The following is a 118,624-nucleotide window of genomic DNA, read 5'->3' as shown; positions in this document are numbered from 1 at the left end:
CTGCCATTATGCATTATGCCATGTCTGGATGTTGGCAATACACGCACAATATGTGACCTTTCTTTTCTGGTTCAAACAGGTGTTTATAAAGGCATGAATTTCACTATGGTCTTATCATCTATTGATTTGTTATTTTCATTGGCATGTTTTAATTCCGAGCGTGCTCAATCTGAGGGAGTGAGTTTTGACCTAGGTTTCCAATAATCTCTCTTGTGAGTTGTGATATATGCATGTAAATGACTTAGGTACGTGTGATTTATGGTGTATTTAGTAGATCTTATATGGTGTCCCGTATATTGTGTTAGACTGTGTCACCATATGTTTGGCAGCGCATCTGATGGTTTAGTGGTGTGTTATGGGCGCCTCTTTTTTTGTTCTCATGTGCCTATGTAAGCTTATGAGTGTAGTATTGGTTAGGTTAGGTTCTTGATTAATGAAACATTTTGGATTTTTACTGAAAGGTAATCAACCTCGGGAATTTTTATGACATCTTTATATCTCTGTTTTCATCCGATTCATGTACAAGCTCGTTTATAGTCTACTACACCTCTGTCATTCTTGTGCTAGTTGCATCCCATGCAACAATTTCCTTAGCCTGCTTAATAGTAGCTTATTTGATTCAATCCAGCATTTGTTCTTTCTTGGATTACAGTCAAGACCCATGATGAACTGAACTTGGTTTCTTTAGATAATATCATTACTGTGAAGCCACAAGCCCAAAGGGTTGCTGTAAACTCCATAACCCTCCCCATGCCGTTTTTCTTTCTTTAACAAGTAGCTTAGCAAAACACAGTACTAATTGCTCCCATCCCTAACCATCTCACTTTCCAGCTTTTTTTTTGGTCATCTGGCTGTCTCTAAACAAGTGTTAGAAAGATTCTTGGTCTCGGCCCAAATCACATATCCTCCTTCCATGACATCTATGTTTTTTCCCGAAGAGTCTTCTTTGTAGGCGTAGCTCTGTTTTGGAGGTTTCCAGTCTTCCGAAACCGTATTCCTGCTAATTGCAATGTCTTTCCTGCTAATTGCAATGTCTTTCCTGCTTGCAAGAGCCAATAACCTAATTTAACTGTAAAATCTCCATTCTTTGTGAGTCCCCGTTTTAAGCTGCTGTGTATCCTCACTGCTGTGTAAAATCATATTTGTGTTCCATGTATTTGATGCCGAAATTAATCTGCTACCAAATAGGTCTCTTCTGAAATGAAGGTTGATTATTCTCTTTGAAAGAAATTCTTCTATATTTTTTGTGTATTGTTGTGTTCCCTTCTGTTGCACTTTTGACTACACTTCTAGCTTCCCACCTGATACAAAGTCACATTTGTATTTGTTATGGAGTACCTCTGAAGAATCTACATGCCAGTAACTTAGGGTTAGATAAGTGCATTATTTAAGCTCGTAGATTTCTCTCTAACTCTCTCTCGGACTTGTGTCTTCCTAGTACTTCCTTTCTTTTTCAATATGTAAGAGTGTAACGTCGAGGATATTTTGTTCAGACTTCAGAGCGGAGACTGGTAAGAAATATATTGGAAAGGATGTGCAATACCATTGCTACCTTTATGCTGTTGATTAACAGGAGCTATCCTGAATATAATAAGTGGTTAACTCCAGATTTGATTCTTTTCGTAAGAAATATATTGGAAAGGATGTGCAATGCCATTGCTACCTTTATGCTGTTGATTAACAGGAGCTATCCTGAATATCATAAAGTTCTTATCCAAACTGTTATACTTCGTAGTTGTACTAGTTATCACCAGTATAAAGCAGCTACTTACAACTTGCAGGCAGGCATAATAACTGTCAACCGTGTAATACTAGTCTCAGAAGGAAAATTTATGCGATTCCAGAGAAGCTTTCTTTAAATGAATTTGGATACCTTACCAGTGTACACTATGTAGAGAAAACACTATGTAGAATTCCAAGATCGGCTTCAAAACTTAAAATGGTAAGTTGTCAGCGAGAAGAGCTGGTATTCTTATTTCATTTTAGTCTATAGCATATTATTGGTAGTAGCAACAATGTTTGTCTATACGTTGGACTTTGGAGGCCATTCGAGAACGCGGTATGCGGTAAATTTTGTGTATAATATAAATTGCAGGTGACATGGGACCTTTGACTTGCATCTAGCAAGGTTAAAGCCAGTGTCTTGAATTTCTACATTACTACTCTTGGACAATATTTATTTTTGGTATGAATAAGCAGCGAAGGGAAATACAAATTACACGGGCCCTACGGGTTAACCTTCAGGCCAAGAAATCATTAGTATTTTGTTTACAACATTGAGTTAGTTACAGTACCCAATTTCAAATAGAAGTTTGAAAGAAGATAAAAATGAAGAATGACAAACAGTAGAAGTGGAGTTGGATCAAAACATAGAGCATGAGAAAACTGAAACCAAATGAATATGAATAAGTATTTGATATGCAATTAAATAAACAAACAAAAAAGGTATATAGATTATGGAGTTAAAGTCTGTCGCTAAACGGTTCTAATTCGTCTCTAAATTTGTAAATACGTCGCTAATTAGGTCACTAAATCTGTTGCTACTTATTCCAATAATCCGTAGACAAATTAATCGCTAAATCCGTCGCTAAACTTTCCAAATCGTTGTTAAAAATTACCGTCCCAAAACTCTGCCAAAAATGCGTTCCAACTTCCGTTGCTGATTGGGTCTCACAAACCTGATTTTCGTAGGAAATATTAACTATAAGTCGCTTTTTAGAGACAGTTTAGACAGTAAATTTAGGTTTTTTACATCTTGGCGTTTTTTCTGTGATTTTTGTGAATTCCGATAGATAAAGGCGACAATAACACTTCTTCCATCGGGCAAAAGCGCCGATAAATTTAATATGCCTGGGCCCTTCAATAATATCAGGATTTTATTTGTCTAGGCGCTTTTTGTCCATAAATCAGGTTTTTATATGCCTGGACGTTTTTTCCGTGTTTTTTGTTAAAAGTTTTCACAGAACAAGGCGTCGATAAATTTTCTATGTAAGGCACTTATATTAGACATGTCCCGGCAGCAAAAGCGTCAATACTCTTTCGCTTTCCTGGCGCTTTTTAAAAGTTCTTTCGTCGCTTAACTGCACAAAAATCAGGTTACCATGTACTTGGGCGCTTTTTCCTTGTTTTTGTTAAAAAAATTTCGGTAGGAAAAATGCGACAATAAATTTCTTTTTCGTCATATTTTTTGCACATTTGGCATTACCAGCGTCGATAAATTTTCTTTTTAGACACTCCATGGAAACTCTCTGGCATATAATCTTTGACGTTTTCTGGGACTGTTTCGACGCTGACCCCATATGTTCATGATTTTCTTATATTGGGCGTTTTGTTTCGACAGTTATCATTAAATTTTGAAATTTCCGTAGATAAGTTTGAAGAAAAATATTTCCGTCGCTAAATTTAGTGATAGATTAAAATATTTCAGCGCTAAAATTGAGAAGGATGTACATTTTTTTTCTTCTAAAGGTAATAATTTAATTAAACAAAAAAGCATAAAATAGAACATGTCTACAAGGCCCAAATAGACACGAACTTCATAACTTTTTACAACCAAAACAAAGCAGCAGAACAACTTTGGCATCAGAATTACAAAGCGTAAAGTTGTAAAGAATTACAAAGCGTAGAACCAGTTTACATCAGAAGGTTTCATACACTTTGGCAAAACAGCCCGAATTCTTCCTTTTACAACAGCTTGAATCCGCAACCAAGAACTGCTAACAGTGGGCAGTCTCTTCTCCCAAAATGCTTCATTTTTAGCCTTCTTGAATCTAGAGGACCTGCTACGAGAAATCCACCAGTATAGATGAAGAAATTGCAAACTAAAGCATTGAATATTAAGCCAAGCATTAAGTAAACCAAATAATGCATTTATTATCAAAAAATTAAGTGACTGTGGGTCTCAGGAAGTTCAGCACAGATGGTGCATTTATTATCATCACTGACCCCAATGGTGAACAAGTTGGCTGCAGTACGCAGTATACCTTGGACACCTAACCAACATATGAAGCTTTTATTATTAAGCCTATCCCGAACCCATCTATGCCTATTTACCTTCTGATAGGGAAAGGTAACCATTTATACCCAGATAGAGCCCACTTGGGTGTTGAGCCCAAGTGTTACCTCGATATCCTGCAGCCACAATAACTGCACTATTATGATCCATAGAGCACTCCCTAATATGCAACTTGTAAGTTAGACATATGATCGAGACAAATCGATAGTAATTTGCAACAGAAAACCCTAAAAGGGTTGGACTACCTAATATGTCATTTAAGTAAAAACACCAATGACCAACAAAAGATCCATCCATAAATTTGCTTTTCTAAAACCACATGTATGTTTTGGCCAAGTTACATCCACTAACCTTAAAAGTTTTTCAAAGGCATATCTAATCTAATTAGCAATTCTACAACACCATATTTGCATCACGAAACTACAATCGAAACATTACAATAAGCACAAATATTTAACACTTCTCCTCCCGTGAATTCATCCCATAAAAATATTACTCTTGTAACATCTTCCATTTTTTACACACATTACTCAAACTCCATAGTCCATACAAAATGGAGATGTTAACTTCTTTATGGGGCGGAGAAATATTGTACTACAGACAATATAATACTTATAATTGTCACTTAAGTGATAACCATAAACTCCTATAGAAGGTATAAAGATGTAAAGTCCTCCTTCATCCAATATTTGTTACTTTTGAAAGACTACCATGCATACATATACAATATATTCAGCAATCAACAAAATCCGATACCTTCCATTTTCTCAAATCTCAACTCATCCCATACTATCCAACAGTTAGTTAATTATCCTATTATTCTAACTTCCAAAACAAAACAAGCAACTACTAATGATCCACAATAAGAAGAGCATAATATGGAGTAGTTGTAATTAACTAAGCTTTAAAATCATGAAAAGGTCTAGCATAGGTTACTAGTACAAATTACATACAACTATACAAGTAGTACAGATTAGTACACAGTACACAACATAAGCACAAGTTAATTACTTGTGCCTGTTATTCGTTCACCATTTTATCTATCCTAATGGTAACTACATAAGGTAAATCAGAATATTTAGGATTTATCCTAGGATTATTTACTTTAAATAATCCAACCTTTGAGCCATTTTCCAAAATTAATCCAACCTTTTGATTATTATCTATTAATCTAACCTTTATACCCCTTGTTCCTGTAGTGCTCCCTACCTGTTACGAAGCAAAATTAGCCGGTCACTTTGCTGACGTGGCATAGAGCCGTCTCCTTCTTCCCCAACGCATCACCATTGAAGGTAGCTTAATTGATGATAAAATGATGACAGTTTTGAAGATTCGTCCATAAAGTAATCTCCATTCCAAGGCTGTACGAAATGTATATACGGATTAACAACCGTCCTGTTTGGGTTCTCATGAGTATACTGCAATAAAATCTCCTGCCTAGCCTGTTCCCCCACTAACTCCACATCAAAATGCTTCCCTAAATCCCCATCAATCACATCCCCTCTATTATCATCATCAAAAATCTTAGTAGCACCATGGATAGCAAATAAAACCCAACACTCTTCCTAACATAAGAATCATAAGGCAGGTAATCCAAAACTCGAAAACCCAACCTTGATTGCATATCTAATGACTTTATACAGATTTTCAGATACCCATGTTGAAAAATCAAGAGATTTAGACTCAAAAAATCTACTGGGATGTAAACTTGAGAGATTTCTCACCTGGAATTTTGCCAAATTTGGGGGATTTTGAGCTGAACCCTTTGGGGGTATTCGAACTTGGACTAACATTTGAACAAATCAAACTCCCTTTTTCACTCAAAATCAACTTCTGCACAGACTTTAATAAAATTTCTACAAGTTATACACTCCAATTTTGACTGTATATGACTATATTGACCCTTTTTTCTCACTTTTTGTTGCGTTTCATACAAAAAAATAGGATGAATTTTACTTGCCGACAGTTGGAGTGTGTGGTTGTTTGATTCAACTTAAAATGAAAGATTTCTCAAATGGTGTTAAAGGAGAGAGAGAGATGTGAATATTTGGCTGGTGGGTTAGAGAAGCCGCCGTGATCCGCGGTGGTTTTTCTCTTGCTTTCTCTTTCTCTGATCTGCAAAAACGTTTTCTTTTAATTGTTCTAATCTAATCATTTCGGGATTTTACATTTTTCTATCCCGATTTCTTACGTTGTAAATGAGGATTAAGTATGTCAAAGGTTGATTGCAGTAATGACGTAGAGAGAGAATGAGAGTGGTGAAGAAGCAGAAGGTTGAAGAAGGTGGTTGGAAAGACATTAATGTTTTTGGGTTATGGAGGGAAATCAGAGAAAAACCAAAGGTCAACAAAAGAAACACTGTTTCTTGACTTGGTTAGCCGGTTCCCCGTTTTTGGAAGCACTACAGGAACAAGGGGTATAAAGGTTAGATTAATAGATAATAATCAAAAGGTTGGATTAATTTTGGAAAATGGCTCAAAGGTTGAATTATTTAAAGTAAATAATCCTTTATCCTATTCTTCTGACTTCCAAACAAAACAAGCAACTACTAATGATCCACGATAAGAAGAGCATAATACGGAATAGTTGTAACTATCTATGTAAGCTTTACATCATCAAAAGATCTAGCATGGGTAACTAGTACATATTACATACAAGTGGTACAGATAAGTACACAACATAAGCACAAGTTAATTACTTGTTCCTATTATCCGTACATCATTTTATCTATATATCCTAATGGTAAGTTGGTAACTACATAATTTTAGTTATCTCTCGTGGCTTTTAGGGTTTCCCTAGGGTTTTCGTGGAGCTCTATTCACCCTATAAAGTGTGATTACTAAACTTTGCTAGAAGCAAGAATTAAATCACGGGTTGTTACCCTGTGATTCGTACGAGTGTCATTATTAAGGTAGCAAGCAGACTGTGAGGGAGTATAAAGGTATCCTCAATGGCTCAAACGCTGGAGGACAGATTGTCGGGGATGACATTAACTGAGGAGGAAGAGGAGATTGTGGTGTGTGACGATGAGGAGGACGAGGTGGTCGCGGAACAAATTCAACACTGCTTGGTAGGGAAATTGTTTACTTCGAAACCTTTTAGTGTGGAGGCTCTAAAGAATACAATGAGGTCTGCGTGGAGACCCATGAAGGGGTTGGTTGTCAGAGAGATTGAGAGTAACTTGTTTATATTCCAGTTTTTCGCTCTAGCACACAAGCTAAGTGTACTTGAAGACGGCTCGTGGCAGTTCGATGGTAGCCCTCTCCTAGTCAAAAGTATAAAGAGGGGCGAACAACCGTCGAAACTGTTTTTCGTTACGATTAGGTTTCGGGTGAAAATAAAAGATGTACCTTTTGAAAGGAGGAAGAAATCTATGGTTGTAGCTATGGCTCAGAAAATGGGATCTCAATATGATGAGTCTGATCCGGTAGGGTGGGGAAAGTACATGAGGGTGAGGGTTGATGTAATGAACCCATCTAATGAGGCCCAAGAAGAGCACCCCAACAACAATAGCAACACAACAGCAAACAACAAGGACATCAGAGTAGTCAGCAGAGAATGTTAGTATAAACAGAATTAGAGGAAGAGAGAAGTTTAGGAAATGAGTAGTGAATTGTGAGACTTGTGACCTAAAGTCACTATTTTGGAGACTTGTAGCCTCCAGCTACTGCTATATGTATCCGTACTGTTTGGTGCTAATCAAAAGCTTCTTCTTTTCTATATTTTTGTGAGTGTGTGACAGATTGAAGAAAGAACTTCGTAGTTCTTTACACTTGGTATCAGAGCAGCCACGCTTCTGTGAGGAAGTGAGGAAAGACAGCCATAGTGCTTCCAGATTCAAAACATTTTGAAGCTCTAGAAAGTGGACTTGGATGAAGGGCTTGGAGGGGATGGTGCAGCAGCTTCTAGCAAAAGGGATGGCTGCCTTCCAGAAGATCCTTGCTGAAAAATTTGGGGCCAAGAGTGTCGCCTGGACTCGTGGTCATGGCAGAGAGGTTGATGATGGAGGCGACACCACCAGAAGGTCCGGCAACCAGAAAGAGGAAACATACCTGGTGCTAGAAGAAAGAAGGGAGGTGAAAGCAAAAGAGGTTCAAGCAATCATCACTGACTTTCAACCTTCATGTGACTTGAAGGGGAAACCGAGCCGGAGGAGCTTGAAGGGGAACACAATAAAGCGGTGGTCGAAGCGGAGGAATCACATCTGAATAAAAGGACATCTGAATAAAAGGACATCTGAAAATACTTCTGAAGTATATCACCCTGGTAGGAAATACGGTGGAAGGCCAGGGGATTTCGCAGATGGATTTACCGCTGGAGGTTCAGGCTTGTTTGGAGATGGTAAATCAAGTGGTGGTTCTGGAAATTTCGAAAGAGAAGAAGCCATTGGAGAATTAATTGAGGCAGGTGGAGCAGGAGGTTATGGTTCCGGTCGAGGCCATGGATTCTTAGCCGAGGAAGGTAATTTTGATGATGGAGCAGCCCTTCCGGTGGCTTGGACAAGGAAAGGGGCAAATTTGTGAAGAGTGGAAAAGATGCTAGTGGTTCCGGTGGTGGGCCAGGCAGATTTTCCGGTGGGAATTGCGGTGGTGGAGCACATAACTTGCACGAGATGTTAAAAAAAGAATTGTATGGAAGAAGCTTCAATGAGTCACATGTTGAATTGAACGAGGAGGAATATTCTAGTAAGGGCAATAGGGTAAATGGTGAAATGGCGGAAGTTAGGTTGGAAACATGTGACCTTTCAAGTCTGAATATAACTATTGAAAGAGAAGGAGTCAATTTGGACTATTCTTTAGTCACTGAGGTCTGATTTTGGGCCTACAAACTCAAAGCCCAATGCTGAAATTACTAGTTGTCATCCCATTTCTCAAGCCCAATCTTATAAAGCCAGTAGCTCCACCAACCTTTTAGAACCTCGTTTGTCTACCTTTGATCCCACTTATACCTCCTGTTTATTTTCGTACAATACCAATCCAAAACAACATTTGCTTCAACCTGTATGTAATGAATCAATATAAGGGAAGGACATAATAGTTAGTGAGTGATATTAGGTAAAAGACAAATTAGGTAAGTGTAGTAGAATGGTTATAAATAGTGGCACATTAGGTTATGAGAGATATGTTGAGAATTTGGTAAAGCTTAGGCTTTGGAGAGTTGTGACCTCAAGTCACTAAACCTAGAGATTGGTGGCCTAAAGTCACTACTTTTATCCCCTTTTGTGTTCTTCATCCATCAAGCAAATTAATATAATTTATGCCATTAATTTTCTGCAAAAAAATAGTCAGTTCATCTCACTTGGTATCAGAGCGGTGCAGTTCTGGGAGGTGGAACTGATCTGATTTTCTTTTTTAAAAAATAAAAAAAGTTAAAGATGGTGTTTGCAGGATCTGATCAGAAATCCAAGGAGAAGTGGGATGAGATTTTCCAAAAATGTAACGAAGATCTCGTCAAAAACATCATGGAGGGTCTTTCTCCGATCTTTTCTTCGTTCCAGCAAGAATTGAAGGAATTAGGAGAGAAGGTTACTGAACTTAGAGAAGAGATACTCAAAGAGAAAGAGAAAGAGGCAGCGGTGGAAGATCCGGGGAGGGTAGAAGCTAAAGGGATCGGGCTCTAAAAATAATCCTGGATTTCTCGAGGTTTATCACGTCAGAAAATCTGATGTCCGGTTTAACAGGGGTCAAGGAGACTATGCTTGTTTTGCAGGGGTCAATTATGATGGTATATTTGATGTTTTCAGAGGGGAAGGGATCGAGCTTGGGGATTTGAGGAAAAATAGATCTAAAAATAATCCTGGATTTCTCGAGGTTTATCACGTCAGAAAATCTGATGGCCGGTTTAATAGGGGTCAAGGAGACTATGCTTGTTGTTTTGTTGGGGTCAAATCTGATGGTATATTTGATGTTTTCAGAGGGGAAGGGAAGAGAAGAATATTCGAGCGTGGAGGTGTCGGAGGTTGCGGATCTGGTGGTGGTCCTGGTTGCTTCACCGGAAGACGCTCTAATGGTGGATCTGGTGGTCTCTTACCAGACACGGTTAGTGGTGGCAGCTTGAGAAGATATTTGAGTGGATTTGTAGGTGGTGGTGGTGCGGGAAAAATCACAGAAGAGAGCAAAACTGGGTACTATATGAGAGGGGAGGTGCTGGGTGCAGTGGCTCAGGTGGAGGATCTTGGATTCCTAACCGGAAATTGTAACTTTGGTGTTCGAACCACCACTTGTGGTGGCCTGAAAAAGGGACTGGAGGGATCCGTGAAGGGCGGTTCAGAAGCAAGCGGATCTAGTGGTGGTGAACCTGGGGAATTGTCCAAAAAAAATACCGGTGATGGTTTACTCTTCTTTTCCGATGAGAATCATGGTGGTGGCGCACAAAGTCAGTCATGGTGGTACTTGCAAATTCCAGAGAAATTGTGTGGAAGAAGTTGGCTTGGAGGGGAAGCCAATTGTAGAAGAGGGGATTAAGTAAGGGCAATTTTGTAAGGGAACAAGGTTGTGAGGATTACAGCAATGAAGTGATGGTGATGGGGCCGACCCATTTAAAAGACTGGACTTGTTTTGCAAAAGAAGACCAAACAAATGACTTTAGGCCCAATTTGTTTTCGCCATCTCTGAACCCCTTGCTTTCCCCACCTCTGAACCCCAATTACTCCAACCCTCCATTCACAACCCAAAGCAACTTAACCAACATCAATCTTGCCCAATTTTGGAGACCCGGATTACCCACCTCACAACTCAATCATCCACCAAACTCAATTTACAACAAACCCACCCAACCTTTTATTTTTAAACCAAATTTCTTTTTAGATTTGCCCAACTCAAAAGCTTACAATCAAATATCAGAATCATCTCCCCACATGACCATTCCCACTCTCACCTTAATTTCAAAACATGACAGCTTTCTACTTCCCCATGACAACCTGATCAGTTTGCTTGCAACACCCAGCAAAGAAGAGCTTGAACATTTATGGCAGCACTGCTATGAAGATAACATTGACCAGCGTTATCGAGGTCGAGAATCGAGTGCAGACTACCATCCACCTTGAGGACAAGGTGGAAGTTTAGGGGGTCGGTATTGTAATGAATCAATGTAAGGGAAGGACATAATAGTTAGTGAGTGATATTAGGTAAAAGACAAATTAGGTAAGTGTAGTAGAATGGTTATAAATATTGGCACATTAGGTTATGAGAGATATGTTGAGAATTTGGTAAAGCTTAGGCTTTGGAGAGTTGTGACCTCAAGTCACTAAACCTAGAGATTGGTGGCCTCAAGTCACTACTTTTATCCCCTTTTGTGTTCTTCATCCATCAAGCAAATTAATATAATTTATGCCATTAATTTTCTGCAAAAAAACAGTCAGTTCATCTCAGAACACTATGGTACACTAAAGTTGAAAGATCTTAGTAAAGATGGTTGTGGGCCGGCCAGGCCCGAAGCCTGACATAGGCACGAAAAAAGCACGGCCCGGCACGAGCACAAAGTCGTAGGCCGCATTTTATTAGAAGAAGCACAACAAAACAAGGTACTACAAAGCACGCTACTTTTAGCAAAATTAGGCTTAGACATGACGGCCTGACCTGGCGGCCAGTGGGTCCTGTTTTGGAATTTTACCCGGCCCGATACAGAATGGGCTCGCCATGGGCTCATTTGGAACCCCGGCCAGACCCAGCCCACAGCCATCTTCAGATTTTAGCCTAGGTTACACGGAGTAGCTGATTAAGAGTAGCTGGGCCTGAAAATACAGGGATTTGGGCGACAACCTGAATTCTTGAAGCTCTTTTAGGTTTAGGGCAGCCAAAAACTGAATTCTGGTTCAAAACTGGACCCAGCCAGAAAAGCCAACTGTATTTGGCCCAAAATACAGCGGGCTTGGGCTTACGATATCCAACCCAAAAGAACAGCCTGACCCACATCACATTCACCTCTAGGCCTTAATCTAGAAGAAGCATTCCATGATAGTATGATACGTGAAGCCTCGCCGAGAAGGCCAGTGGTCATGAACTCATGACCCAGAATTATAAAACTCCCTACTTCACAACAAATATGGAGTATGTATAGAAGAAAACTAAGGAATGTACTAAACTGCATACTAGATGATCCATTCGAAAAAATTGGTAAATAGGCAGGCAACTTTAACACAAAGTAGTATAATACCCTAGATTAACAAACAAGCAGGAAAAGTTCGTAACAGATAGAAAGCAATAAAGAAATTAAAGTCACAATGACAGTTATTATAGCAAGCAGAAGGTAAAATTACCTCTTCTGCTTATGCGGTGGTCAGTTGAGATAATCTTCTCTGTGAATGCGCCATCCTCCGATCGATCCTTGAGGATGTGCCTTGAAGCTAGTATCTAGCACACAGCAACCACACTCATCTCCTTATTCTCAGTCGCTACGCGTTTCTAAGTGAATCAGTTTTATGCAGCTTAGCAGTGGAAGTCAAATACCCGCAATACAACTGTTCTGGTACGCCAATTGGAGGTCCCTCCTACATATCTGAAGACTCGGGAAGCTAATCTGAACACCTTTAACATTTTGATCCCCTGCCTCGCTGCATAGAACAAACTGAATGCTGACAGTGCCCCTTTCGCACGACCCGTGAGGATTATGTTCATTCCACTCCAAATAACCCAGATAATTCTCCTAAAGAACATAGAAAATCGGGAATTTCAGCACATTTACACACTTCAATTCCAAGTCTCCTTCCCTTCCAAAAGCATTGGATAATTCACAATCTCTGAAGTAGAGTTCTACTGAAAAAGAGGTAGCTAAGCTGTGAGCAGTAGGTGCAAGCTTATAAATCCAGGCCGTAATCCTTCCAGTGTGCAAGGTAGGATCTCGAAGTGCATCTCCATCTTCAATGTCACTTACTCAGCTGTCAAATTACATTTGTTACTGGAAATTCTTGATGTATTTACCATTTTTGTGGCTTCCTTAATAGGGGGTGGAGTCCAATGCCATAACATAAGTAATGGAATGCCATAGCTATCCCGTTTTCCAGCATTCTGCTTATGCAGTGGTCACCTTGAGATAATCTTCTTGATGAGAGCGCTGTCTTCCCATCGATCTTTGAGGATAATGCCTTGGTGCTTGATGTTTAGCATCTAGCACACACCAAGGACCGTCTCCTTATTCTTAGTTGCCTCGTGTTTCCAAGTAAACTTAATCCAGCCCTGGCGTGGTTATCAAGTACCTGAATAACCGGCGTTCTTGGTAACACAATTGGAGGTCCATCCTATTATAAAAGTTGGAAGACTCAGAAAGCATCTTCTTAATTTGTAGTAACCCCTGTGAGATGTCTCCAGTAAAAGTTCAAACATTGGGTATTGCTTCCTGAAAACACTAAACATTTTGTACTGCTTCGCTGCATAGAACATGCTGTCTCAGTGTCCCTTTCTGCACGATCCATGAGGATTTTGTTCCTTCCATTCTAAATAACTCAGACAATGCTGAATGCTCCAAAACAACAGAATTGGTGATTTAAGAACATTTACCCACTTCCATCTCTTTCCCTTCCAAAAGCATTCGATCCTCATGATCTCTGAAGAGGAGTTCCACTGTTTGTTTCTGATCAAGCTCACAGTCTTTTTTGTAGAAGGGGCAAACAATTGATACATCCCAGAGGCCAGAGGGAAAAGTTAATATATGTACTGAGCATGGAAGACCAAAATCACCGGATGATCTGTCATCCTCAGACTAGTTTCTCCCCTTGGTGAGGCACCATTAGGCACATTGCAAACTCCGGTGAAGAAGAACATGTATAGTTATATTCATAAATCATAAACTCCGGTGAAGAAGAACATGTACAGTTGCAGCATCAGCAGCTCTAAAGTTACGGAATTACAAGTTTACAACTCCAAAAGCATATAGTTCAATAAGCTCAGAGTTTGGGTTGAGAAGAACCTGGTCCAAAAACTTATAAGCATAAGGCATTTCTCTATGATAAAGAGTTTAAAGACCACTTGTTTTTGGAGCCTAATCAGAAGCTACTGTAAGGTCAGTAACCAGTAATGCTATGAAGTTCATATACTGTCACAAAACACATAAACTAACGTCCAAAAGACAAAACAAACTGAAAGGCAATAGCAACAAAGAAAATCTTGTAACTTAACTGAATAATCAATGAAACTCCTCCGCACACAAATAATCAAAGCTTAGAAAGCAAATTCTGTTGAGAAGGATATTTAACCCAACACGAAGCCACAATATTGAAGCAGAGCAAAGTCACACCGGGACCTTTTTCCTCAGTCACAAGTCTTACATAGACTTAACGTTGGGAACAGATAATACCAATTCATATGTTTACTTTTTGTTTTTACCTAAAACATTTTCCCCCCTTGTCAATGACATGTAGATAGAAGAAGCCTATAAGAAAGGAGGTACGGGGAAAACAAGAGTAAAGACGCAATTATCATTATAACGTGACAGCTTAGTCTGATGAGGTGGCTTGGCATTTCACAAGCAAGGTTTTAATTACTATTATCATATCACCAGCAACCAGCAAGAAAAGCATATTAAGCAGGGATCAGTGGATCACCTAATATGATAGGAAAATTGATATTTTAGTCAACTGCACTGAAGTATTTTTCTAACATATCAAAATACACTCATAGGTCTGTATTACAAAATTGACCTTAGGAAATAGCAAAAGCTCATTCTCAGACATAAGCCACGTCAAAGGTATCAAACATGTTTAATTAGAATCAAGATAGCAACTCGTCGATTAGTTTCCGTAAAATGAGCAATCAACAACGATACAACAATAAATAGTGCCTCGGCAAACTACCTTGTTACACTAAATCTTGCTCATATCTAGGGTTGTCTATGTATGATAGGAAAATTGATATTTTAGTCAACTGCACTGAAGTATTTTTCTAACATATCAAAATACACTCATAGGTCTGTATTACAAAATTGACCTTAGGAAATAGCAAAAGCTCATTCTCAGACATAAGCCACGTCAAAGGTATCAAACATGTTTAATTAGAATCAAGATAGCAACTCGTCGATTAGTTTCCGTAAAATGAGCAATCAACAACGATACAACAATAAATAGTGCCTCGGCAAACTACCTTGTTACACTAAATCTTGCTCATATCTAGGGTTGTCTATGTAAACTACCTTGTTATGCAATAATAAATGAGTGCCAAAACCAATTGTCTAATTTTTTTGTTAACCACCTTTTTCCCAGCATCAAATTATTGGGAATGATTGGGGAAGAGGGCTGGTGCAAAATGTGATTTCAACAATTGAAAATGAAAGATAACAATTGCTAATCATGACCTTATTTTGGGGGAGTCGACTAAGAGGTTGTCCTAGGGGAACTTAGATCCTCCCCAGTATCCCAACTAAACTGAAAGAACGTTTAGAAAAGAATCCTGCAAATTATTAGAGGAGGAGTCCAAAAAAGTTTAACTTCAACAATGAGAATCTGCGCGCAAGATTCTGTGAGAGAAATTCAATAAAGCTTCAACTTGTGCAGCAATGGCGAGAAGGGAGCAAAATTGTAGAAGATAACCCAAAATCCCAATTTAGTACCATTTCTAAAATAACAAAACAAAACCCAAATCTCCCTGTTTAATCCGGTGATACATTTCGTATATCGTCATTGTGGAACCATGGTCATTGCCAAATGAAAGCAAGTGTCTTGTGGTGGTGTCTATTTATGGCTGCCAGAGGTTTTTTATTATTATTTTCAGAAGTAATTTTGGAAAGTGGGAGAAATATTGGACATTCATTGAAAATAAAAGAAACATGTCACAACCTAAATGCACTAACAGGACATCCAATTTGAAACTGGAGAGGTATGGTCTCGTCCTTGTAATTGAATACATCATGAAATATGTCTTTAATTAAATGTTTTAGCTTGTTTCTGTCTGTTCCTATATTCAAATGAGTATTTGAATATCAGTTGATTGATACCCCGTTTGACAGTTTCTAGAGTCCTTAAGGGGTATTTGAGGGTGAGTAACATTTTAGAGTTCTCAATGATTCTTGAAGGTTAGGAATAGCTAAAATATCCAGTTAGCCACAAGGTGATACAAATAATAGTAATATTCATAAACATAAACTCCAGTTAAAAAACACATAACGCTACAACATGAGCGATTCTAAATCTGTTGAATTACAACAACTTTAAAAGCATGCGTACTCACTAAGATCAGTGTTCAGAATGAGAAGAACCTGGTCCAAAAACTCATACGCCTAAGGGATTTCTATAGATAAAGACCACATATTTTTGGAGCCTACATGGAAACGACTGTATGGTCTGCGACCAGGACTGCTATGAAGTTCATCTACTGCCACAAAGCACACCACCTGAACTCAAAAGTCAAAATGAACAGAAGGCAATAGCAACAAAAAGAATCAAGTAAATTACCAGAATAATCGATTTCATGATCTACGAAAACTCTTCAACATACAACTATACAAATAATCAAGCTAATAAAACATTCTTTTGACAAATATAATAAACCCAACATAAATCCACAAAATTGAAGCAAAGCAAAGTCATTAACCTACACCCTTTTCCTCAGTCACAAGTTCTCAGATAGATTTACAATTGGAAACAGATAATACCAATTCCTTTGAAGTTTTTTGTTTTTAGCAAAATAATTTTTCCCCTTGTCAGGGGCATGCACGTAGCATTTGGTTATTAGTTAAATTCATACCTTGTAAATTCCAGCCAAGAAGAACACGTACTGCAACAACATCAGCAGCTTTGAAGTTGTGGAATTACAACTATAAAAGTATACAGCTCACTAAGCTCAGAATTTGGATTGAAAAGAACCTGATCCGGAAACTTATAAGCCCAAGGAATTTGTCTATGAAAGACAACATGATCTGGAGCCTAATAAGAAACTACTGTGGCGGTCACTGGCCACTTGGCCAGTACTACCATGAAGTTCATACGCTACCACAAAGCACACATCTATATTTAAATATCCAAACAAACTGAATGACAACAGCAAAATACATCTTGTAAATTATCAGAACAATCAATGAAAAGCTCCTCCACAAACAATCATCCTTAAATATAAAATTTTGTTGACAAAGATATGAAAACTAACATAAAGCTGGAACATTGAACCTAAGAAAAGTCACTAACCTAGACCTTTCTCCTCCGTCACAAGTTCTTACACAGACTTATCATCATAACACTACCAAGAAGCAAGGAGTAGTGATCACCTAGTATAATACGCAATTTGATATTTCAAAATTAATAACATATCAAAGTCCAATAACAACACTACTCAAAGTCCGTATAACCAATATGACCTTAGCAATAGCTCTCTCCTCAGACATAATCCAGTTCAACAATATCAAATATGTGAACTTGGAACAAAGACAGCAGTAAGTCAATAAGCTTTCGTAAAATGAGCAATCAAAAATGATTTAACAATAAATGGAGCCTCGGCAGACTACCTTGTTACACTAAATCTTGCTCATATCTAGGGCTTTATGGGGGTAAACTACCTTGTTATACAACAATAAATGGAGTTTTAATTTAGCCAAAAGCAATGGTCTAATTGTAATCTTTGTTAAGCACCGTTGAATTTATTGTGAATGATTGGGGAAGAGGGTATGATTGATTTCAATCAGCCCTTGCATGAGTTTGCTAATGTGATTTCAAAATTGAAAATGAATCATAAGAAGTACTAATCATCACCTTAGTTTGGAGCAATCAATTACTAATTGGATTATGAATTTGAATCACACATCATATAAATTCAGTAATTTGGTATAATTTCTAATAAAATCTGATTAAACCTAATTTATCAATGCAAAGTAAATTTACCTCCTATATGTTCCGTCTTGCTGCAGCCTCCGAAATCCTCGCCCTCGCCATTTTCTTGCAGTTGCTCTGAAGAAAGCTGTGAAAATTTCGCCGCCGTGTCGCCGTCGTTGGACGAGGAGGCGATTGCAATTCATTATTTGGGCGGAACTACCATTCCGACGAGGCAAGAACTTATTAATTGGGACCTACGAAAAAGTTCGTATTTCTTTTAACTTTTTTATGCAATGAAAAGACATTTACACCCCTAAAGATATTCCTATATATTAAGAGAGACATCGAGAATGACACGTGTCAATTCCTGCTGCGATTTTTTTTCGCCAAAAACCCTTTCCTAAAAAATATATTTAATTTATTCTATTTTTATTTTCTCTCCTTTTGTATAAATGTTTATAAATAGAAAAAATTATAGGATTATTAAATATAACATTATTAGACAATTTTGGTAATATTTAGTCAGATAGTCATATCAATAATAAAAAAACATTCTTACTCAATATTTTGTTCATATTAAGCATATCAAATATTTAATTTGATCAAATCATCATATTAAACATATAAAATATATAATACGTAATAGAGCGAAATTATATGATAAAATGAGTATGTTCGAGATTTATTATTACGCAATAAATTTAAGGGATAAATATTTCAGTTAAAAAAATGGTCAATTAATAATTTTCAATATAACAGTGCGTGCACAGGACCTAATCTAGTTGGGTATAATAACACAGTCAGCCCTCCCGGAGAGGAGAGTTTATATAATGAGTCAAAACCCTTGAATCGAACCTTTATCCTTCTCTGCGAAAAGAAAAGAAAAAATTGGGTTGTTCATAAAATATCCTTTTATTAATCTCATTGCTCATACTTATAAATAAGTTCAGCACGATTGAAGTCCAACACGTTGGTTAACGGAACTAAAAGTAACACTAGCACGCAAATTATTTGTTGTATACCCCATCCAAAACGAACATTTACTATTTCGAAAATGAACATTTATTTATTTATTTAGAAATGAACATTTATCTACTTATTCAAATATGAACATTTATCTAATTATTTGGCAATCCTCATTTATTCAATCAATTTAGAAATGAACATTTATCTACTGATTGTGAAATGAGTAGTTACTAATTTTAAAATGAACTTAGTTATTGCATTACTACTACCTCCGTATTTATATAATGGATACACTTACCTTCTCCGACCGTATTTATTTGAAAAATACACTTGTCATTTACACTAGCATAGAAAATAAAGTAATACGTATTACCAGACTATATAAGGAACATCTATCATGAAATTGAAGAAAATGCAATAAAAACAAGAAAAATAACTACGAATACAATGATAAGTAACACCATCATAAAAAGTCAAGTAACACCAGTCTATACAAGGAACCTCTAACATGAAATTGCAATAAAGCAGGAAAAATAACAACTAATACAATGTATAAGTAACACCATCATAGACAGTCAAGTAACACCAACCTATACAAGGAACCTCTAACATGAAATTCAGGAAACTGCAGTAAACCAAGAAAAGTAATAACCAAAGCATCAGTGTACTCTGAGACTCCCAAAGCATCAGCAAATACAATGCTAAGTAACACCAACATATGTAGAAAGTCAAGTAACACCAATCAATAACCTTCTCCATAGTAGCTGCACGCGAGGGATTTATGCACCCGTTACACCATCACGTTAATGGCGTGGCTGGTCACACAGGAGACATGCTGATTAATATGAGCGATGAGATTGGAGAAGATGAAAGTAGTCAATCGACAGAAAGAAGCGCAATTAAAAGAGCGATTAATTAGGGTTTTGAATGAATTTGATATATTAACTATTGTATTTTTCATAGAGATAAAAATACATAATCCAACATATATCCTGTCAGTCGGTAGGGGATCCATGCAACCGGCGTATTGGCCTATCGATACGTCATTGTCACTTGATAGCTCTAAACTCTAAAGTCAACGGGTGACTATCCTGTTAATCTTAGCCCATTTCTCCCGACCTTATTTGTTGCCATATTTGCCAAAGGTAAGCATTTCAAATTATTTCAACTAATTTTACGTGATAGCTCATATACATTTGTTGGCCTAGCAATTGGAGAAGAGTCTCGAATCACCCTTATAGTTTTTTTTTTTTTTTGACGGGGAAGAACAATTTCATTAATAATCAGTCATACGATATTTACAATGATAAATTAGATCTATATACCACAGATTTAAAGAAAATACATAACTGTTACAATCAAAATAATTACTTTTCTGCATCCTAAAACACATCTCGTACTCTACCGCTTCTAGCTTAACGCGAGCAGTGATTTTCGATGTTTTCACATCTTTCCAAGTAGAGTCCTTCGCAATCAGCGCACGAATTTTCTGATCGAAGAGTTGATATAAACCCTAAACCTATATGAATCCAAATCTCCTTCCCAATTATTGAAACCCTAAAAAAATTCTCATCCATGGATGAGAATCAAGAACCTAGAAAACTCTAGGAAAAACCCAAATAAATTGGGAACAATCCAAGAATAAATTGGGAACAAATCAACGGAAAACAAAACCAAAACAAGACAAAACATAAAGAAAAAACAATGAAAAAGGGCAAATAATCAACCATGATTTTTTTTTTTTTTTTTGACATGCATGTGAACACAAGGGCAATACAAATTACAAATATATATCTTACAAGTAGGCAATCCGTGGACTATGGACCGGGGTGCACATAGAGCATGGTGCACCAAAAGAACATATGTGCATAAATAAAAGAACATGACACTACGGCAAAAGAACATGCGATATAATATTTCACTTTTTTGTTATAAAAATAATATATTGTTTTACTATTTATTAAAAATCTAAATTAAAAAAAGTACTCAAGTTCTTTTTTCGTAACCAGATGTACTTTCAATTATATACTAGTGTTCTTAAGGTGCATCATGCTCTATGTGCACCATTGTCCACCTTCTAAATTGCGACAAATAGGCCCTCGAAGTTAACCACTAGGCTAAGAATTAAGAAATCATTCGTACTCTACCGTGAATTGTGGGTAAACCATAGACATATGTAAATCTAACATTATTTTTATTTTAGTAGTTATCTACTACTCGGTAGTCTACTACTCCATATGTAGATGCTAACTAACCCAATGGAAAAACATTTAAAGTGGTGATACAATGATAACTATAATTATGATAGAAATTACAAGTAAAACTTGCAATAAATAGATAGTTACAGTACCAGATTTCAAATAGAAATTTGAAAGAAGACAAAAATGAAAAATGACAAACAGTAGAAGTGGAGTTGGATCAAAACATAGAGCATGAGAAAATTGAAAGCAGATGAATAAGTATTTGATATCAAATTAAATAAAGTAAAATAAAATAAAATAGGCATATAGATTATGGAGCCATGTAAAATAAATAGGCATTAGAATTTATATGAATGAAGCACATGATCAACTCCTAGCTTGCTGCTGGCCTTACCATATTCAACTTGAACCTTTTCACTTTTTAACTTTGATGCATTCATCCCTATTTTTTCCACAAAGCTCCTTTTAATATTTGTCACCTTTTCTATTACAAAGTATGGAGTTTTATTTTGTTTTCGTATAGCAATCTTATCTTTCTTTTTATTTTTATTTTTAAGGTAGGATAATTAGTCTAACTCGTAGGTTGATTATTCTTGTTAACAAAAATGTCAACCAAATACGAGTACTCCGTAATAAACAAATTTATCATTTTGGGGGGCGATTTGAATTGAGGATGAAGTAGACAGTGCTGATCTCTGTTGGTTCTGCAAGTTGGTGTAGCCCATAATTCAAGATGATATTACTTGTATTTTTAACTCAAAATCCACCCCATCGAATAATTGAAATAAGAAAATTAAGAGTCTCTGTTATGATTATGGAGTATATTAAAATTTTAATTTTTAATTTTTAATTTTTAATTTTTAATTTTTAATTTTTAATAATAATAAAAAGTATCCAGCCACAAGAATTGAGACAAGGCTCCAACATTAGAGATAAGGCGGAGTTGGATTTCCGTATTAGCTGAGAATATCATAATTGGGAGTAGTCAATAATGTAAGCTATACAACAATTCAATACTTAATACTTATCCATTTATCTATCACAGAAATATTCAGCTCTCTTTAATCTACATTTTCAGATTTATATACATGTTACAGACTACAGACTACAGACTACAGACTACAGACTAGAGATTACAGACTACAAACTACAGACTGTGTCATCACAAATTAAACACCCCTCAAACCTATGATCTATCTCTCTACCTCCGGCTAGCTTGTGCTGACCAGGGTCATCCAAACTTGTCGAGAAAATTTTGGCAAAAAATGTACATTTTCTATGGGCAAACCCAATTTTAGCCTGCCTATCTTACTAGTTACGGAATACGGAGTAGTACTACACATATGTATCATAAGATTTTCCATCCATCCTATTCTGAACTGCTTTGACAGCAGCTACTCTTGCAGCAGTTGCTGCTCGATTAGCAGCCATCACTGCCTTGTTCACTTGTTCATCCACCCGCCTTATGTTAATTGCATTCTCAGACGCTTTTCTAGCTGCCTGTAACACAGATAATAACACCCCCAAGTGTTAAGTGTTAACTACTACTGTTGAGGATCAAAATACCTTGCTTGCTTACTGAAATGAAATCAAGATTTAAGAGTTACCTGAACCGCTCGTAGGACAGAATCTGTTAGTGATGGTAAGGGTGTTTTGAGGGAACCACTGTCCCATTCACCACATTTGGCTTCCCCATTTCGGAAGGTGTACATCCCAAACCCTTGCTTACGCCCTTCATGCCAGGACCCCTCATAACAATGTCCATTTGCGAAGTGGTACACACCAAACCCGTGAATTTTGTCACCAAAATATTCCCCAGCGTACCTATCACCATTTCTGAACACCATGAAACAACATTAGTTAAATTTTCTACAGTATTAACTTTCAAGACAGATGACAATCGACAATCACGATTAGGATAGCAATCATAAATAAGCTAGATATCTAGATACCTCCTATCACCATTTCTGAACACCATGAAACAACATTAGTTAAATTTTATACAGTATTAACTATTAAGACAGATGACAATCGACAATCACGATTCGGATAGCAATTATAAATAAGCTAAGATATCTAGATACCTATCACCATTTCTGAACAGCATGAAACAACATTAGTGATATTTTCTTGTTGAAAAGTCTCAGCTGATAACTTCAACGAGTACACAGTATATTCGGATACAAGGATAGCAATCATAAATAAGCTAGATATCTAATCTAATCACAACATGGGTAATGATCTAAGCAGAGTGGTAATCTATCTGAACCAGAAATAATATACTTGTATGATTAAAACATTCAGTAAACAACACTCCAACTAGATGAGTGATGGTCGATGGAACATAGCTTTGATCATGACACATCCATAGATGGTCCACAGACAAATAAAGTAAACCAAATCACTCCGTATAAAATAAAATTATCCTTCTAGAAAAATCAATAACCTCAAAATCACATTGAAATTTAATTGAAATAAAAGGTGCTTGTAGAATTTTGGCATTCACACCCTGAATTCCAAAACGTATGTAGATGGGGTGTTTTAACAACCAAACAGCCAAACCTAGTATGAACTCCAAAATTCTTCTCAAATTAACACTCCAAGTACGATTGGAATGGAATTATTAACATCAATTAAAATTGTGAATCTACTGAGAATAAGAAAGAAATCCATGTAAAAAAGGAAAGATTTTTGATTACTACTCAGCCCACAGTCTACAATAAAAAGAAAAGAGAAATAGTACCTGAAATGGTAACAACCAAGAGCATGTTTAACCCCAAATTTGAAATGGCCAACATAGCAACTAGCATCCGAGCAAGTCTGAACCCCAACACCATGATATTGACCATGAAACCATTCACCAGCAAAAGTATCACCAGTATAAAACCTATAAACACCAAAACCATGTCTTAAACCAGCTCTATATTGACCTCTATATCTACTTCCTCTCGCCCAGCTTTCTATTCCATACCCATCATACTTACCATCTACCCAATCACCTTCATACCTTCCATTTACAAAGTAATTGTAAACTCCACTTCCATTACTTTTACCCTTGTGAAATTCTCCTTCGTAGAAATCACCATTGCTATACAGCTCTACTCCTTCCTTTATACCTGAAATCATCATCATTTTCCTCTCTTCTTCTTCTTTCCTCCTGTGTTCACTGTCTCTTTCCCCAGATTCATCCCCGATGTACCACTGGACCGATTTGGAGCCTTTCCTGTGTGTGTGTTTGTGTCTGTACAAGTTCCTTAGCAAGGATTTAGAGCGGTCTAACAAATCCCGGTTCTTACCCAGGTAGAAAAGGACGACTGCGATGAAAATGAGGGCTAACAACAGATTCTCTGAGGTAGAAATTTCATCAGTTTTGAAGTAAATGAAGATGAGTATGAGGGTTATAAAGATGAGCAGAGAAATGAAGCGAGTATTATTGTAAGTATTACTACTAGTTTTAGTAGGGTTAAAATATGATGAGTTGCGGTGTACTTTCCGTTCAAGGTCGTCGGAATCCGACATATCTGCAATCGATGATAAGCTTTGGATCGACGATCGGATGGTAGGAGACGAGCGAAGAAGGGATGAGTGACTCCGAGTCAGCTTCCCTTGACCCTCCATTTGTTTCCTCTTTGTTTAACCAACAATTAAACCTAAATCACTCCAGACAGACAGACAGACAGACAGACAGACAGAAATAGAGAGAGAGAGAGAGGGGGAAGACTATTTCCGGTATCTGGAGATTCGCTTGACGTATGCCTCGGCGGTTACGGGTGCCGGCGACATATCACAGAAGAAGAGAGTGTGAAGGTGAGAGAAAAAGAGGGCTCGACAAGAAGAGGGAGAAATTAAAGGAAAGTGCAGAGATGTTTTGAGAAGAAAGAGAGAGAGATGTGTTTTGAAATCTTTGAAAACTGAAATATTGGAACGGACTACGGGACTACGGACCCCCCTCTTTTTTTTTCTATTTATATTTATCAATGTTTTCTACTGCTGAAAATGGAGAGACTAAGACTCTAATGTCCACCGTTGGATCTACATCCGACGCTCTTATTTACTCTTTCTTTACAGCCGTAGGATGAACTCTTATAGAGAGCCTTCTCCGTTGTTGACGGGAAGATATGGTCGTTGGATCTCACAGATTTCTGACCTCAACTCCTTTATGCCTTTACTGTACCACTCCGGCACGTGCCTTCTCTCTCTCTCTTTTTTTTCTTATAAAAATGGTCTATGGCCTATGGCCTATGGGGAAGCAACTTTTCAGTTTTTAGATCAATATTTAGCTAATCTTTCAATTTGAACTTTCAACTTTGAACTTTCAACTTTGAACTATCAAATTCAAATTATTATTTTTGTACCCTAAAATAAAGAAGAAGATTGTAAATTCAACTTACCTTTTTTTAACTTCTCATAATGCTTAAAATAATCATAGTTACACACAACTTTCTAAACTAGTATGCTGATTTTTTGGGAGGAGTTGGTGAACCTATATTGTGCCCCCCTAAGTATACATACAACTATGACCATCTCATTTCTTTCTACTTTGTATTTAGATTTGGATAAAAGTTGTCTCAAATTCAACCTTAAATGATAAATAACTTAATTCAAATTTCAAAATATAATAATTAATTTTTTACGGGTAGTAAAGAAAAACTAATTACCCTCATCAAAAAAATAAAAAATCTTGATATTCACATTGGTTTTGCATAGCAATTTGCCAATTTCTAGCAAGTCGCCAATTTAGAGCCCAAACAATGTTAACGAAAACATCTATCATGTTAGTCAAAAGTATGAATGTTTGAACTTTACAAATTTTGTTCGAGTCTAATCTAAAATTTTCTAGTATGATATGATCTATTAATTTGACTAAACCTTCAATGATATATGTGCCGATCTTGTTAAATTTGTGTATGTTTTTCAAATAGTGCTCATACAATTTGTAATTTGTAGTGGTCATGTAGGATCAAATAATATGCATTAATGAAAAAGTATAATGAGAAAACAAAATACTCGGTACTCCACATTATGCGTTGATTTGAATGTAATACGGAATACTCCGTAGTAAAATTTGGATGACTGCGGAAAATATTTGGTTGCATCGATGTCTAGGTCCTGTAAAGGAAAAGGTCAGAAAGTACAAGTTGGGTGATGAAAATGAAAATGAAAATGAAAATGAAAATAGAAAAATGTTGGTTGTAGTCGGTTTTGACTTGGAAGAAGAAGAAGAAAGAGATGGGTAGAGTATTGGAGTAAATTAAATGAGAGTATTAGTTGGCCAACTCTTTTGCAAAATTCGCATTGGTTGACTTGACAAGGTACTGCTTCTCCTCAATTAATCTCTCAAACTATTTATGGAGTATTAGTTTGTCAACCCAACCACCAAAATATAGGGAATTATCAACTGCTTCTGTCCTCCCACCCATAAATATAAAGCTCAATAAGTTTTTTTTTAAAAAATTTGTACGTCATTGCTAAACATTACAGAACAGAATTTACAATTATACTTGAAAACTATCAAATTAATATTAGACCAGCTCATAATCGTAATATTTACTACGAGTATGAATCAACTTTAGTCGAGTATCGGAAGATAACTAAGTAATGCATTGCCTCAAACAGTCAAACTCCATGCTTACCGTATGTATCGAGTCAAACTTGATGTTTCTGCTACTTGTAAGTTGTACACTTGTACCCCGAATCTTTCACACATTCAGCATGCCTTCCCTGCCAAATCCCATGGAGTAAATAGTAATGTACTAATGTACCCCCATGTTGTAATCAAACTGCTTTCTTACGGAGTATTAACTTATTTATTACCACTAAGACGTACGTACTAGTACATTTTAACCAAACCCAGGAGTACTTACTCTAGTAGAGTGATCAAGTAGTGCAAGTACAAATCGGGCACATTCCCCTTGCTAAAATCAAAGCATCTTTTCCAGCAATTGGCAACAACATCAATAATTCAACAAATTATAAAATTCTTTCTAGCTTTTCCTTCATTCGCTCTACAGCGGCTCTTAAGGTGTCTTCATCTTTGCAAAATGTAAATCTCACAAGCTTCTTCCCCTCTTCAGGGTTCAGATAGAAAACACTTGTTGGTATTGCCACTACCCCGACTTCCTTGATTAGATACTCACAGAACGCCACATCATCCTTCTGCCCGAAAGGGGTGTGATCTACTATCACAAAATAGGTCCCGCTTGATGGGAATATTTTAAAACCAGCTTCCTTCAGTCCTTCCACCAAAATCCCCTTTTTAACCTTGTAATCCTTCTTCAACTCCTCATAATACGAGTCCGGTGTTCTCAGAGCAGTTGCTGCAGCATGCTGCATTGGGGTCGAAGTAGCAAACGTCAGGTATGCGTGTGCTTGCCTTACTCCCCACGTCAAATGTGGGGGTGCTATGGCCCACCCTATTTTCCACCCTGTTAGAGAGAATGTCTTCCCAAGGGAATTCATCGTTACAGTACGCTCATACATCCCAGGAAGAGATGCTATGGAGATGTGATCCATTTCAAACGCTAACTTGTCGTACACCTCATCTGAGAAAACCAAAACATCATTTTCAATGCACAAAGATGCAATCACATCAAGTTCCTCTCTAGTGAACATCTTTCCGGTTGGGTTATGAGGAGTGTTTATAAGGATTGCTCGGGTGTTCTTTGAAATTGTGGACTTGAGCTCATCAAGAGGTACTGCAAACTCTGGGGGGCGCAAGGTGATGCCTTTAACTTTGGCCCCAGCCATTGAAAGAGTAGCTTCATATGAATCATAGAATGGGGCAAATAGAATGACCTCATCGCCAGGATTTATCAATCCCAACATGGTAGCAGCAATGGCCTCTGTGCAACCTGAGGTGACAGTGACTTCCTTTTCAGGATCAACTGCCAGTCCTGTGTCTTTCTTAAACCTCTCGGCTACAGCACAGTTGAGGTCAGAAACTCCATAACCACGAGCATACTGGTTTTTACCATCATTAATGGCTTGAATAGCAGCTGCTTTCACAAACTCAGGTCCATCAAAGTTCGGAAATCCCTGGCCAAGGTTAATTGCTCCATGTTTGATAGCTAACTGGCTCATCTGTGTGAAAATTGTGGTTTTGAACTTCTCCAAGCGCTTTGCAACCTGTTAATTTACCAAAAACTATTAAGAGAACAACTTGGATACATGAATTTAAACCACACTCAGTCATTTAAGAATCGAAATTAGATTAATACTTCTTTATAATATACTTCATGTTGCAGCTAAGACAAAGTATCATCACATAGTAACAAATTCACATACAAATAAAAATACCGAAGAACCAAAGGTCCAAAGCAGCAAAATAGCTTATGAAGTAAAAGTTCGACCAATATGTATTCTAGAGTCACACAGGACAGACTGTACGACACACTTGCAAAGTACTCCGTATTGAATTACTTATACAATGACGCATGAGCATACGATACAGGTCCTTCAATGCTGTCTTACTCCCATGTTCTAATAGGAAGAATTCAAGATTCCCTTTCATAATTTCACTGCAGCAGTAACAAAACCTCACAACACTACTGGCCTAAAAGGGAACTGCTTCGCCTTCGCCAAACAGGATCACGGAACCAAACGGAGAGAAGGGAAACTTGTTTAGAAACTGACCAAGGAAAGAAGAATAAGTCTTCTATATATTGGATTGATCCCTTTTACACCAACTAAGGGCAGAACACGGACCGTACATGAAAAAATTACAGCATCTTAAGCCATACAAGATTAGCTTAGTTGTGACCTCTTTACTCTTGAGGGAAGCGGAACACACATGGTAACAACTAATTTGCAACAACAATGAACTACACTAAGCAATTAAATCAAACATGAAGGAGACAAGAAGATTTTACCGGGGGAACTAGAGTGCCGGGAGAAAACCCACCAATTTACTATGAAGAACATGATGATGATGAACAACAAAGATTTAGAATCTTTCAACAAGCCATGCAAGCTTTCCCCCCAAACTCCCTCTCCCTCACCTAAACTCTAAGTGTTTGAGATTCTCAAGAGCAAGGCTTACATGAGTATATCATCCAACAGTGAAGAAACATCCACGTTGAAAGCAGCTGTGGAAATCCGACGGACTGCCAGGACAAAAACAATGCAGGAATGTTGGGTTCTATGGTCCGGTCGAACCATTTCCATGCTCCAAACTCTTCTCCATTCCTCAAGACACAAAAAGACCAATCCACCTTATGCCTCCGCCTTGGTTTTAACCATTGAACCCATCTCCACACTCATCAAACCCAACATTTACAAGAACAGTTTTGAGGTAAGAGTTGTATCCAAGTATTCAGGCTTTTACAGAGACTCCCTACAATAAGGATGAGTACCTAATTTTGTAAAAATGCTTCATCTCCGCAACCACTTATGGCAACAATCCAACAACTATGTAAGTTGAAGTTGATGAATTTGGCACGAAGACAGCACAAAGCCTACCAAGTTAATAAAGGTCAATTACTCGGCATAAGCCAGTTCAGTTGTAAGCAGACTACAGTGATGGGAGAGCAACAAAAGATGCAACATAGTCCATCAATTGGATTCAAAATGAAATGTAATTGACACACAAAGCCAAAGCCAAAGCCAAATCCAAATAATCTAAAATATATGACATGCTCAAAAATTGAATCGCCTCAACAAATGAATCGAGTAGATCTTTCGGTTTAGCAGAAAAATAATTTGAAATGAAAGAAGTATTAGCAAGTATGTAGCTATGGATAATCGATAAATTAGCGCATAAAAGCTGAGGAAATGATACAAATAAAACCTAAATCATAAATTGAAATTAAGAATCATACGAGTAGTATTAAAATAAAGCCAGGGATAGGAAGGAAGAAGAACCTGAAGTGGATGATCCTTAGCAGGGGGAAGAGCAGACATTGTTGAATGAGGAAGAGCTCGAGCAAGCCTGTGAATGTGTCTGGGAATCCTAAACAGCGAAATCAAATTAGGTATTGAATGAGAGCATGTCCAGGTACATTGGACGCTACCGGATATGCTTTGCATTTCACGATTTTATTCGTCACCTTTTTACTACTCCTCCTATTTGGGGATTACTCAGATCAGCTCTCAACTCTCAAGTAATTGTTCCAAACTTCACTCAACTAACTTTAAGCACTCCATCGTCTTTTGTCATTTATTATATGGAGTACATAACATTATCACGATCTTACTATCTTTGTTCCGGTATATAATAGGAGAATCTACTCGTATTTTTTTATAAAACGTAAATATTTTATTTTAAATAAAAAACTTGTAAGATCATAGTGAAATAATGGATTACTAATTTAATCTTTGTTCTTTTAAACTTCAATTCACGTCTATTCACTCCACCCAAATAAAGTTCAAAAGAAGAAAACCTTACACGCAAGCCATCAAGGCTTTGAATTAACAACGTTCTTATCAAAAATATTGTAATAGAGCTAAAATCTAGTGAAAGTTATTGCGCAACAAAAATTAGAATTTCCTAAGGCAAACATACTCTTATGAATTGTAAGAACGTTTTTTTAACAAACAGAAATAAACACATTCTGATTTTTCTCTAAAAAAAACGAGTACAGACTACAGAGTATATAGATTCAGATTCCACCCATAATGCCCTCCTTTTGAAGAAAATAAGGTCTACATGGTAAAATCCATTAAAGGCATAAATAAAGGTAATTGGAATTGCATAACCCTCTTCAACCTGTATGTAAAAGCATAAAACTCATGTGCTAAAGAAACATATTATAGAAAAATATGGAGATTAAAGATTAATGCATAATATAAGGATTAAGGAAACGGTAAGTACGGTATAGAAACATATTATTATCACTTCAAGTGATGAGCACATGCTGCTTCCAGAGTAGCAGGTGGTGGTTGATCACTAGATCCTTTATAAAAATAGCAAATCAAACTCAGAAGATTGAAGTGATTCTGACTCCTGAGACCAAATGAATATTTCGCAATCTAAAATACAACACCAGTTATTACAATACAAGCCAACATTGGAAAAAGCATTTGTTGCACAACACTAATTATAGAATACAAGCCAACATTAGCAAACACATTTCCTGCACATTGAGTTTGATAATCCATTATGGTGAGATTAGGGCAGAGATACTGTGACGGCCCCTTCTATAAACCAAATTAGAAGCATCGTGGCCTCCTCACTGGCTCACTGCATACAATATTTATTGAAGCTAATGGCTGCAAAACAGGCAAATCACAACAAACAAGATGATTGAGAAACTAAGCATAGCCCTACATATTCCTTCAAAAGAAAAGAACAAAAACCCCACCAATATACTAGTACATAGACAAATACACATCACATTTGCATTTAAGTCAAATGTTTCCCAAAGTTTTTTTCAACCAATGCATTGAAGCATTTACCAAAATTTGAAACAAATTGACCATCTTAAACTATTGAGTATTGACTGCTTTAAATCCAGCTTCTTTTCAACTTTTACACCCTTTCCAGCAATCCAGCCTTCCTGTTACCTTACCTTAAACCCAATTTTCTAATGCCTCTTTCATATTTTAACAATATCCACCTCATCATCTAATGAAACATAAATCACGAGGCTAAGCAGATCTTATAAAACATGAGGATTCCCGTTAAAGAAAGAGAAGCAATGCCAACTGAGAGACATATTAAAATTACCTGATATACTAAAACAACATCAACCCAAAAATAGTGTATAGGGGCAAATGCCCCAAACAGATGATCTTCAAAAATCTAAACATTCATTTAGAAAATCTTAAAATCGATTGATTAGTACTCCGTACTACATATTAACTAACTGGAGCACAGTGAAACTGCAATTTTTTAGGACCAAATCAATTGAAAATGATGCAGAATAAACAAGAGTTGGACTCAGAGCACAAACCTGTAGTAGCCATCACTCATCAGCAATTCAGCAGTAATGACTCCCAACTACAGCTGTAAAATACTATTCAGTAAAATTAAAATCTTGGGAAAACACATGCACGGAAAGAAAAAAAAATAGAAGATGGTAATATCATTGACAGTGAAAGAACTAACCTCTCAATTGTTTCATGTACAAAAACGAAAAGGTTCTAGAGATTCAGTTTTGTGACTTGAGGATGTGGCATGGAGAAAATCCCTTCTATTGCTATTTCCCTTCCACAACACAGCTAGGTGGTTAAGCCCAAAGCACGTTGGATAGCTAAGAGGATCTCAAAAAGATACTCGTATGTGAATTCCATCCTAGGCATACACCATATAATCACCATAGATGTACAGGCGTACAGCACCCTTACAACTTCCTCTACTTAGCCCCTTCAATCCCCACAAAACAATCTGCAGTAATTCCAAGCAGTAAAAAGGCAGACCCATATTCTCATGACATGAAAACAAACTCCTCTGAGAAAACACTGTAATTCAACAAAGCATACAAATGTCTGGCAAAGTAGCTAAACAAAAGCCCCCTTCCTTTAGAGGAGCATTAGCCTTCCAAATAATATTGGAACCAGAAAAGGCGAGTGTTGTGAAGGCATAGTAGAAAACCAATAAAAGACTAGCATCAGAACAACGTCAATCAGCAAAGCAAGCTCCATTCTCAGTAGTCGTAGCAAAAAAATGGAGATCTCAAGAATTCGAAACATAGAAGAAAAAGAGAAGGCGCACAGTACTACAGGAGTGCCATCAAATGTCTCTTTGGACAGCTAAAACCCCCTCTCAAACATCCAGACCAATATAAAAATTACCCCGATGCTTTCAAAAAGAGGCTCCAACACATGCAACCTTGCCTCTGATTACTCTCCGAGATAGTATCAAGGCTAAATCCATTGGATTAATCCAGAATGCAGCGACCTTTTGCAACTTTGAAATAAATACAAAAAAAAGTTAACGAACCTTTTGATTTAGTCCATTATAATGATATAATCCGAAGCACATAGATACTAAAAATTTATTCCCACAAGAAATTTTGATCATCTAACAGATGACCTCCTCTCTAACGTATGAATGACAATAAAGCATATTACCCCACTATAAGCATATGATTTATCATTCTCAGTCACAAGCTTCCACAAAAAACTCCAAAGTGAAGTCCACCATAGTGTGAGAGAGCTTGCACCAAAAGATATTTGCAAGAACCAAAACTTTTATTGTTTTATTGGTTCAAAAGTACATGCGTAGAGAATTAGAGATGCTATGGGAACTACAAAGACAATCTAGATGCATCCTAAAACATTGCATCCACAAGAAGATCCACCACAGGGTATTGCATTTTACTTGGTGCATCTCCTATCAGTTGGAAATCCAAAAAACAGCTTGTATTTGCTAGGTCCACAGCTGAAGCTGAATACAGAGCCATAGCAATGACTGTGTGTGAAGTTCTATGGCTGAAGCAACTACTTAAAGAACTAGGGATGAAGAACTTAGGTCCTACTGCAATATTGTGTGACAACCAGGCTGCTATGGCCATCATGAGAAAACAAAGCATCTGGAGATTGATTGCCACTTCATTCGAGATAAATGCACTGAAGGTGTAATAGCTCTTGCTTACATCCCTACTGCAGATCAACTTGCTGATGTTCTGACAAAGATTCTGCCTACCAAACAACACCAATCCATCATGTCCAAGTTGGGAGCAAGAACTCACTCTCAACTTGAGGGGGAGTGTTGAATATCAGATGAACAATTAAGGCCATGGAGTGTAGAGAAGGTTGGCAGCCCATCTCCTTGGTCCAACCAACAATGCAGCAAAGCCCAATCACACGAAGTGACAGCTGCACATGATCCCAGATTGCTCCTTTACTATGTTACTGTTATTTTATCTTTTCCTATGATGATATGCTAATGATTAGCTGTCATATTTTGTAATAGAAACCTGGTGGCTCAACCCTAGAGGGAGCCTTAGTATTTAAGCTTGTATTACAGCTCTTGGAGCACACAATGAAATGAGAGAAAACCTGGGTTGAACAATTTATAGCATCTCAAATATTTCCTCAATGAACTAACTGATTAATTACAGTTTAATCATCAGAAATTAAAGTATATTTATCTCTCATCTACCTTTTCCAGATTTTTAATTGCTTAAAAATTTACCTTGATGTCAAAACTCACAACACAAACACAATTACTCCTGTAATAATTCTTGACATACTAAACCCACATCTTTGAAAAACATACCCCTGAATTAGTCCCTTGGTAATGGTTCCTCCAATAATAGTCTCCCTAATTATTAATGGCAATCAAGGCGAGGCTTTAGTCTGAAAAATCACGATCTGCGATGTTATGACCTGGTAGACCGCAGAAAATGAACTAAGCCTATACATGTGTGTTTAGGGGTGTTTCTTGCTCGTCTGTATTTACTATAACCATTTCCTCATTTACTCCTTGTGTTTATCACATAATAACAATATCATACCATACATATTGTGCTTGTGATTGTGTTTTTTGTGAGTCAGTGTGTGCATTAGTTATACATGTGTGTGAGTGTGAGTCCATAGAAAATGAAAAATATTACACCATACATATATACTACATACATATATGCATTTGTAATAAATGCATGTATCAATGTATGTGTGTGTTTGCGTCCACAACTATATATTTATCTTGTGAGAAACAAAAGATCAAACTTTGAAACCAATACATTACAAGAGAGGGGAAAAAAAACTTTGTGATGGATATGCAACTTCAGATTAAAACATAGCTCCAAAGTTTTACTTCACTGGATCTTGTTGACACTCATTTGCATAGTTCCAATGATTAACATTTTATAAAATAATCTGAAGTCAGGGAATACATAGTATTCTAAACAAACATAGAACTCAGTAGTAGTCCCTTTATTTAAAATAAATTCACTTTTACTACTGTACCCATATTGTCACCTTGCACCAAGCAAGAAATCGAGCATTTCATACACCAAGAAAACAAAAAAAAAATGCAGATCCTGTGACATTCTCTACCTGAAGGGGCACAAGTTGGTATACGCTTTACGGTTGACAACAGATTGATACTTATTGAGTTATGATTAGGTTTCACTGTGAGTTGATGGAGGAATCCCTAGGTTCAATGAGCTATGAATGGACCTGACCTCTGCTATAGTAGAATCCTCTTTCTTGATTATCTTTTCAAGCTCCGCAATGTTCTCTGACAGCACTGTGACGTTTGAGTTGGCAGACTGTATCAAGTTCTTTGCAGTATCTAGAGCAGTACACAGCTGCAAGGAGGGGGTGATAAAACAAGAAAATAAAAGTAGGTCAGCTGAATACAGCATCAAAGTGTGATGACACATGCCCTTGCAGAGCAAAGAAATGCAAGCAGTTGAGAGCTAACAAGTTTACAACCAATGAAAGCATATATGAGTAACAGTTCTGGCAAATAAAGTAACACTATAAACACAAAGGAGTGCTACTTAAGCCCTGGGAATCCATTTGAAATGGTAGTAGACTAGTAGGTACCAACTACCAAGTAAGTAATCCCAATTCCCAACTCCCAGCAAGTGACCATCAATAAATAGTCTCCAAATTGAAAATGCAATAGGTATAAAGCAAGTATTACGAATAAGTGGGTCGTGATTCTTGAAAGAATACAGAAATTGAGTTGGAGCTGAATTAGCTTACCTTCAATGTCAAAGAAGTCCATGAATGATCCGTCCCAGCTAGAGCCTTGTTCAACTGGTTATAGTTTTCCTATAAAATGATCCGTGGAATGAACTCATCAATGACATACACAGACATTCTAATAAAATTTAATAACAGAATCGATTTCCCAGAAATCAAGTCAGGTGTCCTTCCAAACAGCAATACGACTGAAGATTGAAGAATACAACTCAGCAACATAATATCTTAATAATTCAAAAATTGAACAAGATCAATGCGATAATACAACCAATTTGGGCGGTTGGATAGAATTCATAGATTGACATATACAATTACATAAAAAAAAAAAAAACCTGGAAAAGTTGAGTGAGGCGAGAAGGCTGGAAATCGAGGTGGAAATCAGAGGAGGAAGACGGTGAAGCAGAAAGGGGAGAAGAAGAAGGTGTCTGAATAAGGGGATTATCTTCAGCTTCTCCAACGTCACACAGCAGATCTCCGATGCACAACAATGGTCCTCCTGCACCTCTCATCTCTCTCTCGTAAATCGTAATATTTTAGGTTTCCAATTGCTTCGTCCTAAAATGATCAAGTACGATATTTGGGACAACACTAGGTTCAATGAAGTGGCTTTTAAATTCAAACCCGAGTACTTCTCTTGGCAAATTGGTCAATTTACGTTTTTCATGAATAATAATAACACGGTTGACTTAAATATCTCTCAATGATAGAAAACCAAAGCTTAAAGTTACTATTATCAAACTAAAATACAGTACAAAGTAATAATTAAGATAATTAATTCTACTCATGTAATAAAGTACAAATCTTAACACGCATAAAGAGGTTTCAATTGAAATTCTTTAGGGAAAAAAAAAAGAAATTTACACAATTGAAAAGGCAAATCATACGTTTCAGAAAATTATGACATTGACACCGATAACATTTTAAATCTTCCGTCCTCCATTTCCAAGCTAGAATCAATAAGAACTTCAAACGTTAAAGAGCTATTTTCCCCTTGAAGCAACAACATCCTTAACACAATTAACCATATCAAGTACAAGTTTGGGCTTTTAGGGTCATGTTTTATCCTCCTCTTCTGTAATCCCATGTTGCTGACTGACACAATATCTTTTGGGTCAACTCTTGCATGATCCTGTATGTTAACATGTTCCTTGGAAGGGTTTTTCAGATTCTGATGATCCTTTTGGTTCTTGAATGACAGGTACACATTTTCAGCGATGATATTCCCAAACAGGAGTTCAGCTGCCTTATTCGTAACATGAAGTGGTATATGCTCTGAGTCGTCCCATACGTATAGCTGCAGTTTAGAGTATATGTCATTTTAAACGAAAAGCATTCATGCAATTTAAATTGCAAAAACAAAACACTATTACTCACTACTTTAACATCTGATCAAGCTTTTTACAGTTACAAAATTATGTTTCATATACAGATTGATTGACATTTTTTATAATACAACCTGTGTTTCATCCATAAAAACAGCATTATAAGGATTTATACACAAGTGTATTTCGAGTCATGTAAACAGCGTATTAGGGATAGTTCAGTTAGTCACTTTTTTCTCATCAAGATTAATGCATTTCTACTGTATTATAGAACAAGCACTTGACAGTCTCAGTCACTTAATTTGTGTTTTCAAAATTCAAATAAAATACAGAACATCTCCCTCAATAAAAACATTTCGAAAAACCTACCATAAATGGCCTGTATATGAAGCCTACTGTATGAAGTCTGTTTGAACTCTTGTCACAATATAATGGACAGTCTTTTCCCACACCTGTGGAGCTGGAACAAACAAGAAAGATCAACACCATCAGAAGAAAATAACAATGGTGAAGATTCATGATAACTTGAGTAAAATGTTAAACCAGAATCCAGTGATCGTACTCTGAACACAAAGGGAGGCCACAGAGCTGGCAGCCTGTACATATCATATCTTCTACTATGATGTCAGTCTTGATATTCAATCTCCTACTAATGAACAGCCTATCTTTCTCGGCGTCAGGCCACAGAGACTGCAAAAAAAGTTCACCTATTGATGCATGAAAGTTGACCTTACAGGAATTAGACAGGTGTAACACTTCTGAAAGCGAGAAACATTCACGAGGTTTTTGCTCTTGGTGCTCTTTCCAGTTTCGTGGTGCTGGAACCTAGTATTAAATACATATATATGCCCATCTTCAGTTCATCATCAATATTTCAAAACATTCCTACAGCAGACAACCAGTTGGATTCACTGATTCACAATGCATGACCTAACTTTGGCTAATACTGAAGCACAATCAAATAGAGAAGAGACATGAAACAAAACAGGAACAAAAATAAAGAGTATACCGGAAAATGAACACACAGTGAAACATGTAAGTATTAAAAAGCTGGAACAGTAGTGTACTTGTTTGGAATTGAGTTGATTACAAAGAGTGATTCTAGTTTGGTGAATCCAATGTATGACCCTGGTAAGCTTGTCCTTTGTAGTTCCGATAACTGAACAAGTAGCGACCAGATCATCAAGACCTATAATAGAGTGTATTATTTATACAGTGGTATATGAAAAAGGTTGGAACTTGGATACAATCACAAATTCACAATGGAGAGGTAGTTGAATAAGTGTAAAGTAAAAAGAAAGGGTTTAGCAATTACCACGAGAAAGGAGGGAATGATAAGGATGGATGAGACGAAGGATAGAAGAATAGTGAACAGACGAAGCTTCAACGATACTACCAAATGAATTCACTTTCACATCTGCGCGAATCATAATCAGTAATAAGAATAGCAAGCAAAACAATAGTTTAAAGAAAGATGGAAAAACAACAATACAGACTTCGGAAGAAGATGATGTCCCCAGCAAAAACTTGGGAAGCGAGGTTGGAATTCCAAAGAGTAATGTTGAAATGGGGGCGACTTTCGTCACCGACATCAATGTCTGTGCGGACCACTTCACCGCCATTTCCACTTCCTCTTCCTCTCCGTGATTTATACTGGAATATTCAAATCAAAAATCAAAACTGGTAAAACTTCAAAAATGGAACAAAAGAATTTTTAAAAAAGCAGACCTGAATAGGATTGGAGCGGTGAACAAAAACAAGGAATTGTACGAAATCTCCCACGTGAGAAGCCGCTGCCGAAAGATCAATAAGAGGTCCATACCATCCCATTCCCATTTCTGCCATTCTCGCTTGTTAATAGTGCTCCAATGCGCCGGTCCTTTTTAGGCTTCAACTAGTATAACACGGTTTACAATATAAAATTATATATATTTTTCATTAAATCTAAACTATATTTATTGAAAATAACCAAAATAGAGCTTGTACATATTCTTCTATTTAAAATTTAAAATTTATGATGGATATTTGTTATTGCCCCATTACATATCTTACTTTATTGAAAAAATAAAAATAAAATAAGTAAGGCTACATAGATAAAATTATTTTCATTTCTGCTCATCACATGTGTCAAACATAAAGTTATTCTCGTATACCCTTTATATTGATAGTCATACTCACCTATTACTTGCCCCACCATTTTAAAACAAAATGTTTTACGTACTATGATCACGCATGTCAATTTTGTTTTTGTTTTTGTACAACCATTATTCATCATTTCCACTTCTCCTCCTAGTTAGATGTTTTTTTTCCTTCCAATTAATTTTATTTATTTTACATTATAATTTCAATTTCAATTTCAATTTCATTATACTCCAGATGTATCATATTTCATTATTTCAAAAAATCAGTATCCTTTAACTTTAACCATTTAATTAAGCTATTCACTAATTAACACACATTGTACAAGCTATTTTCACCAAAAAAAAAAAAAAAAAAAAAGAACATTGTACTCCTTAGAACCTCGAAATCGGGCAAATCGTATAGTCACGTCTCTTCTGCATCTCCTCCCCCTCCTCCCGCAATCGTATCCTCCTCCTCTTAAAACCCTAACAACGAAAGCAGCATCTTGTAGTTGTAGTTATATCGCCATCTCTGGTCGGCGGCGCCTCTACCAACCACCTCTCTTTCTCTGCTGCTGCTACTACTACCGGTAATTTATTTGTAAGTTTGTATCCATTTTTTGTTGATTTTATTGGTATTTTTATTGATCTAAAAATGTAATTTTCTAAATTGTTCGATATATTATGTTGGGTTTTGTTTTAATATGATTCTCATAAGATTGATTAGGGTTATTGATTCGATTTTTCTGTTATGATAGGTTTCAAATTCTTAAATATATCCTGCTGGGTTTATTTTGGTGTTGTTTATGTCTAATTAATATATACCCACTTCATAATTTTACTTCAAGTTCTTATTATCCGTTTTGATATCATTCACAATCACCATTCAGATCTCCTTGGGCGGTTTTTATACGAGCATCTTAAGCTAGGTTGCATGGAAACGGGAAACGGAAACGGAAGCGGAGAAACGGAGATACGCAGAAACTTCAAATTTCAAAATTGTAAAATACGGGGAAACGTCTTAAATACATAAATAGCTAGCTTAGGACTCATGTAACGCACATATGAAATTAAAATTTGTTTGCGGAGTATTATAATTACTCGTAAATAATATTATAAATATGAAATATTTTTAATGAACTAATATTTTGTTACGACGTAGTAAAATTTTGTATTTGTATAAGACACAATTAGTTCAAAGTGGTCAATTAAACATGAATTTTAATACGTACGTAAACTGCAAATTGAACATCGTATTTTTAATTTATTTTCACTTTTTTCGGGAAAATTGAATAGAAATTATGTTTGATAATAAGTTAAGTTTAAGAATCATAAGAGTTAAATGATTTCTCTAAATTTTTATATTGCAGTTGAAATTCATCTGTTAAGATTGTAAAATCATATATTTTTATGATAGTAATTAGTAACATATAAACCAATATTAGAAAATCAATAGTAATAGTGCAGTGTATAATTTGCAATTTTTTCCATGTTACGTGATTGATATTTTTCATATTAATATTAGAAAATCAATAGTAATAGTGCAGTGTATTATTTTCGATTTTTGCCATAATAAATAAAACTAGTACTATTACTTGTAATATACTCCGTATATTGTTCTATGATATGGAAGGAAACAAATTAGAAAATTTATAGTTTTTTAAAAGTTTCTTTAATGGAGTAGAGATTATAAAATTAAATTAAATTAAATTAAAAAATAAGAGTCAAAGACACATCAAGAGATGACATGTGTCAATCATGATGTGTATTTTAGTATATAGTTATTGAAGTTATTGATTGATTAAAAATATATATTTAATTAGATAATAAAATAATTGTTGATTTACATATGATTAATTATTAATGAATAATTTTTAAACTTTAAAATTCAATTTTTAAAATGTTATTACGATGTAAAGTAATGAGAAGAGATAAAATAAATAAAAATCCATTGTCATTGTAAACACAAATTTAACGTCAAAATTCTGTATACAATGTTCTAATTAGTGGCATTTATGATACTTTTAATGCATACAGTCATATCCATATTTTGTTGACTATTCAGTTAGACCCCGTTTGGTTCGACCACATGTATAAGGTATATGTTTGAGTATTAAATACATGGGTTTATAATCAACGATACATAGAAAATCATAACTTATTCAACCTGTTTGGTAAAATAAATTTAGAATTTAATCCTACCGATAATATACTCTCATACTCCTTATTCTCATCTTTTAGTTTTTTACACCTTCCCCTCCTCCTTCTACTTAAAGATGTAAGGAAAAAAAAAAACTAAAATTCAATAAAATATAAAAGGCATACATTATATTTTGATATATGGCACCATCTCCACCACAATCGTTCGCTTTGCTTCAACTTTAACCATCACATTCTTCTGTCACTAGACGAAATTTGATTTTTGGTGGTTGTTTTTTTTACAATTGAAGCTACAAATCTAGACTTCAACGTCCAAAATATCGACGATTAACAATATATCTAGGTATTTTATTCAAAGATATGTTTAGTTAAATTATTTTTTCAGTATTCTAATTTCGTCATTTTGGGTTCTTACGGGGGTGTTGATGGTGGCGTTAGGTAGCATTGGCGATTTGATGGCGAATCGTCAGGGTAGTAACTTTGTAGTATAATTTTTATGATATTGATTTTTGGGTAGCTTGGGCTGCGGCGGTGGTGGAGTAACATTAGTTAGGCTGTCATGGTGTTTGTTTGATCGAGTTTGCACTGTCGATTTTATTTTCAGTTAATATAATTCCATATACCCACCTCGCCCTTGAGTATGAGAATTCGATACCATAGAGGTTTTGAAGGTGGGTCCCCAAATTTTAAATTTACTCTTATAAAAATAGTAAACCAAACATCAAGTATGGGGTTGGATAATTTCAAACACATACGTGATTTCAAAATATGATGAACCAAATACACCCTTAATGATTTAATTTCCATTTGTCTACTTGGGCCAGGCCCAAATTTGTAGCACGGTTTCGAATATAGGCTATGCAAGTGTGAAATACAGAGTAACTGAGATTTTCTTCAACCTATTTTCTTAACCTAATTTCAGTTTTCTGACGGCAAAATTTTCATACAATCAGCAAGTTTGCTTGGGAAACGTGAATATTAGATTGAAATCTCGTTTCCCATTCGTTTCCGGGATGAATTCAGTTTGAAACACGTCTCTATTTTTCTGAAACGGTTTCGGCGCGCGTTTCCCGGTTTCCCCGTTCCAGGACGTTTCGGAAACGGTAAGTCGTGATTTTTTTGGCGTTTCCGTGCTTCGTAGATCTTAAGTTGAATCTGTTTGCAGCTTTGATTTTTTTCCCTTAAGTTTGTTTAATGTAAATAATGTAATGTTTTAGATAAGAGTTTTGTTTGTTTTGATTCAAGTTAGAAGTGTTTGAATTTTCCTTAAAAAAATACTTCGTAGGTTATAAAGTCTTGGAATTTTGTGTTTTGAAATATTATTTGCATAAGTATTGCTCCTGATGTAAAACCCTAATTAGTATTTTGATATTTGCAGGGAGATAAAAGTTGTAGTTTTGTGTGTGTAAAATGAAATCGGTGTCGGGGGAAGTAGTATCTTGTGAGACTTTCCCTCTTTCCAAAGCTGCTAGGGTCCTGTCGAATTTTGTGGCTGCAGACAATGGAGCATCCCCTGCATTTGCTGCGTACTTGAGGCGCGCTTCAGCCTCCTTCAATGAACTTGCTCAGCTTCATAAAGAGCATAAGAGGTCAAGAAGTCAAACCAAAGTTAAGAAGCAACATTCCCATGGCATTGTTATAAACAGTAGCAAGAGGAGGGATCTTGATCTTCGAGCTGTGAATAACAGACACAGTGAAGAAGAAGAAGCTGGAAGAATTGATGTTAGTTTGAATGTTGATGTGGAGACGAGGAGGCATAAAAGCAAGAATAGGAGAGATAGAGGTGAGGGGAAACATAAGAATAGGAGCATGGAAGTTGACAGGAATGTGGAAGATGTAGGAGGGGCTGGGAACAAGTCAAAGATAAACAAGGAAACCAGTGATGGTGTTAATGCAATTCAAGTCAAGAATGATACAGAAAGCTTTGACGGAAGTAAAGAAAACAAGAAAAACAAGAGAGTCAAGCTTGAAAAAGAAACTAGTGGTGGTACTCAAACTGTGGAAAACAATGGTGATGAGCCAAAGAAACGCAACAAGAGAAAGAACAAAAGTGAAATAAAACAAGAAAGTATCAGTGGTGGCGTTAAGGTGGAAGAAGAAAGAAATGATAGCATGGGAGATCATCTAGAGAATGTAGTTAAAGGTAGTAAAGAAAAGAAACATAAGAAGAAACGAAATCGTCAAGAGAAAGAAAGAGAAATTGAGTCGTCCAACAACAAAGAGAGTAGAAAAAGGAAGCATGAGAGTGTTGCAGTCGGAGAATTACAAGGCTCACAGGAAAAACACAAATCAAAGAGAAAGAGAAGTAGCTGATAGATTAGAGTGTACTCAATTGTTAAAGCCAATTTTGGATTCAAAAGTCAAAAGTGTAAGTTGGTGGCTATTTTTGGTTAATCCTGGAACATAACTTGATGTTACATTGCTGATTTTAGTTAAGTTATTTTATAAACTATGTGTTACCACTTACCTCTCGCATTAGTACGGTAATACCTTGGTTTTATTGTTTGTAAAATTGGTCTGTTTTAGTTTTGTCAAGGGAAAATGGAGTCGATTGACGGGACATGCTTATCTATTTGCTTGCTTTTGGAGCTAGTAGTCTTGCAGATGATATGCATATGTATTAATGTATTATGTATTATGTATTATGTATTATGTGGTTGGATAGTTCATACTCTGTTAGTCTGCTGTGACATTTTATGTTGTATGTTGTCTATCTGGAAATTTATGTTATACTTGAGAGATAACTGTAATTTGAATCGGCTATTGGCTAATTACTCTGTACTGAATCAATTTATTTCCAGGGTCATGTGATTCAGATTCAGATTGCCAGTAGCAGGTAATATTAATTCAAACCGAAAGTTCTCATATAAAAAATCAGATTTTGTTTCGTATTTTTCCTCATAAAAATAGCATAAAAATACCAAGTACTCTGTATTACTGAGTATGTTACAATGTGTTTTACTTTAAAACCAAAAATTGAGGCATCTTTACTGGTAATAGGAACATGAATAAGCTTGGGACATGGGACATGGGACTTGGGATGATTAAGGTTATAGGACTTATGGTAATACTGTAGTGTTTAAGATCCATGAACAAGAGGAACGAAAAATAGATGAAAGTGTTTTACAATAGAAAAGATCCTGTTCAAGTAAGGTTGCGTAATACTACATGGCTAGCTAATTAAAAAGAATTAAGCAGAAGAATGGTCATTTTGTGCCAGTCTTTTGTTTCAGGGTTGCTATGAAAGTATCCCTCTCTTCTGCTGTCATCCCTTCTGTTGACCAATCTCCTACTCCCCACTCTGCTCCACGTAAGCAGTACTTGTCCATTATTTCTTGCTTGTTCCTGTCAATTTTTCCATAACCAAACTAATTAATCAACTTCCCATTGTGTCACTAGTTCAAATTAGGGGTGAGCAAAAAGTCAGGGTACCCTGAATCGGAACTGAAACCTATTAGGAACCTGCGTTTTTGGAACCGAAACCTGTTGTGCAGGTTTCGGTTCCGATTCCGGGTAACAAATTTGGGAACCTGTTGCAATAGGTTTCGATTCCGGTTCTCAATTTTTTGAAACGGGTACCCTGCTGGGTACTCCGTACACACTAATTCTAACGTCGAGTACCCAAAATAAAGAATCGGGCCATATAAAAATGTCTCATATGCCCAAAATATAAAAAAATCCAAGCTAATTTTTGGAAAATATAAATACAAAATTACAACTTTTTGGAAAATATAAATACAAAATACACTAGGAGGAGAAGTGGAAATTTAGGAATTACGTAGTAAAGTAGTAGATAGATTAGATTACACAAATTTTGCTCATGTTTAACGAAGTTACATAATTTTCTTAAAGTAGTAAAATATTACTATCAATGTCGGTGATAATTATTGAATTTAATTTCTAAATATACTACGTTTAAAATAGTACAATCAATGAAGGTTACAATTATCTCATTTAGTTCTTAAATATACTATGCATAAAATAGTACAATCAATAACTTTTTAAATGCATTTAGCTGTTAAAATATTATAGAATACTATTATAACTTTCTTTATACACTCTTATTCACACTTGATTGATTTTCTAATTTATTTGTGTTCGAATTATGTAATTACGAAATACAAATAAGTAGACTACTCTTGAATTTTTATAAAAATCATACTACGAACTCCGTATAATGCATGCATAATGTGTTTGAATTATGTAAATACGAAATACAAATAAGTAGACTACTCTTGAATTTTTTATAATAATCATACTACGAACTCCGTATAATGCATGGATCATTTCCATCATTTAGAAACAATATACCAAACTTGCTCTAAATATTTAATTTTGTTTGAAAAGAGAATATATAGGGGGTAACGGAAAGAATCCTCCCAGTATGGAAAACAAAATCACAGACGGTATTCAAAGATGTCTACCTAATAATAAATGGACAAAATCCCTAAGGTTGTGAATATAATTGAATTATTAATGGTTAATAATTATTTTTTTCGTGGTTTCCTTAATCATTCAATTTTTATGAAAAATAAAAACAAAATTTCTGAAACCTTATAACCAAAATATCGTAATTACACGTGTAACATAGGTATATACTTCATAGCTTTTGAAACCTTATACGGGGTAAGCAAAATATCGAAATTGCAAATAAGCTAATGTAATCCTATTTGTACTAATATTTTTTGTTATGGCTTTTAGTTTTCATATGGCAATAAATCAGTAATAATTAATCAGTATATGCACAATTTCCTTTCATTTAGAAAATATAATATTATGTAGTCCATAATATATTTTTATTTAACAGGGATAATTAGAAAAAGTAATATTTTTTATTATTTTTATATCTAAAGGAGAGGCCAATTAATGAGTGACATTTGTCATCATTACATTGATTTCCTCTCTTTTAGTATAATATATAGATATATAGATAGATAGATTTGGTGATCGATCAAATAATAATATAAATATGAGTTACCAAAACGAGGTTTGAGGTCTATCCATGGGTTTTCCTATTTTACTCAATCGTAATCCTATATTAATAATAGGGATCAGAAAGAGAGGAAGGAGGGGAAAGAGGGAAGTGCTTATGGAGGACACACAATCGTACAGTAATACTCCAATAAACAAACACCCAATAATACTTGACTGAAATTAACAAGAAATATAACAATATAATCTTGCTGCGAATTTCTTATTAATGTAAAAAATTGAAATTACAAATCACAAATAGCTGCCCAAAAGTAAAAAGATATGATATTTGGGCAACACCAAAAGATAAATTCAAATTGAAAATAAATAAAAAGAAGAAGAAAACTAGAGAAATGACCGTGACAAAAGGGTTCGACCAGCCCAATTCTAAAAAAAATATAACATGGGACTTGATGGTCTTGAATCCTCACAAGCAGCTGTTAATTAAAAAATATAGCTACCATTATCAACAGCCAGATCATTTACCCCTTCCCCTCTTCAAACAAAACTACCTCCAAATTGTATGTTTGCTACACTGTACACCGACTTTACTATCTACAAATACTCATGCACTGCATGGAAGATAAATCCGTTTCCAGAGTTATAAAAACACAATTCTGAAGTCTGAAGTCACCTGAAATACGAAGTAACATAGAGCCTCGCACCAATATCTGGAGGCCCGTCATATCCACCAACAGCATGGAGTGCAACAGGGATTGTGGACATAGCACGAATTGTGAGGGGGAAAACACCAGGTTCAATCTTCACTCTAGACTCGCTACATGTTTTCATACAATCTGTAGCCGCCTCACATGGTTTACCAGAATTGTCAATTTGCAGCAAAGCATCCAAATCTGTTTCCAAGTCGCAAGGACTACGAACTAAGGCCACTTCTTCTAGTGGCTTGTATTTACCAGGGCTTCCTCTCCATTGGGACCGCTTACTATTATTGTGTTGTACAGTGCTCAGCACAAGTGTGGATGTAGCCTCTAGCCATTCCACTATCAAGCCATCAACGTCATCATAATATATACGCCTCTCAATCTACCAAAAATTGTCATAAGAAACATGAGATAGTGTAAACACTACAGTAATATATGTTCAAGTATGAAGCTGAAATCTCAAACATACCGCCAGCTTCTGCACATATATTGACATAAACCTAGGTCCTACACCCAAAACTCTTGCTTCTGATAGCAAAACCTGCAAAATGAAACAAAGGTAAAGCAAAGTTAGCAACAGCATCAACAGTTTTCCATATCCATAATAGTTGTCCTACTCAATTTTAAAATGTTCAATTACTTGAGCACTGCTTAATATTGCAATGATAAAACTCATATTCTTGAGTTTCTCCCAGAACCTAATTACATTCTTTTTCCCCGATTAAGGGTTGAAAGACTTAAACCTTGGGGAAAATATAACATGTTGACCAACCATTGATATCTGGACAACACATAATTAACTAACAAGAAATCAAGAACAAATAGTAATAGCAGGATATACCTTTTTAGTCCTCAGCAGCACCCACATATAGAGTTTATCAACAGCATCCTTGACAATGCGACTAGCCAATTTTTTCTGATTACAGTAGGAAGCTACATGTGTGAGTTTCTCCCTACACGTCAGCCTGTGCTTCAATGCAGCAGCAGATAATGCTTCCTGGGCGCGAACAGATTCGACAGCAATTTTATCAAAAGTCTTCCCAGTAAAGCACCTAACTTTCCCTGCCTGACTAAGATCATTTCTTTTGCCTTCCTGTTCCATATAAATTTGTTCTGCCTCTATAGCAGCAATTAATGTTCGATGTACAACCACATCGGGATATCGACGCAATGGTGAAGTGAAATGAGTGTATAGGGGAAGTGCCAGCGCATAATGCCCCCAACCATCTGTGGGCACTGTTGTGTCTCCTGTGCAAAAGTATTTTGCAAGTTGCATTGGCTTAGTTGCAAAATTTATTACTATATCATAAAACATTGAATCTTCCTTGAGCTTCTCCTTGATCTTTTCCAGTGATTTATGTAAGCTGCCAGATGAAGAAACATCCAGTTCTAACCCATTTTTGCTGCAAAATACTTCAAACTCCTTAAGCTTCCGCAAGTTAGGCTCAGGATGCCTCCGCAGCAAAGCCCTGTCTGGAAAAGCTCTAGAAATTATTTCTGCAGCAGTCCTATTTGCCAAAAGCATAAACTCCTCAACCAGGAAATTGGAGTCTTTCCGCTCAGAAAGTACGCTATCGTAAGGAAATCCACGCTCATCCAGTAAGAAGACAACCTTGGCATTGTCAAGTCGCAGAGCACCATCAACGAATCGGCTATCCTTCAAAGCTTTAGATATCTTGTTAAGATCTCTGATAGACTGGAAAACATCATGCCAAGTAAAATGGCCAAAAAGCTGAGGAAAGCCATTTTCACCCCTCTCCAAACTGTTTACAGTGACTCGGCCATCAATTACGTCTTGTGCATGTTCATAAGACAACTTGCAACAAGACCTAATCACCGTACGACCAACCCATCTATCTAGGACATTACCAGAAACATCTAAATCCCAAAAGATAGAAAAAGTGAGCCTATCTACTCCTGGGATAAGGGAACCTAAATTTTCCGAAAGCAAGGCAGGTAACATGGACAACTTACGTCGCAACATATACACACTGGTAGATCGAACTTGAGCTTCTATATCTAAGGGTGTATCTGGTTGAACAAAATAAGACACGTCAGCAATGTGAACCCCAACCCTGAAAACTCCATTTGACAACCTTTCAACTGAGAGGGCATCATCAAGATCAGTAGCTGTGGAAGGATCAATTGTAAACACACAAAGGTTTCTAATATCTTTACGACATTGCAACTCTGCCTGTGGGACCTTCCATGACTCAACTGGCAGGCAAGAAAGCGATTCCTCAGAAAATTCAGTAGAACAAATTGCATTTTCTACCAAAACTGCCTCAATTCGAGATTCCACTTCCTCACCAGGCCCAAAACTACGCATTACACTCGCTTGTGGAAGTAAACTTTCTTCTGTCCAGTTATCAATCCGTGAAGCGACAAGTTCTCTTCCTATTGACGCATCACCATCATCCAACATTTTCTTAATATCAGCTGGCAAACCTCCCACAGGGACAATCATATTAGGCAACTTTGGGTCAGTTGGTATTAAATGGATGTAATTGCAGTTTGAAGGAGGCAGCAAATCTGAGTTATTTCTGTTCTCTTTCTTGTAACCCTCCTTACCATGAAGTAACCAATAAGCGTTAAGAACACCAATAACAGCATTTCTACGAACAGAGGGTTCAATTATTGCTACGACCCTACCAGTTGGTCTTTTTGACGGGGAGGAAACAACCGCTGTGTACAATCTATCAACTGAATTTAGAACCTCATTCTCTTCACGAGGAAAACCTTCACCTGAAAGATCTAACCCAGAGCAGTGACGGCCATTAGCATGAATATAGTTTGATCCGCATCCATTCTCCTCAACAGGTGAACAAGTTGTCACAGGTTGAAAACCAGATTCAACATCCAATGAAGTTTTTCCCCCGGAGTTGTCCTGATTGGTTTCAGCATAAACAGAAGGATTACGATTGTCTGTCGGAGACAAATTGCTCCCAGACCCAGATGATCCTTTCATCCTACTCCACAAGTGAGGACTATCAACCTTAATTGCAACAACATCTCCCTCTACCTGCATGAACCCATCCATCAAACAGGTTAGCATCAGGACTACAGAGCATCATACTATTCACCAAGGTGACATGCACTATGAGTTCTGCAGCTATGCCTGTTGCTGATTTCCAAACGCTGTTTTTGTAGCGTTTCATTTTTAGTCTATTTATCGACCTTAAAATTTTACTCCAGCTCACTACCAAATACTCCTAATCATTTAAGGTGACTGGAAATAATTGCCAAACAGAGCCTGAATGTGTCAAAGAATTAAAGTCAACCACTAATCATATAGTTTTTCCTACACTAAAAATCATCTGAAACAAGATATGTAGTACATACCCAATTTATTTCATACGTCCGCCCGTGACTATGAGATACAGAACTCTATGTATAAATTGAAAGTCACACATGCAAGATATTTTAAGTAGTGCACAAATCAGCAATGAGACAATATCCCGCAATTTTATTTTTAAAAAGGAGGTAGCAAGTTTTTTCGGTAGAAGATATGTAGTACATACCCAATTTATTTCATACGTCCGCCCGTGACTATGAGATACAGAACTCTATGTATAAATTGAAAGTCACACATGCAAGATATTTTAAGTAGTGCACAAATCAGTAATGGGGTGTTTGTTTAGGGGGGTAAACAGGGGAGATAGAAGTCTAGCGTTTGTTGGATACAACCTAATTTGTTGTTTGACAATTGAAATTGGGTAGGGGAACACTATTAGCTACTTAAGTTTTTGTTAAATTAGCTTAATTCTGAGTGAATAAAGGTACCGCTGCTTGAGGTGAATTCAGAACTCTGACCCGTAGCCATTACTGAATTAAAATACGTATAAAAAAACCTATGTAATAAAATAGTCAATAGTATAAAGAGGCTAATGGCGAGCTATACTAGTCATTTACAGCCACAAAAGTTATGGAATAAAAACAAGAAGTAGCGATAAACTTACAGCTCTATTTTGCCTAGGGATTCCATTAACAAACACATCTGTTGGGACGCCTTCAATTGTACAGTAAGCCTAACAACACAAAAAGAAGAGGATCATGTAATCAATGTGTCACGGAGATGGTCACAGGATACATATATATGACTAAGGATGTTACAGTTCAGTTGATGCAAACCTCATGTCTGTTATGTGCATTGACGCGTAATATTGCTTGGAAGACCTCGCCTTTCTAAAGAAACAGAGACATAGAGAGAAGAAAAAGAAGACAGAATTAGGTGTCCTTCAAAAGAAAAACATCAACTGCTAGTACATAATTAAGCTAGCCAATTGAAATTAGCTGGAAATATACCTGCAATGCCTCCATAACAACATCCAAGGACCAGTGTGGGTCAAAGTGCTTCTGCTTGTTAGACCCATAAATTAAGTGAGGGGGTGTGAAATCACGATTACCATGCGATCCAGCCGAATGTTGAAAGGTACGAGGAGTTGGAGAAGACCTTGAAATAAGTTGTATGCCAGAGTTCAGATTCGCTGAAGGTTGATCTATATGGCTGGTTAGGAGGGGATTAATACTGTTTTGTGCAAATTGGTTTGACGAAGAAGCATTAGTTGACATGCTACCATTCTGAAAGTTGTGATACGCATGTTGATATTGTCCAGCTCCTTCAATAGACACTGACTCTGTAAAACAACCACAAATGACAAACGCAAACATTCAAAAATTCAAAAATTCAAATATTGAAGATGAAGTATCATAGTCACGACCTTGTTTAAGATTAGAGAAGCTGAATGCAGGTTCAACAACACACACAAACATTCTTCTAAGTTCTAACTTAGATGCTGTCTTGTTTTAAAATAAAGAATAGGGGGAATTATTATCCAAAATCACAGATGGGGTCATCAAATCTTATTCAGTGTGAAACTCCAATGGTTCAATTACAAAAACAAAAAGAATGAATAGTACAGTAGTTGTATCTGGAGCAGGAATCTATGTTGTACTGTATGAAATTATTCTGTAAAAATAAAGGGAAGAATCAAAATATACCAATGGCAGAAGAATTGTGCTTAGCACGGCGAGTAGATCGACGCTTCTTCTTCTTGTCAACGAGATCTTCGGACCTGACACCACCAGATTGCTGCTGCTGATGTAATTGTTCCACGGCCATCATACCCATAACTTTAACAACAACAACAACAACAACAACAACAACAACAACAGCTCGATTGAAATAAGAATAACAATTTGACTAATTAAAATTGAATAATTTATAGATAGGAATTAGGGCATCTTCCGAAGAACTAAAATTGACGGAAGAACCCAAAAGAGGGGACGAAGAAGGAAAGAACAAAGGAATCTGATTAAGCTAGAGGATGGAGAAAGAGTTGGGCGTTTATATTTATACAATAAATATAATTAAATAAAAATCCAAATCCAAAATCGAATAGGAAGATTTGTTTGGGGGGAGGGAGGAGGGAGGAGGGAGGAGGGAGGAGGGAGAAGAGAGGTTAAAGGAAGAGAAAAAGGCAGTTTTGCGTTTAGCGAAGGGAAGGGAAGAGAGAAAGAGAAGGGGGGAGGGGAAAGGGCGACTATTGAAAACGACGTCATCATTGGTCGGCGGAGACATTTCCCGCTTGGGCGCCGACTCTAACCAGTTTGTCTTTCTCTCACTTTTTTTTTCACTTTTCTTTTTCTTTTTTCACGATATATTTATTTATTTATTTATCACGGATTAACCTAAAACATTCAGATCGAATGAAATACAAACTCAAATAACATTTAAACATAGAAAATAGAGCACTACAAAAACCTAGTCCTAGTTCGACCAAACGCCTCTGTCCAGGCTCAACTGAAGATATACTAACCCTTCACAAAGGGTAAGACATATTATAGTGCAAACAAGAGAATATGCTTTTCCTCACTTGAATTATATTTTTTTCACCTAGTTTATGCTAATTTTTCTAATTTATGATTTGGTTTGTTCTGATTCTTTGTGGGATGGGCTGATTTTTTCTGGTGATTGTGTTTATGTGAGTGTTTTTTGTTTCTTCTAGTTTATCTGATCTGAAATTTTCTTATATGGTTTGGTCTGAATTTTTCTGGTCCTGTCTCATTTTAAGAAAAATATAGTAATAAACAATAAGAATAAGTTGAAGATAATAAAATCTTAATTTGTCAGACTTGTTTTCCCTTGATTAGTCTCTTTTATTCACTATGTGTACACAACAATATTATACTTCTTCTTAAAAAAAAAAATCATAGTACACTATATATTTTATATAAGAAACTATAAACTAAAATACATTTTAAGTTTTCTGGAACAAAAACGTCTAATCCCCACTTGGGCACGGAAATTTCATGGAAACCTTCACGGAGAGTGGGCAACCATGCTACATGTATTAAGCTCTTAAAACTTTTCATATAAAACAAGAAACAAATTTCATAATAATTTTACAACGTCTAAATTAAAAAGTCTCACAAATATTGCAATGTCCCTTTAAATTGTTTTGTTGCTTTCTCTCACACGGCATTTTTAAAATGTCTTACCTACCTTGATTTTGTGGGTAAATCACATGTTTTTTGTTGCTCCTTTTACCTTTTAGCCACTTAATTTTTTTTTGTAGATTCCCTCCTTCACATTGCACTATAAAAAATCTACAAGAATAAAAACAAAGATGACATGACTACCGATAACAAACCAAAAGCTAAGAGAAAAACAAGTTAGAGAGCAACCAACTTTCGGGCAATCATTAAAGACTTCACGGATATGCATCATTGAGGAACGACGACGACGACTGTTGTTGCAAGCGACAAGGGGCTTTTGTATTAACCCAATCTCCAATCCCGATAAATTAGTAATTGGGCTCAACTACTAGAACTAAGATGGTAATTGATCGGTGGAAAAAAGGCGGGTTAAGGATGGAACGTTGATGAAACATCCCACTCACATTTTTTGTTGGTGGGAAAGCAGTAACATGCGTGGTTGTTGTAGAGTTGATCTTAAGCAGTCCAGAACCTAGAATTGGAAAAAAAAAAAAAAAAAAAAAAAACTCGTGTTAGGAATTTTTTTGTTATTTAAACTTTTGAACTTGGACAACTCAAAACTAAGACTTTAATTCAAAATTCATCCGAGTCCAAAAAAATCCGTTATTTTTAACTTAAAACCACGAGTTTGGGTCAAAAAAATTATTCTTAACTTGGGGCAACAGTGCAACATAATGATTTGGCCCAAAACATGACATAGTTCTCCTTGATAGATGTATAGGAGAAGTAGAACACTAGAACTAGTATGTTCCATCCATCTGCAATTCAATTCGGGAAAGCTGAAAGCTTCAAACCCTACACCAACTAAAGAAACCCGATCCGGGGAGTATGGTTTCCATCTCCTTTCCAGGATGAACTTAATTACAGTATCTCTTCTCTACGATTGATTAATTGATGATTGCTGATACTTGTTAGATCGATTTCTGGGAAATAGAAGAGCGAGGGAGTATTGAACTTGTTTCAAACGTTGAGGTAATTCTCTGATTTCATTTATTACTGATTGCACACACAATGTGTTTGTCAATTGTTCCCAACCCCAGTCATTTTACCTTTTCTTTTATAATATGAGCTCAATTATTAATATGATTGGATTATGTATATAAAATATACTTCGTAGTTGTTGGATTTTGTTTTTGGGTTTCAGTCAATTTAATTTGATGTAAACTATAATTGTGATTGTTTCTAGTTGAAGTTAACAATTTGAGGTTAGAAGTAGTTAGTAGAGTAGTAGTTGTCTCTAGTTGAGTAGTTTCTGAATTCATAATCCGCAATAACGTCGTCATCTTTCTCATTCTTGTTTGTTGCTGCAATAGTGCAAGCTCATACTGTCATACATAATCAACCTTATTTCCCTTTTGGATTTAGATCATTTCTTTTGAGGATTAATACAGTTTCCTGGAAGTTGTTGGTGCCAACGTGTAAGCTAGGTAGGTGTCACACTCACTGTATTAGAAATGAGATACTCCCATTTTATTATTATTCTTGTAAATTAACAACTCCTTTCCCGCCCAAGCTGATGTTACCATCAATTAATGTCAACATGTTGAAAATTTTGAACATTGATTAGCTAATGGGTGAAACTTATAGCTGACCAATTCCATCCCCATCCCTTTTTGTAAATAAAATTATTGATTATTGAATGAATCTATTTCTTGCTTGTTTATGCACCTCAGCTCTCCCCTTGTATTCTATGGGTTCCTTTTCAATTATTCCCACCACCTTTATTTTCATTTCTTTGATCCCTGCTATTTTTGGCTCTTCCTACCTCATCACCCCTAACTATTCCGTTTCATACCTCCATTCTGTCGAGGATTATGGTGCTTTTCTGTATTCACAAAACCAAACTTTCAAGGCAGCTCTTTACAATCCAGGCAATCAACAAACCAACTTCTACTTATGTGTCATACATGTTGCATCCCACACCGTTATTTGGTCAGCAAATCGTGATGCTCCGGTATCAAATTCCGGTAAGATGCTTCTTTCTCCTGAAGGTATAACAGTCTCTGATCAAAATGGTAATAGAAAATGGTCAACTCCACGATTGATTTCATCCGTGGTTGCTCTGATTCTTACTGATATTGGTAATCTCGTGTTGCTTGATCAAAATAATGCTTCTCTTTGGGAGAGTTTTCATTCTCCAACTGATACTGTGGTGATGGGCCAGTCATTACCAGTTGGGACCTCATTGATCAGCTCAGTATCAAATTCAGATGATGACCTCTCCAGTGGAAATTATAGTCTTTCAGTTACCACCTCGGATACAATCCTGCAATGGGGTGGATCAACCTATTGGAAGCTGTCTATGGATCCTAATGCACATAGGAACTCCAATTATGTAGTGGAATATCTATTGGTGGATGCTAAGGGTCTTTATCTTTTTGCTCGTAATGGATCAATTATTGTGCTCCAAGTTAACTTTTTTCCCTCTGAATTCCGGATTGCTAAGGTGAATCCAAATGGCCAACTCATAATCCGTAGCTATTCAGGTAGAGTTTGGAACCAAGATTTTGTGTGGCCACGTGACAGTTGTGGAATCCCGTATATTTGTGGCGCTATTAAGTTGTGCAGTGCTGATGGGGAATCAAGTGGCCCTGTTTGCTCATGCCCCTCTGGGTTCATTCCTGAGCATCAAGCAAGTGGTTGCATTCCAAGTGACACCTCTTTATCCTTACCACTTTCTTGTGATTCTTCTCATAATCAAACTTCAGAAAATTCTCAGAACATCTCATATCAAGGTTTGGGGGTTGGCAAGTACTATTTTGCTATCAGATTTTCAGATCCCATCAAATATGGAATAAACTCGTCCATGTGTCAGAACTTTTGCTCCAAGGACTGTTCGTGCATGGGATTTTTCCACAGGAACTCAACGGGTTCATGTTTCTTGATTCATAACCACTTGGGATCATTTATGTCAAATGTGGTTGGTGGAAGTGATCTATTGGGTTACATTAAAATCGTAGATGCACTTTATGCAACAGAAGATAATGCGGATGATTCTAATGGTCGAAGGCAGGTAATTACGTTGGTTGCTTTGATTATCTTTCCTTTTGTTGGACTCCTTGTGGCTGCTGGGTTATGCCTTCGTTGGTGGAGAAATTGGATGAAGTCCAAAGTTGGACTGGAAAAATCAGGAAACCTAAGTTCTCTTTCTTCAGGAGACTTAGAGGCCTTCTCTATACCTGGACTACCTGTGAGATATGATTATGAAGAATTGAGGGAAGCAACTGATAATTTCAGTACCCAAATTGGTTCGGGGGGTTTTGGTGCGGTATATAAAGGAAAATTACCAGATAAAAGTGTTGTGGCTGTGAAGAAAATAACCAATCTGGGGGTTGAAGGGAAGAGGGAGTTCTGCACAGAGATAGCGGTCATTGGAAATATTCGGCATGTGAATTTGGTAAAGCTGAAAGGCTATTGTGTTGAAGGGAATCAGCGTTTATTGGTTTATGAGTACATGAACCATGGATCCATGGACCGGACTCTATTTGGCAACGGTCCTGTATTGGAATGGCAGGAGAGGGTTGATATTGCTCTTGGAACAGCACATGCCCTTGCTTATTTGCACAGCGGTTGTGAACGCAAGATAATTCATTGTGATGTGAAGCCAGAAAATATCCTTTTGCACGATCATTTTCAACCAAAGGTATCTGATTTCGGGCTGTCAAAGCTATTAAACCCAGAGCAATCAAGTCATTTTACAACAATGAGAGGCACCCGGGGATATCTTGCACCAGAGTGGCTTACTAGCTCTGGCATATCAGAGAAAACAGATGTTTACAGTTATGGAATGGTACTGTTAGAACTTGTGAGTGGAAGGAAAAACTGCTCACTGCAGCCAATGCAACAAAGTCATAGCCTTGATGATGATAATAGTTTTGGTATCAGTTCATCAACATCATCGAATTCAGGAGTTGTGTATTTTCCTATGCTTGCATTAGAGATGCATGAACAGGGTAGGTATTTGGAGCTTGCTGATCTGAGGCTAGAGGGTCGTGTGACAAGTGAAGAGGTTCAAAAGTTAGTTTGTATTGCTTTGTGTTGTGCTCATGAGGATCCTGGGCTGAGGCCAAGCATGGGGTCTGTTGTCGGAATGCTTGAAGGAAGGATATCATTAGGTCATCCAAGATTAGAAGCTTTGAATTTTCTGCGATTTTATGGACGTCGCTTTGCTGAACCTTGTGTGGTAGGAAATGTTGGAGAACAAAGTGATAGATATCATCAGCTTAATGCCTCACAGAGCGCAAGTGAACATAGTATTCTTTCTTACACTTCATCTCAGCAGGTTTCAGGTCCGCGGTAATGTCCACGGCTAAGCGTAACCTACTATTATTGTTATGTAATTAATATAGTGTCTCCTGTAAATTACAATGAGCAGCTTAAGGCAGAGTTTGGGGATTGATATATACAGAGCTGTATCCTTGTCATAATGTTTTGAAAGTAGCATGTAAATGATCGTTTCTTTATAAGACATTGTTGCATACATGATACATGAATGATACAGCTAATCCCCATGTTTTAAGACTAATTGTGATTGTGAATGGAAACTAAAAGTTGGTATACACGAGCTCAAGATCCATTATAACTGTCATGAGTTGATCAGTGAGAACTGAGAAGTGAGAAGTGAGAAGTGTAAGCATGTTCCACTTCCACAAACGAGAAATTATGTAATCCACATAAACTGTTTCTGGATATAACCAGTTTCAGTATCCTTTCAATTTGGTGTAACATTATACTCAAATTAATTTCACGAAAATCTATAGTATTTTCTGAAACCCAATATGTTCTGGGAGTTGGATTGTAAATAAAAAAAAGAAAAGAAAAATAGTGATGCGCAATGATACGTGGCATTAGCCTATAGGTAGTGACACATAGAAATAATGACGTGGCAGTGGCTGTGGCTGTGGCTGTGGCTGTGGCTGTGGCAGGCATATAAAGCAACTAGGATGACATAACGAAGCGTTAAGGATAAAATTAACATCAGAAATCCGTAATATCAACTGCTCGTAGAAGGAGAAGAGAGAGTCTTGTCTGCAACTCTGCAAGGGAAGGTGATCCGTCTCCCATGGCTTACGTCGAGAAGGGTACGTCTCCTTCTCAATTTTATTTTATTTTTTTATTTTGGTGTCATGGTTTGTTTTTATCTCCTTGTTTTGGATTAAATTGCGATCTACACATTTATGAATTGACTGTCGATTTTTTGTGTTTCCCGTTCTATTCTATATTCTCTGCATAATCCATGTTTGATTGTCTTCTTTAATTTTCGATTTCATTTATTGCGCGATTTAATTAAAGCTTTTCAAACACCCTGGTTTTTTTTTTTTTTTAGGTTTTTAGTAAATCAATTTTGAGTATTAGGGTTTGTATGTCAATGTTTGATATGCACCGAGATCTGTTTGCACTCTCCCTTGCTTAGGAGCAACCTAAGGGCACAAATTTTAGGGATTTAATCTTCAAACTTGATTTTGACGAAGCGATTCTTTGTAGACCGGCCCAATTTTAGGGATTTGTGAGGCAAATCATATGTACCAGATTCAGCATCCTATGATCATACACAATTTCAGAACCTTCTTTGCTATAGATGTCGGAACTTCCACTAACTGAGCTTAGAAATGCCTCCGGAGTGTAACCTGGTGAATCATGTTTATGTGAACCTAATTTTTGTTCTGGAGTTCGCAAACCAAACTCTTCATTGATACCAGCTCTGAGCATGCCAAAAGTCGATTTTTCTGGTTTTCCTGTGAGTATAGGATGTAATCAATGAATAGGATAGCATATAAAATAGCTAACTCATTAGGAGGCAGGAGGTACTCACAAACTAAAGCCAGCACGAAGGGAACTATATAAGCATGATAGGAAAAAATACAAGGATGGTAAGAAGCTCAAAGTCAACTTTAGAAAGAATGTTGTCTTCTGGTGAAAGGTGATCCAGTTGCAAGTTTGGGAGACTGATTTTCTGCCATCACAATCAATTACGTGGTTTGATCCCCTTGTACAAAACAACTTCGGGAAAAAAATCTGTAGAGCTTCAAAGTTCAGATCACTTATAGTTTCAATTGCAAATGAAACATTAAAACATCATCTAATAACATCGATCAGTATACCTCTTGCAGTCTTGCCTTAGCATCATCTAAAACATCATTCATAAAGCAAAAGGTTTTTAGATAAGTTTTAGAAAACAAGGGATCATTCTTTAAGTACTAGATTATATTTAAGTATTTAACTGGATAGGGGATTTAAGTCATGGGGATCCAGAAGTTTGACAGACCTCTTCTTGGTGATTCAATTGAAGTGACCCTTTCATCCTGTGATATGCCCTGTGTGGAGGATGTGTTATATCAGACGTCAGGCCTTTATGTTTGGATACTACTTCCGGTTGCACCTTTAGCTCATTGGGTATCTGCAAGATTACATGTTATGCTAGTAGCAGATTCTAATGTTAATCCATCCCACTTTTCATAGATCTTAATTACACGTTTGGCTGTGATCAAAGTTCAGACTGATAATGGAATCAAAACAGGGATTCTATTTATGCTAGTTTCGTAATTGTACAGGCAGAATCAAGCCTTTTCTTCCGTAACAGTTATACCCAATTTGAATCACTCCACCCTGCGGTATCAGTGACACTATTTACTGGAAATACTAAAAAAACTCATTTATATCCCCTCCTCTCTCCTATAAAAACGTCACAACTGTAGAAACAAAGAAAGAGAGATGCTAAATAGAACACATAAGAGAGAGAAAGAGTAAGGACAACCTAGGAGGACCCTGATTCAACACCACCCTAGCTATCACAGTACAAAATACTTGATAATTGGTAGAATAGACAATATTGTAGTAAATCAGCCATGAAAGGACGTTATGCCCAAATCTAGGCTTGGAGCCAAAATTGGTTCTTCCATAGCTGAAAGCACATTATACATATCAACTTGAAAGAAGAAATGACTCCATTTATGGCAAGCAGCATGGTCTTGTTGCAAATAATGGGCAAGAGAAAGTGACTAAGACTATGGAGAAAGAAAGGATAGAGAGAGGGTATTAAATGAGTTCCATGCTGGTATTAATATTTGGTAATATAAATTTTTGATTGCAGCTACTTACCAAAGCTTTATTTTACACCAGGTGTTGTCAAAACAAAGCGGTCACTATGGCGTTTGAAGACGTTCACTGATTCCTTCTGGTCTATTATCAACTTCGTTGTATTTTTCGTTACAACAATGTTTTCGGTGAGTTATCATATGAGGATGCCATAAGTTAATTTGTAACAGTTACAAAAAAATAACTGTGGTGCAGTTATCTTGATACATAATGCATGTACTCTGACTTCTGAGTTGCAGATGGAGAAGTCAGATGCTTATAAGAAAACATCTGGTTCCGGCAAGAAATGGGACGGTGGTGGCCCTGGTGGTGGAAGAGGCCCATATGGTGGTGGTCCTCCTGGACCTCCACGTGGGTTAGACAATGTTCGTGGATTGAGGGATGTTCGTGGTGCAGATCACAGTAAGCTCCGTTTCCTTGTTTCTTAACTCCACTTTGAACTTTGGGTTCTTGTGTTAACATTTATTTTTCATGGTTCAGGCTCACTTCCTGCCTGTGGTTCTTGCTGCGGCTGAAATCGGTTCATTTTCTAATAATGGCATACATCTAATGTTGTTAATAGGAAATTGTATCATGATATCATATGTATAAAATTGGAAGCTGTCTTTTGAACTCTGGCTTTAACGAATTGGAGCTGCTCTTGAGTTTGTTGCTGTGCCTTGTAATTTTGAATACACCCTCAAAATAGCTTCGTTCACTTTTAACTTGTGCAAATTTAACCTACGTCAAAAAGAAAAAAAGAAAAAAACAAATGTATGATGTCTACAACTCTACATGCAAAATTGGTCTTCTGTTGGAAACTGAACTTTAATCCCCTATAATTCTACCATTATTTTTGGACACAGGAATATATATTCCTAGTTTTGTTGTTTACCAAATAGCTCCAAAAAACAGGGGAAAGAAAGTTCACCCCTAGAATTACAAAGAATCGAGGATCAACTATTACTCTGTATATGAATCTCTGTATGAATGAATAAAGCAAAAGTAAAATTGTTATTTAGTGGAAGTAATTTATGTAAATATACTCCGCGAGTAGAATAGAAGTGTAAGAATTTTGAGCTGAATTTGTAAATTCCACGTGGGCTACAATTGTATAAACCATACAAGGTAGTAGAGGGTAAGTTGTAAGAAAGTGGGTTGGTAACACCTATAGAGTGAAGCACATGCACCCACGTCACCACGCCAGTAATATTCAAGACTGAAGTAAGAGGAGGTAGTTGCACTTATGAAGCTTATATATAAAGGCTTAACCCCTTGTGTTGTTGTGCATGACATACATTATATCTCATATCTCCATTTTTTTTTATTTTTTTTTTGGCAGTATTATATCTCCATTTTTCTAATTCGTAAGTAAAAGTAATGGAGATAGAAAAAGTTCAAAACATAGCGTTGAACTTCAACAGCATACCATCTGAGTTCATAAGGTCAGAGAGTGAACAGCCAGCAGTAACAACTGTGCATGGGACTGTTCTTGAAGTTCCAACCATTGATTTCAGTGAGGTAGACGATGATAAGCTTGTTGATGTAATTTCAAAGGCTAGCCAAGATTGGGGTTTATTCCAAGTTGTAAATCATGGAATACCAACTCAAGTTATTCAAAATCTGCAAAGAGTTGGTAAGGAATTCTTTGAGCTTCCTCAACAAGAGAAAGAGATTTATTCAAAGCCACCACCAGGTGAAGGTTATGTGGGTGGTGAAGGTTATAGCAATAAGCTCGGTAAAAACACTGATACAGTTCGAGCTTGGGTTGATCATTTGTTCCATAACATTTGGCCTCCCTCTGCTATCAACTTCCATTTTTGGCCCAAGAATCCTCCTTCTTACAGGTAGATAATCTACTTTCTTCCATTTCTTTCCATCTGTTTTTCTTTTTATGTAATTTTTAAGTAATTTGTCTACAAATAAATGAATGAAAACAGAGAGGCAAATGAAGAGTACGCGAAATACTTAATAGGAGTAACAGAGAAGCTGATGAAATGTTGGTCAAAGGGATTGGGATTGGAAGAGAATAAGATAAAAGAGGCAGGAGGTGGTGAAGAAATAGTATATCTTGCTAAGATCAATTACTATCCACCATGTCCACGCCCTGAATTGGCACTTGGAGTTGGAGCACATACAGATTTGAGTATGCTTACAATACTTGTTCCTAATCATGTACCTGGTCTTCAAGTTTGTAGGGATGGTCTCTGGTACAATGTCCGCTACATTCCTAATGCACTCATCATCCACATTGGTGACCAACTTGAGGTACTTTTTAAGAACTTCTATTTATAATAATCAACAATTCAACATGTATAATGTAATAAGTAGTTTAGTTACAAGGGGTAACCATAAATGTGTATAATCACATGCAGGTCCTGAGCAATGGAAAATACAAGGCAGTGCTTCACAGAACAACTGTGAATAAAGAGGAAACAAGGATGTCATGGCCCATCTTCATTGAACCACCACCACACCATGAGGTGGGGCCTGTCTCAGACCTCATCGACGAACACAATCCGGCTAACTACAAGACTAAGAAGTTTTCTGACTACAAATATTGTAAGCTTAACAGGCTCCCTCAGTGATGTCAATCTGAGTTTGTATCATTCAGGTTTCCACTTTGTATCATTCCTATGAATTTCTTTCTTTCCGAATAAACTTCTTGCTTTTACTGTAAACTTCAATGGTTCTGCCAGTTGAAAACAATTTTTTGTGTATTACCAAGTATTTTTTTTGTCTGAATGATCAGAAAACAGGGGCCAACATTTCTATCAGAAGTTTGTCTGATATCAAAAACTTGTAGAGCACAACTAACTGTGTGACATATTATAGACATTTGGTTGAAACTTGAAAGTAATACAAAAAAGAATTCTGTCAATTCTATAACGGAATGTGTCGTGTGGCTTGATCTCGTATACAGAAGACTGATCACTGATAATCAGAGTTCTGACATGCTATTGTGCACTTGACTACCTATACACTTGAAGTACACCTCCATGTATTACACTAGTGTTACATTGCATTAAACTTTGTAAAATATATGCATCAGCTGAATGAGATTTGCTTAACAAACAGGAGACTCACCGATTCTTTTGTGTGAATTTCTCGATGAATTGAAAAAGTCTCGAGCTCTAATTGTACCCCAATGCCCACACGGGTACTGAGTAAATCAAGGTTCCCAAGCCAAATGAAATGAGGATAGTGATCAATGCATATGTGTATGCCCTCCAGGGATGACTGCTCTCTCTCATTGCATTATATTCGGCCATGAATGTAGAGACTGTGCTTAGGCATCCCATTAGACCAAATTGTACGCCTGAGGCAACTGTGTCACAGTCCTTCGTATTCACCTACACCAAACACATCAAACTTTTAGACAAACTAACTACGAAGTAATGTTTGTAAAGCATTGATCACAAATTCACCATAATTTTACTATATTTCTTTTTCCAACCTAACCCAAATTCAATAACAAATTCCCTAGCGAGCAAGATTCCAAGTAATTGCTCAGCCAAGGATCTTGAGCACTCGTACAATGTCAATATGGATTTAGAGATTATGCAATTGAAGCTAACATCTATGGAATCAAGGCAACCCTATATCTTCTTCTGAGTGCATGTGAAGCAACCAAATTTGGCAGCAACAAATTAAAAGGCTAAAAGGCAAGACGACTTTCATGATCATATAAGCAAAAGAAAAAACAGATCAATTTAGCAACTTACTGCTTTCTTAACTGTAGCAAGAGCTGCCATCACACATGCTGCAGACACATTAGCAGCCAATGTCCCAAAGGGGATCCATTTCCACCTTCCACCTTTCCCCAACCCACACCCATTGAATCGTGCCAGCCACCACCTCATCCAAACCCCTATAGGACTAACAAGGCAACCTAACCAAAGCTGAGCACTACTGCCGCCGTTTTTAAACTCTTTCTTCTCCAAAATCCCACTTGTGGTCCACAAACCACCCCACACCAACATCAACACAGATAGAACTATCAGGTGACTCTTGAAGCTATTCACCCTCAAGTTGCTGAAGCCTGAACTCTTCCTAGTCCTTCCGAGAAGCCAACTAAAACCTTTAGCTGTATCAATCCCAATGATGATAGAATAGGCAGCAAGAAACAATCCTGCAAGTAACAAACGGAGAGGAAATATTGAGGTCGTAGATGATAGGATTTAAAAGTTTTTACAGAATTATGAGTAACAAGGACAGCCAGATAGGTTACAAACAAAATGCCAATGACTACAGTAAATTTTATCAAAGGAAGTCACAGGTGAAAAAGCCAAATGCAACAATGCCAAAAAAGAACAGTTAGTTACCTACGACAAACCCCAGCACAGCAAAAACCCAATGTCCATTGACGCTAAGGTCAAGCATTTTCTGATTCCAACCACTGAAGGTAGTAAGGCTTCCAAGGTAACCAGTGGAAAGTCCAACTGCTAGGTGATCTGAAATGCAAGATATCCTGCCTTTGAATACAACACCAAACCATCCCATCAAGAATGAACCCACCTGCAATATGCCCAAAGTTCTGAATAAAAAACTAATCAGTCCTATTTTCTTTGCTTGTTGAGACAAGAAAACCAAACTTTAAAGTTCTATCATTTCTACAAACATTCTCCCAAGGAGCTGGTCTATCATGTATGGCAATAGATTTAGAAAGAATCATACCATGTTTGATGGAAGATCAAGATATAGGATGCTCTGGTCACTTGTCAAACCTATAACACTAGAGCCAAACAGTTTCTGTAGTAGAAACCTAGTTAGGACCTGCGAGAATAAGATATTTCTTAGTCAAGATTCAAGCAATAATTCCAACATGAGAAACCCTGTAATCATTACATGATTAGAAACACAACACAAGTACTTCTCACCCATAATCCAAGTCTTCTTTACATATTCCCAAACTATATGTTGCCAGCCCTTTTTTTTTTGAAGTACAAACCACAAATAGTTGTTGAGGAAATCATTATTATACCCACTTTCAGACTCAATCCCACAGACATCTATATTCCGTGTAATTCAGTAGGAAAGCAAACTTGAAGCACTCAAAACTCCGAAAGTTGAAGTTTCTAGTTCTTCCAATTGCTTAATCTTATTTCAACACACGTACTAGATTAGTAGATTGTGTTACATCTAGTCATCTACTACATAGAAGCACAACCTTGTTTGCCAAGTGAGTAAAGACCTGACGCCAGAATACATGATTTGTTCTGATAGCAAAATGTTAAAATGCAGGACTATAGACGCTGGCAGACATGTTTTCAATCTTGTGAATCCCTCACTGCATCCACCACTACCAGTCTATAAATTAGAAAAGGGAAAAGATGCAAGGATTATGTATGAGTATGCTCATGACTCAAGAACGATATATCATAGAGTAAAAGCAAAGGAGAACAAAACCACACTAGAAAAATAGCATTTACAGAAAATTGTGGATGACATTTTAAGCATTTACCCCAAGAATTCCAAAGACGGCCAAATGTATGAGGTAGGCACTGTATTCAAAAGATGCAGGCAGCTCTTTCTTCTCTTCCTGTAGTCATAAAATGCACAATGTGAATTTGAAGCAAATGAACCACTGAAATTATACAACGGTCAAAGCAAAAAAAGGAAGCAAAAAACTACCACATACTTACTTGTTTCTTATTCAAGAGGGCACTAGTGGAAGGTGGAGTTACAATTTCAGACACCAAGGGTGATACCGGAGATATAGTGTTTGGGAAATGATTGTGAGACCAAAAGCCATATGAATCCAATAATTCTTCTGCAATTGGAAAAACAACCCCTTGTTCCATGGAAGATGATTGGACGCTCTCTCTCTGACTTCCTCTTCTGCTAACTACCCTATCCCCTATATCCCCAGCTAAAGAAACAATTTCATTTTCTAAATCCTCGTCCAAATGAGGGCGAGAGGTGCCTGACAGGCTAAATAATCTTCGCAGCGAGGCACCACTACTGCTTGCTTGAGCTATAGATTGATCACGCATCAGGTGACTGAGAGAAGCTCCATTCTCTGCAACATTATCGACAGAGAATGGGATATTGCAACTCAACTGATCTCCAAGTTGTACCGGATAAGCATTGTCAGTTTCAGCATCCTCATTCAAGTGTGAGTGAAATCCAGCTCCAACTGATGAACTGTCACTGTTAGTATGTGTTGCTTGTGACTCAGGAGTTCCATGATGTGCTTCGATATGTTCAGATACACTGGCGGCCATTCGTGTTTAGACAGCTTTACTGGAAGCAAGAACAGATATTTTGAGCACCAAAAAAAACCAGGAATACTCAAAGATAACTAATTTGTATCCTCACAAAGAGGACAAAGGACATACATGTGAGACCAAGTGTCATGTATTATTATAGTGAAGTAGATGAAGAATAATTGAGATTAGAAGACAAGTAATCAAATACTGGTGTATAGCATTTGGTACAGCTAACCATTAATCTACTGGAAATCTAATAATCATGATAATTTCACTAAATTCATGATCAATAATAAACTACACTATTCATTCTTACATCATAATATAACAATAATGTATTAAAGTGAGCTTAAAATTATACAATAAGAAGACAAGTAGAATAAATAATTTAAAATCCAAAAGGGCCAAAACTAATCCATTTACCAAAGCCAATTACATGGTATATGCAGCAGGAGTTGAATAATTAAAAAATATTAAAGCAAATGGAAAGTAAAGAGAGATTTGTCCTCCATTAACAAGGCAAAAAGTAAGACAGAACCGTCAATTTGATTCATTCCTACTCAAAACCCTAATTATAAATCCAATTAATAATATAGAAAAGTATTAATACCATTCACCAATACGGAAATATCATGCGACTGCAAGTGTTGAGGAGTCGCCGCAAAACTCTAATTATTATGTAAATTTGAATCAAAATTTGAAACAAAACTGGAATCTTTTAAATGTAATAAGGAGAACGAAAGAGAATGAACAAAGTACCGGTAAAGGCTGAAAGAATGATATTGAAGGGAGAAAAGGCCGGGAAAGATTCAACAGCAGCCCTCATCACGCCCATCCGCCGTCTTTATAAACACCTACATTCCTGTCTTGCTTGCGCCTTGCCTACCGACGTTGACCTTTCCCTCTCTTCCCAATTTTTTTTTTTTTTTTTAATAACTTTAAGTCCATAAACTTGCCAAAATAAACCTTTTAATATTTTTTTTTCAACTTCACCCTTTATTTTATCGGATTTTTCATGAAATACCCCCGAATTATGGCGTAATTCACCAAATGCCCCTCGACTTTCAGAAATTCACCAAATGCCCCTCACAAATGACTTAATACCCAAAATACCCTTACTAATGACGCGCCGTTAGTCCTCCGTTAGCCTAATTTTTAAATTCACCAAATACCCCTATTTTATTACTTATTTCATATAATACCCCTATTCTGAAACTTAATTCACCAAATACACATAACTTAAAATTACCCATTTTGATGCTCAGCGGCTAGTTTTTATGTTTGAAAATTAGCCGTTGCTTATTGTTTGCTTATAAAAACCCCTTTTCTGACTATTTATTGTAGTTTTTCTATTGTTTTGTTAATTTCATATCATTTTTGTCATGAGTTTTACTTTCAAAATCATCATCCACACCCATGAATCCACATATGTAAGAGTCCCAAACAATTTCTAATATTATGGGAGGAAATTTCCATCTGAGGCTCCGATACAACACTCAGTAAGTTTCAATTATGATCCAATAAGTTCAGGCCTCATCCAGTAAAGACAATGCACTTTAGCTGAGCAAAAGGCCAAAAAACCCCATTTTCAAAGGGATCTTATGTAAGTGAAGCTGAAGTAATTCAATCTAAAGCTAACACCTTAATTTTCTTATTGTCCGAATGGTAAAGAAACTAAGAAATCAAGTTCAATAACACATACATTTTTATCACAACCTCGGTTTCAACTTGGATTCATGATGTGAAAATCTTGAGTTTGGAGGCAAATCTTTGTGCCAAGATTCATGTTTTTTCACTGGTTCATGAGCTTTGGAACATACCTTAGTTTCATTTTTTTTTTCTTGTTCCCTCAAATCCAAAAATAGACATTTGTCCATAAATCTGACCATGTCAATAGGACCTAGCTCAAAAGAAAAGTGGGAAAACCTTTATGCCTCGACTGTAAGGTTGAGAGAAAGTTAGGAGATTGAAGAAAGATGTTTGGAGGCAGTAGAGACAGGAGACAAAAGGGAGTTAACGTTAAATATGTGGCATGGAAGCAATAGAAGCCGAGGTAGCTGGAACATATGCGTTAGAATAAAATTAATAAGAGCTTTATTTTTAATCTGTTTGCATATGTTAAAGATATTTCCCATATTGAAAAAGGAATACCTTCCGATTGCGTGGTAAATATAATTAATTGGTCACATAAAGAATAAGGTACAAAAGAAGTAGCTATTTTCTTGAAGAGTTGCGACGTTTTGAGGTGTTTTTAGGAGTGTTTTCTGTTTTAGTGTTGTACCGGAGCTTCAGATTGAGTGTTGTATCAGATATTCGGATGTCAAATTTTCTCCCATGATAACAAAATTTATTTGGGACTCTTTCATATGTGGACTCATTGGGTGTGGATGATGATTTTGAAAGAAAACTCATGACAAAAATGATATGAAATTAACAAAATAATAGGAAAACTACAATAAATCGTCAGAAAAAGAGTATTTATAAGCAAACAATAAGCAACGGCTAATTTTCAAACACAAAAACTAGTCGTTGAGCATCAAAATGAGTAATTTTAAGTTATTGGTATTTGGTGAATTAAGTTTCTGAATAAGGGTATTTGGTGAAATAAGTATTAAAATAGAGGTATTTGGTGAATTTGAAAATTAGGTTAACGGAGGACTAACGGCGCATCATTAGTAAGGGTATTTTGGGTATTAAGTCATTTGTGAGGGGCATTTGGTGAATTTCTGAAAGTCGAGGGGCATTTGGTGAATTACGCCAAAATTCGGGGGTATTTCATGAAAAATCCGTTATTTTATTTTATCTTTTGAGATAAACAACATTAGGGCAACTCCAATGGTGGGCTATAAGGTGATATAGTTAAGTTTGCCACATCATATTTCTAGCTATAATTATTGTAAACTACATTGGTGGCTACAATCCCTAATAGCTCCCTATAATATTTAATTCATATCTTTTCCCTTTTATTTTTTGAGCTATCTGCCCAAAATAGCTACAATATTTTAGTACCTGCTGATGTCATTTTTGCAACAATGGTGAGCTACCTATTACCCGTTACAGTGATAAACGAAACCGAGTCAGCAATGGCTAAGTTCTTCTGGGGTAGTGATGGCTTGAAACGGAAAATTCACTGGAGAAATTGGGCTTCAATGTGCACCCCAAAGTGTGAAGGGGGTATGGGCTTCAAGGACCTCACAGTTTTTAATGAGGCCTTACTGGGTAGACAAGGCTGGCGCTTGGTGAATGGAGACAATACTCTCCTTGGACGGGTGATGAAGTCCAAGTACTATCCCAACTGTTCTTTCCTCGACTCGGCCTTAGGCTACTCTTGCAGCTATTCATGGAAGAGCATTTGGGGTTCAAAGTCCATCATCAAAGAAGGTATCATTTGGAGAGTTGGAAACGGGGCACGCATAAACATTTGGAGAGACCCTTGGCTAACTGACGAGCTTGGTCGTTTTGTCACTACTGATCCGACGGATGAGCTATCCCTGGTAAGTGAATTGATTGATCACAGCTCGATGGAGTGGAATTTGGAGGTTATCTCTAATACTTTCAGTGAGCGGGATAAGAAGTGTATCTTGGCAATACCTCTTAGCTGGCGGTCCCCAACCGACGACCTTACTTGGGCATACTCAAAGGACGGCGGGTATTCTGTTAAAACGGCATACATGCTTGGTAAAGGCCTCAATTTCGATGCTTTACACACAGCGTGGTCTGTCATATGGGGACTAGATGTCTCACCAAAGGTGCGTCATTTCTTATGGCGGCTGTGCACCAACACCCTCCCAGTTCGTGCCCTGCTACACAAGCGTCATTTGATTGACGACGGCACGTGTCCATGGTGCAATGTCGTGGAGGAAACTGAGGGTCACGCTATCTTTGATTGCAGCCGAGTGCGGGAATTGTGGACTGTAAGTGAGTGCGAGGAGTTGATAAACTGGAGGAGTGCTGGCAATATGTGTGAACTGATGTTAACTTGGAAGCAACACAAGCCTGCGATCCAACAGAAAGGAGCAATTCTAGCTTGGTGCATTTGGAACGAGCGCAACCAGAAAGTATTTGAGAACAAAACCAGCCCAAATTCAGTCATTATAATTCGTGTTGCAAGGCTGGTAGAGGAGCAAGGATTGTACGCGGCCCGTATTTATGCGAGACCATCTGTTGGCAGAACACGGAGCTCAAACAGGTGGATTGCCCCCCCTCAAGGAGTAATAAAAATAAATGCTGATGCATCTTTGGCTACGGAGGGCTGGGTTGGAGCAGGCATTGTTGCAAGAGACCATACGGGTGCAGTCATATTCTCAGCAACACGAAGAACACGTGCCTACTGGCCTGCTGAAATTGCAGAAGCAAAGGCAATCGCAGCAGCAGTTAAGCTAGGCCGCAGATACAAATGCAGGGAGGTCATTATTGAGTCTGACTGCCAATTCCTTATAACTCGGCTCTCGAAGGGTGTCATGTATTTTTCCGACCTTGATTCTATTCTAGGAGATATTTTTGATGTAAGCTCTTATTTTAAGTCTATTCATTGGTCTCATGTGAAAAGGGATGACAACTTTGTAGCCCATCACCTTGCTAAGCTAGTTCCTTTTGGCTTCGAACAAGTTTGGGTGAATCATTGCCCTACGAACGTTGCTCCGTATGTACTCATGGACACTTTGTCCCTTGATTAATGAACTAGCTTAAATTCCCCCTCAAAAAAAAAAAAAGCTACCTACTCATATATTCTTTTTTCGTGAGCAGGTCCATTTTCCAACCATTGGAGTTGCTCTTATGAGTTACTCCACTCACACCGTTTTGACTGGACACGCTTGTCAATGTACAACTTTGACCACCAATATCTTTAACTAGATATTATAAAAACTTATAAAAATATTAATATTTGAAAAATATATACTAAAATGAAGCCAACAATATATTATATACTAACAGTTGCTTTTCATATATTAAAAATAAAATAGGGTCAAAGTGAATTATGTGAATAGCGCAAAAAGTCAAAACGGTTCGAGTATTAAGGGACAGAGGGAGTATTTTCTTGAAAAAAATATATGTAAAAATGGACTTTTTAGGTGTTTTATTTATGTCATTGTGGGTTTTTTTTTTTTTTTTTTGAGGGAAAAAGCTAGCTAGTTCATTCATTAATGACCAAAGAGTCCATAAGTACATACGGGGATATCTCCTCGGGACAGTGACGTTCCCAAATTTGTTCTACCCCAAACGGAACTAGCCTAGATAGCTAGGTGATGGGCTACAACATTCCCATCCCTTCTCACGTGATGGACTTTTTAGGTGTTTTATTTTATTCATTGTGGTTTATTGTGGTTTATTCACGCCCATACAAAATAATTTATTTTATTTACTTAATTACAGGTATGTAAAGTTAAGCATAGGCAAGCATGAATGTCGAATCGTCGAAGTGAAAATGAATAAAATAACTATACTTTTACATGATGGGCTTTTTTGGATTGACATAAAATATAGACCAATTTCTAGTCATCTAACCACAAGAAGAAGGCTTAATTTTTGAAATTTAAATGAAATTCTAAAATTACAATCACACCATAAGTCCATGTGATTCATTGAGTATGGACAGCCAAACGATAATTTGGCGCCACAAATATTAAATAAATGAATTTGATGGGAAATTTTAAAAGTACAATTGAAGATATGGTTCGTGTGGCTGTGGATGTATGGGAATCCAATCTAGCAACTTAGGATCACCACTATTTTGTTGTCCATATCCTTAATTTTGTGGATTATTTGACAATAAATTAATAATAATACAATAATTATAACTGTAATAATAATAGAGTACTCTCTAATACAATTGTGCACAGAACAGGGGCTGATTCTGAATTTCTGATAGTATGATCATTTTATGGCCCCATATTATCCAAATATAAAAAGAAATGTTGAAATTTGAGAGTATCTAGAACACTCTAATTCATTAAAAGAATGGCGGAAGGAGAAGGTGAAGAAGGAAGCAAGAGATTAAGAGGAACAGTGAAGTGGTTCAACGGTTGGAAAGGCTTCGGCTTTATTACCCCGGAATCCGATCAACAACCCTCTGATGATCTCTTTGTTCATCAGACTTCCATCAAATTCGATGGATTTCGGACTCTTTACGACGGTCAAAGGGTGGAGTTTCAGGTGGAGGTCGCCGAAGATGGAATAAACAGAGCCACCGATGTGGTCCCTCTAGGAAGAAACCGCCGCAGTGCTTCCACTGGGGCGGTGGAGTGTTATAATTGTGGCCAAATTGGTCATTTTGCTAAGGATTGTTACGCTGCTCCTGCTGATGGAGGAAGGGGCCAGGGATTCAGTAGCTCCCGCGGCGGCGGAGGGAGATTTGGAAGAGGGCGTGGTGGTGGTGGTGGTGGGACGAGAGGGGGATACTATGGTGGTGGACGTGGTGGTGGTGGCAGAGGAAGAGTGGACTGCTTCAATTGTGGAGAGGAAGGTCACTTTGCCAGGGATTGTCCCAATTAATCTGATTTCAGTTTGTGATTATCTCCTTTCTTGTTCGGTTTTTGCAAGCTTCTTATTCTGCTAAATATTTTTTATTTTTTTGTAACCACACTCGGATTGTTTATAGAATTCTCATACATATTCTGTACTACCATCTTGCTTCATATATTTTGTCAATAAGTTTTTAGGACTATATCGACCTTCTTCTTTTCAGCTTTAGAGAAAGAAAATTTACACAATTATTAAGCTTCAATAGTAAGACTAAGTTTGTAAAAATCATTACCAATATCTCCACTAAACAAATACATGTTGGTATAATGATATTATTACATGACAATAATGTTATCACTATTTTTCCTCAAAATTAAATAAATATGATATTACTATTCCGTATTTTCTAAGTTTTAAGTCAAAGGAGACTAGTTGTATGTGTAAAATTCCTTGGAAAATAGAGTTTGGTCTCACTTGTTGGTGCAAATTTTATGTTGAACTCACCTTGTAGTTGTGATTAGGATTGTCAAATTGGGTCTACATTCAATTAACTACTTATGTATTTAATCTAATCGATTCGGCTCATATCAGATAATGTCTGATCGAAATTATTATCTCTATACATATTGATGTGTAATCGTTTTTAATCTTCTATGATCACTATAGTTTTCGCCAGATTGCAATCCAAATCAGGCCAATTTTTAGCTCAAGTTGAGATTCTTGTGAGTTGTGGTTTGGCCTGACTCAAGTTAGAACTGGATCCATCTTAAACATTTGAATCATTAAGTAGGCTGCCCTCATCTTTTAAATATAGCCTTTTAAAGTTAGAGACTTGGGCCTTGGTTATTAGCCCAACTATTTGATAGTAGGATTAGTAGGTCACAACTCACAATCCATCTTGCAACTATTCAACTTCCGTGTTACAACAAAGTGGAAATGAGTCCCACCAATTCGTTGAAGAGAAATTCGTATTGCTAGTTCTTCCTACACCTATCAAAGTATCAAAATCCACAAAAGGATAAAAGTTTTAAAGCAAGGGTGTAATTGTATGTCTAGTCATTATTAAATATGGAAGTTTTAAAACAAGGGTGTAGTTGTATTTCTAGTCATTACTAATTTACCTTAAGCACGTTTTGTTGACAACATATTTAACAGATTAATCGTTACAGTATGACTAAAAATTTACAAATTTTAATTCTTCAGACCATGTATATGAAACTAAAAGTTAATGACCGATCGCTATCACGGTATGAACAAAAATTAACTCGTGAATTGATGCTAACATTATTTGAAAACTGTGGCTAACGTTGTTGACAATGTGCATACATTAAGTGCAACAGTCAACATTAGATGAAGACGTGTGATATTTGAACACTCAAAAGTGGAGAGCTCCATCACTAAAGCTCCTGTTTTTAGTTCATCATTCACTTTTTAGTTAGTTTTATTTTCAATTTTTTGTTTCCCCCTTTTAAATGAGGAGGGAGTACGTTCATATAATATGACCCATTATACGGGCATACGTGATACGGCTGAATGGCTGATCTCAATCTAAGCTATTAGTAAAGAAGGACGAATCGTTGAGGATTTGGTTACGAAAATAAAAGTAAGGAAGTTTCCTTTCCACTTAATATTGAGTTTGACAGAAGGTGACATTTTGCATCAATTATCAAATATCAAATATCAAATATCAAATATCAAATATCAAATATCAAATATCAAATATCAAATCAAGCTTTTATTTACTTTTATCTTTTAATTTCTGTCAACTCCCATGTTCGTCTATGACTTAATATTGAGTGTACTCTATCTTGATTGAAAATGAGAGGGATCCCCAAAATTGATCCAGATGATGGCCTTTTCACATGTCCTTTTAAATTCATTGAACTGTCCTTATTAATTCGTTAAAGCTCCATTTGCTTTTTTACACACTCACCAAAATGGATTGACACTTGGGAGTACCTCCTATGTTAATAATGAACGATTTTTTAAGTTTGCCCTATACCTAATTTGATATGTTCTCACTTTGACTCTCTTCATGCAAGCAAATTTACCAATTTATGTACACATTTTAGACAATCTTTAAAAGGTAGAGAGATCTCGTACTTGAATTGTGTACAAGCTAGCTAGTATTATTTGATTTGACTGTAGTTATTTGAAGGTGGAGATTTATTTTGATATAGTCGGCTATAAACAAATAATTGTATGTCTGAAACAATGAAGTCAGAATTTTGTTTGGGTTGATTTGTGACTAACAATAAGGACCTACAGGCCACATCCTTGTGTTACTTACTTATCCACAATGGAATGGCATATCCGGCCTTATTGAGTCAGTTGTACACTTGTACTGTTGAGTGTTGATCATCAACTTAATTATATTCCAAACATTTCATAAGCTTACAACAGCATAAATACAATATCCATTTAATGCTACGTAGTACTCCGTATAAGACAAGGTGAGTTCAATACCATATAATTAATATTCCTCCATACTGGATTTGGATTGTCCAACTTTGAAGCTAATTAAGGAGATTGAAATTATTCTTCAAATTACACTAACCGTGCATAATATATTGTAGTTAGAACATGTTACAAAGTGTGAATGCATAGCTCCAACTAGTCATGTATCATGTGATCGATTAGAAAAGGAAGTTAGCCAAGTGTAGTTTGTCGTAGAAGCAAAATCCAGCAGAGAAAACAACAAGTAACAATAGACAAAGTGATAAGGTACATTTATATGGAACTAATCCGTAGATTAAAGGACCACCATAAACTGTATAACTCGATCTATAGGCCATATATAGCAAGTTTAGGTAAATTAAGTCAATTGGAACGAAAATGATAAAGGTCGCAACATGCGACCTTTAAGCCGTGTCACAATGATGACATGGCATGCTTACGTGTCGCGATTTAAATAGGAAAATTAAAATATTTAACTTATATATTCTATTATTCATGTTTCAAAAAAAAGGTAGGAAAATCTTAATATTCTAATTTGTTTCCTTATTTATATTGATTACCGTATTTACATAATTTCATAGTAAAAATATTGCATTGATAGTAAAAATATTATGATGACGCCTAGTCTACGTGGCACATACATGTACCAATTAAACTCTAACACGTAAGATTGCGACAACTAAATATTGTCGCAACTTGCGACCTTTATCATCACCCCAATTGGAATTCTAAAATACTTTAATCTTTATCATGATATGTTCAACTCCATGCTACTCATTTTTGTGTCAAATTAGTTCAATCTAGGATAACATCATCAACTTAATTATTACTCATTACCAAAATTTCATGAAAAACCCCCCCAAGTTTACATATATCTATATGTAGTATGTTACATTGTTACCAATCAACTTGCAGAAATACAACAAAGGTTTAAACAACCTCGCTCGCTCACTAAAAAGTAAAAACAGCCAAGGACAGAGGATTACAAGAGAAAAATAACGCCAAACTTTACACACTTTATGAGTTTATGTATTACATACGGACTGGACTATATAATCAACTGATTTTGCTTAGCTCCCTACACGAAGAAAACCTAAAATAATTAAAATATTTGAAGCTTTAGGCTTTAGGCTTTAGGCTTTAGGCTTTAGGCTTTAGCCTTATGAGGAGGGCATTGGTAGCACTTAGCGAAAAGCCCAAATGTGTTAACTTGGTGTATGAAATTCATCATACTGGCCCACCCACCAAGCCCAAATCCGACCACAAATACCCACACCACTACAAATATGTTGATGCTGTACATTCCTGCCCATCCTCCTAGGAATGATAGTGGTTTCTCCACTGCATTCTGTTGAAAGATCGAGTACACCAACATATAATTAGATTGTTAATAGCATAACTTGTTTCTTAATTATACACATTTTATGAATCTAATTAAATGATTTACCTCACGAGCTGCTGCAGGAGCAAAAGTGATCATATGCGCCATGGCAGGAATGATGTAAACAGTGAAACTAACTAGAAGTGATCCAACTGTTGAATTAATGGGTCCGAAGAAAGGGAATACAATTGCCAGGAACCAAATAGGGATTACCACAGGAAGCCTGGCAAAAGACCGCTTTAAAATGCTCTTTGTTTCATGCACGCCTATGAATTTCTCCCACACGAAATATAGAGGTGTGCAGGCAAATCCAAATGTTATGAACTGTAAACCAAAACCCGATTCAATTTATGATTAACAAATTTAATTTAATTTAGGAATACATATACATATACATATACATTTGTCATTTGATAATTAATTAGTGAAAAATCAAAAATGGAATTGAATAAACCTGATGGATCAACATGAGGATAATAGCAGTGTCTCTATAAGCAGTCCTAGGCAGCAAAGAAAAGGCATTGGAATGATCTAGAAGCATGTCTCCGAATGCCCAATACACTGCACTTGCTGATGGCAGTGTTAAGGTTAACACATATATTGTTGCTAACAAATATATCATCTTGAACTTTTGTGGCTTCCACATCGCATGCATTATTTCCCTACAAAAACAATTTCAGACTCAAATTCATTCATAAAACCATTATTAAGTTATTATTATTATTATATATTGGGGTTAATTTGATCGAATTAGTTCTCAAAAGTCAAAACTTACACAGTGACAGCATGTCCACCAAAAGTGTAGAGAATGTTGGTAGCACCCGTGAAATACAGAACCAACCTGGCCGCCCCAGAGTGCTTTACTCCCTCTGCCTTCATTTTATAATTATATAGCTAATTAATTACTGATTAATAAGGGACTAATTAATTAATTAATTAATTAAGGAATACATATCAAGTCTATATGTACCTGACCATGAACAAGGGAGGCAATAGTGAGATACCAGGCAGTGTAAGTAGTCATAATAAGACCCAAGAAAGACCACATTCTGTAATTGTGGAATGAAGGTATGAAAACTGTGGTTGCACAGCAGGCACCAAATATGTATGTCCATGTTCTCTTATCCAGGCTATCATTTATGTAGTATATATTGCTAGCACAAGCAATTAGCTGGATCACTGATCCGAATAACAGGAATGTGCAATTGAAAAATAGCCCTATGTTTCTCCAGTGTTTCCCTAGTAATCCATCTAGTACTTCAAACCACTGCACAAGCAATTAATTAATTAATATCTAAGGAACTTAATTATGTCAAAAAAACCAAAAGTAATTAAATATACGTACCTGAATAACATGGTTCCTAAAATCAACTTTTTCACGTTCTTTCCTGGTTCTATACTCAACATAAAGTAAACTGATAAGGTAAGCTGTCCAGCTTCCCAACAAGCCATACAAGAGTTGGAATAATATCCCAGATAACATCCCCAGTTGTGAAAATGAGTATGGCAATGTCAATAACACTTGTGCAACCTGCATTATTATTGTTTAGCAATTAACAATTAAGTGAATCAACCAAAATAAAAGGTTATGGGTTATGGGTTACGGGTTACGGGTTACGGGTTACGGGTTACCTGATTGGAAGAACAGCTAAACCATGCATCATAAACAGAACCACCATGCCAGAAAAAGTTTGAAATTTTGGTCTTAGTTGAAGACTGATTCCGGCCTTCTTCCCTCTCCATTTCGACATAGTTACCAGCAACCACCGTCTCTACCTTCTCAGAAGCCATGTTAATCTATGCCTTTTAATACTAACAATTTGTATATGTTACTTAGCTAGCTTTGTTAGCTTGTTGATCAACAAACTAAAACAGATTTGTTGGTATCACTCTCCCAAGCTAATTAGAGTAGTAGTAGACAACTTCATTTAAAATGTCATTCTTGCAAATGCGAAGCACCTTCTTAAATGCAATCTTGGAGAGAGGGGAGCAATGATTAGCTCACTTGTTTTGTGATTTCAACTTTCCTCATTTCTACTCCTATTATTAATATTATTATTATTAATATTATTAATACTATTAAAAAGTTGATTGTTTGCCATGTATGGGATCATTGTTATCATTTCATTGGTGGGTGATATAGTTTTGTCCCCATGACTCTCACACTCTGAAACTGCGGCCATCCCCTACCTCTTTTTTTCTTTTTTCCTTTTTCCTTTTTCTTTTTTTTTTTCTCTTTTTTCTCCTTTTCCCCTTCTTGGGGCTCTGTGGAGAATGGGCCAGCCTCTCATGCAACCCCACGAGCGGCATGACCCACTATATGTCTTAGCCACTTTAACTAATCCATTTCCTTGTAATTCGGTTAAGAATACGTCTAATATCACTCTCATTTTTCAATTTTCGATTTTACAAGAGAAAAATAAATGAGTGATTATTAGTATTTCTTTGTACACTGCAAAAAATTGTACCATTAACGACGGGAAATTCCGTCGCCGAATGCCAACAATCGTTGATTAATGACGGGATCTCCTGTCGCGAACCCGTCATAAAAGGGACCGTCATGAATGGAAAATCCCGTCGTTAGCCAGTCGTAAAAGATATTTACGATGGTTGTTCCCCTCTTTGTTTGGTTGTTAGCCCAGTTGCATAAATGGAAATTTTGACCCATCGTTATTAGATTGTCATTAAAGATAAAAATTCTTATAGTGGTAATTGAGCAAATACTCCGTATGTGTTAAGGGAGAATAGTAAAATTAAAAACAGTAAAAATAGTTGGTAAACATGATGAAAGAGGAGATTAGTACTTAGTAGTGATGGAAGAAATGATTAAGGGAGGTGGGCTTGGTGCTTATGATGATTAGCATCACACGTGTGCCAACTGGCCTTACAAAAAAAGAGATGGAAATTGGTTTTACAAAGTTGCTAGAATTTATCAAAGGCCTTTTAAATTTAAGCTAGTGTAGAGTGTAGTGGTCTCGATCTTTATATTGGGCCATAAGTAATAATTAGAATACAGATAAGGATATTAGTTGAGATTGTTTAATCAAGGCCAAAGGTTGATCACTTGCATAACTATTGAATTGAAGAACCCCTTCCCATTGCCGGAAAGACCATTTGGCATTTGCTATGACTTCTTAATTAATAAATTGCCTTTTTTTTCTTCCTTATACTCGTATATTGTTAACTTAATTTTATGATTATTAGTATTTTGACTTGAACCACTAACCACTATTGGATTTGACGACTTTTTTTTTTTGGGTTGTCAAATGGGCTTAATTGGGACCCTGTCCACTAAAGAAGAGGAAAATAAATTTAATCATAAATCAATTGGTGGTAGAAGCTTGGAGTAGCTCCCAAAGCTCATAACTTGTTTATAATGTGCAATTTTTTTATTATGGGTTCTTTACATAATCAAGGTGTTACTGTGTTAGAATAGCAAATGGACACTAAGCAATTAATTGATAATCTTAATAGGGTGATGATAAAGGTCGCAAGTTGCGACAACATTTAGTTGTCGCAATCTTACGTGTCGCAGTTTAATTGGTACACATAGGCGACACGTCATAATATTTTTACTATTTTTTTTTTGGTGTAAATATTTGTACTATTAATTCAATATTTTTACTGTGAAAACATGTAAATAAGGTAGTCGATATTAATAAGGAAACAAATTAAAATATTAAGATTTTTCTAGCTTTTTTTGAAACATTTTAAATAGGATATATAAATTAAATATTGGGTGATGATAAAGGTCGCAAGTTGCGACAACAATTAGTTGTCGTAATCTTACGTGTCGCAGTTTAATTGGTACATATAGGCGACACGTAGGTTATGAGTCATAATAATATTTTTACTATCAATGCAATATTTTTACTATGAAAATATGTAAATAAGGTAATCGATATAAATAAGGAAACAAATTAGAATATTAAGATTTTCCTAGCTTTTTTTAAAACATTTAAAGTAGGATATATAAATTAAATATTTTAATTTACAATTTAAATCATGACATATAAGCATGCCATGTCATCATTGTGACACGGCTTAAAGGTCGCATGTTGCGACCTTTATCATTTTCGTTAAATATTTTAGTTTCCAATTTAAATCATGACACATAAACATGCCATGTCATCATTGTGATACGGCTTAAAGGTGGCATGTTGCGACCTTTATCATTTTCGATCTTAATATATACGATCATGCATTTGTTGAGCCAATATAGTCCAATCCGTTGATGACGAGATTAAACTACACCCATCTATAAAATTCATGATTATATAGCTAGCCTTAATGTAACCACTTAACAATTAGCTTTAATTAGCGGTACATCCTGTTGTTGTTTACTTTTACTTGGCAAATATTGTTAGCATACTTATCACGTCGGTTATTAAGTTGTTAAACATGTCGGTTATTAAGCGTGGATGATTATCTAATACTAGTAGTAAAGTGACGCATATTTGGTGTAGATCGACAAAGGCATGCAAGTCTTCAATTGGCAACAATTGCAAGAGTTAATGGATTTTGGTATTTTATGGTTGAACTATTTGTTTGTCATTCAACTTTAATAATCAATTCCAATTATTATTCTATCAGTAATCATCTTTTTGGCTATGGAGCGCCATATCATGAAAACTAGAATAATCAAAATACATACTATCCCTTTTCTAGATTTTTCCTTTTGGCATCGTACTATTTGCCTAATACTCCGTAGAAAGATACCTAGGAAATTGTTCATCTAGATCTAACAATTAATAGTTAATGCGTATTGTATAACCCTATACTATGTTCCTTTGATTACAAACCGTTAGTTCAAAAACTAGTGTGTTGATTTGGGCCAAATTAAAGTGATGTTGATTGTTGAAGTAGAGTCCAGACTAGTACGTACTTATTGATTTGGGCCAAATTAAACTGATGTTCAAGTATGGCAGCCCAAAGTTGCAAAACTAGGTAGGTATCTCTGGCTTTTAATTAAGTTATCTGCTTTTCCATAAAAGACCCCAAATGGAAGAATGGAATCAAACAAAATGGAGTTAGCTTGCATGCTAACAACGGACAAAGAATCATCTATCCTTTATCCTTTATCCTTTATCCTTCATTCAATCCAATATTCATTTGTTGCTCATTGATTCATTAGCATAAAGCCTTGCCTTTTGATCAATATAAATATTTATACTAAGTATGATAATGTTACTACTATTCACGTATTCTGTATTCCTTCAATTCTTCATGTTTAGCAGCTAGCTAGTACCGTACAGGTAACAGGTGGTGTAAATTAACCAATGCAACTAGGATATCGATCATGGCAACTAAACCAGTTTCATTCCTATCTTTTTTCTTTGTTTACTTCCTTCTTTCTCAAGGTATGCACTTGTTATTATTGTACACTTACATTGGCATTAATTAAGGTATGCAGCTAGCTTAATAGCTTATGAAATGAAATTGATGCAACTAATTAACAGGAAGCTGGAGAAAAACAGAAGCAGCAAGAATTTTCACCATAAGAAACGATTGCAAAGAGACAATATGGCCAGCTGTAACACCTGGCGAATCCTTTGAAGGAGGAGGCTTCACCTTAAAACAAGGCCAATCAATGGTATTCAATGCTCCAGTAGGATGGTCAGGCAGAATCTGGGCTCGAACAGGTTGCAACTTCGACTCAAACGGCAACGGAACCTGCCTCACTGGCTCATGTGGCACCACCCTTAAATGCAAAGCCGCTGGGAAACCACCAGCAACCTTAGCAGAATTCACCCTAGCCAAAGTAGACTTCTATGACGTAAGCCTAGTAGACGGGTTCAACATCCCAATGGCAGTGAAACCTCTAAATGGTGTAGGGAATTGTACAATAGCTGGTTGTGATCAAGACCTAAGGGAGAACTGCCCCAAGGAGCTTTCCGTTAAGTCGTCCCACGGGAAGACAGTCGCATGCCGGAGTGCATGCGACGTGTTTAACACAGATGGGTATTGTTGTAGAGGAGTGTATGGGAATCCAGTGACTTGTCATCCAAATTATTACTCAAAGTTATTCAACAAGGCATGTCCAACTTCTTATAGTTATGCTTATGATGATCCTACCAGTATTTTTACTTGTTCTGGAACTGATTATGTCATCACTTTCTGTTCTTCCAGGTACTCCACTAAGTCTGTTTTTACCTACTTACCTTGAAATTAATTAACTAATTTGATTTTAGCTAATCAAAATGACATTAAAAATGTATATATAGGTCTCAGCCGGTGTGCACGTACCATAACAACAAACTAATTTGCAGCAGCAACAGCGGATCCACGAGACTCAAATCATTGCTCAATATATGCTGCTCGTCTCTTGCGCTTGCTATAGTATTCCTATTAACTTCGTGGAATAACTTGTAAAATTTCAGCGTTTCATTTTGTATATAACTAGCCTTTTTTTTTGTGATGTACATTAGAGAGATAAAGAGGCATCACTTCATATACGAAGTATGTAGATGTATATGTATATGTAAACATCAAATATCAGTGTATGAATAAAATATGAACCATGCTGACTGCTCTCAAGTTAAGTTGGTGTTGCTGATATGCTTCCTTGCTGACTTGTTCCGGTGTTGTAAAGATGGAAACAATGGGCTTCGAATGAAGGCCCTTTTGTATGTGTTGAAGATCTTGCTTGTTTGAATGAGTGGAGTCCGAATTCACCTGCACAAGAGCAAAGTTACTAGCCTCGGGGGTGTTTCCGAGGAAAGCCCCTCCGATGCCTAAGTAAGAATGATGCTCGGATTCTAGAGAGAAGTTCTCTAGAAGAGTAGTCTTAAGGCGGTAAATTGGACGTACCTTGAGGTGTGAGCCTTGGCGGCCTATTTATAGTGTTTGCATAATAAATGCCCATAGGTCATTTATTGCTTTTGGGCCTTGGGCCTTGATGGATGGCTGACTAGCCATTGGTGGGTTTGATGCTGTTTGTTTAGAGCCATTGGGCTTTGGACTTAGTGGCCCAATTGAGAATCAATTGGGAGCCCAAACAACATGCCCCCCAGACCCGGTCCATTTAGAATTAAATGGGTGGGTTTCCAGCTGTCAGAAGTCCGAAAGTTCCCTCTCTTTTTTGAAAAGAGATGATTTGCATTGATGACAAGTGTTGGGAGTTGTATCGTGTCGTGGAGATCGTGGGTTGAGGAAGTTGATGCGCCCTTTTCTTTTCTATAAATACTGGGTGCTTTGCTCTCTTTGAACTTTTTATTCCTTCTTTCAAACCCATTCTCTCTCTAAATTCCGGCGATCGCAGTGCAATTTGCTTCTTCAGATCTACGAAATTCGGCCAACTTTAGACTTCGGGAACTTGTGTTGTTCGTTTTATCGGCGAATTCCGCTTCGGAAAAAGGTAATTTGTTTCTGAATTCTCCTTTTTTTCTTCGTTTTTCCTTCTACCCCTCAATCTCAACCCTAGACCGAGAATTCGCGGCCATGGCAAAGAATAGGGGCAAGAGCAAGTTCGTCGTTGATTCCTCTAGTGAGAGGGAGAACGTGCCTTCGGGAAGGTTACCGAAAACTTCGAGGGGTCGGCCTTCGGAGAGGCCGGTGGAGAGGCGTTCGACTGGTTGGGATGCTTCAAAAGATGATGTTGTTGGCGGGTCTAGCGTGTCTGAACGCGCAACTTCTGGTAAGAAAGCTGGCTCTTCGGGTGTGCGCCGCTCTTACCCTGAGTTTCCAGTTCATTGGACTGAAGCTGATCCGCAGGGCAAGTATGCCCCGATTCTGCATGAGACCACTAAGATCGATGGTCCCTTGGAAAAATCGGTCAGTGGTGACTGGTTGGTGGAGGCGAAGCTGGGGAACTACCATCGGAGAGCCGAAGAGTTATACGGAATCCAGCACGCCTTGGGGTACTGGTGCGAGCTTCCCGACCAGGAGCGTCCTCGGGTGACTCATCCGCCGAGGGGGTTCATCTCTGTGTATACTCATCATTTGGAGAACGGTCTCCGCTTTCCTTTGGATCCCTTCGTTTCCGAGCTCCTGGTGTCGTACAACATCAGTTTGGCCCAGCTTACCCCCAAATCTATGAGGCACATCATCGGATTTAGATGGGTGTGCGATTTTATTAACTTTCCATGCTCTGTTGCCGTGTTTCGGGATCTGCACGATCTGTCTTTCAACCATGCCTCCAAGGGAGATGGGTATGGTTGGTGGACCATCATCAACAAAAGATCCCGAAGGAAGGGGGAGCCGAACTACATTACGGCCTACCCTTACCTCAGCTCTGATCATAATTGGAAGACGGAGTGGTTGTTTGTTCGTGTGCCGACAGATCCGAAGCATCCACATTTTTACCGCCCTCCGAAGTGGTTTGTGACTCCTGATCCTGATATGCGAAGCGTGGCTGCTCCGGATCGGAACCATCACCACTACGTGGATCTCCTCCAGTGGTTTTTGGCTCGGGAGGACAACTACAAACTGCCGTCCAACTGGCTCCCGAACCTCAACTATATCTTGCGGGAGGACATTCTTGCTGTTGCCGGTCTCAGTAGGATTTTTGACAGGGGTAGGTGTCTTTCGGCTGGGACCGTGCTTTAGTAAGTTTGTCCTCCTCCTTTTTGTCTCGTTTTATTGACTTTGCTTTGTGCTTTGTTTCTGCAGAGTACGGCTTTAGCTGCGTTGATCCTGTGGTCTTGGGCATTTCTTTGGATCTGAAGACCATTCACGACTCGGCCCCTGATTACAAGTTCGGGAAGGAAAATCCTCGTAATCCTCGTTTGAAGGATTACGTGCTGTCTCCGTCGGGTGTCGCTCGGATATCTGAAGTTCGAGCTGATCCGTGGGATTCTGCCTCTTCTCCCGAAGCTGTTCCGGTGAAAGTCGTGCTCCCTGATTTGAGGACAACCTCGGATCCGGTGAGTGTTTCTATATCTCGAAATCTTTTGTTTGTCTTTCTTTCTGGTTGGCCGTCGGCTAACGTCTTGGTCCTGGACCATCTTTTTAGGGTCCTGGGACTGACGCTGTGCCGCGTGCCGTTCCTTCGGTTTCATCTCCGGCTCGGATAGATATCTCTTTATCTAGGAACCGGGTACTTCGCGTTTTTTCTTTATTCCTTCCTTTGTCTTTTTTTACATTTATTGACCCTTGGTCTCCTCTGTTTAGGATCAGCGCAAAAGGAAGGGCAGCACTCTTTTGAGGCCTTCTGCGCATCCGAAGAAAGCGAAAGCTTCTCAGTCTTCGGAGAAGGTATTTGTTCTGACTTGGAGCCTTTGTGATCCGTTCTCTCTTTTTCTGAAACTGACCTTTGAGCGTTTGCCCTGTAGGAAGAAGTTTCGGAAGTCATGCCTCCTCCCAAAAATCTCCTTCACTTCATGCCCTTGCCAGGGCAGAAGTTGAAGAGTGTGGTGGTTGCGGAACCGCCGCCCGTGGACCAACCGTTGGCCGAGGAAGATACCATCCCCTCTCCGCTGAAGCCGTCTGCTGCTTTGGGGATCGAGATCCAGGATATAACCAAGGTGATGGAGGCAATTGAAGCCGACCTTGCTCCTGGCTCGGATGTCCCTACTGTGGCCGAGCGGAAGGAAGAATCTGCTGACGTTTCTCTCGCAAGGGAGAGAAGTCCAGATAAGGAGATGGTGGATCTCACCGAGGCTCACATGGAGGTTCCCGAAGCTGAGAAGGAGGTCCCTTCTGCTGAGAAGGAGCAACCCGAGCAGGGTCTGACGAGGAAGAGGCGCCACTCGACCTTGGGCTCTACTTCGACCTCGGCCCTGGATAGACTGATCCACGCTGACCCTTGCTCGGATGTTCCGCTGAAACGGATCCCCGAGGAGGTAAGGGAGGCGATGGCTCGCTATGCTAGGGCTCCGGTTTTGGGGGAGAACCCCATGGCTCACGTGGGATCTTTGGTGGGTCCCGAAGCTGCACGGGAGAATCTTCTTCGGGCCAACCCGCAGTGGAGGGTTCCTGGAGCTGAGGAGAGGAACCCAGCTATGATGGCTCAGTATTATCTGAATGAGGTAAGTGTTGGAAATTTTGTTTTGAGTTCCGTTTTTGGTTTGTTGTTTTCTTCTTTCCTCATCTTTTCTTGTCTTTTCTTCTTTCCCAGGCTGTTTTCTGGTCCTCGTTCGCTTCCGAGTGTAGCTCGGTTGAGGAGAGGCAGTTGAGGAGGTATCAGGAGGCTTATGCTCGTGATATCCCTGTCTTGGACCAGAAGGCTGGGCAGCTCATGGCCGAGATGGTGGACCTCAAGCTACTGTACCTTCAGTACAGTCGTGAGGCTAGGGAATCGGCTGAGCAGATCGGGGCCGAAGTTGGGAGGCTTACTTTCCGAGTCGAGGAGGATGCTGAAAAGATAGCTTCCTTCGACAAGGAGAGGAAAGAAATGGCTGCCAAGTTTGCGAGCGAACTTGAAGAAAAAGACAGTCTTCTCAAGGAGATGACGTCTAAATTTGAGGCGGCCATTAAGCAGAGCCAGGAAGCGGAGGCGAGGCTTCAGCAGTTTGTCAAGAATCGGGAGATTGTTCAGAACCAAGCTGACAAGGTGCCCGTTCTCCAGCTGAAGATCCGAGAGAAGGATGCTGCCATTCGGAAACTGGAGCAAGAGAGAGTTGACCTCTACACTGCTGATCAGTGTAGGGAGCAATACTGGAATGGCATCCTGGGCGCTCGGCGGATGTTCGCGAAGCATATGCCTCATTTCCCTTGGAATGAGAAGGTTCCGCTCTGGATGAGGGCCCAGGATCACTTGGTGGAGTGCCAGGCCGATCGGGACGAAGCTGAAGCTGAACGCCAAGCTGCTCTAGCAGAGGCTCGGGCCCAGAAGGCGACTTCCGAAGGTGATACTACTGCTGGGGGTTCTTCGAAGGATGCTCCCCTGGGGGATGCTCCTGAGACTCCCAAGAGTTAGGGATTCGGGCAGTCGTCTTCTTCAGAGTCGGTCGGTTCCAGTTGAGGACTTCCGAACATGTGCTTGCCTTTCCCCCTTTTGCCTCGGCGCTGCGTTGTACTCATTTCTTTTTGCTTTCTTAGTACTTCGGTAGGCCGGTATTGTCTGTTGATGGCTGCCGATTTTAACTGTTTCATTTTGTTTTCAATTTTTGAGGTTTTCAATGTATTTGTACTTCCCCCAAATATTGAATAAAAAATGAATGTTTGTTACTTGGCTGCTTCTTTTCAACTTGTTCTTTCGCAATTTTAGGTCTTTAAATCCGTAGATTTCTCGAGCTCCTCTTTCTGTAGACTTGCTAAAAACCTTTTGATCTTGCGAGCTCTTTAAATCCGTAGATCGGTTAAGAGACTTTTTAACTTTTGCGAGTTCTTCAAATCCGTAGATCTGCTAAGAGACTCTTTGACTTTGTGAGTTCTTCAAATCCGTAGATCTGCTAAGAGACTCTTTAGTTTTGCGAGTTCTTCAAATCCGTAGATCTGCTAAGAGACTCTTTAGTTTTGCGAGTTCTTCAAATCCGTAGATCTGCTAAGAGACTCTTTAGATTGTTCTTCCGATCTCTTGTGGTTCGGAAACCTGGGCAAGAGATCGCTAGTCTGCCTCTTTAGTTATGCCTTCGGCGATCCGTGGATCTGAGCCGGAGTTTTATAACTTGATTCGAGCGACTGTTTGTTGCGAACAAATTTTATTAGGGTACCGCGAATCCGAGGATTCTGGACGATTCCCTGAAGTGTATGATTTGGTCATTTCTTGCATTTTATCAAGGAATGGGCAAAGTCAACCTGTTTTTAGTCTCGGATTGATCAGATCCGAGGCTGCATATATATATAAAGGGACAATAATTATAGAGATAAGTTTAATGAAACACATGGTGCCAATGGCTTTCCTCTTCTCATTAAACAACTTACTTGGTTTACAGACAGAGATCATACAAAATATTTCTTGAGAACATCGGTATTCCAATGGTTCTTCAGAATTGTTCCATCTAACTGTTTCAGCATATACGTGCCTGGCCTTTTTTCGGAATGGATGATGTATGGTCCTTCCCAAGTGGCTGAGAGTTTGCCATGGATCCGTCCTTTCTGAACCGAGGCGGCGTTTCTGAGTACTAGATCACCGACTTTTAGGGGTCTGGCGTTGACTCTTCGGTTGTAATGCTTGTTGACCCTCTGCAAATAGGCTGCGTTGAGTGTCCTTGCATCGTTCCGAGCTTCGTCCAGTAGATCGAGAGCTTCGGATAGAAGTTGATTGTTGCTTTCTCCTTGGAGCCCATCATACCTGTTGTATGCCTGGATCCTCAGGCTTTCTGTTCCGATTTCCACAGGAATTACAGCTTCGGATCCGTATACAAGGTGGAACGGTGTTTGTCCGGTAGCTTCTTTTTCAGTGGTCCGAAGGGACCATAGCGTTCCGGGTAGCTCTTCTAACCATTTGTTTTTGTCATCCTCGACTCTTTTCTTGAGTGCGTTGAGGATGAGTTTGTTAGCAGCTTCGGCTTGCCCGTTGCTTTGTGGGTGACAGACTGCCGAGTACGCTAGGTGTATGCCGAACTGTTTGCACCACTTTTGCAACGGGGTGTTGTCGAACTGTTTCCCGTGGTCGAAGACCATCAGTCTTGGTATGCCGAACCTTGTGATGATGTTCTGCCATATGAACTTGCGGACCTGAGGTTCGGTGATGGAGGAGACAGCTTCGGCTTCGATCCATTTGCTAAAATAGTCGACTCCTACAATCAACCACTTCTTCTGGTTCGTCGCTGAGGGGAAGGGACCAATGATGTCTAACCCCCACTGTGCGAATGGTAAGGGATACAGTGTTGATTGTAGGGTTTGAGCTGGTTGATGGATGGCTGGTGCGAACTTTTGGCATTTCTCGCATTTCCTTGCCATCTGCTTTGCCTCGGAAACCATAGTGGGCCACCAGTACCCAGCCCGAAGGGCTTTATGTGCTAATGTCCTACCTCCAATGTGGTTTCCGCATATCCCGAGGTGGATTTCCCTTAGGATGTAGTCAGCGTCTGTTGGACCCACACATTTTAGCAGCGGAGCAGAGAATGATTTCCTCATGAGCTCTCCTTCGGCGCTGATGATGAACCATCTGTTGAATCTTTTCAGTTTTCTCGCTTGCAGCTTATCTTCGGGAAGTTCTCCCCTTTTTTTGTATGCAACTACTGCGTCCATCCAGCTAGGTTCGGTACGTAAGCTGCATACTGTGGTGGGTAGCAAGTCGATGCTTCTCTCTTGGTGAACTTCCACGTGGACCGACCTGTTTAGGTCGATGAGTGTTGAGCTTGCGAGTTTTGACAGTGCGTCTGCTTGCGTGTTCTGTCCTCGGGGAATGAGGATGACTTCAAAGGATCTTAACTTTGACGTTAAGGATTTAATTTTTGCTAAATAGGCTGTCATGCTGGGCCATTTGGCCTCATACTCCCCTCGGATCTGGTTGGCTACAAGCTGGGAATCAGTTTTGAGGCGAACATGTTCGGCCTCCAGGGATAAACAAAGCTCTATCCCTGCGATTGCGGCCTCGTATTCGGCCTCGTTGTTGGTTGCTTTGAAGCCGAACTTCAATGCATACTCTATGCTTTTCCCCGTCGGGGGGATCAGTACAACTCCTGCCCCTGAGCCGTTTATTGTGGAAGATCCGTCAGTGAAGACCTCCCAAGTGCTTTTCGTATCATCCAACATTTCCTGGTATGAGCACTCGGCCAAGAAGTCTGCCAATGCTTGTGCTTTGATTGCTGTCCTCGGCTGATATTTGATGCCGAACTCTGATAGTTCGAAGGCCCAGGCAGCCAATCTTCCTGACCTCTCTATTTTGTCGAGTACTTTTTCGAGCGGTTGGTCAGTTAGCACTGTGATCTGGTGGGAGTCGAAGTATGGCCTCAGTTTTCGTGCAGCTACCACTACTGCATATGCGACTTTCTCGATGAGTGGGTACCGGGTTTCGGCCCCTGTGAGTGTTCGGCTGGTGAAGTAGATTGGCTGTTGCTTCTTTTCTTCTTCCCGAAGAAGCACTGCGCTGACGGTTCCAGGGCTAACTGCGACATATAGGTACAGGGTTTCCCCCTCCTTTGGTCTGGCCAGTGTCGGCAGTTGAGCTAGGTGGGCTCTGAGTTGCTGAAAAGCTTCTTTTTGCTCCTGTTCCCATATCAGTTCGGGATCCGCTTTCCTCGGGACCCCTTTTTTCTTGACTGGTTCTGCTTCTCCTCCGGGGAGGTTCTTTGGTTTCAGTGCTTTGAAGAAGGGGGCTCCCTTATCCGAGGCCTTTGATATGAACCTTGTTAGTGCGGCTAACCTGCCGGTTAGCCTCTGCACATCTCTCTTGGTCTTCGGCTCGGGTAAATCCAATGCCGCTTGGACTTTGTCCGGGTTCGCATCAATTCCTCTTTCGCTCACCATGAATCCGAGGAATTTACCTGACTTCACCCCGAAGACGCATTTTTTTGGGTTCAGCTTCATGCTGTATTTCCTCAGATTTCCGAAGGTCTCTGCCAGGTCTTTGACGTGGTCTTCCTCCTTGATGCTTTTTACGATGGAGTCATCCACATAGACCTCCACATTCCTCCCTTTCTGGTCGGCGAAGACGTGATCAACTAGCCTCTGGTAGGTGGCTCCGGCATTTTTCAAGCCGAAAGGCATCATTTTGTAGTTGAACACTCCTGCGCTTGTGATGAACGCTGTCTTTGCTCTGTCATCGGGGTGCATGAATACTTGGTGGTAGCCTGAAAAGGCATCCATGAAGCTGAGCAGTGCATGGCCGCTGGTGGAGTCAACCAATTGATCTATCCTTGGCAGGGGATAGCAGTCTTTGGGGCAGGCTCGGTTCAGGTCTGTGAAATCTACGCACATTCGCCAGGAGCCGTTCGCTTTTTTGACCATCACCACGTTGGCCAGCCATTTCGGATACATGCATGGTTCAATGAATCCGGCCTCCTGCAACTTTTTCACCTCCTCGGCGATGGCTTTGTTTTTCTCCGAGGAGTAGTTCCTCTTTTTTTGCTTGACTGGCCGAGCTTCAGCGTTGACGTCCAGCTTGTGACAAATTAGCTTCGGATTTATCCCTGGCATATCTGCTGCTGACCATGCAAAGATGTCTTTATGATCCCTGAGTAATCGGATCAAATCGATTCGGAGCCCCGAGCTTAGGCCCTTGCCTATTCGGACGCTCCTGTCTGAATCCTCTTCGAGGAAGATATCCTCCATTTCTTGATCTGGTTCGGGAGATAGGGTTTCGGGGCGGGCATCAACTTCTGCGGGAGACAAGCTGCTCGTGCTTGCTCTTCTCCTTTTTGCCTCGCTTTCCTCTCCCTTAGCTCCTTTTTCTTCCTCGGGGCCGTCCTCTAGTTTGGGCTTTCGGACAGCAGTGTGGCAGGTTCTTCTCGCCACTTCTTGATCACCTCTGATTCGTTCGGCGAATCCTGCATCCGAGACGTATATCATCAGCTGGTGGTATGTGGAGGGGACTGCTTGCATCTTGTGAATCATGGTTCTCCCCATGATTACGTTGTATACGGAGTCGCAGTCCATCACCAAAAATTCGTCCCGAAGGGTTTTTGCTGCCTGGCCTTCGCCCACTGTGACTGGCAGGGTGATCTTTCCTCGAGGGATAGCTGCGGATCCGTTGAATCCGATCAGAGGATAACTGACTTTCGTCAGTGCTTCCTCTGGCTCTTCGAGGATCAGCTGCTCGAAGCAGTTTCTGAAGATGATATTGACGGCACTTCCTCCGTCGACTAACACTCGATGTACGTTGTGGTTATTGAGGTCCATGGAGATGACCAGAGGGTCGTCATGTTTGTACTGGACTCCGAAGCAATCATCAGCAGTGAAGGTCATGTTCGGGGGGTGTGGCTGGTTGTCTCCCACCGCGCTGAAGTTGACCCGATGGGAGAGGGCTCTTAGGTGTTTTTTGCTGGCCTGGCCAGACTTCTGTCCCCCGAACACCACTAGGATGTCATTTTTCTTGTGCCCTGTTGCTTCGTAGACCCTTTTCTGGGGTTGCTCGTGTTGTTTGCCGCTTGCGGCCTTTTCTTTTTCCTCCCTTCGGTCTAACAAGTATTGTTTCAGGTAGCCTCGGCGAACGAGGTCCTCAATGTTGTCTTTCAGCGAGTTGCATTCTTCGGTATGGTGACCGAAGTCATCATGGAACTCACACCATTTGTTCTTGTTTCTCCGAGCTGGGTTGGACTTGAGCTTCCCAGGTAGTTTCCACTTTTCGTCATTTCTATTGAGGCTGAATATCTCCTTTCGGGGCAGAGCTAGTGGAGTGTAGTTGGTGTACTTGGGTTGAAGTTCACCCCTTCTCCCGTCTTTCTTCGGGCTCATCTCTCTAGCTCCTACTTTCTCTTTCCCCTTCCTTGAGCTGCCCTCGGGCTTGCTCTGGGTATTCTTTGTGTCTCTCGGATCCGACGATCCTTTCAATCTTGCAGCGGCCTTGTTGAACTCTTCGGTTCTGATGAACGCATCAGCCATTTGGAGCACGTCAGCTATTCTGGAGGGGTTCTTCATTGAGAGTTCGTCACGGAACTTCCCTTCCTGGAGCGCGTGCTTCAAGGCGAAGATGGCCACGTCTGGCTGCAAGTTTGGTATGTTTGTTGATTCCTTCATGAATCTGGCCATGAATTCTCTCAGACTTTCGTCTCTTTCTTGTTGGATTGAGGTCAGTTCTGCTGTGGTTCGCTCGGGGCGATTGTTGCTCACGAACTGTGTGCAGAATCTCTTTTTCAGCTTTTTCCAGCTCTTGATCGATCCCTTCGGCAGCGATCTAAACCACTCTCCCGCCACTCCGGTTAGCGTGGTTGGGAAGTATTTACACCAGCATGCTTCGGAGTAGGGACTCAAGAACATTTGCTGCTCGTAGGAGATGACATGATCCCTCGGATCTGTGATTCCGCTGTAGGTTAGGTGAGCTGGCAGTCTTACCTTCGGTATTTCTTCCATGATCAGCTCGTCCGAGAAAGGGGATGACGTAGGAGTCATGATTCTTTTCCCGAGTCTAGCCCTGATGCCTTCGTTTGCCGAGGTTCTGTGATTAGAACGTTCGGGCGTACGATGGGGGCTAGGGGTTCGATCATGCCTCCTGTCTCTTCTTCTTTCTCGGCTACTGACCTCGGGTCGTTCGCCAGATCTGCTCGACTCACCTACCCCGAGTCTCGTATGGATCGAAGCTTCGGATCCGAGTGTTACGAGTAGTTGATTCGCTTTGGAGAGCTGTTGGAGTAGGCGATGGTCTCGCAAACCAATCTGGTTGCTGTTGTGCCCTTTTTTGGGTGTCCCACGTGCTTTCCATCCACCTCGACGTCAAGTGTGTACCTGTCAAGGGAAGGAGTTCTCGTTCGGGTCTGGACACTTCCGCACTGGGTGGCTCGTTCGGCCTTCGCCTGGTCCTCCTCTCTTCTCTGCGGTCATTTGCCAGTCCTTGCTGCTTCTCATTGAAGAGGAAGTTTTGCATGATGGTCATGGCCGCAGTGAGCTCTTCCCTAGTTGGAATCGGAAGTCCTGCATTTGTGGCGGTCGTAGCTCTGCTTGGCTGTGACCTCGCCATCGATTGAGGGTGCCCCTCTTGGTCAGATTCTGAATCTGACCGCACCATCATATCGTCGTCATTGTTGTTAACAACATCATTCACCATTTTCGCGGAAAGAGGTGATTGATGTCTTTCAAAGGCTTTGAAGTGTTCTTCCCCACAGACGGCGCCAAATTGTTCCGGTGTTGTAAAGATGGAAACAATGGGCTTCGAATGAAGGCCCTTTTGTATGTGTTGAAGATCTTGCTTGTTTGAATGAGTGGAGTCCGAATTCACCTGCACAAGAGCAAAGTTACTAGCCTCGGGGGTGTTTCCGAGGAAAGCCCCTCCGATGCCTAAGTAAGAATGATGCTCGGATTCTAGAGAGAAGTTCTCTAGAAGAGTAGTCTTAAGGCGGTAAATTGGACGTACCTTGAGGTGTGAGCCTTGGCGGCCTATTTATAGTGTTTGCATAATAAATGCCCATAGGTCATTTATTGCTTTTGGGCCTTGGGCCTTGATGGATGGCTGACTAGCCATTGGTGGGTTTGATGCTGTTTGTTTAGAGCCATTGGGCTTTGGACTTAGTGGCCCAATTGAGAATCAATTGGGAGCCCAAACAACTAGCCTTTTTTTTTGTGATGTACATTAGAGAGATAAAGAGGCATCACTTCATATACGAAGTATGTAGATGTATATGTATATGTAAACATCAAATATCAGTGTATGAATAAAATATGAACCATGCTGACTGCTCTCAAGTTAAGTTGGTGTTGCTGATATGCTTCCTTGCTGACTTGCTCTGCTAATTAAAGTGCCTCATTTCTACTGGCTTGCTGACTCTTCTCTGTTATAAACAAGTCAGATTGAATTTTTATATAATTAGTCATCAAATAAACTGGAATTTTTATATAATTAGGCATCAGACAATTGGTTGTGGTGGTTTTAATCATGGACCACTGCTGTTGATTTGGATTTTTTGTATTGAACTGGGGTTGTGTTGTTTTCATTGATTTGTAATGCAATGAGGATGGTGTTACTACTATAATGTAGACATCATTTATATTGCTTTGGGATATGTAGCAGGTGAATGCTAAACAAGCAGATTCATATAAGAATCAATATCATTGTCTTTTGCGACGGGGTTAGTCTGTCATAGCTGCTAGTTGGCTTTTACGACGGGAGGTTAGCCCTTCGTGTTTTGCCTTTTACGACGGGATTTTCTCCTGTATTAATAGGTTTTTTGTGACAGGAATTTTCCCCGTCACAATAAGCTTTTTGCGACGGGGACATGACGGGATAGTCAATTACGAAGGCCCCTTTCATGACGGGCTTGTGACGGGTAATCTCGTCATAATAGGTCTTTTATGACGGGTCAACGACGGGATTTCCCGTCATAAATAGATCATTTTCTTGTAGTGATCTCATTTTGCGTCTTTAATGTAGATTGTAGTGAATTGAAGGGGAGAATGTTTGATCCTCTCCAAAAAAAATTGAGTTAACCGCTATGAGATGAAGATCAGTATAAGGTTCTTGTTAGCTTGAAATGTCTCAATCAAATGTGCTTAGACAATATATATGTTCACTCCGATATAGCATAAGAAAATACATTTATCTTTACGTGATCTCGTTAGAATTTATTGAGATGTATGAGTACGACGAATAATAATATTTCTATTCCTATCTCATTTCTAATATTTCTTCCATTACATAATTGGATAATAATCTCGCCGAATCACCATCTTACATGTTTAATTTAGTGTACATCACGTAATGGTACACATTTAATTAAATTAGTGTTTCAAAACTTGGTTTTATATGAGGGAAATGTGTCACTATGCTTATTTTGCATACCAAAATGTATCACAACTTTAGGTAACGTTATTAATTTCATTGGACATCAAAAATATTGATTTGATGATGAGAGAATTGATTGTCGAAGGTTAGAGCTGAAATTGGAATATCGAAGAAGTACGTTTTTATGTGACCATCTCTAGCAATATAACTAGGGATCTTAATTTCTGTAGAAAGATCCCTGGCATTTTTTGACAGAAGTCTGTTAAAGGAAGAATGGAACAAAAGAGAACTTACATTCTAGGTCTTGGATAAAGAATCACCCAAATGTTGTTGCAAAGGGAACGCATAAAGCCTTACACGTATTCATCCATCCATAGTACAGAGTATTTTAATAAAATTGAATTAGTACTCCGTACGAGTTTAGTTTAAACTATTGTGATGTCTCTACCCTTGGTCTCACGTATTCTCCCCCCTATGACTCTACGGCGTCTACGCCCATTGCTTTATATCAACCACTGCCTTGAATCTCTTCCTTGTATAATTCCAAACGAAAAAGGAAATCCATGGAGACCAATTCAATTTCACTCGTTTATTCTGTCTTTATTTTCTCCCTTCTTTCTCAAGGTGCGTGTGCATGTTACTTTTTCTTGTTACTTTATTGTTTACATTACTAAAATCATACTTAATGCATGCATGAAATTAATGTAACACAGGAAGCTGGAGAATAACAGAAGCTGCAAGAGTGTTCACAATCATAAACGATTGCACAGAAACAATATGGCCAGCCATAATCCCAGGAGAAAGCTTTGAAGGAGGAGGCTTCGTCTTAAAACCAGGCCAATCAAAAGTCATCACCGCTCCAGCAGCATGGTCAGGCCGTATTTGGGGTCGCAGTGGGTGCAACTTCGATGAAAACGGCAGTGGCACCTGCCTCACCGGTTCATGCGGCACATCCTTAAAATGTGGTGCAGCAGGTAAACCACCCGCAACCTTAGCAGAGTTCACCCTTGGAAAACTAGACTTCTATGACGTCAGCCTTGTAGACGGGTTTAACATCCCCATGGCAGTGAAGCCCCTGCACGGGGTAGGAAACTGTTCGATAGCTGGGTGTGATCAAGACCTTAGGAAGAATTGTCCAAAGGAGCTTTCTGTTAAGTCCCACGGGAAGACGGTCGCATGCAGGAGTGCATGTGACGTGTTTGATACCGATGAGTATTGTTGTAGAGGACTCTATGGAGGTCCATCTGTTTGCCATCCAACTTATTATTCCAAGTTATTCAAGCAAGCTTGCCCAACTTCTTATAGTTATGCTTATGATGATCCTACTAGTATTTTTACTTGTACTGGCACTGATTATGTCATCACCTTCTGTTCTTCCAGGTACAAATACGATCATTATTATAGTTTTATATATTAACGTACGTCTTTAATTTGATTGAATTTTATTATTAATCGATCAAATGGCATTTTTGTAGGTCCAAGGCTGCATGCACGTACCATAATCATAAACTAATATGCAGTGGGTCCATGGGAACTAAATCATTGCTCAACGGATGGTGGTCTTTCACACTTGCTCTACTATTCCTAATTACTCTCCGGAGTATGTATTGACTAGCTTGTAATTTGTAAACTTCCCTCCTTTTGGACTAGCATACATTTTTCATTTGAAAGAATTCAAGAGGTGGGGGTGTGTACATTCAAGATTAATTTACTACCAAGTATATATCATATATTGTGTACGTACTTATTGAGAATAGAATGTCAACCAAGAATTGTACATATATAGGAGTTCATCTTTTTATTTTGTTATATGAACATTTGTACCGAATACATTGTGCACATACGTAGTAGAATAGACTACAAATTCTTTTACCCAAAGAAGTTCATTCGGTGATATTTTTGGTGAGAGAACCGGTTTTGTGTAGTGTTGTTGAATCGGGTGTGTGTATGTTAATGTTAGGTAAGGTGTAATTAGGAGATGCTTATGTAGAGTTATTCGAACATGTAAAAATCAAATGAGTTTTTTTTTTTTTTTTTTTTTTTTTTTTGGGTAAAGGCAATATAATACAACAACGCTAGGCTGATTTTCTAGCACTAGAGGCTAGCAAATGAGCCCATATAGTCACTTTGCTTTTTATTGAATTGAGGACTTTAGATGGACCTTCATAGAGTCCTCTACAACAACGCTCATCTGTAAAATTAATGGCTCCAGCACAACCATGAAGACCTTTCTCTAAATGGACCTTCATAGAAGTTAAACTTGGGCCTAAAATGAGACGGGCCTATCCAACAAAGAAAAGTCAAAAATAAAAAACGTAAACACTTGAGTTTTGAGCTTAATTCAAACGCAGAGAATCATTTGATCGGGTAAGAATTGTGAATTTGTGAACCCGCTTCACAACCCAGAAACCAAATAGAAAGGTAGAAAGGGAAGAAGCAAATAGAAAGAGGAAAAATCAAATCGGAGTGAAAACTATGGCGAGTGGAGCAGCAGCACCAGCAGGAGGAGGAGGGAAGGTATCGTTTAAGATCACATTGACTTCTGATCCAAAGCTTCCTTTCAAAGTGTAAGTTTATCTGATTTCTCATATCTGATTTCGGGAGATTCGACATACAATTCGATTGAAATTGTAATTTCAATGTAAACAGGTTTAGCGTGCCGGAAGCTGCGCCTTTCACCGCCGTCCTCAAATTTGCCGCCGAGGAATTCAAAGTCCCTCCCCAGACAAGCGCTATCATCACAAATGGTATTTTCTTTTTATTTATTTCATAAAATGTGTAAATTCAATCAAAAGTGGCATCCGTTTATTGTACATACTTCAATTATGATGAAAGATTTTTGATTTTCAGTTTTAGTTTTAGTTTTAGTTTTAGGTTTCTTTCGGAGCTGAATTACATGATTTCGGTGCTTAATTTCAAAACCCTACTGATTCAATATCAAATCATCTGGAGTTTAGGGTATGCTGTGATCCAATTAGAATTCAAACCACTGCCTTTTTAACTCAACAATTCAATTCCACCTGATTGTGGAAATTCAGTTGAAATTTAAGCATAATAAGTTGTATAGACATGCTGCAAGGAAGCAACGGAACTTGTAAATTTAGTATTCAATGTGTTGAGGGACGTACATGAATTAAGTTCTGCGCCAAAAATTACCTCATTTCATTGCATAAGAATTATGTAGTGCTGTTTCCTACAACTAAACAGGCAAACAGCCTTGCAACGAGAGAGTTGTGTATCCAATTACTCCAGGCTATTCAATTCTGTACCCGTTATGTGACATGTTCTCTCTTACACAAGCTCCTAGTGGCTTCGGAATATTCTTCTTTGCATTATCAATCAAACGAGAGAATATTAGGTGATAAGGGCCCTAAATTGTAAATACAAACGGTATTAGACTATGAATATCCTACAGTTCCCTTTTACTTAGCTGAGAAATCTGGGATAATGGATTACATAGCGTTGCCAAAACATCTAAAACCTTTCCTGTTGATCATTCGTCTCAAATTCAGTTCCCAAGGATGGAACTTTCAATGTCCTTTGTACCTATCCAATGAGAACATAGCTCTCCTTCAGCAAATGTGGTGTACTTCAAGAGTTCAAGTTTAAAAATATCTAAACAAGCGCTTCTAAGGGATTCAAAATTAAAAGGTCAACGCAAAATGAAAGTTGCTCTGATACTTTCCTTAGTAGAAAAGAGTGATAGTTGGTGCACGAAGTTGTATTTTATCTGATGCTTGGTACAATTACTTGAGTTAGTTGGACAGACAACGTCTCTCCTTCGTTGTTTCATCTCTGTTTTTCTCACCGCATATCAATATTTATTTTCTATAGTCTGAACTTGTGGAGCTTCATGGTTTGTGCATTCAGAACTTGCAGTCCTTACTGAGTATGTGAGTATATTGAAACCTAGGGTAATAATGGTGCAATCATTTTCTTTTTGGTAATTAAGTAATATTATTGCCAAGATCAATCATCCACTCTCAAGGATCTCCCAACAGGCCAACAGCAACCGTAGGCTCTGTAGGCCTAAGCCTTACAACTACCAAGCGAACATTTTAACGGTTTATCCCAAGGATACAAACCAAGCTCTATCAACTCGGAACACCTTTTTACCTAAGAATCTAAGATACAATAGATTCTACGCTTCACTATGCTCTGTATCTGCTTAACTACTGCATTAACAGTAGGGATTTAACGATTCCATATAGCTTCTTTTGAAACATTCCAGATTGTGTACGAAGTTGCAGCCAAAAATGCTATTGCAACTTTTCTCCAGAATTGAGATTTCCTTGCTCGTCTACTAATCCATCTCAAAATGTAATAGATATCATTAGTCACTCATAGCCCTGATTCCAAGTCATTGTTTGATCCTCTTAATGCACCAATTGCTGTATGGACATTCAAAGAACAGATGTTTGTGAGATTCACGATCCTGCCCACAAATGCAACAACTATCAGTTTCACTAATGTGCAATTTTAATAATCGTTGCCTAGTCTGCAGCCTCCCAAGCATATGCAAGCCAAACTATGAATCTGCTTGCACATAGTAAACCAATTACAGACCAACTTGTTCCAATGCATTTTTTAATATTTGTCTAAACAACGTTGTTAGTGGCATATACATTGATACATATAGCTTGCTTTATGCTACTTAGGTGGGCAGTAACTAGTAAGGTTCTCAGCTTACTATGAAAGTTCAATTGCTGACATATATCTGTATGAATAAGGGAACATATCTTCTTGATTTTTGTTCAATCAGGCTCCAAGATAGCAGTTTTCTTTATTAAGTTACAAACTTATTACAGCCTTGAAATATTATGCATCACACTGCTCTTTGGTTTGAAATTTTACATTCCACTAATTAAGTTTCATTCTTTTTTTCCTTTTTAAAAACAGATGGTGTTGGTATTAATCCTCAGCAAAGTGCAGGTAAGCAAAATTTGTATATTGGTTAGCAGTTGTTTTTCCTTCAGAAATCCTCTATGACAATTTTTTAAGGCTTCTTCTTTTGCTTGGCTGTTGAAATATTTAATGTATGAGGCATTATATCCACTCCACTTGCTGTGTAGCTCAGTAGCTTATACGGAATTACGGAGTATGAATTTCAATATCAGAATTACATAAGTAATGTTTAGTCATATCCCATATTTCGCATGTGAGTAAGTTGTGTGGATGTTTTTTTGATATCTCCTCAATTGTCATTGATGCACTAATTTGTTTCCTTGTCCTTCCATCCATCCTTTCCTGTGCAATAGCGTAGCCTTATATTCTTATCAGTTTTCAATTTATAATTTCTTTCAAAAGTTGGCTGTAAGGGAAATACACAATTGCTTTAGTCAAAATTTCCTTTGTTTTCATCATGGAGCATGGACTACTGTTAAATTTGAAATGTTAGGACATAAGCACTCTGGTTAATGTTGATTCAATTATGAACCTGGCATTCATTTGGATCATAAATATGTTAAGCTATCAATTGAGAAATTGTAGTGGTTGTGTGGCTAACTGGCTAAACTGGGGAGAGAAATGTCTTCATGGTTGTGCTGGAGCCATTAATTTCACAGCTTTTGAATTCTGTATAGCTTCTAGTATTTCTACTGCTACTTTCTCATATCTACTTCTCATTTTGTTTGAGTGCATGTGCAAATTTGTTTTAATGCTCCGTAGTTATTAGTCTGTTTTTGGCTTCGTGCTTTTAACTCATTCGGCATTATTGGTGGATCCTTATTATTGGTGGATCCTTAGAATACTGCTAAGAAGAATGTATTAAGCACTACTAATAGTGTTTCTGATGATTAACTCAATTAATTGTATAGGTAATGTCTTCCTCAAGCATGGTTCTGAATTGCGGCTGATTCCCCGTGATAGAGTTGGGACTCTGCGGACCTCCTTTTAGATGATCTTGTCATAAGAATTACTACAACTCAGTTATGCTGTCAATGAATTTCGTCTTGGATGTAAGAATTCGAGGCTTTATATACTACTCATCGAAATATGTTCACCTCTTGTCTCGAAATTAATAATGTACAAGTTACAAAATGGAAAGGTTTTGGAGTTTGGATAAAGTTTACTTGGTATTTGTAGCTATTATTTTACCAACCCATCCAGAAATAACCAGACAGTAATTTAGGCAATGAACAATTTCGATCAACAGGCAGAGTTGGTGCATCATTCTTTAAAACTGACTGTGGATAGACCCCTGCAGTCTTGCAGGTTCTGCTCAAAAATTAATGCATAGTTTACCCAACAAAAACTATAAATAAGTAAATAGTGTGGCCCCTTTCCCCAGTTATATGAACCCTTTTCTTTTATATTGGTCATTTATTTTTGCAATTGTGGATTGTTCAAACTTCAAGCCAAGGATATACAAAATTCTTAGGTGCACCTGTGTACCCGGGTGTTTTTATGCCGATTGGTGGGACATCTCGCATTTCCCCAAACGGCAATGCGCCCATGCATATGTGAGGGGTAAATGTGAGGTGGTGCATCTTTGATGTGATACTCTATGCTCTAAATCTCTAATATATGTTGGTTGCGATAGATTATGTAATTAATTATGTTGTAATTACCGTATTAACCTTAGCCCTAGAATAAACTATCAGGTTGGCAACTTTTTAAACCGCAATTGTTATTTATAATATCTTGAGTCACAGAAGTTTAGATGAAGGACCCAAATTTTAGTGTACAATGTGGTCAGACTGGTGAGTGGTGACTGGTGAGCCCAATAGATGCGATAATGGTAGGTGGAAAAGAAAGCTGCACTATTTTTATAGAATTAAAATCCATTAAAGAAGGTATCTGGATCCTGTGGCCCGCGGTTCTTAGTAAAATAAAACTGAGTGTGGCTCACTGATCTTGATCCCTTTGAAGAAAGTCAGATTTGCAACAATTGTTTTGTGATTATCCCTTCCTAATTATTGCATTGATTATATGGAAATCATGACAATTGTCCGAGTATTGAATTTTGATTAGCAACAGAGTTGTGAGTTGTGATTTTGTGAGTAGTGTCAGTTTCTACTTTTTACCGTCGAATAATTCTGATTAATTTAATCGTGTAACATTTTAATTGAGAATTTTTAATGCGTTTGTTAATATTAAACGAGTAACTAAGTCATATAATACTCAATTTATGCATGAGCTAGTCTCCCATCAGATCGCCAGGCGGTATTTCATAAATAAATTGTATTCATGTTCAATCTATTTTAACGTAATTCAATAATTGCGAACAAGCTAACAATCGAGCTAGAAAATATATTCATCGTTAATTTATTTTAGGAACTGTTGCGTTTGAGGATGACTCATGTTATTGCAAGTTCATAGAATATATTGTTGTTGTATTCTATATCAAAATTACTCCATATATTTTTATTAATACCTTCTTGTTTCACGTTGTTATATTTTATAAATTTTGTCCAACAAAATTTACAACTATTCTATCGATTCCATTGACTTGAATCATTCAACCCTATTTCATATACTCAATCCCCCACCCTCTCCCCTTCCGCTTCCACTCTTCTTTCTCCTTCCCTAATAAGTTCAATGAATCCGTTTTACCAAAATATAAAGATAATTACATTTCCTGTTTGAACGTCTTACTTTTATACGGAGTATTTTTTTCGAAATAAAAATATATGAAGTAACTAATAATTGACCCATATTTCATTCAGTAAAACCTTGATTACTCCGTAAAAACAAACCCCTTCTTAGTAGTAGTAGTAGTAGGATTAAGATTTTATTGAACGAGTAACTAAAAGCCCGAACAAAATGGACAAAATCCAATTAGATAGTCTGATAATCTTCCCACAGAATAAATATGACAACTGTAAAATATAAGTACTTCCTTCAGTAAATAAAGACCGTACAAATTTAGAAAGTTGGCAAACTTCAATTTCTCCTTCCCCCGTTACCTCACTGGGCTCACTCCCACAGAGGACGCAAAGCAGCTATGAATATAATGCATCCCATTCAATTTCCACAGTTTCCGCCCAATTTTACTCTTTGATTAATCTTCCATCACTCCATTTCGAACCCTAATGGAAACCCCTACAACTATGACTCGCTGTAAACCTCGCCGGAAAATTATTTACGCCGGCATTGTTCTCCGCCGTCGTCGGTGTCTCCGTTACTGGCTGATCTTACCGTTGCTATACCTTTTAGGTTTGATTCTCTGTGCTCGTCCACTCTCTCTCTTCTTATTTCCAGTACCACCTCCTGGTTCTCTCTACCGCAGTCATCAGATCTTCCAGAAGCTACGCCACCACATTCTCAGTGACGATTCCCCTTCTATTCAGGTTCGTACTCTCTCTTTTCACTTTCTCGATTCATTTTTTCTAACTACTGTGCTACTTTCACTTTGAATTCTGTACTTTGTGCTACTCTCATTTCTTTATTTGATTGTACGTTTTACCAATTCAATCAATGCTTTTATTTTATGCCAAAAGTTCATAAATGTTAGGTAAATCAGTGTAGTTCATCAACTTTCTATTTTGGATTGTATCGCAAATGTGAGATTCAATCTGTTGATCCTGAATATGACAGTGATGATGAATTGGTTTTCTCACAGTTATCTAGTCTTTGGATGTATAAGAAATTGAAAATCGAAAAGCCTTGCAAAATCACGTATGAAGAAACGCGAATGGGTAAGCAATCACGTGATCTCTAATTTGATTGCTAATTTGATGATTAACCATCCCCCTTAACGAGTTTGCCATCCTCATATCCTTCAGAGAGCTCAGTTAACAATGGATATCTAATTGTTGAAGCTAATGGAGGCCTCAATCAACAAAGGTCTTCGGTATGTGCCCCCTGGAATTTGCAGTGTTAATGGAACTGTATCAGTTTTACATCTCTGTAGACGATAGTACTAGTTTTATTCTTTGACTGTTTCTGATGCAGATATGCAATGCTGTGGCTGTTGCTGGCTTTTTGAATGCCACATTAGTAATTCCGCGTCTTGAATATCACAATGTCTGGATGGATAAAAGGTTTTTTGTTTTGTCCTTCTAATTGATGCTTATTGTTTCTAATTGATTTCAAGTTATTCAATCAAATAAGAGTTTGTCTCAGCTCTGCTTTTTTTCTTTCAGTCTTTTTGATGATATCTATGACGAGCAGCATTTTGTAAGCACCCTTAGTGGCTTTGTGAGGGTAGTCAGGGAACTACCAACCGAACTCATGGACCAATTTGATTACAACTTCAGTAATGTACCTATTGTTCAAGTCCCTGCTTGGTCTCCCATCAATTACTACCTTGAACAAGTTTTTCCAATCTTACGGAATCAAGGGTATGTCACTTTTCCATTGTTGCTATGTTCATGGACAAGCACCTTACTTTTAAGACACATGTTTTCATGATAGTATATGTTTGCCTTTCGTCCCAGATAATGTTACTTCATCCAAATCATTTTTTCTGAAAGTGTGTAATTAATATGGTACCCTTATTAATAGAGCAATGGAATAATGTTGAGTTAATTGTTGTGATATATCAAATTAGCATAGTGTAGATTGAATTCTGTTCTTGCTATGTTACATGAGACACTCTGTACATCATAGAGTTGTTTACAGAATAACGCTGATCATTATACCCTGATGTCAACCAGGCTTGTCCGCATAGCTCCTTTTGCCAATAGATTGTCAATGTATATTCCACCCGACATTCAGTATTTAAGATGCCTTGCAAACTACAAAGCCTTAAAGTTTGCACCTCCTATATCAACACTTGCCAAAAGTTTAATCAAGCGTCTGATGGAGAAGAGTCCAACAACCGATGGTAAATTTGTCTCAGTCCACCTTCGTTTTGAAGAGGTATTCATGATCTTTCTTGGAGAGTAGTTTGTCGTATTTTATTAATTGTTTTGGACATGGCTAATTTTATGGCCATTTATTTGTGGTTGACTGGAAATGTAGGACATGGTTGCATTCTCATGTTGCATATACGACGGAGGAAAGAAAGAACGCTTTGAAATGGACTTTGTCAGAGAGAAAGGGTGGAAGGGGAAATTTAGACGTAGGGGCACAGTTATCAATCCTGGCCTCAATCGAATCAGTGGAAAGTGCCCTCTAACTCCAGTGGAGGTATGTTCACTCTTTCACTCGAGCAATTTGGACCTTTTAGCGTTCATCACATCAATCTGCAGATAGACCTTTAAAAGAGTACATAACTAAATGGATCTTTCTCATCTCCACGTTTGGAACAAATAGTAAATATCCTTGAAAACATACAAAGTAAAATAAATATTGGCGTCTTTGAACCTCTATATTTTTATTTTCCTCACCTTTTCCTCCCATCCTTTTCTTGTCAGCATAGGTTGGAATGATGCTTAGGGGAATGGGATTTGACAACAATACATTGATCTATTTGGCATCAGGGAGACTATATCAGGAGGAGAGACATCTAACTCCCCTATTAGAGATGTTTCCGCTTCTATATACCAAGGAGTCTCTTGCAACCCCAGAAGAGCTTGCTTATTTTAAGGTGATTATTGCTGTTTTACTTGTACTACGAGTAAGTTAATAGTAATCCATGATTTTGCACCAACATTAACATGATTTTCTTGTACTACGAGTAAGTTCAGCATTGACATGATTTTACACCAAAATTAATAGTTAACATCTCGAGAATTTATAGTGGCTGCAGCTGTAGCTTCCACTGATAATGTATATTCATTCGAACTTATTTACCCGTGACAGGGGTACTCATCAAGGTTGGCTGCTCTTGACTATGCAGTATGTTTATTTAGCGAGGTTTTCTTGACCACCCAGGGTGGAAATTTCCCGCATTTTCTCATGGGCCATCGCAGATATATTTATGGTGGACATGCAAAGACTATCAAACCTGACAAGCAGAAACTTGTTCTTCTGTTTCATAACATTAGCATCAGGTAACTTTCCTTGTTAATCTTCATTGAACAGTAGACCTGCATGATATATTGTATTACGAGTGTGATTTTAGCATATATACCAACTGAAAGTCTGAAACACATGATATATGTGGGAATTTGGAGTCTAGTGAGCTACTAGTTGGAACTTTCTATTGTTCCTGAGAAGTTTATGATGTACTTCATACACTTTTCACTTTCCCCAAATTTATTTAAACAGATAATGTTTTGGCATCAAACTCAGTTTCATGGGCATCAAAAATGTTTTGGCAGTTGGCAAGAGATTAAGGATGAGGTGAAGGTGATGCTAGTAGAAAGCAACCGGGAAGGGCTAATGATGCCAAGAATAAAAAAATCTAACAGGCACAACTCAATTTACAAATATCCATTTCCGCAGTGTAGATGTCTTCAAGAAGCTCAAAATCTTACTGTAAATAGAGAGAATGTTTGTGATGTGCTGGATCACCAGCTAAAGCACATTATTTGACATGGCTATTCCCACGTTATTCCAGCATACCATGCCAAGTTCATACAGCATGACATACCTTGATAATTATGCATGATCCGAGCTGTGAGTTTAAATGGCCAAGTGCGAGACCAGTAGAGGTACTATTATTCAACTCCTTCAAGATGCAAACAGAATATCCATGTCCCTGTGTTGATATTTTGTGCAAACTGGGATCTTACTGACAGCTCTGGTGCTGGTGGGTGAATTTGGATTATGCTGGTTCAGTTGTAGTTAACATCAGAAGTTGCTGAATTGAGCAACTCCATGAGAACTGAGTAGGGGAACCCTGCAGCCTTAGAAGTTAAAATAGTGTCCATTTTGCAGTAGTGGCTAGGACATTCCTAGGACCAATTTTGATGTAACCCATTGGGACGACTACCTCTAATTGTTAATAATCTTTTTTGTTAGTTAATCAAACAAAAGTCCCTCCAATATACATTTTTTTCTGTCTAGAGAGGGACCCATAATTCTTGATGCTTCCTTCTATATATAAAATTGTCTTTACATAAGTTCGGAGTGCAGCTTTGAAAGTCTAGGTGCGATTATATGACGATGAAAATTGAGGAGTAAAATGCCATAGGCAATTAGGCATCATGTTAAGGAAAAAGATTTAGGATTTAGGGTGTGTGCACAGGTGGTTTTTGGAGTAATGTCTGTGTTGATTAAGTGAAAACAATACGAAGTACGAAGTACTTTTTATGCAAAAGTCTAGGGGCTGGGATTAAGTGAGAACTAGCCTTTTGCTTTTGGAAGAACATTTTTACATGAACTTACATTGTTTAAGGTTTTCTGAAACATCTTACATTGTTCTCCATGATCTGAAGTTTAAGGTTCCTTTTATTGTCAAATTAGGCGCCCTAAAATTCGATTTTTTGTGTGTGTTTTTAGTTGAGGTAGTGGACCTAAGGGGAAATGGTCCCCCAGACGTTAAAGCGACCCAAGGATGAAGGGCACTTAGCATGAGCCTGACCCAACATCATGAAGATTAAACAATAAGTCTTCACTCTTAGCCCTTTGTTTTAATTAATGCAAATTTAGGCGATGTCAAAAAAGAAAAAAAAATGAATAAGAAGCAAATTTCTTGGATAATTATAAACAAAAAACCAACTTGTGCACGGATTATAAACTAAAGTAGTTTTAGAATAGGCTAATAATCATGATATTATTGTAATCACAACTGAAACGTAAAGGCCTTGGCTTCTTCATCACCCTTTAAGAGTTTCACAGTAGGGGGTAGGCGTTCGGGTTCCTTCCATTGTCAGGACTGAGGCAGTGAGGCTGATAATAGATTTGTTAATTACCATTCTGGTCATGCGTATTGTTTCTGCAATCATTTCAACATCCCACTCCTGCATTTCTTCTTCCTTTTTTCTTTTCTGGGACTCTTTTTATTATTGCCATTCATTAATGTAATTATCCCACTGAAGCATGTTCAACTTATCTTCTTTTCATGGCCTGCATTCTTATACAGTACATTGTGTTTTATTTTTACTGCTTTGTTCCTCCCCCTTTTTCTGAAGTTCAGTAAGAAAAAAGACTAAATTAGACTTAAAGAAACACAGCTTCCATGTGCATTTCTTTTTCTTTTTCTCCCTAATATTCTTTACTGTACCTGGTCCTAAAGAGTAAGATTTGCACCTAGCCTCCCTATAAAAATATAGGGGTACATCCTACTTCCTATCCGTTGGGACTTAGGAGTTCCCCTTGTATGAAGAGTCTACTAAATACGAGTATGATGTCACCAAGTTATAAGTGGAATGTGATGAAATTAAAGACTTGTTGCTAAACCTAAACAATTGGATATATACGGATTATTTTTATTTATTTTTTATTTTTAAGAGAACTGAATGTTGTCTGACATTTTAAAAAAGGAAAAGAAAAAGGAGTGTGCAGAAAAGGAAGTTGTTTGAGCCTCTGCATTAAATTAAGAAAGGAGGAATTAGATTGCTTAATTTAAAGCAGTGGAAACTGAACCACACGATACGATGCGATACGTCTAGTGCCAAGTGTACTATTGTATTGGGGCCGTTGGGTGTTGGTATTAACACTATACGCCCATACAACACTGCTTCATTTGTACTCTACTTACTGCATTCTGATAAATCTATATAGTTAATTAGCAGGCCTTCTTATTAGTACAATACATGCAAATCTATTTACCTCATTCTACATGGAGTATTGAACATGTAAATTTCAGATAAGGTCTGATTGGAGAGTGTGAGGTGTGGCCTAATTAATGGTAACAACTAACACTTTCCATTCTTTGGTCGTCTAGTGTTCAATTACTTGTAGAAACATGGATTTAGTGTTTTTATCGCGGCATTACTCTTGTTTTGGTTGGATGTTTGTATCAAGGTTTACTCTGTTCTTGTTGTTTTCCTTTCGATCTGTGACTTGAAGTGTTATCGTTTTCACTTGTCTATTCTTGCTATGCTGACCAAGTTTTTGATATCCTTTTCCACCACTACTTTTTCGCTTAATGAGACAATTATCTATGACTAATGAACATCATCTTTCAAGTTCTTGTTTTTTCTTCTTTGATGCATAAGATACTCCATAATTAGTTACCCTGTTGGAAATGCACTTATGTATGTATGACTTAGCTTGTGAAGATAATGATTTTAAATAAAACAAAAATAAGAGTTGACTGAGGCCTAATTAGAACAATCTTACTATATTATAAAGATATCTTAATTGACTTGCTTGGGTTTTCTAACCACAGGGCTACCATTTCCATGCATGTTGCATATAGTACAAAATATCATTAAAACGTTTGCCCTACCCAAAGCTCAAGTTATACAATAACCAAAGCATAATAGAAATAATCTACACTAAATTAAGATTTCAGCCCAAACATCTAAAACCCCCTATAGATAACAACAAAACAAGGAAGAATAGCCTTGGGGTTAAAAACATACAACTCATCCAAATTTGAATAAACTCCGGTAGCTCCGGCCACCGAGTCATACTCCTCTGACCCGCCGAGTTCAGGACTCTTCTTGACTCGGCCCGCAATCACCCGGCACACCAGCATTGCCCTTCTCTCCTGCTCCTCTAAACCAACATCAGCCCGATCATGAGCCCGCCCACTCGTGGCAGTGGTTAGTATACCTTTGCCTGTAGGCCCCTCATCGACTACCTTAAATCCATTTTTTATCAGGCTACAAACATTGCATTGTGGGATTGAATTGCAAAGGTTGGAAGAGCCATTTAAGCCTAGAGAGCACATGAATGTTGTGCAATGAAACCTTAGAAGCTCATTTCCATCAGCTATGCACCTACCATAGTTTTTAGGGAGCCTTGTAGCCTTAAACTTAATAGAGTCTCTATATTCCTCAAACTTGTTGATGGTCTTTTGTGTGTTGTGGACTTTGAGAATTCTATCAATTTTGCAAACTGGAGTTTGCTTCTTTAACCAGCTTGATTGGAATATGATCTCTACTATGTTCTTACTTGTATCCTCAGGACCCAATTCAGATACTGCAGCAAACCATATAAATCGTTTTAATTAACCAAATTATGTACTTAATTACTTATGACATGGAGCAAAGATTTCATAAAGTGAGAAACATTCTATACTTGAACAACAAGGTTAATTAGATTTTACTGTTGTTCATGACTTTTGTAGCTCACTTTCTACCCTTTATATCTTCTGGCCACATCTAAATCTTTGCAAGTGTAATATAAACATGTGTGATTAAGCATATAATTAAAAGTAAAAAGGGATTAATTAGTGTAAGAGAAAGAGGGTACCTGCATGCCTAACAGCTTGATGAAGCTCCAAATTCTCAGGTTTCATGAAAACTTCAGCACAATGAGGGCAAGAACAAATAGTAGCTCTAAGAGAAGGATCTCTGGTGAAAGCCAAAACAGGATCAACAACCATTCTGCATTCATAGCAACCTGAAAGTCTTCTAAATGGCATCCCCTTAATATAATTACTACTATTAGAAGATGATGATTTCAGTAAAACCCCATTATTGTTAGGATTGTTAGTATTATTAGTGTTGTTGCTAAGCTCACTCAAAACAGGAGATTTAATTGACCGACTTGACCCTTCAAGGCTGCTGCTACTGGTTGTACTCGTACTAGCAGCAGCAGCAGTAGTAGTAGTAGTCCCCCCTCTGCTTTTCCTCTGAAGAATTTCAGGGGAAGCTGAATCAGGCCTCTGCATCACTTTTGTGTTGTTGCAGAGTGAACCAGAACATCTCATTTTCTTGTTCTTATTCTTGCTGTTGTTTTCTTCCAGTACTGCAGCAGCATGTTTTTGCTGTTTGTTTTTCTGGGTTGGTGATGTTTGTTCTTGTGGTTGTTGTTGTTCCACTTCAAGGTGTTTGCAAGTCAGGATGTTTCTCATAACTACCCATGAAGGTAGCGGCTGCGGCTTCGGCTGCTGCTGCTTTTGTTTCTGCTGACTTCTTTTTGTTCTGTGGATTTCAGTAGTGAGCTTTCTAGGATTAGTAGTTTTGGCCATTGTTGATGAGGAAGAAAGAAAATACAGTTGTGAGTGTTTATCTATATCAAGGTAAGTTAAGGTGACATGGGGTACTTTTGAAGCAAAGTGCTGAAAAGCAGAAAGATGGTTGCAAGTTAAAGAGGGGGTAAGCCAGGAAGGGGAGTTGGGATTACTTTGCTTTATGTGAATTTATGGGTTGTTTTGATTTGAGAGTTGTGAGGCCAACTTTCATACTACTCCCTACTCTCATCCTTACATTGCTATATTGCATTTCTTTATGTAGAACTGAGTACGGAGTATAAGCTTGGAGTATTATAGTATTACTTGGTTTAGGGAATACGTGTCCAACATTGACATTTACTATTTATTATTAGTATTATATATATATATATATATATATAACTATTATTTGGTGTATACTATGTGTAAACTTGAATTTCCAATAAGTATTGTAAGATTTGTGACTATCAAGTATTCAAGTGCTATGTAACTTGTCTCGAATACTCGAGTTCCACACGGGTACGTCATACGTGTATAAGTGTCGGACTCAGTTGTTTTGCAAAAAGTTCCATAATGTTGTTAGCTAAATTGAAGTGTCTAAGTGTGCTACTCATGTCGAATTGTTAAGGATCCAACACGGGTACTTAAGGTGAAATGAAGTGTCTAAGTAACATAATAATTCTAAAGGTCAGGTTTGTAATTTATGTACAAGATGTCTCACTTGCTCTAATGAGTTATGATCGTATGTCGTGGGTACTTTGTAAGTTGGGTTGGCCCAAATGAGTTTGTGATAAACTGATAATACAGTGAGTTGTCTAGTGGGTTTAGGGATGCCATAACAGTATACTATGTGCATTTATTCTACCCTAAGTCCAGGCTGGGCGATGTAACTGAAGTGATTCTTCAAGCTTAAATCAGATTTTATTTTCCATTTGTTGTAGTGCTTCGTTATACATTTCCTCACTGCCTATTTCTTATCTTGGTGATTTTTGGTGTCATTTTCCAACCACATATAGCTCCTCCAGGGTAAATTTAAGTAGGTATAACCTACCTACTGTTTTGTTTGATTTTTCTTCTAGTAATATAGGGAAATTGAGTGGGCCTAAAACAGTATCTTGACCGTTTTAGGATCTATTTATATTAATTTATGCGTATCTTCCATCTAATACTCTAAACGTGGAGAATGCCTGTTAAGTATTCAGTGAAAAAAGTTAGGATATTTATTCTGTAGTTTCACTTTCGAAGATCGAAAGTGAACTTTTACTTAGCTTTCTTACGCTCTTAAAGTAGTTAAATTCTTCTCACCCCAAACCCATTTATTTGAGCTTGTGGGTTGTAACCTTATTTGAACTTGATGACTCTTATTTGCCTGCCATATCTAAACTTGATCATGTTGATAAACAATCATGGATCCTCTAAAACTATTTGTCAAAGCTATATAAGCTTAAGTTTTGATAGTCTTTGTTTAAAGATCAAACATGAAGAATTTGACAAGGGAAATTTGAATACTTGGTATGGTGATTTGTGTACCAACAACAGAATAGGGGAAGAAAAAACAGTATAGTACCTAGCAGTAATAAATAAATATGGGGGTGAATATTTGGGGGGAAGTAAACAGCAAGATCAAGGTAAAAACAGTAATTGCACCATAATGACTTAATGAGGGTTCCTCTGTAAACGGGAAATTAAAAAAGCTGGGGTTGTAAACCTAAAAAATGATTCCCTTTGCCTAAAAATCATGCATTGTAAGAAAGAAAGACCATACTTACTTTCTTAATTAGCTTTATGGCCGGGTTGTGGAATAAAGCTAAGTTTGCTCTTATTTATCTTTCAGAGCTTACTTTTTAATTCACCACGTTCATCCCACTCTAACCCTACTATTAATCTTATATACGAAATATTTATTACGTACTACTCCGTATTAGAGGTGCAAATGAGCAGAGACTTTCATTTAACTGCTCAGGTTCAGTCCCGTTTTTGTTCGTTTATTTAATAAACGGGTCGAGTTTGAACAACTTTTAAAGCTCTCTTCATAAATGAGGTTGAACATAGACATATGTATGCTCTTTCATTTATGTTCAAGAACAACTCATTTCTTTAGGTTCATAATTAAATTTACCATATATAATTTTTTTATTGTAGATAAAATCATATTTTTGTCTTCTAACTTTTGAAACTCGTTTAAGAAAAAAAATCTTGTATAAGAAAAAATCTCGTTTAAGAAATAATATCGTTTGTGAAAAAACTCATTTATGAACTCGTCTCGATTAATAAAAGAGACTTTCACGAACTGATTATGAACACAAAATCTCTTAAATGCACCGAGCTTGAACAAAATAGTAAAAAAGTTGAAACCTCGCGCTCGAGCTTACCTAAGTTAAACAAACATGAACATGAGCAAAATAGTATTACGCTTTACGTCCAATCATTCCGGATAACGCTTGCATCCTCTGTCTTACCGCGGCTGCTGGCACAGAGTTAGCCGATGCTTATTCCCCGGATACCGTCATTTCTTCTTCTCCGGGAAAAGAAGTTCACGACCCGTGGGCCTTCTGCCTCCATGCGACATTGCTCTGTCAGGCTTTCGCCCATTGCGGAAAATTTCCCACTGCTACCTCCCGTAGGAGTCTGGGCCGTGTCTCAGTCCCAGTGTGGCTGATCATCCTCTCGGACCAGCTACTGATCATCGCCTTGGTAAGCTATTACCTCACCAACTAGCTAATCAGACGCGAGCGCCTCCTCGGGTGGATTCCTCCTTTTGCTTCTCAGCCTACGGGGTATTAGCAGCCGTTTTCAGCTGTTGTTCCCCTCCCAAGGGCAGGTTCTTACGCGTTACTCACCCGTCTGCCACTGGAAACACCACTTCCCGTCCGACTTGCATGTGTTAAGCATGCCTCCAGCGTTCAACCTGAGCCAGGATCGAACTCTCCATGAGATTCATAGTTGCATTACTTATAGCTTCCTTGTTCGTAGACAAAGCGGATTCGGAATTGTCTTTCATTCCAAGGCATAAATTGTATCCATGCGCTTCATATTCGCCTGGAGTTCGCTCCCAGAAATATAGCCATCCCTACCCCCTCACGTCAATCCCACGAGCCTCTTATTCATTCTCATTCAATCACGGCGGGGGAGCAAGTCAAAATAGAAAAACTGAAGTTGGGTTTAGGGATAATCAGGCTCGAACTGATGATTTCCATCACGTCAAGGTGACACTCTACCTTCCCTGTCCCCCTTCAAGAAATAGAACTGACTAATGCTAAGGCAAAGGGTCGAGAAACTCAACGCCACTATTCTACTATTCTTGTCTTGAACAACTTAACTTGAAACCGGGACTTCTTTTCGTATCGGGCTCGGCTCAGCTCGACTTATTTACACAAAGGGTAATTAATCAAGTTTTAGTGAATCATTCATGATTCATGCACGGGATGTCTCTCATATAAACAAGCTAGATCGAGCCTACTACTAATTAAGTTATTCATATTAATAAATTGAATACGATAACATAATAACCAAGATATAATATTTAAGTTTATTTAGATTTGTAGTACTATTTGTTTGGATTAGAAAAGAAATAGCAACTTCTTTTGGTTTTAGAAACATCTTTAATAATACTCCGTACTTGGGTTAGCAGAATGGAGCAACTATTAAATTATTATTGGGAGCTGACGACTATTATTCTATCTGTCTTTTGTGAGCAGAATTCTAGTCCTTAATACATGCTATACTGTTTCTTGGCATCCTTCTTAATTTGTATTTCAAAAACAGTTTTTATTATTTTACAAGAATGTAAATTCCTCCATCTTTACTTGTCTGTCTGAATTAATGGTTTCAAAACCATTTTAAATTAATTATAATTATAATCATTGTTTGAATATTATATCTGTTTTCAAAAGATCTTTACACTTACTATTTGTACAGACTCCAGTGTGTACGACAAAAAATTATTAAAAAATTGATATTTATAAAACACATTTTGAGACGAATATAACAAGATAGCTCATGATAATTTTTTATAGATATAATAGTGATAATTTATGGTCAAAGTTTTGATTTTTGGACACATTTTTCAAAGCGTAAAAAATTTTAAGAAACGGAGGTAATATGCGTTAAAAAGGAAAAGATTGCGGAATAATTGAAAATATGTAGGTAGAGGTGACTATATGAAAACACAAACTATAAATGGTCTTAATTTAACCATCGGAATTTTCGTAAATGTTGATCAATTGGAGGTACGAGGTTGGATATATGAATCGAGTAAGCTCTAATTAAAGCTCTTTATAACTTGCGCGCTCACGAATTATAACCCGACTCCAATAATATAAGAACGGTTTTACCAACAAGTTTTCCGAAATCCTATTATGGATTATTCACTATTTATTCAAACTTTATTTATTCAAGTTTTTTTTAAAATATTTATTTATTTTTATATGGTATGTTTGAATAGTTCCAATAGTTTATAAGAAAAAGTACTGCCAAGAATAATTTGAAAGTTGGGAAATCGACTTTTAATGTTTTCAAGTTAGAGATCGATATGTCGAAATCATCCCCATTTCTATCATTTGGTCATAATTTCATCCTTTACATGTCCAGAAGTGGATGATACAAATGCTTACATCATGCACTTCTTTTTCAACTTCAGGATATATTATCTATAAAATTCAATTTTTGTAATAAAAGTAGAGATCTTCTTCCTTTCAAACCAAAAAGTAGAGATCTTCACTTCAAAAATCGATGAATAATTTAATCTATACCTCTATTATATAAGCCAAGAGGAGAGGGTTATTTTCGTAATCATGTTTTTGGTGTCCCCCTAGGATTTTACTAAACTACCCTAAGGGCGTTCTATTAGAAAGTAAAGGCTCCTTATACTATCTATAGCGATCCCTATAGAAAGGCTTTCTTTGTTATTTAAGCATATCTATTAATGAAAATATCCCATAAATATAACCATTAATTTTAATATGTCAGGATTTGTAATCCTTCCGTATCTCATGTAATTAGATAGGTGATTAGACGTTACCTAAGTTATAACATATAATTAAGTAGATTGGTTTGTATATATGTTGACTTATGTCATTCTCATCAACCAGGGAATATCGTCTAATAATATATATGGCTAAATATGATATAGAGAATAATATACAAAATATGCGTATAATCTATCGGTCAAATTTAAATTGAAAAGGGTCGGAAGACAAATATTCGAAAAATGGAAGCTTCATGCATGATTTTACACAATTTTACTTTACAATCCCCATTTGATATTGTGAGAGTTTCTAATATTGTACTTAGTATTCGGTTGTCAAACAAAAAGAACGTAAAAATTCTATATGGTTCATTTTGTTGATCACATTTAATCTCGCTGATAATTTTTCTTTATTTTCGATGGTAGCCATCCCTCGAGTCGTTCATAATCAAAATATACAAATTAGAGAGAGAGAGTTTGTTTTCTAATAAGGGCGCATTATAGGTGATACGAAATAAGAAGGGTACGTAGTACTATTCTATTATAGAATAGAGATAATATGTAATCTCGCACGCATTGCGTGTATATAAGACTAGTACTACATATACTAAGAGATCGCATATATTTACAATAGGTTATTCTACATTTATTGTATTTTGTAAAGAAAGATTGACATATATTATGATATACTTAAATACTCAATAGTTGAGAGTTAAGACTCACGTGTTGAAATATAAATGTAATGTTATGAATTCAAATCTTGTAACCATGCTTAATGCTTTTAAATGTATGTGAATGAATCAAACACTTTGAATAAGTAAGATTGTAAGAGTTGTATGACTGTATCTTGTACATGGACTTGGTTATTAAATATTTTTAGATGTCACGGATGATAAAATTTAATTAGTACTCATTCTATTCACCTAATTTCAACTTATTTTTTTCGAATTTATCTTATCTGAAATTATATGAACTTATTTGAATCTTATTAGAACCTTATATAGAACTTATTTTAGTTATAACTTGTACTTGGATAACCCATATTTTCTTGGACTTGTCTTATATGATCTTATTTAAACTATTTTTTTTTTATGAAATAAATTAAAATAAGGTGAATAGAAAGCCTTAAGTGTTGAAGATATTGCCCCATGTCTCTATCATCCCAACATTTCACAAGAGGACTATAGGTTATGATCAGCAAATTACCTTGTCACACACTCATAATATTTTCAAGAGGGTTATAGAATTACAAGGTACCTTATGGGTTTATTATTCCTTCAAGTAATAGTTCTTTAGTTTTCTTAGGTTTGGCACAGTTTAACCTTTGCACTATTAACATTGACCACGTGTTTTTCCTAATACCTAAAAAGTAAATGTTACCCCGTATCATTTAAAATATTGGGAAAATGTTTGGTTGATCCTAAGGGTTGACAACCCCTAACATACATATAACATAAAATAATATATAAGCATAATTAATTGGAGAGAGAAAACTTTACGTTTACTTAAAGATATTCATAATCACAATTATGCATTTATGCATTGTGTGAGGGTCAAACTGTTGCAGTTTTAAGGAAGTGGAGGAAGGAGGAACTATATTCCAATCTCATATATGTTTTGACAAAAATATATCAGTCCAAAATAAGTTCATAAATGGTACTCAGAAGTTCAAAAATGGTACTCAAAAGCTCAAAAATGGTATTCATAAGTTCAAAAATGGTGTTTATTTTTCAAATATGGTATTAAAAAAAATTCAAAATAATGGGACAATTACTACCTTGCCCTCAG

General features: G+C 37.6%; 18 protein-coding genes across 29 annotated transcripts; 10 read left to right on the top strand and 8 right to left on the bottom strand.

Moving 5' to 3' along the window:
• Nucleotides 1-21,900: 21,900 nt before the first annotated feature.
• Nucleotides 21,901-24,953, bottom strand: LOC110795037 (uncharacterized). 2 transcript variants are annotated; one of them, XM_056837942.1, is made up of 4 exons: nucleotides 23,655-24,953; nucleotides 22,996-23,007; nucleotides 22,519-22,747; nucleotides 21,901-22,411 (listed from the first exon to the last, which is right to left on the bottom strand). In XM_056837942.1, exons 1-4 carry the CDS (start codon nucleotides 24,527-24,529, stop codon nucleotides 22,247-22,249), a joined length of 1,281 nt encoding a protein of 426 aa, XP_056693920.1. In that variant the 5' UTR covers nucleotides 24,530-24,953; the 3' UTR covers nucleotides 21,901-22,246. The 2 variants fall into 2 exon arrangements, with proteins under 2 accessions (XP_056693920.1, XP_021855700.1); XM_022000008.2 differs by lacking the exon at nucleotides 22,996-23,007 and having other exon boundaries at nucleotides 23,655-24,882.
• A 1,754-nt stretch (nucleotides 24,954-26,707) lies between these two features.
• Nucleotides 26,708-30,087, bottom strand: LOC110795038 (uncharacterized). Its single transcript, XM_022000009.2, has 2 exons — nucleotides 29,771-30,087; nucleotides 26,708-28,036 (listed from the first exon to the last, which is right to left on the bottom strand). The coding sequence occupies exons 1-2, from the start codon at nucleotides 29,933-29,935 to the stop codon at nucleotides 26,882-26,884; spliced, it is 1,320 nt and encodes a 439-aa protein (XP_021855701.1). The 5' UTR covers nucleotides 29,936-30,087; the 3' UTR covers nucleotides 26,708-26,881.
• Nucleotides 30,088-30,833: 746 nt separating this feature from the next.
• LOC110795039 (uncharacterized) lies at nucleotides 30,834-36,108 on the bottom strand. Of its 2 annotated transcripts, XR_008928561.1 has the most exons (6): nucleotides 35,842-36,108; nucleotides 35,510-35,578; nucleotides 34,853-35,106; nucleotides 31,956-32,234; nucleotides 31,801-31,853; nucleotides 30,834-31,117 (listed from the first exon to the last, which is right to left on the bottom strand). XR_008928561.1 is itself a non-coding variant. In XM_056837945.1 (3 exons), exons 1-3 carry the CDS (start codon nucleotides 36,016-36,018, stop codon nucleotides 34,918-34,920), a joined length of 435 nt encoding a protein of 144 aa, XP_056693923.1. In that variant the 5' UTR covers nucleotides 36,019-36,108; the 3' UTR covers nucleotides 34,641-34,917. The 2 variants fall into 2 exon arrangements, 1 of the variants encoding a protein (XP_056693923.1); XM_056837945.1 differs by lacking the exons at nucleotides 30,834-31,117; nucleotides 31,801-31,853; nucleotides 31,956-32,234 and having other exon boundaries at nucleotides 34,641-35,106.
• Nucleotides 36,109-36,271: 163 nt separating this feature from the next.
• Nucleotides 36,272-38,736, bottom strand: LOC110795068 (uncharacterized). 4 transcript variants are annotated; one of them, XM_056837944.1, is made up of 7 exons: nucleotides 38,560-38,736; nucleotides 38,328-38,484; nucleotides 38,147-38,248; nucleotides 37,899-37,990; nucleotides 37,394-37,656; nucleotides 37,201-37,291; nucleotides 36,272-36,803 (listed from the first exon to the last, which is right to left on the bottom strand). In XM_056837944.1, exons 1-7 carry the CDS (start codon nucleotides 38,674-38,676, stop codon nucleotides 36,405-36,407), a joined length of 1,221 nt encoding a protein of 406 aa, XP_056693922.1. In that variant the 5' UTR covers nucleotides 38,677-38,736; the 3' UTR covers nucleotides 36,272-36,404. The 4 variants fall into 4 exon arrangements, with proteins under 4 accessions (XP_056693922.1, XP_021855738.1, XP_056693921.1 ...); XM_022000046.2 differs by having other exon boundaries at nucleotides 37,394-37,521; XM_056837943.1 differs by having other exon boundaries at nucleotides 37,899-38,020; nucleotides 38,560-38,735.
• A 3,247-nt stretch (nucleotides 38,737-41,983) lies between these two features.
• LOC110795040 (uncharacterized) lies at nucleotides 41,984-43,780 on the top strand. Its single transcript, XM_022000011.2, has 2 exons — nucleotides 41,984-42,214; nucleotides 42,490-43,780. The coding sequence occupies exon 2, from the start codon at nucleotides 42,522-42,524 to the stop codon at nucleotides 43,422-43,424; it is 903 nt and encodes a 300-aa protein (XP_021855703.1). The 5' UTR covers nucleotides 41,984-42,214; nucleotides 42,490-42,521; the 3' UTR covers nucleotides 43,425-43,780.
• Nucleotides 43,781-46,278: 2,498 nt separating this feature from the next.
• Nucleotides 46,279-52,336, bottom strand: LOC110795041 (DIS3-like exonuclease 2). The gene is made up of 7 exons (XM_022000012.2): nucleotides 51,746-52,336; nucleotides 51,050-51,381; nucleotides 50,876-50,929; nucleotides 50,704-50,772; nucleotides 47,586-49,766; nucleotides 47,214-47,285; nucleotides 46,279-47,126 (listed from the first exon to the last, which is right to left on the bottom strand). The coding sequence occupies exons 1-7, from the start codon at nucleotides 51,873-51,875 to the stop codon at nucleotides 46,713-46,715; spliced, it is 3,252 nt and encodes a 1,083-aa protein (XP_021855704.1). The 5' UTR covers nucleotides 51,876-52,336; the 3' UTR covers nucleotides 46,279-46,712.
• A 1,045-nt stretch (nucleotides 52,337-53,381) lies between these two features.
• On the top strand, nucleotides 53,382-57,729 carry LOC110795042 (G-type lectin S-receptor-like serine/threonine-protein kinase At5g35370). Of its 5 annotated transcripts, none has more exons than XM_056837940.1 (3): nucleotides 53,390-54,214; nucleotides 55,114-55,209; nucleotides 55,407-57,729. In XM_056837940.1, exons 2-3 carry the CDS (start codon nucleotides 55,150-55,152, stop codon nucleotides 57,540-57,542), a joined length of 2,196 nt encoding a protein of 731 aa, XP_056693918.1. In that variant the 5' UTR covers nucleotides 53,390-54,214; nucleotides 55,114-55,149; the 3' UTR covers nucleotides 57,543-57,729. The 5 variants fall into 5 exon arrangements, with proteins under 5 accessions (XP_021855705.1, XP_021855707.1, XP_021855706.1 ...); XM_022000016.2 differs by having other exon boundaries at nucleotides 55,368-57,729; XM_022000015.2 differs by having other exon boundaries at nucleotides 53,389-55,209.
• A 438-nt stretch (nucleotides 57,730-58,167) lies between these two features.
• On the top strand, nucleotides 58,168-61,002 carry LOC110795045 (uncharacterized). Its single transcript, XM_022000021.2, has 4 exons — nucleotides 58,168-58,323; nucleotides 60,362-60,465; nucleotides 60,577-60,739; nucleotides 60,818-61,002. Exons 1-4 carry the CDS (start codon nucleotides 58,305-58,307, stop codon nucleotides 60,850-60,852), a joined length of 321 nt encoding a protein of 106 aa, XP_021855713.1. The 5' UTR covers nucleotides 58,168-58,304; the 3' UTR covers nucleotides 60,853-61,002.
• Nucleotides 61,003-61,148: 146 nt separating this feature from the next.
• On the top strand, nucleotides 61,149-63,039 carry LOC110795044 (flavonol synthase/flavanone 3-hydroxylase-like). The gene is made up of 3 exons (XM_022000020.2): nucleotides 61,149-62,163; nucleotides 62,257-62,584; nucleotides 62,692-63,039. Exons 1-3 carry the CDS (start codon nucleotides 61,697-61,699, stop codon nucleotides 62,902-62,904), a joined length of 1,008 nt encoding a protein of 335 aa, XP_021855712.1. The 5' UTR covers nucleotides 61,149-61,696; the 3' UTR covers nucleotides 62,905-63,039.
• Nucleotides 62,586-67,464, bottom strand: LOC110795043 (uncharacterized). 3 transcript variants are annotated; one of them, XM_022000019.2, is made up of 8 exons: nucleotides 67,288-67,464; nucleotides 67,139-67,196; nucleotides 65,962-66,562; nucleotides 65,781-65,858; nucleotides 64,994-65,092; nucleotides 64,642-64,834; nucleotides 64,042-64,448; nucleotides 62,586-63,669 (listed from the first exon to the last, which is right to left on the bottom strand). In XM_022000019.2, exons 3-8 carry the CDS (start codon nucleotides 66,541-66,543, stop codon nucleotides 63,451-63,453), a joined length of 1,578 nt encoding a protein of 525 aa, XP_021855711.1. In that variant the 5' UTR covers nucleotides 66,544-66,562; nucleotides 67,139-67,196; nucleotides 67,288-67,464; the 3' UTR covers nucleotides 62,586-63,450. The 3 variants fall into 3 exon arrangements, with proteins under 3 accessions (XP_021855711.1, XP_056693919.1, XP_021855709.1); XM_056837941.1 differs by lacking the exon at nucleotides 67,139-67,196 and having other exon boundaries at nucleotides 62,586-63,008; nucleotides 63,404-63,669; XM_022000017.2 differs by having other exon boundaries at nucleotides 67,139-67,464.
• A 4,839-nt stretch (nucleotides 67,465-72,303) lies between these two features.
• LOC110795062 (cold shock protein 2) lies at nucleotides 72,304-73,192 on the top strand. The gene has a single exon (XM_022000039.2). The coding sequence runs from the start codon at nucleotides 72,487-72,489 to the stop codon at nucleotides 73,018-73,020; it is 534 nt and encodes a 177-aa protein (XP_021855731.1). The 5' UTR covers nucleotides 72,304-72,486; the 3' UTR covers nucleotides 73,021-73,192.
• Nucleotides 73,193-76,289: 3,097 nt separating this feature from the next.
• Nucleotides 76,290-78,886, bottom strand: LOC110795046 (auxin transporter-like protein 3). Its single transcript, XM_022000022.2, has 7 exons — nucleotides 78,461-78,886; nucleotides 78,174-78,359; nucleotides 77,799-78,095; nucleotides 77,604-77,701; nucleotides 77,283-77,490; nucleotides 76,895-77,152; nucleotides 76,290-76,795 (listed from the first exon to the last, which is right to left on the bottom strand). Exons 1-7 carry the CDS (start codon nucleotides 78,617-78,619, stop codon nucleotides 76,595-76,597), a joined length of 1,407 nt encoding a protein of 468 aa, XP_021855714.1. The 5' UTR covers nucleotides 78,620-78,886; the 3' UTR covers nucleotides 76,290-76,594.
• Nucleotides 78,887-81,926: 3,040 nt separating this feature from the next.
• On the top strand, nucleotides 81,927-83,384 carry LOC110795069 (pathogenesis-related thaumatin-like protein 3.5). The gene is made up of 3 exons (XM_022000047.2): nucleotides 81,927-82,188; nucleotides 82,288-82,957; nucleotides 83,053-83,384. The coding sequence occupies exons 1-3, from the start codon at nucleotides 82,128-82,130 to the stop codon at nucleotides 83,198-83,200; spliced, it is 879 nt and encodes a 292-aa protein (XP_021855739.1). The 5' UTR covers nucleotides 81,927-82,127; the 3' UTR covers nucleotides 83,201-83,384.
• Nucleotides 83,385-86,328: 2,944 nt separating this feature from the next.
• Nucleotides 86,329-87,937, top strand: LOC130468131 (uncharacterized). The gene is made up of 2 exons (XM_056837939.1): nucleotides 86,329-86,796; nucleotides 86,886-87,937. The coding sequence occupies exons 1-2, from the start codon at nucleotides 86,410-86,412 to the stop codon at nucleotides 87,684-87,686; spliced, it is 1,188 nt and encodes a 395-aa protein (XP_056693917.1). The 5' UTR covers nucleotides 86,329-86,409; the 3' UTR covers nucleotides 87,687-87,937.
• Nucleotides 87,938-96,500: 8,563 nt separating this feature from the next.
• LOC110795047 (pathogenesis-related thaumatin-like protein 3.5) lies at nucleotides 96,501-97,857 on the top strand. Its single transcript, XM_022000023.2, has 3 exons — nucleotides 96,501-96,653; nucleotides 96,743-97,409; nucleotides 97,505-97,857. Exons 1-3 carry the CDS (start codon nucleotides 96,593-96,595, stop codon nucleotides 97,638-97,640), a joined length of 864 nt encoding a protein of 287 aa, XP_021855715.1. The 5' UTR covers nucleotides 96,501-96,592; the 3' UTR covers nucleotides 97,641-97,857.
• A 526-nt stretch (nucleotides 97,858-98,383) lies between these two features.
• Nucleotides 98,384-102,094, top strand: LOC110795048 (ubiquitin-fold modifier 1). Its single transcript, XM_022000024.2, has 4 exons — nucleotides 98,384-98,596; nucleotides 98,679-98,776; nucleotides 100,929-100,961; nucleotides 101,846-102,094. Exons 1-4 carry the CDS (start codon nucleotides 98,505-98,507, stop codon nucleotides 101,923-101,925), a joined length of 303 nt encoding a protein of 100 aa, XP_021855716.1. The 5' UTR covers nucleotides 98,384-98,504; the 3' UTR covers nucleotides 101,926-102,094.
• A 1,499-nt stretch (nucleotides 102,095-103,593) lies between these two features.
• On the top strand, nucleotides 103,594-107,888 carry LOC110795049 (O-fucosyltransferase 10). The gene is made up of 10 exons (XM_022000025.2): nucleotides 103,594-104,320; nucleotides 104,593-104,668; nucleotides 104,756-104,823; nucleotides 104,925-105,013; nucleotides 105,116-105,313; nucleotides 105,629-105,833; nucleotides 105,936-106,103; nucleotides 106,336-106,503; nucleotides 106,719-106,909; nucleotides 107,180-107,888. Exons 1-10 carry the CDS (start codon nucleotides 104,063-104,065, stop codon nucleotides 107,391-107,393), a joined length of 1,635 nt encoding a protein of 544 aa, XP_021855717.1. The 5' UTR covers nucleotides 103,594-104,062; the 3' UTR covers nucleotides 107,394-107,888.
• Nucleotides 107,889-110,072: 2,184 nt separating this feature from the next.
• LOC110795050 (uncharacterized) lies at nucleotides 110,073-112,152 on the bottom strand. The gene is made up of 2 exons (XM_022000026.2): nucleotides 111,168-112,152; nucleotides 110,073-110,894 (listed from the first exon to the last, which is right to left on the bottom strand). Exons 1-2 carry the CDS (start codon nucleotides 111,886-111,888, stop codon nucleotides 110,272-110,274), a joined length of 1,344 nt encoding a protein of 447 aa, XP_021855718.1. The 5' UTR covers nucleotides 111,889-112,152; the 3' UTR covers nucleotides 110,073-110,271.
• Nucleotides 112,153-118,624: the final 6,472 nt, after the last annotated feature.

Source organism: Spinacia oleracea, chromosome 2, assembly GCF_020520425.1.
Source record: "Spinacia oleracea cultivar Varoflay chromosome 2, BTI_SOV_V1, whole genome shotgun sequence".
Lineage (NCBI taxonomy): Eukaryota > Viridiplantae > Streptophyta > Magnoliopsida > Caryophyllales > Amaranthaceae > Spinacia > Spinacia oleracea.
Note: the sequence above shows the minus strand (reverse complement) of the source record. Positions and strands in the feature narration are given on the sequence as shown.

Bases quoted from the DNA above. Each gene is read 5' to 3' on its own strand.
- LOC110795044 (XM_022000020.2), top strand. From the start codon at position 61,697: ATGGAGATAGAAAAAGTTCAAAACATAGCGTTGAACTTCAACAGCATA. The intron at 62,164-62,256 runs GTAGATAATCTA...GAATGAAAACAG, and splicing joins AAGAATCCTCCTTCTTACAG to AGAGGCAAATGAAGAGTACG. The intron at 62,585-62,691 runs GTACTTTTTAAG...AATCACATGCAG, and splicing joins ACATTGGTGACCAACTTGAG to GTCCTGAGCAATGGAAAATA.
- LOC110795049 (XM_022000025.2), top strand. From the start codon at position 104,063: ATGGAAACCCCTACAACTATGACTCGCTGTAAACCTCGCCGGAAAATT. The intron at 105,014-105,115 runs GTTTTTTGTTTT...TTTTTCTTTCAG, and splicing joins AATGTCTGGATGGATAAAAG to TCTTTTTGATGATATCTATG. The intron at 105,314-105,628 runs GTATGTCACTTT...GATGTCAACCAG, and splicing joins CCAATCTTACGGAATCAAGG to GCTTGTCCGCATAGCTCCTT.
- LOC110795041 (XM_022000012.2), bottom strand. From the start codon at position 51,875: ATGGGTATGATGGCCGTGGAACAATTACATCAGCAGCAGCAATCTGGT. The intron at 50,930-51,049 runs GTATATTTCCAG...CTGTTTCTTTAG, and splicing joins TTGTTATGGAGGCATTGCAG to AAAGGCGAGGTCTTCCAAGC. The intron at 47,286-47,585 runs GTATATCCTGCT...TTCATTTTGCAG, and splicing joins TGCTGCTGAGGACTAAAAAG to GTTTTGCTATCAGAAGCAAG.
- LOC130468131 (XM_056837939.1), top strand. From the start codon at position 86,410: ATGGTGGATCTCACCGAGGCTCACATGGAGGTTCCCGAAGCTGAGAAG. The intron at 86,797-86,885 runs GTAAGTGTTGGA...CTTCTTTCCCAG, and splicing joins CTCAGTATTATCTGAATGAG to GCTGTTTTCTGGTCCTCGTT.
- LOC110795050 (XM_022000026.2), bottom strand. From the start codon at position 111,888: ATGGCCAAAACTACTAATCCTAGAAAGCTCACTACTGAAATCCACAGA. The intron at 110,895-111,167 runs GTACCCTCTTTC...GGTTTGCTGCAG, and splicing joins TCAAGCTGTTAGGCATGCAG to TATCTGAATTGGGTCCTGAG.
- LOC110795046 (XM_022000022.2), bottom strand. From the start codon at position 78,619: ATGGCTTCTGAGAAGGTAGAGACGGTGGTTGCTGGTAACTATGTCGAA. The intron at 77,491-77,603 runs GTAAGTTTTGAC...TTGTTTTTGTAG, and splicing joins GGTGGACATGCTGTCACTGT to GGAAATAATGCATGCGATGT. The intron at 76,796-76,894 runs GTAAATCATTTA...ATCTTTCAACAG, and splicing joins CTCCTGCAGCAGCTCGTGAG to AATGCAGTGGAGAAACCACT.
- LOC110795038 (XM_022000009.2), bottom strand. From the start codon at position 29,935: ATGCAAAGCATATCCGGTAGCGTCCAATGTACCTGGACATGCTCTCAT. The intron at 28,037-29,770 runs GTTCTTCTTCCT...GTAAATTAACAG, and splicing joins CTAAGGATCATCCACTTCAG to GTTGCAAAGCGCTTGGAGAA.
- LOC110795048 (XM_022000024.2), top strand. From the start codon at position 98,505: ATGGCGAGTGGAGCAGCAGCACCAGCAGGAGGAGGAGGGAAGGTATCG. The intron at 98,777-100,928 runs GTATTTTCTTTT...TTTTAAAAACAG, and splicing joins AAGCGCTATCATCACAAATG to ATGGTGTTGGTATTAATCCT. The intron at 100,962-101,845 runs GTAAGCAAAATT...TTAATTGTATAG, and splicing joins TAATCCTCAGCAAAGTGCAG to GTAATGTCTTCCTCAAGCAT.
- LOC110795039 (XM_056837945.1), bottom strand. From the start codon at position 36,018: ATGAGAGGTGCAGGAGGACCATTGTTGTGCATCGGAGATCTGCTGTGT. The intron at 35,579-35,841 runs GTTTTTTTTTTT...ATCATTTTATAG, and splicing joins GCCTCACTCAACTTTTCCAG to GAAAACTATAACCAGTTGAA. The intron at 35,107-35,509 runs GTAAGCTAATTC...CCCTCCTTGCAG, and splicing joins GGACTTCTTTGACATTGAAG to CTGTGTACTGCTCTAGATAC.
- LOC110795040 (XM_022000011.2), top strand. From the start codon at position 42,522: ATGAAATCGGTGTCGGGGGAAGTAGTATCTTGTGAGACTTTCCCTCTT.
- LOC110795042 (XM_022000013.2), top strand. From the start codon at position 54,882: ATGAATCTATTTCTTGCTTGTTTATGCACCTCAGCTCTCCCCTTGTAT.
- LOC110795037 (XM_056837942.1), bottom strand. From the start codon at position 24,529: ATGGAGGGTCAAGGGAAGCTGACTCGGAGTCACTCATCCCTTCTTCGC. The intron at 22,412-22,518 runs GTAACTCTTAAA...TCTGTGTTACAG, and splicing joins CTGTCCTACGAGCGGTTCAG to GCAGCTAGAAAAGCGTCTGA.
- LOC110795068 (XM_056837943.1), bottom strand. From the start codon at position 38,676: ATGGCAGAAATGGGAATGGGATGGTATGGACCTCTTATTGATCTTTCG. The intron at 38,021-38,146 runs GTAATTGCTAAA...ACTCTATTATAG, and splicing joins TCATTCCCTCCTTTCTCGTG to GTCTTGATGATCTGGTCGCT. The intron at 37,657-37,898 runs GTACACTACTGT...ATTTAATACTAG, and splicing joins ATCAACTCAATTCCAAACAA to GTTCCAGCACCACGAAACTG.
- LOC110795045 (XM_022000021.2), top strand. The intron at 60,466-60,576 runs GTGAGTTATCAT...TCTGAGTTGCAG, and splicing joins TCGTTACAACAATGTTTTCG to ATGGAGAAGTCAGATGCTTA. The intron at 60,740-60,817 runs GTAAGCTCCGTT...TTCATGGTTCAG, and splicing joins TGTTCGTGGTGCAGATCACA to GCTCACTTCCTGCCTGTGGT.
- LOC110795062 (XM_022000039.2), top strand. From the start codon at position 72,487: ATGGCGGAAGGAGAAGGTGAAGAAGGAAGCAAGAGATTAAGAGGAACA.
- LOC110795047 (XM_022000023.2), top strand. From the start codon at position 96,593: ATGGAGACCAATTCAATTTCACTCGTTTATTCTGTCTTTATTTTCTCC. The intron at 96,654-96,742 runs GTGCGTGTGCAT...AATGTAACACAG, and splicing joins TTTCTCCCTTCTTTCTCAAG to GAAGCTGGAGAATAACAGAA. The intron at 97,410-97,504 runs GTACAAATACGA...GCATTTTTGTAG, and splicing joins ATCACCTTCTGTTCTTCCAG to GTCCAAGGCTGCATGCACGT.
- LOC110795069 (XM_022000047.2), top strand. From the start codon at position 82,128: ATGGCAACTAAACCAGTTTCATTCCTATCTTTTTTCTTTGTTTACTTC. The intron at 82,189-82,287 runs GTATGCACTTGT...ACTAATTAACAG, and splicing joins TTACTTCCTTCTTTCTCAAG to GAAGCTGGAGAAAAACAGAA. The intron at 82,958-83,052 runs GTACTCCACTAA...ATGTATATATAG, and splicing joins ATCACTTTCTGTTCTTCCAG to GTCTCAGCCGGTGTGCACGT.
- LOC110795043 (XM_022000017.2), bottom strand. From the start codon at position 66,543: ATGGCCGCCAGTGTATCTGAACATATCGAAGCACATCATGGAACTCCT. The intron at 65,859-65,961 runs GTAAGTATGTGG...TTATGACTACAG, and splicing joins CCCTCTTGAATAAGAAACAA to GAAGAGAAGAAAGAGCTGCC. The intron at 63,670-64,041 runs GTAAGTTGCTAA...TGTTTGGTGTAG, and splicing joins TTGCTACAGTTAAGAAAGCA to GTGAATACGAAGGACTGTGA.